Consider the following 141,260-nt stretch of genomic DNA (forward strand, 5'->3'; position numbering starts at 1 on the left):
CTCCTTTACACGGAAGACGATATGAATAAGTACAAGAGCATGCTGCTGGCGACGAATGCGCACAAACACAAGCATCATTCGCAGGACCGATTATTGACAACAGGGGATACAAGTACAAATCGCGCTGTTGATATCGATCACAAGAAACAGAAAAAGAAATCTGGAAAGGGATTACCTCATGCAATGACATTAAATGACAACGCGATCGATTACGTGCACTGGGACGATCCCAATGAGCTGGTGGATCGTTTACGATTGCTCGACGCTTCGCACCGAGCGGGCAACAACGCTCACGACAACGAGATGCTGTCGATTATCGAAGAACTTCGCGAAGCCGGTCTAATAAATTAAATCGCGTATCGACAAAACGAGTCAGTCGAGTGGCATCAGCGAGAAAAAAATACTTTTGTCCTTTGTATTACACGTCGAATCATGAAAAAGAAATCCAGCGAAAAGAGAAAAATTAGCTCTGAGAAACGTCGACTCGTCGAGGAATTGCACGCTCCGGCGAGAAGAAATTTTCCACGAAGACGCGTCATAGTTCGAGGACACGACGATTTATGGCAGGCTGATATCGTCGAGATGCGTCCGTACTCGAGCTTCAACAGAGGCCACCACTACATACTCACCATCATCGATGTGTTGAGCAAGTACGCGTGGGCCGTACCGCTCAAGAGCAAGGGTGGAAGCGAGACGGCTGATGCTATTGTTGAGATAATTCGAGCAAGTGGAAGATGTCCTAAAAATTTACAAACGGATATGGGGAAGGAGTTTTACAACGTCGATGTGCAGAAAATCTTGAAAAAACACAACGTTAATCACTATTCCACGTATTCGACGTTGAAAGCGTCGATAGTCGAGCGGTTCAATCGTACGCTCAAAAGCGACATGTGGAAGATGTTTACACTCAACGGCAATTACAAGTGGATCGACGAACTGCCGCGTCTCGTATCAGATTACAACGCGCGCAAGCATTGCACTATCGGCATACGACCCTCCAACATAACTCTCGCGATCGCCGAAAGACTCTTGGACACGGTGTACAGTGTAATAAAAATCGTTGGTCCAGCAAAATTCAAAGTGGGCGATTTGGTACGCGTGAGCAAGTACAAGACGATTTTTGAGAAGGGTTACACGCCAAATTGGACTATCAAGGTGTTTACGATCGTTAAGGTACAGCGTACCAATCCCGTAACCTATCTACTCGAAGACTATCGCGGAAAATCCATCGCTGGTGCGTTCTACGAGCATGAGTTGCATCGCGCTACTCATCCGGACGTGTATCTCGTGGAGAAAGTACTGCGCAGGAAAGGAGACAAGGTGTACGTCAAGTGGCTGGGATTCGATGGATCGCACAATTCATGGATACACAAAAACAATGTCATTTGATAAAATTTTTTCGTATATTTTTTTTTTACATATAAAAAATATATCAATATAAGTATATAAAATATATCAATATAAACGTTTTTTATTACTTCCCATTCATCATCATCATCTTCGTTTTGGAGTATATAAAAAAACATGAGACACATAAAGTAAATGAGAATACTAGTATATAATACGTATATAAATGTTAAAAACATGTGATATGTATTATATGAAAGTACAATAATCGTAATACATAAAAAAAATAATACTTCTATAAATGTAAAAAAAAAAGTGTAAAATACAATAGTAATACATAATAGAATAATACATATAATATACACAATACATATATTGTATTACAAAGGTATCCGCCAATGTCCCCATGGTAACGTCTCTGTCGAATCCGGTACGACGTATCATTTGTCGTCGTATGGACTCAGAGCGATTTTCGATTCGGATATCGTGTAATTTAGATCGTATACACGATTGACGGCGAGTCATTTCAATCTCTTCGTTCAAACACTGCGTGTAATCGTCGAACGTTATCGCGCTACGATATTATTCTTTACGCCTTTCGCCTTTTTAATGTCCTTCTTGCCATCCATCGCGTACATCTTCGCTCTAAGTCCAACAAATTCGGTCATTAATACACCGTTGTTCTCATCCTTCATCAGGCCGAGTACTTTTTTGTTCGCGAGAGGCATATCGTACACGTTGTCTGCCGGATAATCGCTCGTGTCGAATCTAGCGATATCGCGTTTCATAGTCTCGTAAACATTGTCGCATTCTATATAGTAAATGAGACTATCCGTGTCGGTGTACATGATCTTGCATTTGTCGCGATACATCGGTGACATGTACTCGTGATGAAATTCGTACAAACAGACTTTCGATATGTCAAGTATGCACATACTCACGTAAATCGGCTTATTGAATTTCACCTCGAGTTTGCGCATTTCGATGGCAATCAAATTTTCCGCAAAGACGCTGCGGCTGTGAAAATTCGGTTTCGCGATCATTGCCTCCGCGCCGTACCGTCTGTCCCATTTTGTTATTAATTTTACATCAGCGTAGTTGCGCACATTCTCCATGATCTTACCGAATACTGCGTTGTTCATTAGCTTATACAAATTTTTTTCAAAATCATTTTTCGCGAACGTTCTAAACTGTGTATTAAGTTCAATGTAATTGCAGAGCCATGGAGATTGAACGAATTGTAGCACTCGATGGATCTTTATTACGCGAAGACTGTGACTAGTACATTGCTGCAGGTTGCGATAATGGATGACGTAACGCTGCTTATCGTACAACGTCGCTAGAAGTTTATCTTCGCGCTTGCCAGGCGGTTTATCGCGCGTTGAACAGAAAGGTAGGTCAGTGTGTCGATCGTGTAGATGCTGCGGATATTCGAGATCGACCTCGAGAATATAACCGGTAGGTGAATCCGTAGCGATCGCGCTCACGTCAAAGTTCGCAGCGTCTTCGACCCGAAATTCGGTGTATGGTAAAGGTTGACACATCGCCCATCCGTACAGATTATTCACATCGTAGTACATCAAGTATGACGACGGTTTCGATGGATCGAACGAATACATGTACTTGTTATTAGCCTGCGCGTATCTGCCGGAGCATTGACTGAGGCCACCGCGTATACCGTGCTCGATGAACATGACCATATCAATGTCGGTGAGCAACTCGAATCTTATGCGTGTATATTTCAGCATGGTGTCCCACGTGAAACCCGGCAATGTATAATAATGCGCGGGATCGAGACAGTAACTCGCGATGCAGCTATTGCGGAAATTTTCGAAAATGTTTGCTAATAACAAGACATCAGTTTTCAAGTATAGATCACTGTACTCGCCGAGCGTTCGATTGGAGAATCGCTTCCAGATGTTCGCGGCGTGAGCGTAATCGCTCTCGGATACTGTATCGCCTGTCAACGAACTGAAAAATAATTCGCACGGTGGTAAGCGCGTGTCCTGCAATTTTTCGACGCAATCAATGTACTCGTACGGAAAGACACCTTTTCGTGTGAGTAATTCAAATTCTTTATCTGATAATGTTGGAAATTCGGAACGTACAATTTTTAATTTATCTTTGTCGAGATACGACGCCAATTTATCAAGGCTTGCATTTAAAAATTTGAAAGAATCAATGAATCTTAATTTTATGCAATTTTTCTGAAAATTCTTTTCATTTGTGTCTTTGGTGCTATCGACATGTTTAGTGAATGAAATATATTTTTCTTTAGTTATCGGTAGTATATCTACATGTCCATCGTACGCGGTAGCAATTTCCTTAATTATAAAATGCGCGTCGTAGCCTGATAAATTGTGAAATACGACTGGAATATAAAACGAATTTTTATAATTTAAATTACAATTCGAATGCACTGGACCACGATATCTACCGAGATGACAATGATCGCGAACCCGCATGTCGTCCGGCGCGAACGGTTTCTCGCAGATGTGACAACGCGTCGTGCTACGGTATGCCTCCCATTGCTGTTTAGATAACGTTTCCATGGGCACTTTGGTGGATACGATATTTTTCACGCGATGCGCCAAATCGTTGAGTTGTCGTGCGAACCACGCTATGCAGTCTTCATCGCGACGGAAGTGATACGACGATAACGCGTCATCGTACGCACATCGCACGTAGTAGCCTATGCTAAACGCGTCATGCTGTTGATACGCGTACGATGATACGTCTTCCTTGTCGGATTTCTTGCGTAAGACGCATTGTAGATCGGCGTAGACGATGAACGGCACTTGTTCTCGATTGTTATAGTTGTCGAATTCGAACCACCTGTCGTCCTCGCTCGGCAGTCGGATGGCACAGTTGTTGATCTTCTGGCAGTCCACTTCATGCGACTGCAATTTTTTGCACGAACTGAAGTAATAAAGACACCTACAAATAATAAAGAAATTTTTTCTATTTCTTTTTTACTGTTTCTTATTGACTATTTTTTTATTATACTTACCGATCACAAAAATATTTTCTGCTCTCGTTCCCAGTAATTTGTGATCTTACAAGGCGGGATAGATTTTTTATCCACGCAAAGTGTCTAATGTTGTCGTTGCGTGAATGTTGTAGGTACAGGAGATTGACATGCTTCTCCTTCTTGTCATTGGTGAGCCGCAGAGGAAAGACCTGTCTATTTTCGATGTTGTAGACGTTGATCGATACCGCATTCAACCGTTCGAATTTCGGAATGTCTTTTAATGTCATTGGAAATTCGATATCCGCAAGATTTAATACTGCGGTGTAATGCAGATATGATGATTCCCGATTTACATGTCTTTCTGCGGGGTACAGAGCGGCGACCACCGACTACGCGAAACATGCATTGTCCGTCGAATAAACACTGATCATCGCTCGTTTCATCGCTATTTCTCGTGGCACTTCGATGTAACATCCCGCGTGCATTGGATTATGCTTATTCACATTCACTATCAAATTGAGGATTCGCGACAATGCCCACCCGCTGTCGCGTTCCTGGAATTCTTCGAGCGATGCTAGGATAGACTCGACGACGTGTCGCTCGTACCACTCGCGCATATCGGTGCAACGATATATCTCGCTGTTCTTTGTAATTATACTCTTATTAGTACGTTTATATAGTACGTTTATTCTTCGTCGCAAACTCGCCATTGAACGCGGTGTTCACTTTTACACTGCCGTGTCTTTCTACAGCGTCTCGCACTCGCTCGAGCACTACATCGCCAGCGTCTTCTAAAAACCGCCGCGGCTCGATGTGTTTAGAGTTTATCACCGCACCTGTCAATATACGGCTTTCAAATGCGACATCAATCTCTCGCCAGACAAGAGATCGTTCGTTGCCATTCGCGTACTCGCCACTCGCGTACTCGATACCAATGTGCACGAAACGTCGCTCCAATTCCAACTTTGCACCCGCGAGTCGCGCGATCCTCGCCACCGCGGATTGTCTGTATCCAATGGTGAGGCGCGGACGCTTGGCACGACAAAGCTCTTCGAGCTGCTCGATGCATTCGTTGCATCGTTGCAGCCATGAGAAACACTCCGTCAGAGTAGCGATCTGATCGCACTGTTCCAACAATTCGCGTTCCACTCGCTAGTGGTTTTCCATGTTTTTTTAATGTGTGCAAAGTGGACATATGCTGCACGAGAATATAATGTACAAAGATAGTCTGCAATTTGTGCACGACCTGCCGTCTAGCCTACCAAAAGAACCGGTCTCATGCACCCTGACGTGATACATTCCTCCATCGTTAATGTCAGTATACGAATCATGCATGATGTGCATACGGTTAAAGAACCACACGTTGTATAATAATTATGGATCACACAATGCTTAGTACGGGCATTCAATGTACGAATTTCTGGAGACGACACGAATTTTTCTACGCGATCCATTTCATACTCGCTCATATCACTAGCACATCCACTATCCGTCGGATAGTATTTCTTCGTCGGACGACTCTTGGTTCATTATATTCTCAAAGTCTTCATCAAACACTTCGTCTCTAATATTCGCGAACTGTTCCTCATCCACATTTCTAATATTATATATTCTGCTACGTCGATTCTCTCCTCAATGTTACCGATATTCTCGAACTCTACATCGTCCATTATGTCCTCAAATTCTATTTCCAATGCTTCAAATAACTTGTCTGCATTTACATCATCCATGTTCTCAACGTCTGTATGATATCAGCCATACTTTTCACATTACACTTATTGCAATTTGGTAATTTTTTGAAAACGTCAACTGAGATGCCGCGCGCTTATGACCCATTATATATTCTATTTGCGACTTCTTTGTCCCTTTGTCTACCCTCCCTATTGGGTTGCAGCATCGGCGATGTGTCACCGATCTCTTCTTATAAAAAAAATATCGTTATCAGTTTCTCTCTCTTAACGCATCACGACGTGTCACCCGATCTTACGGTTCTTCCTACATAAATATCATTATCAACGTTTCTGATCTTGAAAGAAAGAACTGTAAGAATGCAGTATGATTTCATCATCTATCCCTCATTGAAGGCGCTTTGTGTAGCAACCGATACATCGATGATGTGCCATCTTCTAGACAAAAGTCCACGTTATATAGTAGACGCATTTTTAGGGTGAGTGTTGGGGTGGGTGTTGGGGTGGTGGCGGTGATCTCGTAACGCATTTTTTTTTTTTTTGATAGATGTGGGGTCCGCGGCAACAATTCGAAACGCACTTTAGGGTGGACGCGGGGTCCACGGCGGCGGTGGTGGCACTGGTGCCTGCGGCGGGGTGTGGGGTGGCGGCAGCGTCTGCGGCGATGGGGTGTTGGGTGGCAGCGGATCCAATAATACGTGACATGGCGATACGTATCATCATATTAGTAAACACTGATAGCGCTGGGACTCATCATATCAGTAAACACCGATAGCGTCGGGACTTCCCACGTCTCCCCTCCCTTCCCCGCGCCTACTCCCCCGCGCCTATGAGTATCCCCCACGCCCCGCGCCCCCCTCAGAGGACCTGGGTTAAAACCGCCACTATTATACTACTCTCTTCCAAATCCTCCATGACAATGTCAGAAATGATAAGAGAAAGGGAGGAACCTATAGGTATCAAAAATTTGTTTGTATAATAAATATTCCCATTTAAAAGTAAAATATGTTGATAATAAGAATTTAGCAATAATGAATTCATTCTTTGAAATGTTTGTGGCATCTTTAATGAGTCCCATTTTCCCATCAATCCATCCAGCGCAACATCCAATGGAACATTAATGAACAAAGAACTAACTTCGTCAAAACATCACTTTTTCTCGCCTATAAGTTCGGCCATTTATCGTGGTGCGGCGTTGTAACACATAAGCACGAGCTCATGCCTGTATGCTCGCCTGCTCCGAGAGTGAACGAGACAGCGAGCTCCTTCTGCTACTTGTAGCTTGTTTCAAGTGACCGAAAATACTTTCTTGGCAATCTTCTGGACCGCTCGGCGGCCCTAGGCATCAATAAGGGGTGGCAGAGGCATCCTAAATAACATATAAGTTTTAATAAATTGTAGTAATAGTGTATCCCTTCCCTAAATCTAGAATAGTATAAATCATGTTAAAACGCAACAGTTTACGAGATATTTAATTGTTTACGATTTTCCATGCGCGTTATACAGTATATCCTTCCTTCATAAACTTGAGTAAGTAACAAGAATAGTTCAGTAGAAGTAGAATTTTACCGGAAAAAAATTATAAATCGCAGATTTCTTTTTTAAAAAAGAAAGTCTCGAAAGACCATCAGAAAAGAAATGCGTATGTTCAAGACTCGAGATTTGTGAAGAACGTATGCGAAAAAAAATCGAAAAGTGCAAAAAGCATGTTTTTCGCTTATAAAACGAAAGATATTGATTGTATGGAAAAAAAATCAATATAAAAAATGTAGGTATTCGAAATACCTACAAAATAAGACATTGAATATTAAAATCGATCTATTAGTTCAGTAAAAAAAAAATAAAAAAACATCGAAAAAGGCCTTTTTTTCACTCGCTCTGTGTGTTCATTGAGATTTAAACGCAAAGCTTTGAAATTCTCGTAAAATGTAGTCCTCGTAATGAACAAATCTAGCCCTGAACAAGCCTCAAAATGTTTATTAATTTTTAAAAAGCTATTTGTTCACTAAAAATCTGTCTGCGGAAAACTTAATTTCTTCATCTTTGAACAGTCGCACAGCAATTTATAGGAATTTTGCTTCTTCAAGAGTTGCACTATCACGTACGCTTAATAAAACGATTTTTTTGCAATAAAATTATTTTTTAAATTATTATAAAACGATTTTAAAAAGTGAGTATCTATTTTCATATAAAAAAATAAAAATAATTTCGTTAATATGCATCATATCAAATGCCGTGTGAAGCATTCGAAATCTGACTTTTCCTACGAATTTAAAAAAAAAGATTATCTCGATTATTAGGAGCCGAGATAACAATTTTTTTTCAAAAAATCACTGTGACTCTAGTTTTTAAAATTAAGAGTTCTGTCTGGCACCAATTTGTCAAAGGAAGAATTGAATTTGTTGTTAAAAAAATTTCGAATTTTTTGCTGCCGAAAAAGTTTATTTAAAATCATTGGAAAATTGAAAAACGTGAGCAAGGCAGTGCGCCGGAGTGAGGAAAGCAAGGAAACGTGTTTGACAGAAAACGTGTTTTAAAAAAAAAAATAAAACATTCAGTTTTTTTTTGTTTAAAACATGTTTTTAATGTTTTATGTGTGTTTTAAACAGCTTTAGAAAGAAAAATTGCGTTTAAAACAAAAAAACATCTTTTAAACATATATTTATTATATTTTATTAAAACGCATTTTTACTTTTAAGTAAAATAATTTTGAAACGTTTCTGAGGTACATTTTAGCATTTAATTACATCTACTTCCTTATTTTTAAATTTGAGCGTATTATCACATAAATATATGTATATTTGAATGTGTTGTTTATTATTTAACATTTTATTTAACATTTTATATATATTTTAAGTTATGCAAATTTAAACAATAGCATGGTATTTTGCTAATGTGGTCTTTCATGCGTATTGATTACTCACGGCTACTTTTTTATTTCAAAAAAATTTTTATTTCAAAATAATTATTCCTTGAATTAATTGTAATTTTAATATTAATCTATAATTTATGTTACTATAGATTTTTATAAGCTGCCGACCTGCTTATATATAGAGTGTTTGAAAAATAATGATAAATCTTTTGCATAGGGGCAGAATGGACTAAATTGAAAAGAAAAGTATTCTATCATTTTGCAATTTTTGTAATAGTTAACAATATATTAATTGTTAAAAATTGACGAAAATTGGCCTTCAATAATTTTTATTCAAATACTATCAACTTTACAGAAAAACTGTAAAAGACAAAAATTGTTTATTTTCTTCTTATAGAACTCTACGAATTTTTCCAGAATTTTTTATCAACTTTTTAGTGCTACATTTTCTCATTTTTACCAATATAAGAAAATACAGTATTAAAAAATTCTTAAAAAAATTCTTAAAAAATTCTTAGAGCTCTATGAAAAGAAAATTTACAATTGCCTCTTGTAGTTTTTCTGTAAAGTTGATATTCGAGTAAAAAATTATTAAAGACCAATTTTCGGCAATTTTTATCAATTAATATCTTGTTAACTATTGCGAAAATTGTTAAATGATAGAGGACTTCTCTTCTCAGTTCAGTCCATTCTGCCCCTATGCGAAAAATTTATCATTATTTTTCAAATACCCTGTATACATAAACTTATATGTATATATGTGTATGTATATACATTCGTATATACATGCATATATTCTGCAATATACTCTACTTTTTTGTTAATTTTATAACCAAACTACTGTTTTCTAAACAAAAACTAATTTTTTAAGATTATTTTTATGACAGGCTACATTATCATCCATGTTTCTCTTCGATTCGCCATTATGCAATATTCTCACATTTTTAATAATAGTGTCCTAAGTAATAAATATTTCATGATTTTGAGTCCAGAATCGATTCAATAACATTTTAATGAATATAATTGTCAAGTTTTAAACTTAAATATTCAATTTTTAACCAAGTAAACCAAGTTATAGTATAAGTGTAAAATGTAACTGGAGTATCACTTTCTCCTGTACTAAATTATTAAAAACACATTTAAAAAAAACGTTTTAAACATTTGTTTAATTTAATCTGATATTTTAAACATTTGTTTAAAAAAAAATGTTAAACAAAACAATCTTGGAGGGAAGCCGACGCGCAGTTGAGTGGGGAAGATTGGTCCGCTCGGCGATTCGCGCATATTTGATTTCGTGTATTAAAATTTGCTAAATTTATATTTTTTCAGCAATAAATTGACGTGGAAACCTGATTTTTTTAAAATTTGAAGTAGCTTTAATGAGATATAAACAAATAACTTAATCAAATGTTTTGCAAAGTAATTGTAATCATGAAATTTTTAGTTTTTTGTTTCTTGAATTTTTATTTTTTTGATTTATTATTAAAAAATTAAATTTAAGTATGGAGTGCATGTCTGATTAACAAATTTAACAATTAAATTCACAATTTTGTACTGATAATTCCATCTATTTAATTGTCCAATTGGACAACTTTTTACAGCATATTAAATAAAGAAATATAGCTAATGTGACTTAAATTTGTCATGCACTAATCATGCATTCCATACTCAAACATGATTTTTTTAATAATAAACCGAAAAAATAAAAATTCAAGAAGGAAAAAATTTTCTAAACTAAAAATTTCATGGTTACAATTCGAAATTTTTTTAACAGCAAATTCAATTCTTCCTTGACAAATTGGTGCCAGACGGAACTCTTGATTTTAAAAACTAGAGTCGAACTAAGATCTCTTGCATTCCGTGCGAGAGTCCTGAACTTTTAGACTACAGAGACAGACTAAGAGATCCGGGCCGAGGCAATATTTTTCGCAATAAGTTCATTACAGTTTTTAAGATTAATTTGGGAAATTTGGGGGAATTATTATAATATTTCAGATTGATTGCGTTGAAAGTCCGACAACCATATTGGCACGTAATTATCATTTCTGAAATTAATTTATTTATATGAATATATATATATATATTAGTTCAACATCTCAACATTCAGATCGTGGCGCTTCGTATTTAAAGTAATGTTATTTAACATAAACGGTCTTGTTTCCAATCTTATTGTTTAACGAAATTATTTCCATTTTTTTATATGGAAATAGATATCCACTTTTTAAAATCGTTTTTTAATATTGTAGTTTAACTGCAAAAAATTTTATTAGGTGTACGTAATAGTGCAACTCTTGAAGAAACAAAATCCCTGTAAATTGCTGTGAGACTGTTCAAAGATGAAGAAATTAAGTTTTCCGCAAACAGATTTTTAGTGAACAAATAGCTTTTTGCAAAAGTTAATGAACATTTCAGGCTTGTTCAGGGCTAGATTTGTTCGTCATTACGAGGGCTACATTTTATTGAAAATTTCAAAGCTTTGCGTTTAAATCTCAATGAACACAGAGCGAATGAAAAAAAGCCTTTTTCGGTATTTTTTAATTTTTTTTCTACTGAACTAATAGATCGATTTTAATATTCCATGTCTAATTTTGTAGGTATTTCTACATTTTTTATATTGAATTTTTTTTCATACAATCAATATCCTTCGTTTTATAAGCGAAAAACAGCTTTTCGCAACTATTCAATTTTTTTTCGCATACTTTCTTCTCAAGTCTCGAGTCTCAAACATGCACATTTCTTTTCTGATGGTTTTTCGAGACTTTCGTGAAATGTTGGTTATAATTTTTTTCCTATGAAATTCTATTTCTACTGAACTATTTTTATTACTCGAGTTTATGAAGGAGAGGTATACTATATAATAAAAAATCGCAAACAATTAAATATCTCGTAAATTATTGTGTTTTAACATGATTTATACTATTCTGGATTAATGAGAGGAGTACACTATTCCTATTATACACTATTCCTATTCCAATTTATTAAAACTTATATGTTATTTAGAATGCCTCCCGTCCCTTATTAATGCCTAGGGCCGCCGAGCGGCCAAGATTGCTGAGAAAACATTTTCGCTTGAAACAAGCGATTAGTGTGAGGAGCTCGCTGTCTCGTTCACTCTCGGCGCGCCGCAGGCGAGCACACGGACATGCTTAAGTGTGTGACTACGTTTCGCCAGACCGCTGTCTGATTCTATGTCGCCACTGCCAACGTTGAGTTCTTGGCTGAGTAGTCAGGAGTCCTAATGGTAAGTATACATAGTAAGTATTGCGTGAGGATCGCGCCCGGAGGTGGGGGTCGGCGGTGGCGGCGGACCACGCCCGGCAGCCACTGACTTCGCGTGATGTTATCACCGGACGTAATTTTCCGCATATCCCGCGTTACGTAATTTCCCCGCACACCTCCATGACGTCATTCCCCTCGCCTAGTGACATCACCTACCGTGATGTCATTTTCCTCCCCGCCCCCGTGACGTCATTCCCTCGCCTAATGACGTCATCGTCTAGTGACATATTTTATTATTAATCTTGAGAATAACTTGCGAATATTTAGCTTTGACTCATAATCTTTATTTCTTTTTAATTATATATTTAAAAGAAGAGCCTTTCGATTCATGTATATGAAATTTTGTGCAGGCGATGCGCAAGTTGATAAACTGTTTTAAAAAATTGATTCTTTTCTAAAATTAATTTTACCGTTGTTCATTTTCCTTCAGATGATCAACCGTATATCTTTTGTCTGAAACATTTCATTAAATGGAATAGAAAATATTTAGGTTGGGATATTAAAACGGATAAGCAGTATATAAATATCAAAGATTTTCATTATTTATTATAATATGATAACAATATTATAATATGACAACGGTGTACAATTTTTTAAATATCTTCTTACAAAATCGTCTTTTTATATTTGACGAATAAAAAAATACTATTGTAAAATCAACAGCTGTATGTATAAAGGTTCCGAAAAAGTTTTTAGCGACAAATTGTTGCTGGAAAACATGCCGTTAGCATAAGAAACATGCTCTTGAATTTACATCTTTATTACATAAGCTTCTTAATTACATAAGCATTACAAATTATCAACTTATTTATGTTATAACACTTAACCATGTTATGGTTTTTTTAGATAATATTAAATGAGGTATATGTTAATTAATATATGATTTCTTAAGTAGTACATCATTTTTGTAACAAAAAAAAGTTATTTGTAACTCACAAGGAAAGGCTTTCAAGTATCTTTTCCCAATTTTAGTAAAACTTGATAGGAATAATAGATTTGCAGAAGGGATAAAGATAATCAATATATATTTTTATCAGTAGTCAAACATGTTTAAGAGATGAAATCAGTTCGATTAATATTTTGATGAATATTTTGATTTTCGTTTAACTTCTAAACAAAGTATGCATAATTTTTTCCAGATTTCAAGACGCGTTGTCCGTTAGCTTCTGCTGCTCGCATGCATTTTCGAGAGTATTACCTGGTAATATGAATATAGAAAGAGAATACAATATGTTTCTGTTTCTGTAGAAAGAGAAATATGAAGTGTGTTAAACAAGGAAAGATTCAATACCAATTTCACGACGCGAAGCAGGTCGGTATTCATAGTCGATTTTTACATTTAAGACTGCCTTAAGTAGTCTTAAGACAGTCATAAGTTAATCTGAGAACTGTATTAGCATATTAAAACATTATTTAAGACAGTTTTAAAATAAAAACGGACTATGAATATGTTTAGCGTTTCACAGTTGACAGTCTTAGTAAAGTCTCTTATCGACATTCACAGAGACGGCGGAGATTCAAAGAGAGATGCTTGCAAACACATTGCACACACTAGGCTATCCCTTTCACCATACTTCCACCATGAATAGATGGGATTGAAATGAACATAGAAGTCCCATACCGTTAGCGATATTTACAATAATCGAGATATTAATTTTTGTGTTTGTACTAATAAGAGCACGTCGAGAGAAACACTTGTTGAATGGTGGGAAAAATCTCGTGAGACACCTTGTAGAAAATCTCTAATATTTAATACGAAGAAAGAAACATTATTACCTCTTTCGATATGTTGCTATAATTCAATTATCTCTTCAAGCATTGACTTCATGACAACTGAATTGTATTCAGTCAAGATATAAAGAATCAGATAAGAATGGTATAAATGGAAAATCGCATTTATCACGAGACAACGTCAAATTTACTGCCGAACGGATATCTTCCTCAATTTGAGCCATTTCCAATTGTATCAAATTGTCTCCAATATTAATGTTCTGTGACAATAAAAAAAATTCATAAAATTTATAGACATAAGTATATATGGTGTCCCAAATTTAAATAGTCAAACTTCGAGAATGTGTAAGGATCTATAAACTAAGAAAAAAAAGTTCTTTAGAAATATGCTCGTTGCTTTGTGCTTTGTTTTGGAGAAAATCGCAAAAAAGATAAAACGTCCATTTTGTACTTTTTATTTATTATTTATTCATTCACACTTATTTATTCACTTATTTGTCACTTGCTTAATGCAGATCTTGTTTAAAATGTAAGTCTTTTACAGCAATGCATTGCACGAACAGTTCGTGTTACAGCCAAACACTGATCTGTTCAATGTAATGGCTCGCTGATACTTCTATCTGGAAATCGGCGCGCATACCTTCGCATTGTCTCTAAAGCATTGCCGAAGTCGTACACGAAAAACAATAATATTCCGCTTTGAAAACAATAATATTCCAAAAATTAATTTTTTTCTCTTTTGGCAAGCAATAACGAGCATATCTCTAAAAGACTTTTTGTTTTAGCGAATTTGGTTGGATGCACTAGTGCATGTTAATACTGTTGTACACTGATTTAACTTGCGTAAAAATAAAATGCAAATATTTTGAATTACAGATTTTATTTAACAGCACAATAAAATATATTGAGGATTTCATGGTTTAATTTGTTTTCATATTTATATTAAACCCACATTTTTACTTCGATTTGTGTCGGCTTTAATGTGCATCAGTACGCACTGAGTACATCCAGTGAGTACATTCTACTGAATCCAATCGAATTCGCTATTAGTTTATCGATTCCCTACACGTTCCCCAAGTTTGGCCATTTAAATTCGGGACATCTTGTAGAGTACATATTCTAATGACAAGTTTTTCTCTTAGACTATTGAAGATTATCTCTATACAATTTTTAAATAAAATATTCTTTTATCATGTGACACTACAATTTTCTGAGATATACAATATATTTTTAAATTTATATACTTAATATAAAATAAAAGTTAATAGAATGGAAAGCTTAATAGTACGCGCGAAGTGCGCGCTTATTATGTTCTAGTATAATTAAAAATTAATTCCACACATAGGTATGTCCGTATTCATAGTCAGACCTTATTAAATTTATTTTCAGATGCTCTACGAATTATTTTATTAGCTATTAAGCATCTAAAGATAAATTTAAGGAAGCCTTAAATATAAGGCCTGACTATGAATACGGGCAATACATACAATATTTTTAAAACTCATCTATACTTCACATTTATTGACGGCTTGCAACTTGTAAGCCATATGATGCATATATTTTCTTGCTAGAGTACTTGTGTTCTAATAAATTACTAAAATTGTAAATATATAACTACATAGAACACATAACTTTCAATAATTTACTAAAATATAAGCAAGAAAATATGCATTGTATGCCGCTAGTTTTATTTGCGGTAATAAAATTCAGTAGGATTTTGGTACTTAAAGGAGTGTTACAAGATTCGTAGGACAAACTCACGCATACGCGTTAGCGTAATTAACTAATATAATAAACTAATATATATTAATAATAAACTAATATATGTTTAATAAATAGCATGTAATATATCAATATTTTCTACAGTATTAATATTAATATTAATTAAAGATATGAAAAATGCACTCAGGCGCCAAAGAATTACGCCTTATATTGAATCTTAATATGTACCGATCATGACATAGCATTCGCATGCACAGATAAGTCTCGCCGTGGAATAAGTCCCACGAATCATGCAATATTGACTTAGGGTATGGCGTACAGAACAATTATTCGCGATACAAAAAAATCGAAAAATTTTTCATAAACAGATAAAGATATTTAACAATAAGATTGGAAACGTTTAAAATGTTGAAATATTATATATATTCATATAAAATGAATTAATTTCAAAAATGAAATAACAGTTTTTTAAATTTAGGAAATTTGAGGAGATTATTAATATTTCAGATTGATTGCGTTGAAAGTCCGGCAACCACATCGGCATGCAATTATCATTTCTGAAATTAATTCATTTATATGAATATAATATTTCAACATCTTAACATTCAGACTGTAGTGGCACTTCGTATTTAAAGTAAAGATATTTAAATTGCATTAAAAAAAATAACGCATAAGATAAAACCATTGCTATAACCAACATCAACATGTAATAGATATAAATATATATTTATTTCACTCATTAAGTGCCTTTAAGGATTTAATAACTGTTTTTTTTTTAATTTAATTTATAGATATTTAATGCTAACTATTCAATCATTGTAATAATTATTTATTATTTCTACTGTACTTTCTTGAAAATATTCAAAAAATAATATATTTGTTATCTTAATTATAATTGTTATAATTAAGATAATAAATTAATCTCAGTCGTCATAATATAAGATTATTATATAGTCTGAATAAAATCGCATATTTGTGACGTGATATTTTGCAAAAATCTAAACACCTCATAAAACCAAAAAGTGTTTATATTATATACAGCAAAGACTTCGAGAACGTATAGAGTTCAAGATTTATAAATGTAAAAATCTCCCTTTCATCTCACCTTATCATTATCTTTGTCATATAGATTAATACAAGGAATTAATGAATTTTCACGGCGAGATCCTCCATAACCGATCGGACGTTCTTTGTAGCCTTTAACTTGAGCAATGAGCGGTTTCCATTTCGCTAAATGAGTAAGTTCAGCGAACTTGTCGTTAGCTTTGGAGTTCCATTCGCTTTCTCTGAAAATAATATGTTTTGTTGAAGAATAATTAACAACAGTAATATCTATTGATCAGTGAGATATTAATTTACCGTGGCTTTACGTTTGCCAACGAACACTCTACAGCCTGCAGGCGTAAGCTTAACATATCTGTACGAAGTTCTAATATATCATCTATGGGAACGATTTCCAAATCTCCATAATCTACAAAGAAAACTTTATATTCAGAAGATTCCATAACGGATATTACTTCTGCACGATACCACTTGTTGTCATATTTAAATCTTGCTGCTACCATTTGGCCTACTGTTATCTAGAATCAACATACAAACGGTTACAGATATAATTAACTAGTACTAACATTAAATTATAGATAATAAAATTAGTATTATTATGATCGATATATGAATAGTACAAATAAACGAGAGAAGAGTCAAAACTAAAGAATTAGATTAAAAATGTATAAACAATATTTATGGACTCTTTAGAATTAATATAATAATAATATAATATATACATTAAGCAGAGCTTTAAGAGTCGACGCCGAAAATATAATTTGCTCTTTGTGATTATATAATTATATAACTCTAAATGTTTCAGTTTAAACCATCCTCAGCAGAAATTTCTTAATATAAGTTCTTTGATAATTAATCAGTTAGGCTAACATAGATTTCCATCAATCCGCATGAATTTACCTCAGAATTATCTTATGATTTGTACCGTGAACGTTGTATTTCTTGCAATGGATGTCAAAGATGTTAGATATAAATCGCCAATCAAATGAGCGATTTAAAAATGAAAACGGATACTGAAAACTTAAACCATGCGTACAAAGAAGTACTCAACAAAATATAAATAACATGTAGATGTTTTTTAATTTGATCGAAATGATCTTTCTTCGTTACCAGTTCGCGATACCATTTTAATGTCTGATTGTTTATTAACATACGTTTAATGGACATGACACACATCGAATTTTAATTATGATTTTAATAATGTATTTATCGAACTAAATATCTTATCTACTTAAATTTATTATATAAATATTCACGATATCATTGCACTCTGATAGCAAAGCTTGCGGAGACAGATTTTGAATAGAGCCTGTTATCAATTTTTGATTGCAGAAAGGCATCAAATTGTATACAGAATTTGTATTATCTGACAATGGCCTAGTTTGTATCAAATAATTAATTGTCGTTCGACAGGAATGCTTGACTGTAGTTGGTTGGTTCTTACATTCTGATCCGATTTAAACTCTCGGTGAAAACTAGGCCATTGTCAGCGAATTGCTGCAGAAATATAACAAAGCTTGCTAGACATGCTACGCTAGCAGATTAGTAGCAAAAACCGAGCAGTCTTATATAACCTGACGGCAGATTGAGAACAGAATCTGATTCGAACAAACTCTGCTCGGTTTTTATCACCAATTTGCTGGCATAGTCTGTCAATAGATTTTGTCGACAAATCCATGCAGACACAGATAGCTATTTGTAGTCAAAATCTGGATGGAGTTTGCTGCCAATTTGGCCTCAAATTGCTAACATTTTGCTATCAGGATGCAATTGATACTGCTGTGAGGTGAATGGCGGACAATATATAATATTTAATCTTCTTCAATTATTATTCTGGTTGCTATATAATAAAAATGTTAGCTTAAGATTTTTCCAACACCACTAAGCCATGCAATTGAATTGGACATTTATATACTGAGAAGGACACATATCTCGCAGTGATATCTATTCCAACAAAATATCGCACATAATACAAATCATAAGATAATTTTGTTAAACGATACGCAGATTAATGAAAATCCACATTATCTTGATTATCAAAAAAATTGTATTAAGGAATTTCAGGACTCAAATGTGAACTGAAACGATCAGATTTATATAATTGTATTACGATACGCTAATCACAAAATGCAAATTATATTTCGTATTATTCAATAATTTTCGTATTATTATTGTTATTGTAGTTGTTAATGTTATTATATTATTATTATTATTGTTGTTATTATTGTTGTTATTATTGTTATTATTATAAAGAGTCAAATTTGAATCAAAGTAAATCTTATTGTTAATGCCTAATGTTTCTGCTTGATTTTTTTAATGCATTTTTCAGTTCATACAAATTGTGCGCCGATTAATTGATCATGAAATACAATCCTAAACTGAATTTCTTATGCAAAAATTTTTGAGTGTTTTTAATTTAAAACTTAAAGAGTTTACAAAAAAGTAGAAAAGTTTTTATTTCTATGTTCTCGATTCGCATAAATTTTTTCAAAATTTTTTTAAAGACTTTTTTAAACTTAATTTTTTGTAAGATATGAAAAAATCGTAAGTGTTACCAAATGGTATTGTATGCACGTGCATGCATACATGCACACAATTAAATTATTAATATATACATAGATATCATAAAAATATAGAAATATAGATATCATATAAAAATATAGATATCATATAGAAAATTAGTTACTAAAATCCACTTTGAATGAATTTAAATCTTTATATTATTCACATATCGGTTGATTCACTTATGATTATATATTATTTATAAAAACATAGTCTGTTTTTTTTATTCCTGCACTCTCTATATGTTTGTTTCAATTCAACTTATTGCACTGTGTGCACCAATTCAGAGATTACAGGAATAAAAAACAGTTCTACAATATTGTATGTATAATTATACAATTCTCTATTCTTGTTTATATTTATCTTATTTTAAATATCTCGTTATAGCAATAAAATTAAATGAGTTACGTTTTTATTTACTTTTTTCAAAGTATGGAGTTGGCAATTTTCCTTTTCATTGTAATACTTTGTCATATCATGTACTAAGTGTTGTAAACGAATATTTGCAGAACCAACCACTTGAATCCAAAACAGACTTGGCGTTTCCATTGCAGATACATATACTTCCATTAAACCATCTATTAAAATCAAAATTTAATTATAATACAATATATAAAAATCAAATATTAATAAATTTTAATGAAATATAAATTTATAAAATTTACAAAATCAAATGTTTCACAAATATAATTTGTTTTTCAAATATCTTGTTCCAATGCATTTTAAAACATTATTAAATGTTCTAATACCATTATTACATGGAGAATCAGATATGCTTTTTATGGTCATTGTAGATTCATAATTCCATTCATTACGAGATTCAATTGCCTCTTTAATTTTATTTTTTATCTGATCAGTAGCTAGTTCAATTTGTTTACCAGTCCCAATTATTGTTACATTTCTTTGATCTATAAAAAAACATCATAATCATTGCATTAATTGTTATTATAGACTCCAACAGAATACAGAGATTAATTAAAAAACAAATGTCCAATTTTCAAAGTGATCAAAGTGGATCTTGATATTTGATAATCAAGTTTATGCATCTAAATTTCATTTACAATATGAATTAATTGTACACCATATATAATACAGTTAATAATAAAATATAAATATATTATCAAATCAGATAAATCATGAAAAATATTAAAAAATATTTACTTTCAAATTTATTAGCAACATTTTCAAGTATGATTTTTGCACCAGAGAATCTTTCCATTTCTTGCACTGTGTATCCATTTTTTCCTATGATCCTTCCACAAACTTCATGTGGCACTAATAATTTATAAGTTTCAATATCAGAATGATCCTCTGTTGTATTTTTAATATCAGTGTTAATATGGGATAGTTCAGATACAGATGTTTTTGCAGTTGCAACTTGCATTCTTAGTTGAACTTCAGCTTTAATTTCATCTTGAACTTTATCTTCTATTTGAATAATGGCTGCCGCTATTTGATCAGTAGTTCCCTTTAATATTATCCTTCTTTTGAGTCCAGCTATAAAAAATTAGTAATTATAATAATAACATGATAATATTGCAAATTTTATATAAATTTTAGGAACATACTTTCAGTTTTATGAGGATCACTCTCAAGTATAATTTTTGTACCATAAGTTTTTTGGATCTCTTGTGCAAATCCAAAATTATTCCAATTTTTTTTAAAAATTCTTTTAGAAACTTCAAAAGGGACAAACAATTCAAAGGTTTCAATGATAGGTAGATTGTTTATTATAGATTGTATCATACTCTGTGCTGAATAAATGTTTTCTGCATTATCAGACCTAATGTAACAGATACGGTCTGAACAATATAAGTCTGCCTTTTCCATCTTAATGCATGTGTTAGTTAATTCTTCTATATTTCTTATTACAGCACCACCTTTACCAATAACAGCAGATACATACTTCTCAGGCATTTTAAATTCCATGCAAATTTCTTTGCATTTAGATATCCGACCATATTTCTTTCTATCATCCTACATTATAATAAGCTTATATTTAGGAAACAAATAAATTTTATTGAACTTCACAGACAGGTTAAGCCTATTTTACAATATGCTCTGTTTCCAATTTCTTGCTTTTCCCCCTTTGTGACCATTCTAACAATTGTATTTCTTGCTACTGTTTCCTGTTTCTTTCAAAGTAACTTTAACTTTTCATTAACTTTAAGCCCAATTCTACAATGTGCTCTTTGTTTCCTGTTTATCTCTTACCTTTTTTGGTCAATAAGACAAGAGACAAACAGCAAGAAACAGAAAACAAAAAGCACATTGTAGAATTAGCCTTAGCCTTAGCCTTATTGACCAAAAAGGCAAGAGACAAATAGCAAGAAACAGGAAACAAAGAGCACATTGTAGAATTAGCTTAAAGTTTATTCTACAATGTGCATTTTATTTTCTGTCTTCTTTTTGCATCTTGTCTTTTTGCTTCTTATCCAGTTTTTTATTTTATGTCGCCCGAAATAAAAGTTAGGCTAATTCTACAATGTGCTCTTTGTTTCTTGTTTCTTGCTGTTTGTCTCTTGCCTTTTTGGTCAATAAGGCTAATTCTACAATGTGCTTTTTGTTTTCTGTTTCTTGCTGTTTGTCTCTTGTCTTATTGACCAAAAAGGCAAGAGACAGAGACAAACAGCAAGAAATAAAAAACAAAAGCACATTGTAGAATTAGCCTAAGACATGAGACAATCACCAAGAAACAGAAAACAAAAAACACATTGTAGAATTAGTCTTAACGAACGAAGAAAAGAAGAAATACAATTATCGATAAAACGATTGCAAAGGAGAAAATAGCAAGGGGTAAAGGCTAATTCTACAATGTGCTCTTTGTTTCCTATTTCTTGCTGTTTATCTCCGTTTGTCTCTCGCCTTTTTGGTCAATAAGACAAGAGACAAACAGCAAGAAACAGAAAACAAAAAGCACATTGTAGAATTAGCCAAAAAGAAATAGGAAACAAAAAGCACATTGTCAATTAGACTTAAAAAATAACAAAAAAATAACAAGAAACAGGAAACAAAAAATACATTATAAAATAAACTTTAGAAATAAAGACAACACAGAATAAAGAAATTTTATGTCAAGAAAGCAAGCTTTACTTTTTCAATCATACTATACAGCAAAATTGCCACTGATAATCCCAAAGTTGTTAAGGATATGCCGAGTAAAATCGGCAACACCGATTGCCTGTTCACAGTTGATAACAATTTCATTTCTCTGTAAATTTAAATTAAGACAATATATTGTATAATTTTGCAACAAAAAACAGTGAAAACATTTTTTAATTATCAACCCTCACTGTACAAGATCGGGACATTACTGTAACTAGTCTTCTTCTTCTTGTTCAATATTAATTGGCCCTTGCCGCGAAGTAGCAGCAATTTCAACCAGAGTGAATCTAGTAACTGAAACAGGTAACCAGGCGGGGGCGCCGCCTGGGAGGAGAGGAGAGAAACAAAGTTCTCCACCTCTCCCTTAAAACAAAGGCATGTTCATGGAAATCATATACTGAGGTTTAAAGATTTGAGATATGCAGTAATTAGACGACACAAGGTAGGGGGGGGATTATTAATCATACAATATAATGAATATTAAGGGGATGAAGCGAGAAGTGTTTTTTCAGGTAATCACGAAATTTAATCGATTTATGAATACAAAGTTTGCAATAAAAGAGAATATGATTAATGTCCTGATTTGGGTCACTAAAGGGACATGCAGGCGAATTGACAATATTTTTACGATGCAGGTTATATGCTAGATTATAATGGTTAGATCTAATTCTGGAGATGGTGACGATCACTGTAACTAGTGAACGATTCTAAACTATTGATTCTATAAGTAGAATCAGTAAAGATCGACTAAAGCCCAGCCACAATATAAGGCCCTGCGCACAATAGAAGGAATTAAAGCTACGTTGCAAAACTTCTTCGAGGAAGATTTTACTCTATATGCTATAGTATACGTCACGCGTATTATATTGGGTCATCTAAAAAGTATCCGCGGTTTTTTGTCACTAGATGTGTGTTGATGATCATATATCTAGTGACAAAGTACCGCGGATACTTTTTAGATGACCCAATATACAATTTCGAGTAAAATTGTTCTCAGAGAGGAAGTTTTGAAACGTAACCTAAGAATAAAGAATAAATGATGCTAATCTATCAGAAATCAGATACATCGGAATACATGGTTTTTGATAGGTTAAAATCGTTTATTTTTTATTCCTTCTATTGTGCGCAGGGCCTAAGGATGCCTTTTCATATTGATGAACGCTCATTTTTGGCGTCAAAATAGTCAAGATGCCTTGATCACGTGATCTTGTGCTCGTATTCATAGGCCGGTATTCACAGTCGATTCTTATTTCAAGACCGTCTTAAGTAATGTCTTAAGACGCTAATGAGGCCCTCTGATTGATTCATGACTTCTTAAGACTGTACTTAAAATGGTCTTGAATACCGGCCATATCAGACCTTAAGGCTTCCTTACATTATTTTTAGATTTATTTATTTTATTTATTTTTAGATGCTCAGCAGCCAATGAAATAATTCGTAGAATATCTAAAGATAATTTAAGGAAGCTTAAATATAAGAGGACTATGAATACGAGTATAAGGCCTGTTATATCTATTGTTATGTCTATTTTCTGTTCCTACATTAGAAAGAGACACTGCACTCTCTTTCTCACTTTCAACAAATATCAAACATATATTTATCTCACTTCAAATTCCAAGACTCGTATTCAGAATTTTATCGATAAAAGCGCGCTTTTATTTCTGAAATTCTATAATATGTGTAACGTAAATTATAGCATATTAGCGCGTTAACATCGCTGAAAGGGCGTTCTGAATACGGGCCCTATACTAGTTCAGCCACAAAAAACAGATTTCTTTTTGACTGAACTTTTGTACTAGTTCATTTTTCTTCCTTTTCTCTCCAGGAAGAAAGAAGAGGAAGAAAGATGAACTGTTGCAAAAGTTCAATCAAAAAGAACAGGGCTTATATTCTGTAAGGCCGGAATCAGACTATGCATTGAAGATTGAGATTAAAGATTAAAAATTGAAATTTCACCAATGAGAACAAAGAAATTTTGGCTCTTTTTGTTCTGATTGGTCAAACTTCAATCTTTTAATCTTCAATCTTATTCTTCAATACGTAGTCTGATTCCGGCCTAACTGACATGCCTACCGACAGTTGTTACGCAGCTTTTTTATCATATATTGGGTCATCTAAAAAGTATCTGCGGTTTTTTGTCACTAGATGTGTGTTGATGGTCATATCTAGTGACAAAGTACCGCGGATACTTTTTAGATGATCCAATAAAATATCTACGCAACAACACTGACAATTGTCAATAGGCGTGTAAAGATAGTTACCCCGAATCTACAATAGATTTTTAAATCTTAAGCCATAAGAAATGGACAAATCACAATCAATTATTCTCTTTGCATTCGACTATAGTTGGTCAATTTTTTACGGCTTAAGGCATAAAATACTTATTGTAGATCCAGACTTAGGCCTTGTCTACAATAAAGTCGGCTGATGCTTGTCGGATGTCATTAGTCGTAAAAAATGACCTGACCAATCCAAACGACTATCCAGCAGCCAACATCGACAGCCGACACGAAAAATGAAAGTTATGCGGATGCATACAATGTTTCTCGACTGATTGTAGACCAAGCTTTACGGAATCGCGCCTATTCTCGAAAAGTATACAAAAAATTAGGGAAATACTATGGTATACTATAGCATTTCTCTAGTTTTTTGTATGCGATACTTTTCAAGAATAAGGGTGCGATTACATGAAGCGTGATACGCGGTACAGTAACTAACTAGGCAACTAAGATAATAGGCGGTATACGCGGTACGTGGTATCACGTGGTATAATCGGTATTGGACACTAGACATAACCACACCGTTGTGTTTGTTAATCAAATCAGCAAATGATCTCAATTTTTATATATTCTCTAGAGTGAACCACTTTATGTAATTACGATGAACTTTAATTTTGTAATTACTTAATTACAGTATTATAATAATTTCTTACTATATTATTGCTTATTATATTATTGTAGAATATACATATAATATGTTAATAATAAAAAATTTAAATATTAAAATAAAAATCATGTAGGAAAGAAAATATTGGGTCATCTAAAAAGTATCCGCGGTTTTTAGATGACCCAATATTTTAATGATAAATATTTGCCGGAAGATATGCTCCCAGCATACTTTTTGTATCGCGACACTCCTGGGGTACAGTGTCATGTGGGCTCGGCCGCCGAGTCTCGAATGGTAGTGGGGGTCGCCTCAGGAATCTGCCCGAAATGGGCAACTAATTCCGAGCACTGCTTTTCGAGAATAGGAACCCTGTTGTGGGATTTTCTAAACATTTTATCGATAATTGAAAGGACAGACGGAATAAAGGCCTAATTACAAAATCTTGATTTTGATAAAAATTAAAATAATTTGCTACTTTTTTATTATACAACAAATGGGAATAGTATTAATTGTACAAATTATATTTATGTAATGTCTTTGAGAAGTTGTACATGTATAATATTTTTCTATTATGATCAATATTAAAAAATTTTTAATATGCAATTTAAAAAATACATTTAGTCCTTTTTTCCAAATATTGATCATAGTATTGTAAGAATCGATAGAAAGAAAAGACTATAAATTACAAAAATGTTTTTTATCTTCACATTCTTGTAGAAGAAATACAAAATGAATATGGAATACACTTTACTTTTACACTTGTACCAAATAAATTGAAATAATATATTCAATCTGATGAACTTTCATAAGATTTTTTAACATATTGTACAGCAAACACATTATTGTCATATCATTTTTGATCAGTTTCTGGTAAAAATCTCATTAACGATTTTAAATTATTGATTTTTTTTTTCGTCATACCTAGAAAAGCAGACGCTTTTAATTTTTCAGGTACACAAGAAAGATCTTTACCAAAGACTTTAAATAGAGAATACGTTTCTTTATTTATTTTATCATATGAGTTGAAACACTCAATCGTCCCATCAGGCAGATATAAGAGACGAGCATATTTTTGTACAGCAAATTTCATTTTCTTTGCATATGGCATACGATGAATATAAGTTGGTAAAGTCGAACTTCAGTCTTTCACTGAACTTGAATCATCAACAACATGAAAAGGCGTTGGATATTTACGACGATAAGTACGTAGCAAGATTATCGAAAGATAATCATTATACAATTTCTTTGCGTTTCTTAAGCCTTTCATAAAGGCCGAAGTTGCGATCATATTGATAGAAAGAATAGCGTACAGGGAAAATATATTCAATGGAAATATTATAAGTTTCCGTCGCGAAATGTGTCAATGGTATTATCAAATCAATAGTAAAATCATTTGAACTAATGATAAAATTATATGGACTCAACGGTATTATCATTATCGAATAATTTTATCGAATGAAGCGTTCAATAAGAAAATCATTCGGTCAGTGATAAAATATTTTATCATTGGATGTAATCCAATAGGAATATCATTCGACTAATGGTATATTAGTTACTATTGAATACGCATCAATAGGAATATCATTCGATTAGTGATATAATATTTTGCCATTGGATTGTTGTCAATAGTAATATCATTCTCATCAAAAGCTATTCATTTATACAATCCAGTGATGCTTTCAATGGAATTTTACCAATATTTTACTACTGAAGATTTTATTATTGACCGGTGATAAAATTTTCAATGATAAAATATTACTCCAAATAATCAAACATGCAATATCTCACGATAACCGCACAAAATACCGCTACCGTACTGTAGCTATGTAGCTACCGTACCGCTATGGTACTGTACCACAAAGTGCCGGTGTATGGCGTAACTATGGTAGTATTAGAGTCCTATATATTAGAGTAGCAGTAAGTATCGATGAGTCTCTCCTGAACAGCGGTAAAGTGCGGACGTGCGTGTGTCACCCGCTCACGTGATTTCGGACGCATATCGTGTATCAGTCAGACTTGCGCGTAGCGTAGCGCCATTTGTACGTCTTTTTCGGGCGAATATTCTTATATTTTCTTTTTTATATATTAATTGTGAATCGTATAGCTCGCCTAGTCTTGCTTAAATTAAATCTGAAACACCATAGTCTCGCTTTCTAGAAGGAAAGACGGTGGCGGTTCATTTGATGCGTCTTTCGCGCTTATCCCCTCAATCATTAATGTAGAATCTCCCTTTTCCCGAAACGGCGGATGCTTCCTCTTTTGGTTTTCCTGTATCCACTCAATCTGAGCAAACGTCCAAGGATCTTCTAGAGGGTCTCTATAAAGAGGCGGGAATTATAATACCTTCCTTGCGTAACAAAATAATTTCCACTATTCCGGTTGTATCGGATGGTAAAGCAGGCGAACTTTCTTCTGTAAGCATAAATTGTCTATCTATAGTCCAAAGCAATTCGGACGAAACACCCACGAACATCAGTCCCAAATCAGAAAGCGTCTATGTATGTGCAATGTATTTACGTGACAATACATGTTACATCCTAAGTTAAAATGGTATTGAGAATAAAGGAAAAAGTGCTATTACATTATACGTATATACATGTATTTCAAATACATGGTTACATCCGAAGATATATCTAAGTCACAGTCAGAATGTATTTAGTAAAAATATATTATACTTATTATAACTTGCTGTTAGTCAACGTACACATTGACCTATAAGTGTATACATTTGCTAAAACATTTTGCTTTGAATATGATATACTTATATACATTTCATAAACGTACAGCATCGTACGAAAATTATGCATGTGACTATTGACTGTATAATGTATGTTATATATATGTATAACGTATATATTATATAAGGTGTCCAAAAAGACCCCGGATTTAAGAGCTGAACATAAAGATGACTATAGCTATAATCGTAAAGAAATGTGAATTATACTTGTATTGGCATACATAGTACGCCAAAATATAATATGTTGACCTATGATTCACGTTCTCTTCTATGATTGAATTACGGCCATTCTTGTGCTATAAGGCCATTACATAACGTTTTTAGAAAAAACGTTTCAGACAAAAGTTATAAGGTTTTAAAGAAGCTGTTTACTGATATTCAGTTTTTTTTTCTTCATTAGTTTCTTTGTTTCCATCATGTCAAGCAATCAGTTTTTGATTCCATCATGACAATGCTATTCACATTTCTTTAATTGCAGACGCAAAATTCTACAAGTTGATTCCGTAATTGTATTTCACCAAATTTGATAATCGAATGCCTCTGTCAGTAAATTAAAAATAGTCAGTCCACGATGAAGGCGTCTGACATTTATCTATAACTAGCCAAAGCACGATTTACGGCTGTGGCATTTTGTTATAGCTAGCCAGCTCACGATTAACGCCTCTGACAGTAAATTAAAAATAGTCAGCCCACGATGAACGCCTCTGACATTTGTCTATAACTAGCCAAAGCACGATTTACGGCTGTGGTATTTTGTTATAGCTAGCCAGTTCACGATTAACGCCTCTGACAGTAAATTAAAAATAGTCAGCCCACGATGAACGCCTCTGACATTTGTTTATAACTAGCCAAAGCACGATTAACGTCTCTGGCAGTAAATTAAAAATAGTCAGCCCACGATGAACACCTCTGACATTTGTCTATAACTAGCCAAAGCACGATTAACGTCTCTGGCAGTAAATTAAAAATAGTCAGCCCACGATGAACACCTCTGACATTTGTCTATAACTAGCCAAAGCACGATTAACGCCTCTGGCAGTAAATTAAAAATAGTCAGCCCATGATGAACGCCTCTGACATTGGATCTAATTAAACAAAGCGCAAATTATTGTTATAACTATATCACTTGTATAATAAATAAAAGTGATATTTTCACGAATGACATAAAGATGCTAATCTTTTCCATGCTGGCTTTATAGGGTGCCTTCCAACAAGAAACACACATCACAATAAGCAATTTTGACCTTCTAAAGTGCCTTCCAACAAGAGACATAGGTGCATCATTACAATCTTGTTCGCCAATACAAGAATGAGATACTGTATTGTACTGAGTCGCTTATTAGAAAGCACCCATAACCTTCTCTTACTAAAAGCAAACAATATTCTGCTACTACATTTTTTTCTATTTTGTTGACACAAAACACTATATAAATACACACACACACACACACACACACACACACACACACACACATATGGTTGTGTGTAAAACACTACTACACTACACTGAATTGACAGTTCTGTTGCGCGGCAACGATACTGTGAACGCGGGTCATACTGGTTACAGCTGATTGACTCGTATAACGCCGTTGTTTTCTGACACATACAGCGTCACGCAAAACGATATATGTATGCACATATATATATATATATATATATATATATATACACATACAAAAAATTTTTATTTTTCATTTTAAGAACAAAGATACATAATCGATATCATGGTCACATTATCTTCTCCTTAGCGACTAATTAAGAAAAGGCGTTCACTGTATCTAAATCTACGTTATTGTAAAAACTCTCTATTATCTTTAAAGTTCTATTATTGATACATCATTTAAGGGGGGAAAGCACAGTAAAAGTTTGAAAAAATCGAAAAAATTTTTTTTCGCTTATAAGGTGCTTTAGGGTCTTAAGAATAACATACCAAAAGATGGAGTGCCGCAAAAATTTCGGAATACCCAAATTTTCCATTCTGCGGCAACGCCTCTCAGGTATGCTCCGAGCGCTTTTTGTGATTCCGGCGCGCGCTATAATTTATGAGTACGGGAGCAGGTATAATGGCAGTCGATCGAGAAGGAACTTCCCTCCGAAAAGTCTATAGTACTTAAGAATGCCTATAGGTATCACGTAATTTGAAGAAACGCACAAAAGGCTTGGGAGGAAAAGGAAAATTGACAGGCAAACTGATCGACGAACTGTCAATATATTTCGGGTTAGCTATTCGTAGAAATTGCGAATCAGTCGAAAAAATGAAGACAGCTATGGGCCACATTACTTCACAAAATATCTACGGATAACCATCCCCAACACGACGATTGCCCGACTGGAGAAAATTCATGGTGCTCGTGGCAAAGGGCGAAATCTTCTAACACTTTGGCTACCTATACGCACAAATCACTAATGTCTGATATAGTTTATGAAGCAATTAAGCCAGTTTACGAACAACTCACTACGGATGATCTTCTCACTCGCTGCATCGGGGGTTTCACTCAAAACAGCAATGAGAGCTTCAACTCGACAGTGTGGGCGATGGCTCCGAAAACTATGAATTCCGGCAAAATAATCATCGACAATGCTACGAACATCGCTTCGTGTGTTTTTAATGACGGATTAATATCGATTTTACATATAATCCAGGTCATGGGCATGAAAATTGGCCCAAAAAGTCACGAACTATGCATGGACTTGGATGAGGAACGCATACAGAAAGCGGAACGATCTTTGAGTGAGGGCGCAAAACAGGCCCGCATCGATCTGAAAACAATTCGAAAGGCCAAACAAGAGCAGGAGATAGATGAAGAAGGCCAATTGTATGGTGCAGGCATCGCAGATTAAAGGTATATAAAAATATATGATTTTACAGTAATTAAAACTTTAAACGCGTTTTTCTCGAAACCACTTTTTTTAAACTAGGCGGACACATAACTCGAATAAATCTTTACCGATCGGTTTCAAATTTTGACAGTATATTCAGAATACCTTTCTCTATGGAAGTGCGTAGGGTTTTTTTTTACATGGTTTTTTTATCAACAATTTTATGGCGTTTTTTTTGTTAAATTTGCAAGTTTTCCTTAAAACGTGCACCATTTTGCGAAAAATTAATATATCGAAAAAATCCTACGTACTTCCATAGCTATTGATATATAGAACCTAAAAAACTGTCATTTTTTGTTCCAGGTCAAAAATTAAGGACTCTAGATGTTCGCCCATGGTCCCTCCTTCAAAAATAGGCGCCATCGGACAAGTGCGGCACAGCCGCCATTTTGTACCAAAAATGTATGAAAAAATTCTTATTTGTATTTCATTCATAATATTATAATGCTTATTTTACAAATTTTTGATTGATCATTTCATTGAGCCAAAAAAAATTCCCGAAAATATACTTACTTTTTCGTGCTCTACTGTGATTTCCCCCCTTAAGTGCATTCTCCAGGTTTATAGTATTCCACTAAAAAAAAAATACAAATAGATGGCCAGATATATGACGGTAAACTAAAATTCTATATTACATTCTGTGGCGCAAAAATGTCATCAGTAGATCACACCTTTGAAACTGAATGTATCATAAAAATAATAAAGTAATATTTTAAAAATACATTACATTCAGTAAAATGCATTAAGTTATTATAATGTTCAATCACCATTATTAAGAAAATACAATATTATGTAGAAAGGAAAATATTTTATTTTATTTTATTTTATTTTCATGACAATTTGCTGGAAGGTATGGTCGCAGCATACTGTTCCTTATACTGTGCCGTTCTTGAAATGCACGTCCGCGCGTGAGCGGTTCGGCCGTCAAGCGTCAAGCGGTTGTAAAGGAAAAATAGGCAGCATTTCAGAAATCGGCCCGAAATGCGCAACTAATTTCGAGCACATTGAAGTACACGTATATAATTTCTGTAATTTTATAAAAAGTATATTTGGAGTAATAGGTTTATTAATAATGTTATTTATTAAAAAAAAATTATGAAAAAAGGAAAAAGCAGGATCGAACATAAGATCTTCAATATTCTGATCTTGCACCCAACGCCCGAGATCACGCTGCGTTCTTGCGGATCACCTCGACGAACACGGTACATATAGCGCACGGAAAGTCTTAAACTATTGTATATCTCATCAATGTTTATGTTTTGAAATCATTTTTGCATTTGCATTTTTGCTACGTTAATGAGAAAGATATATGATTAATATAATTTAATAAAAAGAAAATGAAAGAATTTTAATTCACAAATATGATTGCCAGCTCTCCGTTTTTTTTTTTGCCAGACTTTGGTTGCTTGGACTAATATTTAATACTCCAGCAGACGACAAAAATTGCAGATTTTCACATCTGCTGGAGTATTGAATATTAGTCCAAGAAATCAAAGTCTGTCAAAAAAAAAAAACGGAGAACTGGCAACCGTGTTCATGATTTAAAATTCTTTCAATTTCTGTTATTTCGATAGAGCGAGACAGAGAAAAAATAAAAACGGATAGAAGCTCCGATTGTAATCGGTGAGTCTCCGCGCGGACACGCCGAACTGGGCTCGTCTAGCAAAACAATGAGTCTGTCTCTGTCCTTCTCTCTGTGGTCGCTTGTTTCTAGCGACCGAAAATATTTTCTCGACGATCTCGGTCGCTTGGCGTGTATCATAAGGAGGAAAGAGACATTCTAGACAATACATAATTTTTATTAAATTATATTAATCCTTTGTCCTACGATTTAAGTTACGATGGTGCGTGCCATAATTAACAACCTGGAACATATTGTTTATGTTTGGCTCGATAGACATATCACAGCTCTCATCAATGATACTTATGTTTGGCCCGATTTCTTTACCACGAGTCTCACACGATATTAGTGAAAGAGTTAATCATATACCTTTCTCATTAATATATAATAGCAAAAATGATTTCGAAACGTGATAGTTAACGAGATATATTATAGTTTACGATTTTCCGTGTATTTTATGTACCACATTCATAGAGGCGGTCTGCAAAAACTCAGCGTGGTCTCGGGTTAAGTGCGAGATCAGAATGTTGAGGATCCTATATTCAATCCTGCTTTTTCCTTTTTTTCTTAATTTTTTTTTTAAACAAATAACGTTATTAATGAACATATTACTCCAAATATATATTTATAGAATTATAGAAATTATATGTGTACTTCAGTGTGCTCAGAACTAGTTACACATTTCGAGCCAATTTCTGAAGTGCCTATTTTTCCTTTACAACCGCTCAACAGTTGACGGCTGAACCGCTGGATCGCGCGCGGACATACATCTCAGTAGCGTCACAGTATAAGAAAGGTATGCTGCTATCATACCTTCCAACATGAAAATTATCATGACAACATTTTAGCATGAAAATTATCATAAAAATATTTTCCTTCTTATATAATTGTTATTTTCTTAATAATAGTGATTGAACATCATATTAATAAGTATATACATTTTACCAAATATTATGTACTTTTAAAATATTTACTTTATTATTTTTATACATTACATTGATACATTCGGTTTTCTTTCAAAGAGCTACTAACTACATGTGCTTATGTGCCACAAAATGTAATATCTTTTAATATAGAATACTGATAATATCAATTTAAGACTAATAAGAGTCGATACAGAACGAGATGCGTAATTTTAAACTAGAATGACTCAACTTCAATAACTCCGTGATGTCTTCTTTATTCAACATGTGAATAAAGAAGGCATATTGAATAAAGAAGACATCACAGAAGACTAAGGAAAGTAAAGGATTGATAATTTGCTAGAAAGTACGGAGCATATTTCTTAGTGCAACGCTTCTGAGATACACATCCGCGCGCGATCCGGTGCAGCTCAGCCGTCGAGCATTGAGCGGCGGCGGCGGTGGGGAAGAAGGCGATGCTTCAAAAGTCGACCCAAAATTTAACATGTATTCCAATAACTATAAGAAGAATACCGAATCACTTTAATAGATAAATAAAAAATTATTTGTATGTTGCATATAAAGGCACATATAAAGGCTTTTTGATTTGTTAATTATAAAATTATATTGACATCATCATTATAATTATATTAATCATCCTTATAATTATATTAATCGCACTTTTGCGATTTGATTGATTATCAGAATTTTCATTCGGATGATAATTATAAAAAAAACATTTCACAGAAAGTACTGATCGACGTAACATTATTACAAAAACATGATTTTTTTTGGATTTTTTCTAAAAGTAAATTAAAACGTTTAGAAATACACATAATTTCAATAATTAAATAAAAATATATTTAGTCTGTAATATATGTTTGTTAACAATGTCACTTATTAAAAAAAAAAAAAAATTATGAAAAAAGAAAAAAGGAATTGATCATGAGATCTCTAACATTCAGATCTCGCATCTTACGCGTGAAACTACGCCGAAGTCTTGCAAATCATTTCTATGAACGTGGTATATAACGCTCATGGAAAATCATAAAAATATCAATATCCCGTAAATTATCGTGTTTTGAAATTATTTTTGCTATTATACATAAATTGGAGGGATATAGGATTAGCATAATTTATTAAAACTTATATGTTATCTATAATGTTCCTTCTCCTCTTAATTATACACATTGAGCGGCCGAAATTTTTCAGAAAGCATTTTCGGTCGCTAGAAACAAGCGACCGTAGAGAGATGGGGGGGAGGGGAGGAGAGGAGAGGAGAGGAGAGGAGAGGAGAGGAGAGGAGAGGAGAGGAGAGGAGAGGAGAGGAGAGGAGAGGAGAGGAGAGGAGAGGAGAGGAGAGGAGAGGAGAGGAGAGGAGAGGAGAGAGAGTAGAAGAGAGGGGGGGGAGAGAGAGAGAGAGAGACTCTGAAGGATAGACTCGCTGTTTCGTTCGACGAGCCCAGCTCGGCATGCGGAGTCTCACCGATTACAATCGAAGTTTCTATCCTTTTTTGTTTTTTCTCTGTTTCACTCTGTCGTACTTCTGTTTCAATAATTCGTTCTGCAATTCAAGAATGTGATTTCTATCGATTCTGGCATCATCGTCGATGCAGCAAGGACGCACGATTCCTTCTCTAAACAACGATCCTGATATATATTTCTATATATACAAAAATATATTATTATGGCGTTTCCGACTGATAATATATTGCTGGTTTATTTACAATGGTTCAATCCATTTCTATAGTTGAATAGCGATACTACTTCGTTTGCGCGCGACCGATAGGAGGAATGGCGCTTCTTGCTAAGACTCGACATCCGAGTCGAGTCAAAAATGTGCTGTATACAATAATTTCAGACCTTGCATAAGTAGTTGGTGATTTACAGAAAATCTCAAAGAACAATACTATGCTTGCAGAAATAGAGCTTTAGTATAAGAGCAAAGAGTATTCGAAAATTTCATTTATATGCTACGTCTACTATGAGATTGCCGCTTGTCTTTCCGACATCCAAGCAGAAAGGAAACTCAACCGAAACACACATCGCATTCCGAACCTTAATATATGCATGTGTAAATAATTCAGTAAATAAAGACATGTGTTGTATATATGTACACGCACCACACGCGCGCGCGCGCACACGCATACATACGCACACGCGTGTGTATTTGTGCTATTATATATTTTATATATATATATATATATATATATATATATATATATATATATATATATATACATACATACATACATATACATATATATATGTTATTTTATATATATGCATCAATAATTTACTAAATAAAATGTATATAAAAGACAGAACAGTGTAATTAAAATAATTATCTTCATTTGTATTCATATGTAAATAATAACAAAATATTATGTTAAATAATGTTTTAGGAAGAAATTATTTCAACAAAATTGAAATAATTAATATCATATTTATTTTATTATTTTTCCTCTCAAAAGAAAAAACTTTGACCAGGGCACGTTTATTGATATGGGCCTGAATAGCTCGATAATTCAGATCATTTCTATGGTTCAGCGACGCACTTTTCATGACAGCGCCGCTGTCGGAATATCGCGGAACTAAAATACTGCTCAGTTTCATGGCTTCACGTCAATTTCACTCGTAATATACAAACGAAATTTTCGGATACACCTTTCTCTTATACTAAAACTCCTACCACGTTTCTACAAGCATAGGATTGTTCGTTTAGGTTTTCCGCAATTCGCCAGCTACTTTTTATGAACGTGCAAGATCTGAAACTCTTATATGCAACACATATTGTGATGTGTTGACTATAGAAACCGATAACAAAACTGTAAGTCTTTAATTTTCTTTCGTTTTTCGTATTCAAATGTAGCTGGCGATTTGCGTTGTTGTCGATACTTTAATTGTGGAGAAGGATTTTTCAATCTATAAACAGTTACGAGAAAGATGTTTTTAAAATTTAATGATAAAACAGGACACTCCAGCATCCCCTTAAGAAGTTGTGTTAACATTTTATTAACTGGATTGTGTGTCAATAATTTATAAGTCTCAGTATCAGACAGTAAAGTTTCCATTTTTTGTACGTATTCCATCTTGTCAAGTGCCACTACATTATCCTTATCCACCCTTGCAAAAAGAATATGTGGATTGTTTTCAATAAATGATTTCATAGTCCTGATTAAAGAAAAAATTCTCTTCTCTATGTCAGTCTTACTGGCACATGCTTGCTTTATCCCCTTGATTAAAGGAAAAATTTTAATTCCTAAATTCTCTAATGTTGAATAATTTTAATCTGACAAAATTATGTTCGATGTGTTTGACAAATTCAATCATGGCGTTTCTAATGTTGAACGTTGGCAAGCAAAAATTCTCGTCTAATTGTAACAATTAAGCTTTCCTATGGTATAATAGCATTGCTGAGATTTTTGAACCATTTGTCATTTACTTCAAAGAATCATATCATATGAAATGTATTTAAATTGGAAAGCAGAAAGATTCATTTTAATCGTTTCGTTAAAGTTTTTATTCTTCAGTTTTTGGAACTGAAATTTTTTGTAAGAATTGCTGCTAACAACGTTAGGTAAATTAGTCTCCGCAATATTGTCTACTACGTAATAAGTAATAGCCTTTATTTTCTCTTTATCACGATCATGTCTTTTTTGTAGATAAACATTTTTTTAATCTCCGAGATTCATTCTTTACAAATCTATGAAAAACATTGTATTGTGTGCTAAAAAATCTGTTACAAATGTTAAACGGAAGATAATTTATCAACTTTTTCTCTAAATAACATAATCTGTAATGAAGAGTTCTGTGGTATTTAAACTCATCTGCAATTTCTAATTTCAGTAATGTGTCAATATGTTTGTTAATATTGAATACTTTTCGTTTACATTTGTAACAGTGAAATTTTAGTTTAAAGAAATGGTTGCGATTTAAATGTGCCGAGTAGAATCCATGACTCTTACAATCGCGTAAAAATTCTATTCTTAGATTGACTAAAATTGTTTCCTTGTTAAGTTTGATCCAATTCTTTAACAAAGTAACAACGTAATAATAACCAAAAATTATATTATTGGGAGTACAAATTAGTTCGGTCTGTTTTTTTGAGTCCAAAAATGCATTTATTTCAAAACAAAATGAATGAACAGATTAATTAAAGTATTGTCCATCGCTGGCTAGTACTTTTTTCCCATTTCTCAGGCAATTTTCGAATTCCATCTCGAAAAAATGACTCGTCTTTGGAGGCGATCCAATTTTGGAGAAGTGAATCGGTGACTTGCCAAATTGTGCTGCATCCTTCGGAACAACCAGTAATCAGAAGGAGCAATGTCCGGAGAATACGACGGGTGCGGTAAAACATCCCATTTGAGCGTTTCCAAATATTTTTTTACGGCTTTTGCGACATGAGACCGAGCGTTGTCATGAAGAAAAATAACTTTATCATGTCTTTGCTCGTATTTCGACCATTTTTCTCGCAATGCACGGCTCAAACGAATCAATTGTAGTCGATACCGATCGCTCGTAATGGAATCGCCAGGTTTCAGCAGCTCATAGTAAACAACACCCTTTTGGTCCCATCAGATACAAAGCATGATCTTCGAACCATGAATGTTCGGCTTTGATGTTGAGGTCGATGGCAACGATTGACCGGGCTTAGCGTAGTATTTTTTCTTCTTGGGGTTGTCGTAGAATATCCATTTCTCATCTCCAGTCACAATCCGATGCAAAAAACCTTTTCTTTGTTATCTTTGAATCAGCTGTTCGCAAGTGAAAAATCGCCTTTCAACGTCTCTCGATTTCAATTCATAAAGCACCCAATTTCCTTGTTTTTGAATTATTCCCATGGCTCTCAATCGTGCAGAAACGGCTTGTTGAGTTACTCCCAATGATTCTACAAGCTCCTCTTACGTTTGACTCTGGTCTTCTTCGAGTAATACTTCTAATTCTTTGTCTTCGAATTTTTTTAGCTGTCCAGAGCTTGTCTTCAACGCTGAAATCTCCATCCTTGAAACGTCGAATTCCCTACATGATTTATCAGTTGGAGCAGTGTCACCATAAACTTCGACAAATATTCGATGGCTTTAGTTGCACTTTTCTTTCAATTAAAACAGAAAATTAGAACCTGCCGCAAATGCTGCTTGGTTAACACAAAATTCGACATTTCAAACACAGTAAAAATCAAGGTTTTTGTATGAAACTCAAAGCGATATAAACTGAATATTATTAGCAGATGTCTAACCTCTCTGAAAACGTCAAAATCAGTTGTCACTATAAACCATTTGTGGGAATAAGTGACTCGATGAGTCAAATTCTCTAAACAAGCCTACGCTTGTAATGTGATATAAGAAGTAATGATCGAGACTTTTCTTGTAACTAATAATCTTTATTGCTCGAGCACAAATTAATATGACCGGTACAGGATGAGCGCCTTAATCTCTCTGTTATTATTTTTCTTTTTTTTTTAGACGCTGCTAGGCAACTCGCTACCTACAAAATCCTTAAGCTTTCTACACTCGCTGCGCTAATGAGGTATTGAGAATGAGTGACAACGAATCTGAACCCTATGCTTATTACTATTAGGTGTTGGAATTAATTCGTAGCGTTTTACAAGTGATGGGAAGTACTTTCATTAATGTATTTTTTAATGCTCATGTGAAATAAATAACATTCTTTCATTAAAAACGCTACGAATTAATTCCAACACCTAATAAGTTAACATAATATTGCTTTAGTGATATTGCTTTAGGTCATTTATAATGCTGGCACTTAGGTCTAACATATAAAACATATACAACATATCATATAAAACATCTTATATAAAACATATTATCGTCTTTGGTGTCAGTCTAAAGCTAATTACATTTTGTCGTTGGAAGGATTTATTATAATTATATGGCGAAAGTGACTTTTTTTTCGAGCGCGCATTGTTCTTAAAGCTGATTGCTCGCTGAACGAATTGGTTGTTTGCCCTGCTTCTGGAATTGCACTACACAAGTCATCGCGCATGGCTTCAAATTCTCAACCGATACACTGCGCTGTGCACCATTAACGTCAACGTCGAATACTCGATCCGACACACGATTTACAATCCGGCCTCTTGTGAGGACCGGTGTAAGGATGCTCTAACACTCTCTTGATACCGCCCATCCGTAGAAATACATGGGAACATGAATATAAATCTTTAAATACGAATACGCGTTTCTTGTGCTTATGCTCTATCGAGATTGGCTTAACTTTGCGCATATGCTCGCGGAATTCTTCAATGAAAATTTACGGACTAGGAGTGAAGTCGTCCGGCAGTACAAATTCTCCGGGGACGCGCAGCGTCGTTCCGTAAACAAATTCCGCAGGTGATGCGCCGGTGTCAAGGTGGACATGAGTACGCAGACCTAATAGTACGGTCGAAAATACTCGTGACCAACCTTCATTAGCATGATACATTATTACAGCTTTTAAGCTTAATTAAGCTTCTATGCCACCGCTCGATCATACCATTCGAGGCGGGGTGATACGCGGGGTGGTACGAATTCGTTGACAGCCGATCAGCTGAAGAAGTGCAGTAAAAAGTTGTGCTTCGAACTGGCTACCTTGATCCGTAGTTATCGTTTTAGGTGCTCCAAAATTTGCTACCCAGTTGTCGTAAAACGCGCGTGCCACTGTAATGGCTTCAATGTCTTTCAGAAGTATTGCTACTGGCCAACGCGAAAATCTATCAATAATCGTCACACAATATCTGTACCCGTCCGACGGCAAGGGACCTATTAAATCCATGTGAACATGCTCGAAACGCCCGTCGGATGCGACAAATTTTTCAGGATTTAATTGAACGTGTCGGGTTATTTTTGACTGCTGACAATCAAGACAATTTTTGCACCACTTTGCGATATCGCGATGCATGTTAGGCCACACATACCTACGTACGTTGACGAATTACCCGATCAGTGACTTTAGGGATGAACCCGGATGAACCGCGTCATGGAACAAGTGAAAGACACGATCTCGTAAAGATATCGGTATGTAGGGGCGGATTGCCTCGCCGGTCATTTCGCAGTGTAGTATGTGTCGGCCCCCATTGAATTCGCTTCACAGTAAGCGGAAATTCAGGAGATTCGCGAATGGATCGTAGCTCCTCTTGTTCTTGTTGCTGTGCAAGCTCATTTAGTTCAATCTCAGCAGGTAAACGGATGGCTTCTATGCGAAAAGGGAATCCGCTGATATGATATTATCATTAGGTAGATATTCGATACATGTGGTGAACTGCGAGATGAACGAAAGTTGTCTCTGTTGCCGAGGTGATGCCTTTTCGGAACGTTGCATGAACGCATAGATGAGAGGCTTGTCATCGGTCACAATCTTGAAATTTCGCCCTTCGAGGAAATAACGAAAGTATTTGATTGCCTCGGCGATCGCCATAAGCTCCCGATCGTATGCGCTGTAATTCTGTTGCGCCGAATTTAATTTACGCGAAAAGAATGCGAGTGGTTTTCACGAGTCGTCCAGACATTGTTCGAGGGCGACCCCGATGGCGAAATCTGACGCGTCACAAACGAGGCGCGTCTCGGCTGCGTCGGAGGGGTGAGAGAGTATAATCGCGTTGGCCAGACTCTCTTTGCACTTATTAAATGCTTCTTCAGCCACCGGCGTCCATATAATTGACCGTTTGTCGTTTTTGCGTGAGTCGCGAAGGTACTCATTTAATGGTGCCTGAACGATAGCTGCATTATGTAGTTTACGATAAAAATTGACAAGCCCAAGAAAACGATGCAATTCAACTATAGTGTTAAGCCTTGGAAACTCGCGAATAGCCTGAATCTTATCGAGTGTTAGTTTACAATCTTCGCTGTTAATCGTAAAGCCGAGGAATTCTAATTCTTGCTTGCCGAACTCACATTCATCTACATTGAGTCGTAAATAAAACTTTTTTAATCGCTGTAACACTATGCGTAAATGAGCTTCGTGCTCTTCAAGAGACGTCGACACTATGAGTATGTCGTCGATGAATGCAAACACAAATTCCAGGTCGCCTAGAGCGCGAAAGATTTGACGCTGAAATGTTTGACTCGCGTTTCTAAGACCGTATATGTCATGAATTTATATTCGAACAGCCCGAAGGGCGTAATGACAGCCGTTTTCGGAATATCTTCCGGCGCCACTGGAATTTGGTATGCCTGATACAGATCTAGCTTAGAGAAAACTGACTTTCCCACGCAGGTTGGAGGAGCAATCGCGCAAATGCCGTACGGGAAATTTATCCGGCAATTGCGTTAAGACGACGGTAATCGCCACAGATCCTCCATGATCCGTTTTTTTTTCTGTACCATGTGAATGGCACTTGCCCATGGACTACTGGACGGACGGTATATACCGGCTTTGACTAGCCGTGAAATGACTAGCGTTGAAATTCAGATTTTGCTGCTTTTAATTTTACCGGACTTAACCGCCTAGGACGCTCGGCTACTGACGGGCCCGTAATGATATGATGACGAACATCGCTACTGCAATTCGGAATTGCCTGTTCTAAACCGGTGATCTCCGGAAATTCAGATAAGATGCTCGCAAATTTCATACTTTGATCGTGCTACTGGCAAGCTGTGGTACCGATTTGATAATGCCCAACACGTACACATTATTTTGTGAATCGATGAGTCTACGACCTTTAAGGTCCGGAAGGAGACCATAATGTGCAATCAGGTCGGTCCCAATAATCGGGTACGGAACTGATGCTACGCAGAAATTCCATGTGATCGGGCGTATTCCTAAATGTAGCATTCGAAACTCCTCATACGTGTCTATACGCGTATTGTTTGTCGCGTAAAGTTTGAAATTGGTCAGAGTTTTGTTCTTCGCTGAGAAGCAGCGAAATTCCCCCCCCCCGTATCCACAAGGAATAGCTTTCCGGTGACTCGATCACAGATGTGGAGACGGATAGAAGAATCGACGCCCGCCATACCTGTCTCCTCGCTGGCAGACGATTCTATTCCCCCGCCTTTCCGTCCGTTAAAGCCTTGGGCTTTGGTCAAGGGCACGGGAATTTTTCAGTTCCCTTATAGACTCGCGCTTGTTCCCCGAAAGTACGATGCGGCTAGCAGACACGAGAGCTTTTGCTTTTGGAACGCTTACGATTTTTATTTGCCTTGTATCTCGTCTGAAATCTGCTGCATCGCTTGACCTCAGCCGCGAGGATGGCAATATCAGCGGCCAAACGGTCGATTCTATCTTCTAAGTCGAACGGCTTAGACTCTGACAACAATGCGGCGGCACACTGCGCAGAATCACCCACGGTCTCAACTATTTTATCCGTCATTTTGGCTAGCTTGTCCAGATCCGTGCTTTCGGTAGTCGCAAGAATGCTTCTAATGTGCGGTGATAATTGTACAAAAAACATGGTTTTTATTACGGCGTTGTCACATCGTCATTTGTCAAGTTACGAAGTCGACTGAGGATCTGCGACGGTTTCTCTGACGTAAGCACTTGGCCTTTTATTAATTGTCGCAGTTGATTTTCTGCTGACACTGAAAAATTTTCAATAATACGCTGTTTTAATTTGATGTATAGTTCGCTCTCATCGAGCTCCGCGATGAGATCTCTGCATCACGCGATGGCTTTGGCGTTTAGAGACAAAATCACGTGATGCGCCTTAGTCTTTTGCTCTGTGATTCGAGCGGCCTCGAACGTGACCTCGACTTGAATGAATCACATCACTGGATCTTTAATTAAGAACGGCGGAATTTTCGGAACCCTATATGAATCCACGCGCGCTACATTACCGACCGCATTGCCCTGTATCTGCCGAAGCGTTGCTTGCAGCTGCATCACTTGTTCCTGCAATTCCTCGTTGGTGGGAGCAGCCATGACTATGCGTCTATCGTGACGAAGCTCGTGAACAATCAGTACTTCCCAACGGCCTTAAATATTAACCGCTTACGCGCGCGCTATAAAAAACTTCGATCGCTCAATGCTAATCTGTCAATAATGGAGAAATTGTTAATTGACGTTCGTGCATTGACCTCGTGAAGAAAAGCTCGAAGGGTCTATTTTCCTGTTTTGCCGAATTACGCGCACTAAAAAACTAACGCACTGCGCACGCAACTTGCCCGACTACAATGGTAGCGAAGTCGTCCTTCACAGGTCACAATGGCGGCGATGTCGTCCTTCACAGGTCACAATGGCGGCGACGGCGATGACGTCCTGAACGTCGGCTCCTGCGGTTCCCACGGCGGCGGAACGCTGTGCACCTGTCGTTGGATATGTTCCTGCGGTGCTTCCGACGGCGAGATTTTCCGGCCCCTGCCTCAGCGATGAGGCCTTGCGACAAGTCATGATATCGGTGATGGCCTCTTGCTGTTCACGACGTCGGCGATGGGCCTCCTTGTCGGCTACGACGTCGGCAATGTGGACTTCTGTTCGGTTCCAAATCAAGTTCGTTTTGATGTTGCTCGAACAACAGTTACCGGTCAATCGCTTCTTCCTCTCGATCACGATGGCCTTTCTATCACGTCGGCCTTTCGTATCACGTCGGGATCACCAATGTGGGAATAAGTGACTCGATTGATGAGTCAAATTCTTTAGACAAGTCCACGCTTGTCGTGTGATGTGATATAAGAAGTAATGATTGAGACTTTTCTTGTAACTGATAACTGATAATCTTTATTATTCGAGCACAAATTAATATGACCGTACAAAATGAGTGCTTTAATCTATCTGTTGTTATTATATAATATTTCTTTTATTTAGACGCTGCTAGGCAACTCGTTACCTACAAAATCCTTAAGCTTTCTACACTCGCTCCGCTAGTGAGGTATTGAGAATCCCCCACACATTCACAACAGCCAGAGTCATCTTTTGAAAAACGGACCGAACTAATTTGTATTCCCAATAATATAAAAAATCCATATTTAGTGTACACGTCATTTCAGGCAGCGTATAGATAAATAAATATATAAAATGAAGTTCGAAAAAATCTATCAGTGAAAAATGTAAAAAAGCCCATCAGAGTCTAGTTGTTCGGAGCCCATCAGTTCGGATGCACAGACAATTTTTTATTTTTGTCTGAATGTAACAAAACGAATATAGGGCCAATAGCGATCCAACATTTTTAAATTCCCGATTTTTTCTCGGTTTCCTAGGTCTAAAAATAGCGATTTTTAAGATTCTTAATATTAGAAAATTATCTACGTTATACGTACAAAATATGATCAATCTCGTAAAGTAAAGTTCCTTACTTAAATTGTAGCAAAAAATAATGAAATACGAGTGTTTTAATACATTTTTTTAATGATAAATGAAATATTACGTATAAATTTTAAAGTCTTCCTTCAACGACTTAACACATAAATTAAATTAAAACCTAACAAGCACATTCAGAACAGTAAGATAAACATAATATTGCACGAAATCTATCTCTAAACAACAATAGATTGTTTATCACAAAAGTAAAATGCAAGAATGAATATTCTTCAAAATATCCCATGAAATAAAATCAGTAAAATTAAATGAAACTTTTGATTAATATTTTGTGTGTGTGTGTGTGTGTGTGTGTGTGTGTGTGTGGGAGGGGGGGTGTGCGTGTGTTTATAGGCTGCTGGAAAAGTTTCTGCAAACAATATGAAAAAAAACATGTAAAATTCGGTAAATGGCTTTATTGTTTTTCGAAGTATTCGCCTTTAAGATCGATATATTTTTGCATACGCTCGAACCAATTTTCGAAGCATTTTTTCCACTCTGAAGCTGTAATCTCAGAAATCAGTGTACGAAATGTTTCAACAGCTGCTTCAGGCGATTCAAATCGCTCACCACGCATCTTCTTTTTAATGTTTGGGAACAAAAAGAAGTCATTAGATGATAAATCAGATGAATACGGACAATGAATCATCAATTCGACATTTTTACAGGATAAAAAATCAATGGTTTGACATGCTGTGTGATAGTTGGCGTTGTCATGATGAAAGATGATACGACGATTTCGGTTTGTTCTACGCAATTTATTTATGACTTCTGGCAAACAAATTGTTGTATATACAATCAGTATTTACAGTCCTCTAAAGCCACGGTTGCCACATATCCGGTATAACTGAAGAAACAAGCAATCATTTGCTTGGCAGCACTGCGTGAACGAACAATTTTTGTTGGTTTCGATTCATTTTGAAATACCCAAACAGTGGATTATTGTTTACTTTCGGGCTCATACGAATAGATCCATTTTTCGTTCTCAGTAACGATGTTGTAGGCCAAATTTGACCGACATCGGTTGAATTTCTTGAGCATTTCTTTGCTCCATTTAACACGAGCCTGTTTTTGAGCTTTGGTCAAATTATGTGGAATTCAACAACTGCAAAGTTTTCGTACGCTCAAATGATCATGCAAAATCGTATGTATTGCTTTCATGTCAATGCCTAAGGATGCCTGAATCTCGGGTATGTCATATGCCGGTCTCGTTCAATCATTTCACGCACAGCATCAACATTAGTGGCAACAACAGACGTGGACGACCTTCACGGAATTCGTCACAAAGAAAGGTACGTCCACGCTAGAATTCGGCAAACCAATTATAAACAATCTTATTGGATGGTGCTTCATCCCCAAAAGCCAAATGAAGTCGATCGATGCATTGTTTCGGAGTTAGATTACATTTGTAATCGTAAAAAATCATTGCCCGAAAATTTTCACGCAAAATTTCCATTTTCTCACAAAATAACTTCTTTTAAAATACTATGCAAACAAAACTAGTTGGCTTGGGTACAAACTGTCAATTGAATTATAGGTTAAAAACGTTTAATTTTACGGATATGATAGTAACAGAACGTTGGCGCCACTGGAAGTATTAGATTGCAGAAACTTTTCCAGCAGCCTACGTATATATATATATATATATATATATAAACATACATATATAAACTTGAAACAAACAAAATATAATAAAAATAAAAATTTTATTTTTTTAAATCAGCAATTGACTTATCTATCTCTGCCGTCATCTTTGATACTTCAGTTAAATATTTAACTTTTTTGATCTCTAACTCTTTTATTTCTAGTAGAGCTTTACGTTTTCTTAATGTTTTCTCCATGTTTTCTCCAACTGTTTCTCCGCCTCATGCTGTTTTGCCAAAAATTCTTTATAATGCGAATGCGCATTGCGTATAGAGTATAATAGGTTTTTACCAATTTTTATACTCTCAATATCTCCTACATTTTTAACAGTATCATAGATACATCGTTGAGCAATAAGATTTTTGTCAAGTTGATTTTCAACAAGACACTCAGCATTCACGAAGAAACTACATTCAACAGTGGCATTTCCATGAGATAAAATTAAAATTAATTTACCAAAATCTACGAAATTTCAGGTTTCGTCGATAATTTTATCCATCCACATTTTGTTTAGACGGTTTTTAATTCTTTTGAAAGATTTCAAAATTTTCTGAACTTGAGGCTCGCCGCAAAGATTTACATATTCTTATTTTACGCTAGACATTTTTCCGCTTGAAACGAGAATTTTAAGACATGATATTAATCTTTTAAGGACTATTTTCCAATCTAAAACTACCATAGGGTCCAAGCATGTAATGGCTTGTGTAAACTTGTACTTTAAGAATGAACATTATAATAATCTCTATAATACAATTACGCAAAACGTCATCATTTGTAACTTTGAAATATCCTTCACTTTCTTCAGCGCATCTTTAGTCGCAAAGTCGAATTTCGAATTGTTTTGCGGATATCATTATTCTTATCCGATAAATCTATTTTATTAAGAGGTACTATGTAGTGTTTCATTTTTTTACTAACCACTGCATTAAAGAGTAAATAAGGATATATAACTCGTCGTACAAAAATGGTGTCATAGGTACATCTGCCTAAAATTAACGCAAAAATGGTTCAAACAAAGCCGTTGCGCTGAAAAAAGTAAGCTTCGGACCGATAAGTTTATCACTTAAAGCGTCGAAAACAATTTTGAAACTTTGCGAATTTGAAGCAGTTTTTTCTTTTTTTTGATTTGATTTGATACGTTATTAGATGAGGAATAATTTCAATAGCTCTCTCGGCTATGGCAACGTTCTCTATCTATCTAATGGCACAGAATTTTTTTGGAAAAATATTGGACTTTGTATTATATATTCGGTGTATTAAGCTCTTCGTGTTGATAAATCTTTGAATAGATAATATATAACTCTCCAAAAGGACACAATTTCCCACTTGGATTTTTTCATTCCAGTTTTGAACGTACTGTGAATAACATGTAGTCCGCAGCTCTCAACATTCAAGAGCGCTATACCGTCAAAGAATTCTGTAAGTTCCTTATTTAAATCATTTAAAACTTTCAAATTTATACTTGGCTCATCCATGGATAATTGTAAAATTTTACAGAGATTCTGCGATCCAAAAGACTCACTCAAAGTTTTATACAAATCGAGCACGCGTGCGCTGAAGAAAAACAGAATCAAAATATCGTGTTGTCACGATTGAGTCGTTTGGGTGCCAGAATCTTATGTAGATGTTATGCTATTTCCCTTCTGAGAAATAATATTCAGACTTTCATCAAATTCAAATATGATGTTACTACATTCTTGGATTAAGTTAATCAACTCACAATAAAAGTATGGAGCGATACCGTAAATACTGTAAATTTTTGTTCTTCCTAGTTGCATTTTCTTAGCAATTTGACTATCTGAAAACGTAACGAAAGGCTTTCGACGCACGCAGTAAAAGTTCGAATAGATAAATGGCTCATAACAGTACAAAGACACCAAAGAATCTCAGCTTTTGATAGATCATCCGAGAGAAGAAATGATTTTAGAGATTTTTTTTCGTATTGCTTATTGAAGTAGAAGTTTCTATAATTCCATCATTTTCCACGGTTGTGGTTTCATTAATGAACGATCTGTGCCATGAGATCCTGGAAATATCAGAATACTTATGATAAATTATCGCTTTATCAAATTTTCTATCAAAGCTTTTTATTGAAAATTCACTTATGATTCTGAGTTTTACAATGAGTTTATGAACATATATTACTGTATTTAAAAATGTAACACAGCATATTATTGTGGAATATAATTTAAAAAGTATGATATTATTTATGTGACAATTTTATTTCAGAGTCTAAAAATTTTAGCAACTTTTAAGAATTTACTTTTTTTCGTGAAAATAATGTTGTAATGTATCTCATTTTTTAAAATTTATTAAATCGCTTTTAAAAAACGTAAACAATTTTTTTATACATATTCTTGTGTATTTATTCATATTATATATTGCCCGTGATATTAAGCATGAATTAAAATAAAAAAATGATTCAGCCGATAAATTTAACATATTAATTAAATATATTTATTATTATAAAATATATTTTTTTGTTATTATTTGTCTGAATAAAAAAACGTATTAAATATAGCGATAGTTAATATTTTTAAAAATTGAATAGATATTAAATTTTATTTCTGAAGATTTTTAAATTTATTTTAAAACTACTTGGACTTTTACGAAGCTAATTACCCTACGGTCTCTTATGTCAATATATATGTTTTTATTCGAAATAATATAATTAATCAACTTTTCAAGAACTATCGATTTTTAATGATTGTATGAGATAATAATATTTTTCTTTGTGTTTTATACTTCTGATTCAATTAGAGCCTTTCAGAAATAAGAGATACACGGACCACTTTTCTTTTTTGAGGCTCTCAGTAGATTAAACTTTTAATACCTAATAATGTAGATTTTAAGTTAACCCATTTGGGTTTTCTTGTTTGAACCTAGTAAAAGCTTTTGATGCCGTAGATCTCGAAAATATCACATCTATCTGTTTGGAAATTCAGTCGGGCGTTAACAGAGGACTTAAGAGAAAAAGTGCATAAATTTCCAGAATTAAAAAATCGATTAAAAAAATATAACAATATATTTAACAATCTTCTTGATGCTTCCATGGGTGCTTTCTATATAACTAATCTGTGCTTCGCGGATTTTCTCCATGTCTTGGTCCATTCTTGATGTGCCAACGTTTCGTGGGCCTTGCAGTCCATTTCATTAGGGCGAGGAGCGGTATCAGGCTGCTCCTCGCCCTGATGAAGTGAACTGCAAGGCCCACGAAACGTTGGCACATCAAGAATGGACCAAGGCATGGAGAAAACCCGCGAAGCACAGATTAGTAATATATTTAACAATATATCTTTTGCAGTATACTTCTTTTTCTACGCGGATGATTACTTATCTCTTTGCACTTTAAAAGTATACATATCACGTCATCATGTGTAGTTATACACTTCAATAACGTAAATTTTTTTTAGAATCAAATTTAAAAATACTAAATTAAATTAATCGATTTTATTTTTAAAAAACTTAGTATGCAAATTCGTACGTACGCGTTCTAAATCCGTCATGATAGTGACTATTTGCAATTTATTTTCAATAAATGCACACTTTGTTATATATTTGTTGTATAAAATATAATAAAAGTAAATAATGATTTGGGTATCTTGTATTGATTCTGCAATTATAAAACTGAAGGAGTTGTTTGTACTTTTTTCACTCTCTTTCATCGTACATATATTTCCATCGGGATGTTTTTCTTCCAATTTGCAACGATACTTTTATGCTTTTGAGATTTCACATGGCTTTGAAAAGCACTTTTTTCCCATCGAACTAATATTAATTATAGTTTTGCACCAAATACATAATGCATTGGTACTAATTTTAGGATTCGGAGTAATCCATGGGTAAATAAGTTCATAGGATGGTTGGTATTTTGTAGTGCTTAGCTTAATCTTAGACATGATTCTTTACTGAAAAATCACAGATAATAATTATTAAGAATAGAAGACTTCTATACACGACGCAGAAAATTCACTCTGTATTCTTTTTCATTACGACTGTTGCACTTATAAATCATAAAATTATTCTCATCAACCTAAGAAAAGTTCCAAATTTTTCCGACATCTAACTGATTATAGAAGCAGAGACTTCTTTTTATTGGCTCCACAACCAGGCAGGTTGGAACTGAATCATTGAGTATCTGCCTTATGCTGCTATGCTTTAGATTGCATGTAAATCGATTGTGTTAGATTCTAAGAGGGGGAAGTCGTCTCCCCAAACCGGGCGCCTGCTACCATCCGATGGTGGTCGCGCGTCATGGGAGAGGGGGGGATCAAAAGTAAAGCTCGGAGGCCTTCGTAAAGGTCATAAGAAGCCTACAGAGTTTAGGAGAAGGATGGGATAAGGCGGGAAAGATGTCATCAGGGGATTCGGGAAATTTAGGCCTACAATAATTACGAAGGGGAGATGACTTTTGACTGTAGAGTTTGCACTGGAAAATGACATGATTGGTCCTGTATCTCTGCTCCGCAGGAGCATGCTGAAGAATCCACAATGTTCACTCTATGAAGGCTGCTGTTAAGATTATAGTGGTTGGATCTAAGACGGTTAACCCCTGCGGAGCAGAGGTACAGGACGCCAAGCATGACGATCTCCTCTCTGTTAAGAGAGGTTTTAGGAGTTCATAGGAAAGTGCTCGTAATGAAATGCACCTTTATACGCTGCCGTTGAATTTAGATACGCCCTAAATCGTGCCAAGATCTCTTTAGATTCAGTGAACATATCTTCATACGGAATTTTAAAGGCCGGAGCGCGTCCCTCTGTGGAAGCATGTTTAGCAATCTCGTCCGCTTTCTCGTTTCCTGGAATACCCGAATGAGATGGAACTCAAAAAAGTGTGATTTCAATTCCCTTCTTTGAGGCATTCAAAATATTCTGTCTGATGTCATAAATAAATGATGTCGTAAATAAATGTAAATAATAAAGTTATTCTGGATACATCTTGTTATTTATTGCGTCAAGAGCACTTTTGGAATCGGAAAATATAACAATATTTTTATTTCTGCGGTTCCTGGCGAGAAGCGTAGCTTGAAGTATGGTCCAGAGTTCCGAAAAAATAGAGGTTTTCCTGGGAAGTTTATGCTCAAGAGGAGAAGGCCAGGTTCGGTGAATAGACGCCGGCTTCTAATGCGGTGCTCGATTCCTTAGATCTGTCTGTATAGATGGAGACAACATCCTGCTTGAGCCCGGACATTTTGGACAAGAAATCAGCTGCCATGGAGTGCGTTTTTCCTTTTGGTTGCATTCTAACATGGATTTCACATATGTAATAGGTTGTGACATTACTTCGAATTCGTGCCAGAAGACCGGGGGGTATGTAGCGCGGTGATTTTCTTGTCTGGATTATGAGAGATGTAAGCTTTGAAAAGTTTGACTTTTTAATAGCTTCGGTTTTACGATTTCTTTGAGAGGCTGTGCATTCAAGTTCCCGCAGAGCTTCGTATGAGGTGCTGAATTTATGAGATATAGACTTATATATGAACTTGGAAGCGGTAAAGTTAAATCTATGGTGCAAGGGGGATTCCCGGGCCTCGCTCAGCACGATGTTTATAAGTGTGGAAGTACGGTATCCCATTGCTTTTCTAACAGCCTTATATTGAATACGGAGAAGTTTGACAAAGTCCGCGGAATCTATGTTCCAGGAGAAGATCTATGAATCATACTCAACCGCGTTTCTAAAGGTTGCTCTATAGATGGAAAAGAGGAGACCATAATGTGATCCCTATTTAATGCCAGACAATGAAGAGTTAATACTTACAATCTTTTTACCTTTTTCAATAAGAGCCTTAAGTTGCCTGACAGTTTTTCATCTAAAATAATTCCTAGGAATTTATGAGAGTAGACTCTAGGAATGACAGAATTATCGATTTTAATATCAGGAGCTTCTGAGTATCTTTTGCAGAGAATATAATGTATTTCGATTTATTTGACGAGAGTTCAAGTCCTCTCTCTGTATCTGAGATATGTAAAAATATTATTAATTGAGTTTTGCAAAGAAAAAATTGCCACTTCAATATTGCGCTATAGAGTATATAACGACATCATCTGCATATTGTAATATCCGAGATTCCGGGTGTAGGTTAGAATTGATATCTCTAAGATAGATATTAAAAAGTATAGAACTAAAAGTAGAGCCTTGTGGCGTACCTTTATAAAAATCAAATAGGCCCGAGAGCGACCCATCGACCACAAAATACAGATGTCTTTTGCTAATAAGATTTTCTATGAATTTCCTAATAGATGTAGGGATGTCAACTTCCATCAGATCGTTGATTAAGATATGAGGGTCGACATTGTCAAATACACCAGTGATGTCTAAAAAGACCGCAACTGTGAGCGAATTTTTGATAAAACCAGTTCTGATGTTAGTAAGAGCCAGATTGTCAATACAAGACCTGGAGGGTCGAAAGTCAGATGAGTTTGCAGCAGACTAGGGCGAGACTCCAGAAACCATCTTAGCCTAAAATAAATCATGTATTCCATAATTTTGACATAGCAGGAAAGTAATGAAATGGGTCGGATGGATTCTTCCCTCGATTTTAGGATCAAGATACGAACAACAAACGAATCCGACCAGGATTCCGGGAACACACCTTGAGCTAAGATTTTATTGTATAATATAATTTTATTATATAAGCTCAAAAGTTGAGTTCGATATTCATCTGGAAGATTAGAAATTATGTTGTAGTCAACTTGGTCCAAGCCAGGAGCGGACCGTTTTTTAGTCACATTGATGGCTCTTGACAATTCCTCAGATGAGAAAGTTTCTCCTAGTGATGTATGTTGTTTTGGAGAAGATTTTCTTGTTTCATATCGTTTATATGCTTCGAACGATCGTAATAGCACACAGTTTGTCTAATGCGTTAAGCGATGCTTTAGAAAGGTTGTTCTTGCAAGAAGGAGAGGAATCCTTATTACGTCTAAAGCATCTAATGAGATCATATTTGTTGTGAGGAAGTGGCATTGTTGAATCCTCCTACTAACTTTCTCTAACCAAGGCGCTTTGCATCTGACAAGCATTCGGCACATTTCTTTTTGGCTTTTCTGAAATTGTCAAGGTAAACTCTATCAGGACACGCAATAAATTTCTTAAGCGATTTTTCCGTTCTTTGGCCGCGTTATCACATCCTTCATTCCACCAAGGAGGAGGATCTAAACGATTAGAGTTGACCTTACTACGAGGTAAACTCTTGTCAACCGATAACAAATTCCTAGCAAATTCCAGGATATGTTTAGAAAATGTATTGTATTAAGAGAGAACGCTCATCGTGTCGTCGCATGAGATTTCGTGAGCAGTGTTCTTTAGAATTACATAAAGCTTATTCAGATCTTCCGATTTTAATTTCAATTTGTAGCAGAATTTTTTAGAAAAACAGGGGAAGAGTCTAATTTTCGTAACGACAGGAAAGTGATTGCTGCCGCATGTGTCATCAAGAACAGAATTATTACACAAGGGGGCGAGAAGAGGAGAAACTAACGCGAGATCTGGTCAATGACTGATTTGTGAGCAGAAATATGTATAAAGGTAGGAGAACCGTCATTAAGAATTACAAAATCATTGTCTTCAATGGCCTCCATTAACCTCTTACCCGGGCCTAATTGAGAGGCGCAGCCTCAATTCATGTGATGAGCGTTAAAATCTCCTACAAACAAAATTTGATTATATTCTACCAAGGCATTGAATAAATTCAGATAGAATGTGAGGGGAGTGTCTTGATCTGGATGTCTATAAATATTTACTAGAATGGGTCCTTAAAAGAGTAAAGTTTAATGACTTGATATTCCACGGATGCATGATCAATGTTGTCTAAATGAATAGTTTCAAACTTGATGTTCTCCCGAATCCAAGTACAGATATCACTGTGTCCCGTTTGCATGACATCTACCCTAACGGCGTTAAAAGATTTGATTTTCAGATAGTCACCTGGCTTAAGCAACGATTCCTGAACACAGATCACATTATAATCTTGAGAGAAGGTCTGCAGGAATGTTAGGTTACCTCGGGCTCCTCCGCAGTTCCATTGTATGTTTTAAATTGCCCTGAAGATTTTTTGAATCGTTTACCCAAAAGATGAAATGTTTTGGTCTCAGACCCCGAGAGAGGGGATGAAGATGAGGGAGAAGTGTAAATATTTTTATTGTCAGGATTAATTCCGAAAATTGTTCCTATAGCTGTCAGAGTATTGGGGGGAGTAATTGTGATTCCAGGATACAGGCGGATCACTTTGGCTATGTCGATAATTGGAAGAAGGAGGAAAGTTAGGATAGTTGGTAAAATCGTGCGCATTATTATTGGGGAAACTAATATTTCTAATGATTGAAAGAATTATATTCACAATACTCAAAAAATCGCGATTTTGAAAGCAATGAATTAATTAAAATTAAATTCATAATTTCTGGCATAAAATTCGTGCCCTCAGGAAAATTTGTATTACAAAAGCCACGCTGAGGAGGGGGGGAGGCACCTTGATATGTTAAGCATTAGCTGCAAAGCATTCGTTATCTCTTCGATAATCATAGAGTGCATTTTGATGTGCTCTTCTATCATAACCTGTGTTATTAAGATGTTACTGACTTCTGCGAGAAGACGCAGTGGTGGAAGGGGGTGCTGCGTAGAGAGAGGAATGGTTCTTGTTGAGCCCACTGTTGGAGCTACAAAAATCAGTGTGCGACCTAGGACTGGCGACGTCTGCATAAGATCTGTATTCTCCCCCGTAATTATCCGAATCTAAAATATTGAAAGAGAGCTTTCAAAACTTGACAGTTCCGGAGAACCAAAGTTAGGTTTCCTTCTTAATATGGGAAATTATTTAAGTTCATCCTAGGCCTGCTTTGGGAAGAATATTTGTTATTATCATTAATGATTCTTCTAGCATCTGCGATGGGGATATTTTCAGTGGCAGCCAAGTTAATAATTTGATCCTGCTTCAAAATCATCGGCATTCTTTGGAAGTTGCGAGGTGATTACCTTTGCAGTTAATGCACTTGTCGTCCTCTATACGTGAACAAGAGCTCTCAGCTCCTGCCTCGTGTCTATTACCCCCACAATAGAGGCGTCTTGGCTGGCTCTTGTACACTTTTGCAATATGTCCGACTCTGCAGCAGGCAAAACAGATGTGAGGTTTTGGGATGAAAGGACGTATTTCATGCAGCAAAATCTGGCCTGCAAATTTTATACGCAATGTCTTGGAGGGTATATATTCAGTTTTGCCGTCTTTGATTGTCCTTCTGTTGAGCCTGTGGATGTCTAGAATTTTACTGTTATGAGAGACTTCAATGTGTCTAATGACAGTTTCCAAGTCAATTTCAATTGGAACATCTTGTATGACTCCCACTCTTAAAACTTGGAATGGTGGAATGAAGGCTTTCAGATTTAAAAAAAATAGGATTATCAACCAACCTATTTGCAGCTAAGGCAATTTTTGCTTCTATGAGTATTTTTCCTTTACCTATTTTTTTTATTTCCTGTATATCCGGAATACTTGCTTTCGCTATGATGCTAGAAATTATCGTGAGGTGTTGATTTTTCACGATTCATGTCACAGACATAAACTGCATACGGGCCATTATCCTGCGAGTTATATTTTGCTGGTGCCTTAAGGTTAGAAGAATTGAGATTATCATAAGCATGTGGATCTGATAGACTCACGTCTTTGCCCTATTGTTGTGATCCCAGCGAGTTTGACGATGAGGAAATAACCTCAGAAGATTTCTTCGGGGGGGGGGGGGGGGAAACAAGGGGTGAGTCTTGGCTTACGTCCCGGTCAGGAGGGGGACGTTTCCTTGAGTTAATTATTTCGTCGATATCCATGGGCGAACTTTGAGGACACTGTTGCGGAACGCAACTCCTCAAGGCTGACACAACCTCGCAGTTCGAATTGCAAGATTCGGTCATGCCTGCTTCATTTATGAGAGACTTGAGCATGATATCGGAGATATTTTCCGGTGCTTTAGAATCCATTATACTTGCAATAAAATTTGCAAGTCCAATAGAATTTGCGGGTTATAGACAAGAGTAGGAGAGTGTAGGGAAAAGGAAATGCTACGTGAGCTATGATTATTTCCCCCACTTGAGTCCGAGGTCATACCTCTATGCAGGGGAGACGCCATGTGCGGCGATTGCATTGTTGAAAAACCGAAAAGTACGATAATACGTAGATGACCACCAGTAAAAAGAAAACAAGTCAGTCTCTGAAAGGAGCCAAAGGAAGAAACTATAACGCAGATACGCGCAAAATACGTAAAAAATAATCCCGAAAACGCACATGTTTCACAAACACGTCCGCCTTGCATGGGCGTCCACGCAGGAATCATAAAAGCAGAGACGTAATAAAATACCTGAATTTGTGCATCACTTGTTTTAACAAATGAAACGCGGCGCGCCAAACGACTAGGCAGCAGTGAACGGAAAGAGTGTCGGTACACTGCCCATCGATAATTCGAAAGGTATTGCAGTAGCTTTGACTTATCGATTTGATTTATCTACAGGATCGAGAAAATCAATATTGGAAGTTTTTTTACATAAAATTATCAAATTATCTTGTGATCAATATATCAGATCGATAAGCTACTGTAGACCGATAAGCGAGTAACTTCAAGGGAGTAACATAATATGGTCATTGATTAAATCTTATTTTCAATTTCAAATAAAATGAATTTTCAGTGCAAAATTGAAAATAAGAAAAACAATCTCGAATGAACTTAAGCTTAAATATTATCCAGAACATGATCCTGAACAACATTCAAAAGGTTTTAGCTGTCGATCGGACATTTTGCGTAATGCTAATACCGATGGTACTATAACTTTCAAGTTTTATAACTTAAAAAGTTTTTAATGGAAAAATATTTGATTATAGTATTTTGAAAAGCTCTCGAGGTAAGCTACAAGAATAAAAAATGGGGATTCCATTTAAAAAATTCTATGTGACTTTGCCCTGATAACGCCTTTGATAACACCACCTAAGATCTAATCAATGATATATCATATTATGTCTCCCTTAAAATCGAAAAACTTTTGTCTAAAACATTTTTTTTAAAAATGCATATTTTTCAAAAAATTAATCTGGTACAGTCGCTCTGTTATATCCTGTATATATGATAATTATTGCGAAAAGATTAAACCTCGCCGATGATCTTGACTTTATCATATGTTGTCAAGATCATGACCTTGAGTAATCTCCAACAGGTTTTAGATCGCCATTCGTTAAAAAATTATCAGCAAAAGAATTTTAAAAAATAACGGCTATTTTCTATGCAATAAAACAAAATTCTCTGATTTGAAAGATTCCTTGCTTTAAAAACAAAAATTTCCTTTCAAAATCATTTTTCTCATCATTTTAGTTATTATATAGTAGCGGATAAGGGCATATGACTTTATACATGAAGTGACTTTCACCCTATCTCCCTCCCTCCTTGGAGGCGCACGACCCCATCTCCTCCTTGTTTAAAGGCGCACAATTATTTACGCGAAACGAGTTTCATTAAGGTGGAATGGGAATCGCTTCGCGTGAAAGTTGTGCGCTCCAAAGTGGGAGAGAGGGAACGAAACAACACAAAATGAAATTCTACATGGCTTTACAACTTTATAGCAAAAATAATACGTTTTTTTTAACTTTTTTGTTAATAACTTTTTAACGACGACCGTCTGCTAAATCTATTGGAGGTTACTCAGGATCATGAGCTTGACAATATGTGGCAAAGTTAAGGTCATCGACATTTAAACTTTTCGCAATAATTACCGTGTGTGTGTGTGTGTGTGTGTGTGTGTGTGTGTGTGTGTGTGTGTGTATGCGTGCGTGCGTTTTTGCGTGTGCGCGCGCGCGCACGCGTCTCCTTGTTAGAATTAAATCAGAAATAATACATTTTTTCGGGGACTAATGTTTTATAAACAAATGGTATGTATTGGGATATTATATTTTAATATTTTTAAAGGAGCATACAATTTCAGAAATTTTTTTTACATAATTATAACTTTGATTGCTTAGATTCAAGCTTACTTTCATTATTAATCATGTTCAGTTGGTAATTTCGAAATAAACGTAATATTAGTCTGAATTTCCGTAGAATTTGTTGTATTCTTTTTTGTTTTTTTATTAATCATTTTATTATATTTTAATTTAATGCCATATTTCCGTTTTCGTGGAAGCGATGTTGGATCTGTAATAAAAATGTAAGTTCTTTTATTATCAATAAATTTGTTTTTAACATACTGACATTGATACGTACGATCCTCAGGAATATTCATCTTTTTCCTCAAAACAGCTCGTACTTGTTTATTTAAAATTTCTCTGCATTGTACGTCAAAATCAGTTGGCAGCCATCCTCTCTTTTCATGACATCTTATACCTGGTAAAGGATCAGGAAGCTTTGCCAACATTTCTTGTATTTCTGCTACTAAGACGTCGCAATACTAATAACAAAAGAAGAGAAAAACAGTTTATAATACTTGGAAGCGACAACAAATCAAATTAGATTGATTTCGAAGCTTTATTTTAAATTATTGCGAAGAATATTATTAAGGCCTTGATAGTCTAAAGACTTAGGACGTTCGCACGGAATGCAAGAGATCCACTCTCGGCCGAGGTAATATTTTTCGCAATAAGAATTAATTATTTACAGATTTTAATATGTTATTCAACATTATTAAGATCGTTTCGAAGATGCATCAAAAATTAAATTGCTGGTCGATATTACTGCGGTAGTTTAGTAGAGTTAGCGTTTCAAGACTTAAAAACCATTTCGGCGCGCGTTTCTGGGGACTACATATGTAATATATAAATTCACACAAGAATTATGCAAGCATTAAAATCTAGATCATTTAAAGCTTTGAATTCTATAGTTTGTGTTATCACATATACGGTCCTATACTATATTGTATTTTAAATTTTACAGAAATGCTTTAGAATTTAGATTATTTAAGAATGAAAATTGTATTCGAACTAGAAGTTCTAGAACATGGCTCCGAGATCTTGAATGGAGAAAAAATTAAGATCGCACTGATCAAACTGGTCGAATTGCTCAAATGTGATTTGTTAATTTTTTTTTCTTAGTTCGAGATCTCACAGCGATTTCAATGATTTGTTTTCTGTTCCCTTCCACTATACTGCACTAGAATTCTCTTTCTCGCTTTCGACAAATATCAGACATATTCTCACTTTAAGTTCCAAAAGTTACATACATTAGTTCTGTTATAGAAAACAGACCTATAGAATTATGGACATAAAATTTTAGACTTAATTTCAGATAAGAGGAGAAAACAACAGCCGATGATAAATATTTAAAAAAGAAAAATATTCTTTATATTTTAAGTCATCTAAACAAAAATGTCGAGGCTAAGATAATTTTCAAATAAGAAAAGTTAAAAAAATTACAAATTGTAGCAGAATTAGAATTTTGTACACTTAGGAGTGATAAGATAGTACGAAAGTTCTTTGAATTTTTTAATAACAAAATTCAGTACTTTCACATGATCTTGCCACATTTGAGTGCTCGAAATTCTAGTCCTATCATTCATAATTTTTGAACTTTTCTAAAAACTATATCTCGGCATTTTCGTATTAGATTCTTTGTTTTAAAATATTACTACGAATTTGTCTTTAAAATATTTACCATCAATTTGAAGATACCCTATAAATAAAAGCAGTATATTATACAGAGTCTGATAATTAATAATAAAACTCTCGCATAGCGGTAAAATGGACTGAACTGAGTCGAAAAGTCCTCTCCCATTTTGCATTTTTCGCAATAGTTAACAAGATATTAATTACTAAAAATTTCCAACTATATTGGCCAAACAAAGAGAAAACTACTAACTAGTAACTAGAAAACTACTAACTAGAAGTACTAGATTGTAAACGTGAACACATTTTGGGTATTAATAAAAAGACAGATTCTCCATCTGTTATATCCGATCATCACATTAATTTTAATTTCAGATGGAATGATGTGAAGATTTTAGATAGTGAATCTTCTTATAACAAAAGATTGTATCTGAAATGATTCGTATTAAAAGACAGAGACAAGGTTTAAACAAACAAAATGATACTGAATTATTGCCAGAATCCTATTCACAAATCATACAATCCCTTTCTCCTTCATAATAATCTTTCTTTCCTCTCTATACATCCCTCCTTCTATGTTCCTTTTATCTATCCCCTTTCTTTAATCTCACTTCTCACTATTTTCTAACATCAATTTTACTTTCCTTCTCTGAAAGTCATTTTAAACTTATTTTGTCTAATAAAAAGACGATAAGTCGAAGATAAGAGACATCGATCTTTCTCTCATCGCATTGTACTTTATTCATATTATTTAATTTTGTTGGACTCTCAACTACAATTATGAAAGGTATTTTTCTTATTTAATTTTAACGAGTATTTAATTATTTTAATTGAATAGGTAGGTAGTTACATTGTACATTTTTAACTTTTACTTATATCAATATTGTATTGTTTCATCAGATTATTATTTTTCTGTCATTCTTATAATCTTACATTATTATGTTTATAGCTGTAATACGTTATTTCATTCTGGACACCAATATATTATATAATCATACTCACTGACGTTCTTTTGCTGTACAATTTTACTAACAAGACGAAGATTTTTTAATTATTATGTGGCGACTCGCCACCAGAGGTCCAATGGGATTCGCTCGGATTCGTGTGAGCACCACAGCCACGCAAATTCCCTTTAAATAGAACATCAATCTAAAATTCATTCCAGGCGTCTAAAGCAGGACGCTACAGCATCGCTTTACTGATGAGTCTAATAGTGTGGGACCGAGACGAAACGCCAAGGCCGACCAAAAGTCAAAGCCCCTTAGTGGACACAAATATCATTTCCGTAGACATCCACAATTGATACCAATAGTCTTAGATGTCTTGACATTGCGAAGTATATTTTCATTTCCATCGACTGCCATAATATAAGTTTTTACTTTTCTGACAAATTCTAATGTATGTATTTTATGTATGTTACTGTTCAGTTTAACTAACAAGACGAAAATCTTTCTTAATTTATTGATACCAACAATTATATAATTATTCAGTGTGAAATATATTTTTAATTTTCGATCGATTTTATGTTATGTTTTTTTACCATCTAGACATATTTTGTAAACATTGATAATGATCCGATCATGATCGAAACGTTTGTTGTTGTTAATCGGCATGTTATTAAATTTCATAATTAATTTATTAAGACATTTTTGACTTATCTATCAATTTATTATAGATAAAATTTTTCGTAGCTCTTTTTCTTTTAACTTGGTTTTTAAATTATTGAGCTATTATACTACTATATAATTGTAATTATAATATTAATTTGTCTCTGAAGATGACTAAAAAATGAGCCGAAACATGTAAGCGGTTATCTAATAAAGAGTTTTGTGTTGTATTTACATTGTTTGTTTTGCGCAACAATTATCGCGCCTGACTATTCTTGCCCTATTTTACCCAATTTCTTTGTGATTATTAAGGAGTCTTTGTGAATCAACTTATGATTATTTAGTTTATTTGGTATGGAATTTAACTTGGCACCAATTATTGATATCAAATTTTTTACAAATAATACATAAAATTTTGTGGTAACTTGACGCCAGTTTTGTTGATATCAAATATTTTGTACGAATAATATATATCATTAGAGTTAAGTAAATAAAAAGATAGTACCACACTTAGGTTTTACTTTTTAATTTGATAGAATGTATCTATTAAGAATGTAGCATCTGGGTTTTAATTTAGTACGTTAGTTTTTTCCGAGGAGTAATTTTTGACAGAGAATTAAAGTTGTTATTACTTGAATTGGAATAAGAAAATTCTTCAATAACAATATTCTTGAAGAATAACTAAAAACTATTTATTTGGGTTGGACACTTACGTTTTCTTCGAAAAGTAGTATATTCTAAGTGTCTATTTTTATCTTTTTTAAAAAGGTAAGTTTGTACTAATATCACGCATTTTGTAGTGATGAATGTTTTTCTATAAACATTTCTATTTACTTTATAATTGATCTCAAGAAATAGATTTTCTTGTATTTGGGCGTTTGGAAGGGATCTTAAATTAACGTTACAATAAACATGTAAACGTATCATAATCGCAAATTAGATTTCTAATATTAAATTCGGTAATTATGCAGTATAAGGGACTACCCTCCAATGATCTTGATCTCAACATATGTTATCAAGGTTATGAGCCCAACCTTGAACAAATTTTAGTCATCGCTCGTTGTTAACAACTTAAAAAACTTAAAAAGTTGTTAACAAAAAAAGTTCATGAAAAAAATGATTTCAAAGCAAAGAATTTGTATGTATAAAGCAGAAAATATTTTATTATATATAATTGACAGCTTTTCCATTCTTTTTATATAGATAGTAGTTTAAATCTAACATTTCGTGATATCGATTGTTGAAAAATATAATCGATCCAATATATCAACATAAAACAGTAAATCATTCACAATATTTTTTTGATCCAGACACAGGCGTTCATACTCAAAATATTGAACGTCTGTGGAGATATATTCGCGGAATTATTCCTTGATATATAAACAATCCCATTTCGTCTATTATCTTGCAGAATTCATGTTTAAAAAAGCATTTGAAACACAAGATTAGACACTTTCTTTAACATAATGGCTAAAAAATATCCAATATCTGAAACTATAAATAATGAATGAATCAAATAAACAAAAACATATTTAACAAAAGTATTATTCACTCACACCATCCACTTTGTCATAAAAGAGGTGTGATTTATGGAGTCGTGGATAAGATATTTTGTTTGTGTCATCCGAAATTCCAACAAAATAATTTGATTGATGCTATTAAGATTTTTTTACAGAATGGATATCCGTTAAGTTTTATTTTTTCGACCATTCATAATAGAATAAAATATCACATTAATAAGTTTAATAATTTAAATAAGAATAAGGATGACATTGGGAGAAGGTTCTTTACGATTCCATATGTTAATACGATATCCGAAAGATTTATATCTATTGTCAATATGCTTAATTGTAAATTGGCTTTTACTATTCCTAACACATTGAGAAGTTTTATAAGGAGAGGAAAGGATGATTTGGAATACGTTCAGAGTCAAAATGTAGTTTATAGAATATCCTGTGAGGATTGTGATGCCAGTTATGTTGGCCAAACTAAAAGACTTAAAGACCAGATTGCATGAACATGTTTCTGATATCAATATAAGTTCAAAATCTCCATCAGTGATTTCCAACCATCGGTGGAGAATCATAACTTTAAATGGGATAAAGTGGAAATATTGGATATAAAGCCTTCATACAACAAAAGATTGATATCAGAAATGGTTCATATTAAAAAACAGAAGCATGGGATTAATAGACAAAATGACACGGAGTCTTTGCCGGATTTGTATTCTGACATTATACATTCTTTTTCTCCTTTCTAACATCTTCTATCCTTTTCCTCCTATTTTTCCGTTTTCCGTTCTCGATAATGTTTTTCTGTTTGACATTTCGTTTTGTGACATCGTTTAAGTCAGATGCTCGTTACCTTTGCGAATTTGCTTTAATAACCTATTAAATTAAAAAGACTTTTTTACTGTACCACAAAATGGACTACATTTTACATTTTTTTCTCGTTGTGTATTATGGGACTTTTAACAGATTTACTAAGGTATATCATCATATTTTTAATTTTTATGTGATTAATATTGATTCTTTTTGTTTACGGTTACTTTTCCAGAACTTTCTTATGACTTTGTTAATTCTTGTTAAAAATGACTCACAGCGTATTACACAGAAAGAGGAAAGAATTTTTTGTTAAGGAATTTTAAGAATATTGTAAGATTATGTATTAATTTTTAATTTAGAACGACATTTATATTATTATATGATGGCATTGAAAATGACTCAATTGGAGTTGAAACGTTTGTTTTATTTTATTGTATTTTTATTGTTTTTGTATTGAGTTTTCTTATCTGAATTATAATTTTTTATATACGTCATTGGCTCTTTGCCCTTCTTTTATACTATCTTTTGTTTATATTACTTTTAATTAAAAGTATTATTTATTTATTTCCACACTATATAGATTGTAGTAAGATTCCACATATAAGTGTAGAAATTCGGACAAATTCTTTGCTCTAAAGACACAAAAATTATATATAAAATTATATAAGAAAATGTTGCGCTGTTAAAGCAGGGAATTTATTTCATCGGAGTGCAGTCGTCCAAGAGTTAGGTTTTATTGAACTTTTTTTGTTAATAACTTTTTACAACGAGCGACGGCTAAAATTTGTCACTCGGGGTCATGACCTTGGCAACATATGTCAAGATCAAGGTCATTGCAGGATAGTCCTTTATACTACATAATTAATTTAAATTCTTACGCATTTAATATAAATTTAAAATGTAAATTTAGGAAATAAAACTTTTACGAAAATATCATTATATCTATACAGATTTAATGTTATGTGAATTTAGTTTTTTCTTTTTATGGAACTATCAGTCCCGTTAACTTTTACACTTTCTCTTTCAAATCAGATAAAATTATTTAATTTGAACGAGATAACGAAGAAGTGATTTCCTTATATACATGATGAGAATATTGAGATTTAGTCAAATATTTCATCAGTAATCGGATAGTTATTAAATAATAAGATTGTTATGTTACAGGTAACAATGAACATTACTGGATACGTGTATATGATTTTGTTATTGATCGATTTGCGGATTTGTCTCAATACTGTCTTTCTTTCGAAAAAATATTAAAAATTTCTATCGTCGTAACAGACTGAGCTATGTTTGCAATACATTATTTTTATTACTAAAATAACATCTTCAGTCTTATTGAAGACGCTTATAAAATATTAATATTTGAAACAGGACCGCTTACATAAATAAATCAATTAAATACAAGTCAATTACTGTTAAAATTCAATATTTAAGATAATCAATATATTTTTATATACATTTGTCTCAAAACTTTGATTATATACGATTATGTTTGAACTTGCAAAATCTGAGCTACTAGTACATAATCCTCAAATTAAATCAAAATTTGTAAAAAAAACTTATTGCAAAAAATATTTTTATCTGTGAGAACACTAATCTCTGAGGACAACTGAGCTAGCATGGTATACGTGAAATCCGAATTTAATACCTAGATAATATTTTTCGCAATAAATTCTTTGCAGATTTTAATTTAATTTTGGGCAATTTTATTAGCATCTCATATGACTTACAAATCTGAAAGTAATTGGCACGCAATCATAGTTCTAATTAGAGATAATCGCATTTAAAATACATATTGATGTATTACTCTAAACATCTAACTTTGACCGTAGTTTCGTAATTAATTGATATATTCAATCGATATTATATCAATTCGTAACTTAAACATTTAGTGACGCAAAATGTAATGGACATTAACAAATCCATACAGCAATCCCATTATTTAATAATTGCTCGATTACTGATGTAATATTCATCCATCTCAACATTCTCATCATGTATATAAGGAAATCACTTCTTCGTTACCTCATTCGAACTAAATAATTTTATATGATTTGAATAAGAAAGAATACTTTTAGAAGTATGCAAATGTATGAAAACATTAGTAGAGGAAAGTAGTTTAAAATACCTTTGGCAGACAATGTATGTTGAATTCAACGTCTTATTATTAAAACATAAATTATTTTATATATAATTTTTGTTTTACAGTAGAAAATTTATTTTCAAAGCAAAGAATTTGTGTTTTTAAAACAAACAGATACCTAATCAAAACAAATTCTCTGCTGTAAAAATAAAAATTACAAAATATAGAAAATGACCATTCGTCGAGTCATTTTCCAACTTCCTCGAAATTGCTGAAGTGCTGCTCTGCGAGCGCGTGCCCCATTGATGCGAAGAGGTGATAGTCAGATGGCGCCAGGTCTGGGGAGTACGGCGGGTGCGGAAGGATGTCCCATCCAAGCGATTTCAAGGTGTCTTTCACTGGTTTTGCTGTGTGAGACGGCGCATTGTCGTGTAACAAAATCACTTTGCCATGTCTTCTGGCCCATTCCGGTCGTCTTTCGATTAATGCGTGGTTTAAATTAATCATTTGTTGGCGATAGCGTGTATTAACGGTTTCGCCGGGCTTCAAGAGTTCATAATACACAATATCGCTCTGGTCCCACCAGACACAGAGCATGGTCTTCTTGCCGAAGCGATTTGGCCTTGGTGTTGATGGACCGGCTTCGCCAGGTGAAAATCACGATTTTTTCCGTTTCAAGTTTTCAAAATAAATCCGTTTTTCATCACCCGTCACAATTCGATGCAAAAATGATTTCCTTTCGTAGCGTTGAAGCAGCATTTCACAAGTGACTTTGCGATTTTCCATTTGACGTTCATTCAAATTGTGTGGGACTCATTTACCGAGTTTATTGATCTTTCCCATTGCTCGTAAACGTCTGCTGATTGTTTCTTGTGATACATGTAATGCTTCTGCTAATTGCCGTTGAGTTTGAGTTGGGTCTTCATCCAATAACTCCTGCAATTGCTCGTCTTCGCATTTTTGTGGTCTACCAGAGCGCTCACTGTCTTTCACATTGAAATCACCATTTTTAAATTGTCGAAACCATGTCTCACATGTTCTAATCGATGGAGCGTGTTCATATGTTTCTACCAGCAAACGATGACTTTCAACAGCCTTTTTCTTTTGATTAAATAAAAAAAGCAATGCGTGCCGCAAATGTTCTTTTTCAGGCACAAAACTCGACATGATCACTGAACGATAAAACAAAGACGCTAGTTTTTGGCGGACTCAACTTGTGTGTGTTTATAGTTAAATGTCAGACGAACAAAATGGCGTATGTGTCAAATTAATACGCTGCGTACTTTTCGCTAGCGCCATCTCTTAGTTAAACCGGAAAAAACTTATGCATACACCTGGTAAACTCAACAATTATCTATTTATTATTACTGAGACACTTAGACCGATTTTATGGATCTTATTATTTTGAACCGACACTATTGTGTCAATACAGATTGCAGCACTCATTGATCATACATATCATTAGTGCTCCTAGCATAAAAAATGTCAAATGGGCACCAAAGGAATGCGCGGAATGTAGTCGACGATGATATCTGAATCTGAAAAGTTACAGACTTCCGAACTTTGTGTCACAATATCTGCGCTTATAGAATACGTAGAGAAAAAAATAAAAGTATATAATACAATCTGAATATAAGTTATCGATTAAGTATATAAAACTCGATCGGAATAGCCGTTACTGAGATCCGATAATCTCGATCTTGCGCAATTCGCCAACTCGTGTAAGGGCGACTTTTACGAAGCTCCAGTCTTAATTTAACCAATCTAGTAACTTTGCAAGATTTCAACTGAAACTGATGTTGAAGAAAAAATGTGAACTGAAGAGTTAATACATTTACATTTATATTTATAATTTCGCTCTTTGCATTTTTTCTTCGACATCTGTTTCAATTGAAACCCTGCAAAGTTACTAGACTGGTTAAGTTAACCGGAGTTTGGTAAAAGTCGCCCTAAAGAAAGTCGCATGTCAGCCTAGTTTACATCAAACACATGATAAGCATATTGAGTACCACATTCATATCAAATTACTTGATATGCTTGGTATAAATACTGGCGAATTAGTTTGACCCGATACTTCTGAATCACGAATATCATACCAAGCTAGTACACGTATCAAAGAATCTCAGCATGCTGTAAACGCTTAGTTCGTTTTGGATCGTATATTAAAATTCGCCTGTTTTTAAGTTCAGAAATAAATACAATAATAGGGCATGTAGAAGTCTAAACTATAAATATTTTTTTATATGTAAAAAAATAAATCATTATATTCTAATCAATTATAATTAAATTATGATATTACATGTTTCAGCCTTTCCATTAAGTCATCTTCAAATATATACTAAACGCAAAAATGTTACCATAATCAAACAGTATTAATAGACATGGAATATATAATATTATAAACATATATCATGAGACCAATTAAACGTTGCATAGAGGAATAGAAATTGCTCGCCAAAAGGTTGGAAGATCGATTGAAAAAAATTTCTTGATATTCTAATAAAATTATAAATTTCATTAATTATCATAATATAAAAAGCAAGCAAATATGTCACCTCGGTAGAACACTCACTGTTCAATATGTTAATACGATTCGATGATATGATACTCGTCAAAATTCCATTAGCCAGTGTGATAATAAATAATATATAGCCATAGTAAGAAAATAAAATCAACAGAGTCATAAACTATGAAAATTGAATTCTTTGATAAATAAACATTAAATTAAATATGAAGATATAAAATCAGTACAGGAATAAAATTAAAAATGTATAACTGTTGCGACGGACAAATACTGACTAAAAGAAAAATAATACAACTAGTGCGATCTTGGCAACGCAAAATTAGACCTTGTTTACAATCAGAATGTATGCTTTATGTAGGCACTCAGCATAAATTTGAAGATTAAGACTATTCTTTTGTTTTTTAATATAAAGCATCTCCGAAATTAACCACTTGTTATAACATGGTTCTTCATCAAGAATTTCAACATTATTCTAATCAAAATCATGTTCAAGTTCTAATCTATGCTCGTAACTATGGTTGTAACTGGACGGGAAGATGTGTTCCAGCGTATATGATTTCGATGCTCTGCTCTCGTTGGTGCATATAGATGACAATTATAAATTAATTTCATTAGATGTAGTTTTACTTTTCACAAACATTCCGACAGACATAACCTTAGATTTTGTCAATGACGATTGAAATTTTATATCAAATAAAAATGTAATTTACCTAAAAATGAATTTTTGACTGTAGGTCGCTTAATTTTAGATTCCACATATTTTTTATTTGATAACATTATTTACAAACAGAATTTTGGGGGCACGCCTATGGGTTCTCCTTTGTCATCTATTATTGCTGACTTGATAATGCATAGATTAGAAAAGATGGCATGATTGAATATGTTTCATGATCTTTTTTATTTTCAATATTTCGATGACTTATGCGTTGTAATTCCATCATCTGAGATTGTTAGTTTCTTGGAATGTTTTAATTCGTTTCACTCGCGTCTCAAACTCATCCTGAAAATTGGCGATAACTCACTAAATTTTCTAGATATTAAAATGATGATTCAAGATAATCTTTTAACTTTTGACTGGTATCACAAACCTAGTTTTTTTAGTAGATTTTTGAATTTTTTCTTTAACTATCCATTACCTCAGAAAAAGAATATAATCATAAGTGTGATGGACAGAGCTAACTTACTGTCAGACTCTGTATTCCATTTGAAAAATTTAACACTTATATAATAAACATTTTACTGAATAATGATTATCTACTCAAATTTATCTTTGATACAATCAATAAGAAACTAAAAAAACATCAAAGTTAGAAGTGCAGCATCGGTTGATCAATTTAATAAGAACGATAATCCATCGATCGTTTCATCATGGTTCACGTTTATTCCGCAGAAAATATTTAACAGAAACATTTAATCAATTCAATAGGAATGATATTAAAATCTCATTTTATAGTTCAAATAAATTATAGAAATATATCAAAGTACATAAAGACCTTCGATCTCACTTTTCAAAAAAGAATGTAATTTATAAGATTAATTGCAATAATTGTGATGCATCGTATGTAGGAAACACAGCTAAAAACACGAATCGCATCAAAATCATATACGCTGGAACACATTTTCTCGTTCATTATAAGCGAGCATTTTAATTGGAATAGTATTGAAATTCTTGACGAAAAACCATGTTATAACAAGCGGTTAATTTCGGAGATGCTTCATATTAAAAAACAAAAAATAGCTTTAATCTTTAAACTGATACTGAGGGTCTACATAACGAGTACATTCCGTTTATTGAATTTCCGAATGCAGTCATTGCTGACAATCGCATCCGAATTTCCCAATTTGACGGATAATCGCTTCCGTCTGTTTGCAACTTGCGGAAAGCAGTTTTGCATTATTGGCGCGCAAGATTGCATTTTCGCAATTGAATGCTGACTTTTCAAAAGTCAATGGCCTGTAGGTCAGCTACCCTGCAGTTGCTAAAAGAATCTATTGTTTAATCAATCTATTTGTTCGTTATAGTTATCGCTATAACATAATGAAATTTATAATTTTATTAGAATATCAATGTTTTTATCAAAATGATGTTACAAAATATAAAAGTAAAGACGTTAAGGACAATCAAATAAATTACATTAGTTCTTTTCTTGTTAACTGTTTAAAAAACATTAATGTTCATCATGTGTTAAACCAATCAAATTATTAGACAAACTTGTTATTCTCTAAAAATAAAAAAAGTAGAACATAAGATTTTCAGCGCAATTGTAATTACATCTAATATCTATTGTAGTCTAAAGTGTATCTTGTGTTATAAAAATTGTGATATTAGTTGATAGAGCGTAATATGTCACAATTTTTATAACACAAGGTACACTTTAGACTACAATAGATATTAGATGTACGAGGGCAAGTCAATAAGTTTTTAGAAAAACATAGTAAAACATCTCAACACTTAGACCATAGTAGCGCTTCGTATTTAAAGTAATGTTATTTGACATAAATGGTCTTGTTTCTAATCTTACTGTTTATACACGCGCGCTGAAATAATGCGTAACTCTCTATACATATTGGTTATTGCGAAGAATATTGCTAAGGTCTCGGTCGTCTAAAGGTTCAGGACGCTCGCACGGAATGCAAGAGATCCGGGTTCGACTCCCGGCCGAGGCAATATTTTTCGCAATAAGTTTATTACAGTTTTTTAAGATTAATTTGGGAAATTTGGGGGGATTATTAATATTTTAGATTGATTGCGTTGAAAGTCCGACAACCATATCGGCACATAATTATGATTTCTGAAATTAATTCATTTATATAAATATATATTAGTTCAACATCTCAACACTCAGACCATAGTAGCGTTTCGTATTTAAAGTAATATTAAAACATTTTTATGCTGTTAAAAAGTTACTATTGTACCACGAAAATCATTAATGATCGATACTTTTTGATATGATAGAATTTATCACTGCCATCTAGATAAAAAGTATATGGGCAATGAACAGTCATACTGTACCAGTATTAATTTAAAGGTTAACCTTTTAAGGTTAAACAATCGATAACCCATGGTACCGCGGTTTCCTCTACCACAAACAAATGTTCTCTGGTAGATATCTTAATTTTAATTCTTAGCATTCCCTCTCACAAAAAAAGAGGCACGGTTATTGGTCTAATTGACAGGTTCTTTTTACTCTCGCATTCAGAATTTCATAAAAAGAATCTTGAACATGTAATTAAAATACATTACTGAATAATGATTATTCTTTATTCTTTATATTCCATACTATTTTTAAAAGTATGAAACAACTTGTCAATAAAAAGCTAATTGATTGATTGACAAGTAATTCCACAGAAAAAATTAAAAAAAGAAAAATGTTATAGTTCACGATTCTGTTCATAGAGTCGGTTCGGAAAAATTTAGATATAGTCAACGGTGCTGTCTCGAAATTGTCATTTTTCAGTTTAAACAAAGTCTTGTTTTATCAAAGCATCTAAAGATCCTCTTCCCACTTATTCTCATAAAAATGTAGTGTATAAAATATCTTGTAATAATTGTGACGCTACTTATGTTGGACAAACTGATAAACGGCTAAAGATTAGACTTTCTAAACATAAGAATCACATAAAAAGAAATACCACTAATTCTGTCATGACGAAATCGGTTACAATTTAGACATGATTTTAAGTGAGAAGTTGAAGTTTTGGATGTAGAGATAAACTATAGGAAGCATTTAATTTCTGAAATGGTGAATATCAAACGACAAAAAATGAATACGGACATCAATTTGAATACGAACACGGAATTAATCAAGCGTACTACTGTTATTTGGATTCATAATATTGTTTATGTATATGATACTGTATTTGCCGATTTCGATCATATATGTAAGATTTTTATCATTAGTTCACATATAATTGTAAGACTCAGAGTTTCTGGTCCTATCGTTTTTAATAACCTCGTTATGTTACGTTGGAGGACTTTTATATTTCATTTAGATGTATTTTTTAAATGATCTCATCTGTCGACACTTCTCGGGTTAGTCATTGCGATTTTGTTTCATCCTGAATAGTTTTAATGATTATTTTAGATCATCCAGCTTGCGAACTTTTTTGGAATGAGCTTCTTTCGCCTGACAATTGCATGAGGAAGTTAGCGGACGATCACGTTATACTACCATCTATGACTAGAATGGTTTTTTCAACGCTAAAGAAGGCTAGAAGTTATCCGAAACGTCTCGTTTTTCATTTTGTTAGTTGACAATATATTATTAATTTTATTATTTGACTTAACATCTTCTATATTTATACATTTGTATCAACTATCAGCGCATGAATTACAGCGCAGATTCTTATTGCCTTGATTTTGTATATTTATTATGTTTTATTTAATCAATCATTCGAGCTTGAAGATAAAATAGTTTTACTTCCAATTATTCAATTACATAATTTATGGAATATTTTTTGCATAAACTTATTATTTTTACCTTCATAACGTATTATTTTTTATAAAAAAAAAAACTAGTAACAAACCTGATAAAACATTTGTCGAGAAGGAGGTACCATACCTTCCCGGTATATATACACATTCTCGTATAAATGCCGCTCCTTCTTCAAATTTTGTTCCTGATTCAACGTAGCAGTAAGTACTGCAGGTTTCTGTTTAGAAACAGGTGCTGATTTATATGGTAATGTGTAATTTGAATAATTTCTTTTACATCTGACAGTTGAACCTAATCCATCTATAAATCACATGAGAGTTAATTTAATAGAATCTTATATTAAATAAAGTATACTTTAAAATTTAGATATCTTTGATAGTAAAAAATAATATAACTTACGCATAGCTTTTAATCTATAATCCAATGTCTGATATTTTCTCGCATTAACATCCTTTCTTGGATCATAGCCTAGTTTTACCCACATAATTCTCCATGGTCCAGTCATAAAATAATATGCTACTGACGGTAATAATATCTTCAGTTGTTCGGATGTAAATCGTGTTTTATACATAATGGCATTTTTTGACCAGATTGGACGCTCTTCGAACAGTTGACGTACTTGCTCTAAATGTGTGTTTTGAAGAAATTTCACTTTCATAGCTGTTTCAATGCCTTTTGGTGCTGCGGTAGGTACTTCAGATGTAGAAAAATACACGTAACTGGGAAAGCCTGCTTTAGATTTTTTGTTTGTACCAATTACATTGTCTGAGTTTGAATCTGTTTCAGTTTTTGGTATATACTGTTGTACCGTATCCATTCTGCTGAAAACAGCTGGTGGAAGAAAATATGGTACATCGTTCTTCAACCAAGAATAAAGAGGAATGCCCGTTGGATAAATCAAACTGTATATGCATTCCAATTTTTTTGGATTTAATCTGTTCTGTGTCATTGGCACATATTGAAAATCACATAAATCTAAAAAGAAAAGATATTAATACTTTTAACATACATGTATATGAGAAAAATTAATATAAAGATAATACTTTGTATAATTTACATAATACGCACGCATGCCCGCACAAGGTAATTAATTTTAATTTTAATAGATAAATATTTTGAAAAATATAAAAGATACAGAAAAACGTTTTAGACAAAAATAGAACAATTTTAAGGGAGATATATTTTGGCCACGTTATTTTTTTTTGGTAGAGGCGCCAAAAAGATACAAAGGTCACTCAACTTTTTTTAAATAGAAAAATTTCTTTTTTATTTAATGATTCCTCTAATTATTTTACATATAAAAGCATTAAAGTAAAGATACAAAAAAATCAATAGTTTATGAGATATTGTATATTTTATTTTGGCATATTATTGACATAAAATATTAAATATCTCGTAAACTATTGATTTTTTGATAATTGAACCTTAATTTATGAAAAGAATAATGAAATGACTCAATTGTGAAGAAAATAATAATTTACACATAATTTCTTATTTACAAAAGTATTTTGTCTACATATTTTTTTTTAACAAATATGTTTTCTTAACATCAATTGATTTATCTTCTTATTCCGTTCTTAAAAATATTAAGGAATAATTATCAAAAAATTAATAATTTAATTAAGAGAAATTAAATATTTTATGTCAATATGAATAGAACAGAATAAAGTATAAATTACTCTGTAAACTAATGATTTTTTATATACCTTAATACTTTTTATTTACCTTAATATTTTTATAATGCAAAATAATTAGAGGAATTAAGTTAAAAGATTATATAATTCCATCTAATGAAGTAGAATAGAGTGACCTTCCTTTTGACCCCTCCATCTAGAAAAAAAAACCAAATACAATCCCTTTGAAATCGTTCTTATTCTCTGAAACGTTTTTCTATATCTTTCACATTTTTCGAAATATTTATCTGTTATAATATTATAATGAATCACCTCGTATATACATTTTTCGAAATATTTATCTGTTATAATATTATAATGAATCACCTCGTATATACATTTTTCGAAATATTTATCTGTTATAATATTATAATGAATCACTCCGCATATACAAAGCGTGTTCCTTATGTAAGTAACCATACCTTATTATCTCATAAACTAAAAGAAGTAAACTTAAAAAATATATTAAATTAAATTGTTTTAACTAAACTCTATTGTAAGCACAGTGATTACTTAGAAAATCTGTCTTAAAGACTGGAGAAATATGCATAATTTTTGCACGAAAGTTCAAATATTTGGATATAATAAAAGTTGTCTGTTCTAATGAATACAACAATATATGTATAACATAATAAAATTACAAATTATACAAGTTATTTTGATTTAAGGTTTTACGTAGACTATTACTTTTTCAGTTTTGATCCTATAATATAGCCAATTTCCAACTTCGAAGAAGTGAACTGAAAAAATAGTGATCTCTACAAAACCTTAAACCGAAATATTTTGTAAAATTACATAAAAAAATACGTGTCTATTATTTTTGTCTGCTCTACAAATGTACCAAGTTTCATTAAATTCGACAAGTGACGAAAAGGTAGGTTTACTTGTTAGACAAATTATTCATATTGTAGAACAGAGATATGCATAATTTTTATACGTAAAAAAATATTTTGATATAATACAAGTTGATACAACAAACGATATATAACAAAATTATTTTATAAAATATATAAAATATATTTGTTGTATCATATATTATATATTGTACTCATTAAAAGAGACGGTACAACTTGTATTATATCAAAATATTTTTTTACGTATAAAAATTATGATAATAGACACGTATTTTTTATATCGGCAATGATGCAGGTTTGAGAATGGAAATTATCCTTACAGTGATAAACGCGACCACTTAATTTCTTACATTTTAACTTATTTTATTAGAGCTACTGCTAAATTTTAGAGATGATAAAAGGCTATCATGTTTTCTGAAAACAAAGCCAATATAGAAAATGTAAGAATTCAAAATGACACACTCAATATGGTGACCTACTGAAAGAAGAATAATCTCGCTCTTTGCAGAACCCAGGAATAACTGAGGAGATCTATATTTTGTCTTTTTTTTGCTTTTATTCTTTATTTTTCTATATTTTTTTTTGTTTCTATATTTTTTTATATTTTTACAATTTTTGTAATATTTGTAATTTTGTAGCGCGATTTTCATTTTTATTCTATATCTTTACAGAAAGGATATTGAAAAAACTTTTGTATGCATAAAGATTTTATACACCAAACATTTTATGACAGCTAAATTATCATACATCAAAACATAGAAACTTTCACAATTTTTGAAACAGTAATCTACGAGATTATCAAAAAAAAGTGGCTTCTCTTCTAAATATCCACTTTTGTACGAATATTTAAATAAATTTATAAAACGAGGAGAAGATAACTGATTATATATAAGCGATTGAAATTTGATAACGTTGTTTCGTAAGTGTAAGTTCATGTCATAATTATACAAAATAACTGTATCTGAAAATGTTTAATGAAATTTTTCTAAATTCTGAAGCCGAATACACTGAGAGGTTGAATCATCCCAGTTGTTCCTGCAAGAATTTTTAAAATTTTAATATTTTTTGATAATTTATCCATTGCCTCAAATGTTTTCAAATTTTGACTACTCCATGAATCTAAAACACTATTATCGTTATAATTAAGGAGATAAACATTTGTAAACCATATTTTTACAAGGTTCGACATTTTACCTGAATTTGAAGGTAATACAATATTATCACTTTAAAAAGATTTGCTTCTACTTGAGGTCCAATTCCATATTTTTCTTGTAAAATAATTAACAGCGGTGACAAAAGAGAATCATTGATATGATAGGCTGAATTGTATAACTATGTGTATCATAGAATTCGTTGATCAATATAAAAAAATATAGAAACAAAAAAAATATATAAAAAAAGAAAAGCCAAAAAAAAAAACGAAATGGGGATAGACCTCCTCAGTTATTCCTGGGTTCGGCAAAGAGCGAGATCATTTCTCTTTCAGCAGATCGCCATATTGAGTGTGCCATTTTAAATTCTTTTTACACTGAATTTGCTTTCAGGAAATGTGATACCCTCTTATCACCTCTAAAATTTAGCTCTAATAGAGTAAGCTAAAATGAAAGAAATTAGGTGCTCATGCTTATCACTATAAGGATCATTTTCACCCTTAAACCTGCACCATTGCCACTATAAAAAAACACGTGTCTATTATTTTTGTCTGCTCTACAAATGTACAAGCTTCATTAAATTCGGCGAGATTTACTTGTAAGTAATCACCATGCTTACAATAGAACAATTTAATGTGATATCCCAAATGGAAAAATTTCGCTAAAATTTCAGTGAAATTTTAGAGAAATAAAATTAATTAATCTAGTTGTTGCTAAAATAAATATTATTGATTATTATCTATATTCGTATCATCATATTCATATTATCATATTCTAGAGCAGCACATACAATAAAATTGTAAAAATATGTTTCCTCCTAAAGACGGGAATTAATTTTATGGTGCTCCTAAAGGATCACCCATTATAATATTATACCATATCTCGCGTCACTTAATGCAATTGAAAGATGAGAATTGCTTCTTTGATAATCGATAAATACCCATAATGTTAATATGGGAACGTATAGTTGTAACGTCTGATCAAAGATGTTGTGAGAAAGATGAACATGTATATTTTTATAAATGCATACATATGATATTAAAAATCCTATTTTTAATATCTTACAATAATTTGTACAATATTTTTCAAAAAAAGTTATTAATGTATTAATTTTAAAAAATTAATAAAATAATAATATATGATGCGCAACTAAATAAAACAATTATAACCAAAATGTAAAGGGCTACGAACAAAAAGCTAATCTTATTTGCTAATATTTAATAATCTATTTAAACATTCCAGACGTTTCAATCATTTATGAAAATCTTCAATGTTGAATAAACAAATTAATAAAATTAAAAAAAAAATAAAATTAAAAAAAGAAGTAGTAATAAGACGATTTAATAAGATTATTAAATATTAGCAAATAAAATTTGGCTTTTTGTTCATAGTCCTTTACATTTTAGTTGTAATTGTTTTATTAAATTGAGCATATATTAATATATTATAATTTTATTAATTCACGCGGGCGAGAATAATGCGTCTTATTACTCTTCTTTTTAAATTTTCTTTTTTTGTATTAATTTATTTAACATTTGAAAATGGTCTCCGCCTTACAGAACTCTGTCTGGTTAGACTAGAAAGTAGTCGTCACAGCCGGTTCCAAGTCTGGAGAAAGGAGGAGGATTAACGTGCTGGGCTAGCAACCCGCACGCTCATAAAAACAACGTTCGCTCATAGGTCTGCTAATATAGCTTCAGAACAAAGATGGATCAAAGGAAATAGAAATACGGCAAGGAAGAGGAAAAAAGTATGAAAAACAAATATATTCAGAATCGGATCATGGAATGTCACATCATGGAGGAATAAAGACCAAGAGATCATCATGGAACTCATTAAACACAGATCAGACATCTGCAATATCTCGGAAACAAAGAAAAAAGGCAAAGGCAATGTTAGATACCAGAAGTATATCCTGTTTTACAGCGGAAAAGATAAGAAGAGCGCAGGAAGGAGTAGGGATACTCATACGCGAAAGGCTTGAAAATCACATATATTAGATGAACTATTATTAACAGCAACTTAATACATTTAGTTAAAGTTTCAAACAATGAGAATACAAATATTAAGTGTCTACGCACCCGACATCTAAATTGAAGGAGATTAGAAAAGAATTTTACGACAAACTGATCTCGACATACGTTCTAAATGAGCTTCGAATTAACAACACCTTCTTTGAACATAATACATTATGAACACTACCTAATCGAAAATAACAAACGTCGAACTAGATGACTTCAACGTTGAATCGATACCAGTTTAATTTCCATTCCATTGTCATTTCTCACTGGGTAGAGGCCAGAAGTCGGTCATCGATTACATAGTAACCAACAGAAGAATTCACCCGTCGCAGATCCTAGATCTCCGGACTCTAAACTCAGCTAATGTAAGAACAGATCACGCATTGCTGTTCTGCAAATACCACCTCATAGAGAAAAAGAAAGAATCATGTTATATAACAAATTTCAATATCATCACTAATAGACGAAAGCACCCGCACATTGTACCTGAATAGATTAACAGGAAAAATATCCGCTAACCAATAGTACAAGAGGATAATGTGAATCAGGTGAAGTGAGAGAAGATAAAATCTAATATAACTGGCGGTGCAACAGAGGTACTGGGAGTCAGGAAAATAAAACGTAAATGAGAAGAGAAATGAAAAATCCTGGTTTACAAAGCAGGTCAAGACATTGGCATTGGAAAAGAAAAGAGCATACCTAGCTGTTCGAGATCGGTAATTCGAAAAAAAAAGTTAAGAATTCTTTCGGTCGACCGACAGTAATTGTTATTGAACGCACGCACAAGGCGAGCTCGTGATCTCATCTCGAGCCTGACATTAAGCCTCGTCAAAGTCAGAGATTCATTGTTCTTTAGTCTTTTCAAAACAATTCGGTACACGCAAACAGGCACCGGCAACGGAACATCGAAAGTTCTAGAACAATTCGATTCGCGCACGCGAGCGCCGCGCTCCGACGAATACGTCACGCGCTGTCACCAATCCCGCGTACGGATTTTCTGTCGCGCATGACTGTTACGTTGAACGTCGCTAGAAAAGAATCGAAAGCGCCAATCAATTTTGTACAACCAATGCCACGTGATAATTACGATTGTGCCAAAATTTAATTGGATTTCTCCCAAGAAGAAAGCCCGGACCGGAAGCAATAAATGCTTCGATCTTGCCGGTCCTCAGAGCAGATTGGGCAGATTGCTTAAATAGTTTACACCGCTTAGAGTTCTTAGACTTCTTAGAGTTCTTACTTCTAAAAGTTCTTCGAGTTCTTAAAATCACAGTCTCGCCACTATACCGCTTCGTAAAATCGCCGTGCTAACCGCTTAGTGAAATCGCGATAAAACGAATCTTTCCGAGAAAATCGCCGAGATTTTCCATCACCGCGATTCCAAATACAATTTTGGAAAAGGTGACCGCATTTGATATATTGTTAATCTAATATTTAATTAATTATATTTTTTGACTTTGTAACTGATTATATTAAAGAAAATTCTTTTGTTAAATTAAAAGAAACGGAGCTCTCTTTACTGTCGTGCATCATATCAACCTTGTGCCGTTCTCTCACTCGAACCTTTCCGCGCGGTGCATTCTCGCACATTTTCTGGTCCTTCGAGCCGGATTTGAACTAGCGAGAAAGACAGTAAGACAAACGCCGCATCACTTTAAAAATTTCACGTCAGCGCTCTCGCTCTGGTTCGCTCTCGCACATTTTTTGATCCTTCGAGCCGGATTCTCGCCGGCATCGCGTCCAGTGCGCGCATCATCAAGAAAATCAGAGAGAGAAAAATTCGCAAGTGAAATCATGAGTGACGAAATAGCCGTCTTGCTGACCGCCCAGAGGGACATCCATAGTCGCATGACCAGGTCAGTGACCAATTTAAAGAAAATGGGGACGGCCAACATCACCCTCCGCGCTGTCGAAATCCGCTCGACGCTTCTCGACAAGATGTGGGCGGACTTCGAAAGGCACCACGAGCTTATTCGAGCACATTACAAGGAAGCCTTCAACAGAGTGAGTACTATACGTCTCAATTTGTCGATTCCGCCGAAAACACGTACGTGCAGCAGCACAGTCTGCTGGACGATTACCGGATAAGGCTCGGGGCTGAGAAATCAAGTGCGGCTCCTCCAAGTGAGTTGGGACCCGATTATTTTACCAGGTCGGCGCTGCCGCGTTTAAAAATCCGATCGTTTGTGAGCAATTCCACGGACTTGCCAAACCATAACACGTTGCTGGACTTTATCACAAGGAGAACGCTAACTTTCAAAGACGCCAAAGCAAAATCGCTCAAGGTCTCCGACAACCCGTCGCGATCTGCCAAGTCGCATCACGTCAAGAAACACACCGAGTCTTTCCAATGCGTCCTATGCAAGGGTAAGCATCACGTGATGGTGTGTGAAGAATTCAAGAAAAAATCGGCGGCCGACCGCAAGGCCGTCGCCGAAACTCACAAGCTGTGCTTCAACTGTCTCGGCTCTCATACATTCGCGAAGTGCCAGTCGACGAGGTGTGCTACGTACCAGTCTCGTCACCACTCAATGTTACACGACGCGTACGTTTCATCGAAACCTCACGAGGTCAGCTCACTGTCGGCGGTGCGCCGCGACAACGACCACAAGGCTACCTTGCTCGCAACTGCCGCGAGTTTCCGTCGCTGATCGTCACGGCAATCAGCATACCACACGCGTGCTCATCGACCAAGGTTCGGAAACTTCTCTGATCTCCGAGGCTCTGGTCCAGCGCCTACGCTTGCTACGCTCTCGATCCGCAATCGAAGTCATCGGCATCAGCGGCAAAAACTCCGGGCCCAGCAGGGGAAAGGTGACTCTCAAGGTGACCTCGTTAACCACAGGGACCGACTTCAAAGTCGGAGCCTTTATTCTGCCACGTCTTTCGCTTTACCAAGGCTCTCACGCCAGGATCAGAATGGAGTGGCCACATCTAAAGGGGCTCCAATTGGCTGATCCGGACTACGCAGCGAACGACTCGATTGAGCTACCTTTTGGAACGGAGGTATGCTCCATCATTCTCCGGGATGATCTCCGCAAGGGAGGCCCCCAAGCGCCTATCACTCAAAAGACACAGCTCGGTTGGATCTTATCGGGAGGTTGCGACCAAGTAACCAACTCAGCACAGCGCCACTCGCTTCAGTGCACCGCAGATCATGAGCCAGCCGACCTTGTGCACCGCTCAACCGCCGATCACGCCGATGGTCAACTCGCCGATGACGACGGACCACGTTTCCCTCGAGGCGCAGATCCGTTACGACACAACTGCTGCGTCGACGATGTCGTAACCGGAGCGCATGAAAAGGACGACGCTATCGCTCTCCAAGTAGAGCTCCGCAACCTCTGCATAGCGGGCGGGTTCTCTCTCCGAAAGTGGGCCGCCAACTGCCAGGAGCTTCTTCGCGACATTCCGTCTGAGTACTGTCTCACCAGAGACTCGCGGTCGTGGGAACTAGAGAACTACTCAACGCTGGGATTGCGCTGGTATCCAACCAGGGACGAATTCGCCTTCTCTGTTCCTCCTCGCACCGTCGTCGCGTGCACCAAGAGAAGTCTGCTGTCGGAGACCGCTCGACTCTTCGACCCGCTCGGATGGCTGGCTCCAGTGACCATTCAAGCTAAAATTCTAATTCAATCGGCCTGGCTGCAACAGCTAGATTGGGACGCACCATTGCCGTCAACCATCGCTGGAAAGTGGAAGCGGCTCTAGGAAGAACTTCCACTGCTTGAGAAGCTCAGAGTCGGCCGCTGGCTCGGCACCGGCGACACGAGCTCTCAACTCGAATTGCACGACTTCGCAAACGCATCCGAAAGAGGTTACGCCGCTGTGAAGTATCTCCGCATCACCGCAAACAACCAAACGAAGACTTTATTGTTGACAGCCAAAAGCAAGGTCGCGCCGATCAAACCTGTTTCTCTCCCGCGACTTGAACTCTGCGCCGCCGCCGTACTGTCAAGTGTACTCGTGCACACGCGCTCTGTGCTAAAACTAGTTGCAACGCCAGTGATCTTGTGGTCCGATTCCAAAGTCACGCTCCACTGGATTCGAGGTCACGTCTCCCGCTGGATTCCACAAGTCCAAGCAGTGGTCAAGCGATGGCTGCATCAGTGCGTGACATGCACACGGTGGAGGGCTGCCACTCCGCAACCAAAGATGGGAAACCTTCCTCCAGGAAGAGTGACTCCCGCACGACCATTTCTTCACGTGGGCATCGACTACGTCGAGCCTATCTTCATCAGGACGAGCAAAGGGCGTGGGCACAGCGCTCACAAAGCGTTCATCGTTGTCTTTATCTGTTTTAGCTCCAAGGCCGTTCCTCTCGAGGCTGTTTCAGCTTACCCCACCAACGCCTTTCTGGCTGCTCTCCGTCGATTCACATCTCGCTGAGGACTGTGCACGGACATCTACTCCGATTGCGGCACCAATTTTTCGGGCGCCGACCGGCAACTTCGTGAGATGCTCCGAGCCTCCTCGTCACGCGAGTACTTACATACTCTGGCTACCAGACCGAAATGGACCAAGGATGCTTTGCCACCACGCCTTGGATCGCTATGCATTATTCACTCCGAGCTCTCACCGCCGAATAAGTGGCCACTGGCACGGATCACGCAGCTACATCCTGGGGACGACGGCGTAGTGCGAGTGGTCACAGTCAAAACCGTCTCATCCGAATTAATTCGTCCTCTAGTCAAATTAGTTCTATTGCCGGAAGATGCTACCGCGTTTATCTCGCACGCAAATGCATCAAATGTAAAGGAGTGCTTGAATTGATCGCGTGTACTTTCGTGAATCATTTCTTCAATGTTTTTTCTCAGATAACTCTCGTTTACGGCTCAAGTTCTTCCACGAATTCATTGTATTGTATCGCTTGTTTTATTTACGCGTTTACTGTTTTTTTTGTAATCTCTATGCGTAACCTTATACATATATCGTCACGGAGATGACGAGGCGGGCGGGATGTTCGAGATCGGTAATTCGAAAAAAAAAAGGTAAGAATTCTTTCGGTCGACCGACAGTAATTGTTATTGAACGCACGCACAAGGCGAGCTTGTGATCTCATCTCGAGCCTGACATTAAGCCTCGTCAAAGTCAGAGATTCATTGTTCTTTAGTCTTTTCAAAACAATTCGGTACACGCAAACAGGCACCGGCAACGGAACATCGAAAGTTCTAGAACAATTCGATTCGCGCACGCGAGCGCCGCGCTCCGACGAATACGTCACGCGCTGTCACCAATCCCGCGTACGGATTTTCTGTCGCGCATGACTGTTACGTTGAACGTCGCTAGAAAAGAATCGAAAGCGCCAATCAATTTTGTACAACCAATGCCACGTGATAATTACGATTGTGCCAAAATTTAATTGGATTTCTCCCAAGAAGAAAGCCCGGACCGGAAGCAATAAATGCTTCGATCTTGCCGGTCCTCAGAGCAGATTGGGCAGATTGCTTAAATAGTTTACACCGCTTAGAGTTCTTAGACTTCTTAGAGTTCTTACTTCTAAAAGTTCTTCGAGTTCTTAAAATCACAGTCTCGCCACTATACCGCTTCGTAAAATTGCCGTGCTAACCGCTTAGTGAAATCGCGATAAAACGAATCTTTCCGAGAAAATCGTCGAGATTTTCCATCACCGCGATTCCAAATACAATTTTGGAAAAGGTGACCGCATTTGCTATATTGTTAATCTAATATTTAATTAATTATATTTTTTGACTTTGTAACTGATTATATTAAAGAAAATTCTTTTGTTAAATTAAAAGAAACGGAGCTCTCTTTACTGTCGTGCATCATATCAACCATGTGCCGTTCTCTCACTCGAACCTTTCCGCGCGGTGCATTCTCGCACATTTTCTGGTCCTTCGAGCCGGATTTGAACTAGCGAGAAAGACAGTAAGACAAACGCCGCATCACTTTAAAAATTTCACGTCAGCGCTCTCGCTCTGGTTCGCTCTCGCACATTTTTTGCCTATAGGAGCAACCCAACCCAAGAGGAGTAAGATACAGGTGATCAGAAACAGAACAACAAATACAATAAGAAATGAAAAAGGCTTACTGAGAGAACGTCTCATGTGAAATGAAACATGATTTTAGCGCACAAAGGAAGATCTGGAACATGTTGAAGAAAAAGAAGAAGCCCGTCAATGAAGAAGTTCAAGTTAACTCTATAACCCCGGAAATCTAGATAAATTATTTCAGATCTTTATCAAAGCACAGAGGGGAGTGAAGAAAACGCTCAGAAGCTCGAGCCGAGAGTAACGCAAGGGGACCAAGAGATGGAATATGTAATATTTGATGCACAGCACAATAAGAAAGTTAACTTTCTGGGGACCAGCATGTTTTTGATCAACTTTTTTATTTTAAAAGCTACAACTTTTTGTCAATGTCATGAGATTTAGTGGCAAAAAAGGTGGCGCCACTGTCAAATTCCTTGTGGGGAATTCTTAATACCTCACTAGCGCAGCGAGTGTAGAAAGCTTAAAGATTATGTTGGTAAGGAGTTGCCTAGCAACGTAAAAATAATAAAAAAAGAAATATTATAATAACAGATAAAGGTGTTCGTCCTGTACGGTCATATAAAATTGTGCTCGTGAAATAAATATTATTATTACCAGTTACAAATAAAGTCTCGATTATTATTTTCTTTATCACATCACACGACAAGTAGGCTTGTCAAGAAAATCTGACTTATCCATTGAGTCACATATTCCCACATTGGTGACCCCGACGTGATGTGATATGAAAGGCCGTTGTGATACGAAAGGCCATCGTGATACGAAAGACTGACGAGATCTAAAGGCCGATGTGATCGAGAGGAAGAAGCGATTAACTACTGGTAACTGTCGTTCGAGCAACATCGAGACGAACTTGGTTTCGAACCGAGCAGAAGTGCACATTGCCGACGTCGTAGCCGATAAGGAAGCTCATCGCCGACGTAGTAGCCGACAAGGAGGCCCATCGCCGACGTCGTAAGTAGCAGCAGGCTCATCGCCGACGTCGTAAGCAGCAGCAGGCTCATCGCCGACGTCGTAAGCAGCAGCAGGCTCATCGCCGATATTGTGACCTGTTGCAAGGCCACATCGCTGAGGCCGGGGCCGGCGGAAAATTCTCGTCGGAAGCACCGCAGAGACATATTCAACGACAGGCGCTCAGCGCTCCGCCGACGTGGGAACTGCACGAATCTGCCCAGGAGTCGGCGTTCAGGACGTCATCGCCGTCGCCGCCATTGTGATCTGTGAAGGACGACCTCGCCGCATAGCAGTTGGGCAAGTTGTATATGCAGTGCGTTAGTTTTTAAGCGTGCGTAATCCGGTAAAACAGGAAAGTAGATCCTTCGCGCTTTTCTTCACGAGGTCAATTATACGAACGTCAATTAACAATTTTCCCATTATTGACAAATTAGCATTGAGCGATCGAAATTTTTATAGCGCGCGCGTAAGCGGTTAATATTTAAGGCCGTTAAGAAGTACTGATTGTTCGCGAGCTTCATCACGTATAGTCATGGCTCCGCCCACCAACGAGGAATTGCAGGAGCAAGTGATGCAACTGCAAGCGATGCTTCAGCAGATGCAGGACAAGGTGGTCGGCAATGTCGCGCGCGTGGATTCATATAGGGTTCCGAAAATTCCGCCGTTCTTAATTAAAGATCCGGTGATAAGTTCAAGTCGAGGCCACTTTCGAGGCCGCTCGAATCACAGAGCAAAAGACTAAGGCGCATCACGTGATTATGTCTCTGGACGCAGAAGCCATCGCGTGCTGTAGAGATCTCATCGCGGAGCCCGATGTTAATGAACCATACACTAAATTAAAATAGCGTATCATTGAAAATTTTTCAGCGTCAGCAGAAAGTCAACTGCGACAATTAATAAAAGGCCAAGTGCTTACGTTAGGTAAACCGTCGCAGATTCTCAGTCGACTTCGTAACTTAAACTCTGACAAACGATGTGACGACGCCGTAATAAAAACTGTGTTCTTTGAACATTTATCACCGCACATTAGAAGCATTCTTGCGACTATCGAAAGTACGAATCTGGATAAATTAGCCAAAATGGCGGATAAAATAGTTGAGACAGTGGGTGATTCTGCGCAGTGTGCCGCCGTATCATCGTCAGAGTCTAGGCCGTCCGACTTAGAAGCTAGGATCGACGATCTGGCCGCTGATATTGCTACCCTCGCGGCTGAAGTCAAGCAGATCTCAGACGAGAGACAAGACAAATAAAAATCGTAAGCGTTCCAAAAGCAGAAACTCTTGTGTCTGCTGGCCGCATCGTACTTTTGGGAAACAAGCGCGAGTCTGTAAGGGAACTGAGAAATTCCCGTGCCCTTGGCCAAAGCCCAAGATTTTAACGGACGAAAAGGCGGGGGAATAGAATCGTCTGCCACCGAGGAGACAGGTATGGCGGGCGTCGATTCTTCTGTCCGTCTCCACATCCGCGATCGAGTCACCGGAGAGTTATTCCTTGTAGATACGGGGGCGGAAATTTCGCTGCTTTCCAGCACTTACACGAAGAACAAAACTCCGACCAATTTCAAACTTTACGCGGCAAACAATACGCGTATAGCTACATATGGGGAGTCGTTCCGAACGCTACATTTAGGGATACGCCCGATCACATGGAATTTCTGCGTAGCATCAGTTCCGTACCCGATTATTGGGGCCGACCTGATTGCACATTATGGTCTCCTTCCGGACCTTAAAGGTCGTAGACTCATCGATTCACAAAATAATGTGTACGTGTCGGGCATTGTCAAATCGGTACCACAGCTTGCCATTAGCACGGTCAAACCCAGTATGAAATTCGCGAGTATCTTATCTTAATTTCCGGAGGTCACCGGTTTAGAACAGGTAACTCCGAATTGCAGTAGCGATGTTCGTCATCATATCATTACCACGGGACCGCCGGTTGCCGAGCGCCCCAGGCGGTTAAGTCCGGAAAAATTAAAAGCGGCAAAGGCTGAATTTCAACGGCTAATCAAAGCCGGTATTTGCCGTCCGTCCAGTAGTCCATGGGCAAGTCCCATTCATATGGTACCGAAAGAGGACGGATCATGGAGGATCTGCGGCGATTACCGTCGTCTTAACGCAATTACTGTGCCGGATAAATTTCCCGTACCGCATATGCACGATTGCTCCTCCAACCAGCGTGGGAAAGTCAGTTTTCTCTAAGCTAGATCTGTATCAGGCATACCAAATTCCAGTGGCGCCGGAAGATATTCCGAAAACGGTTGTCATTACGCCTTTCGAGCTGTTCGAATATAAATTCATGACATTCGGTCTTAGAAACGCGAGTCAAACATTTCAGCGTCAAATCTTCCGCGCTCTAGGCGACCTGGAATTTGTGTTTGCATTCATCGACGACATACTCATAGCGTCGACGTCTCTTGAAGAGCACGAAGCTCACTTACGCATAGTGTTACAGTGATTAAAAAAATTTTATTTACGACTCAATGTAAATAAATGCGAGTTCGGCAAGCAGGAATTAGAATTCCTCGGATTTACGATTAACAGCGAAGATTGTAAACCAACACTCGATAAAATTCAGGCTATTCGCGAGTTTCCAAGGCCTAACACTATAGTCGAATTGCGTCGTTTTCTTGGGCTTGTCAATTTTTATCGTAAATTACTACATAATGCAGCTATCGTTCAGGCACTATTGAATGAGTACCTTTGCGATTCACGCAAAAATGACAAACGGCCAATCATATGGACGCCGGTGGCTGAAGAAGCGTTCAATGAGTGCAAGGAGAGTCTGGCCAACGCGACTATACTCTCTCACCCCTCCGACGCAGCCGAGACGCGCCTCGTTTGTGACGCGTCAGATTTCGCCATCGGGGCCGCCCTCGAACAACGTTTAGACGATTTGTGGAAACCGTTCGCATTCTTTTCGCGCAAATTAAATTCGGCACAACAGAACTACAGCGCGTACGATCGGGAGCTTACGGCGATCGTCGAGGCAATCAAATATTTTCGATATTTCCTCGAAGGGCGAAATTTCAAGATTGTGACCGATCACAAGCCTCTCATCTACGCGTTTATGCAATGTTCCGAAAAAGCATCACCTCGGCAATAGAGACAACTTTCATTCATCTCGCAATTCACTACGCGTATCGAATACCTATCGGGTAAAGATAATATTGTGGTGGATTCCCTTTCCCGCATCGAAGCTATTTGTTTACCTGTCGAGATCGAACTTAATGAGCTTGCACAGAAACAAGAACAAGACGAGAAACTACGGTCTATTCGCGAATCTCCTGATTTTCCGCTTTCTATGAAGCGAATTCAATGGGGGCCGACGCATACTACACTGTACTGCGAAATGACCGGCGAGGCAATCCGTCCCTATATACCGGCATCTTTACGAGATCGCGTTTTTTATTTATTTCATGACGCGGCTCATCCGGGCCCTAAAGTCACGGATCGGGTAATTCGTCAACGATATATGTGGCCTAACATGCATCGTGATATTACAAAATGGTGTAAGAATTGTCTTGACTGTCAGCAGTCAAAAATAACCAGATTCAATTACATCCTGAAAAATTTGTCGCACCCGACGGGCGTTTCGAGTACGTTCATATGGATTTAATAGGTCCCTTGCCTGAGTCGGACGGGTACAGATATTGTGTGACGATGATTGATAGATTTTCGCGTTGGCCAGTAGCAATACCTGTGAAAGATATTGAAGCTATTACAGTGGCACGCGCGTTTTACGACAACTGGGTAGCAAATTTTGGAGCACCCAAAACGATAACTACTGATCAAGGTAGCCAGTTTGAAGCGCAACTTTTTACGGCACTTCTTCAGCTGATCGACTGTCAACGAATTCGTACCACGACGTATCATCCCGCTTCGAACGGTATGATCGAGCGGTGGCATAGAAGCTTAAAAGCTGCAATAATGTATCATGCTAATGAAGATTGGTCACGAGTATTTTCGACCGTACTATTAGGTCTGCGTACTCATGTCCATCTTGACACCGGCGCATCACCTGCGGAATTTGTTTACGGAACGACGCTGCGCGTCCCCGGAGAATTTGTACTGCCGGACGACTTCACTCCTAGTCCGCAAATTTTCATAGAGGAATTCCGCGAGCATATGCGCAAAGTTAAACCAATCTCAATAGAGCATAAGCACAAGAAACGCGCATTCGTATTTAAAAATTTATATTCTTGTTCCCATGTTTTTCTACGGGTGGGCGGTACCAAGAGAGCATTAGAGCGTCCTTACACCGGCCCTCACAAGGTTATAAATCGTGTTTCGGATCGAGTTTTCGATATTGAAGTTAATGGTGCACAGCGCAGTGTATCGGTTGAGAATTTGAAGCCAGCGTATGGCATACGCGATGACTTGTGTAGTGCGATTCTAGAAACAGGGCAAGCAGCTAATTCGTCTAGCAACGAGCGACCAACTTTGAGAACGTATGCGCGAAGAGGAAGGTGACTTTCGCCTTATAATTTTAATAAATCTTCCAAAAATGTAATTAATTTTTGTCAGACACTTTTAAGATATTCTATATGACACGTTGTATATACAGGGTGGGCCATCTATTGGTACGTTTTTGAATTTCGTCGTATGGCAACACCGAACGAGCTACAGACCCGAAATTTTGACAGTTTATTAGTCATACCGTCCGCGGCACGAAACAACATGTTTTCTCTTGAAGAGCGTTTTGAAATTTTAAAAACTTATTTTCAAAGTCAGTGCTGTGTCGCCGAAACTGTACGAATTTTGAAAAGAAATATGGGTCGTGATAGAGCACCCACCGAAGGAGCTATACGCAAATTGGTGAGGAAAGTTCGTGAGAAAGGGATGTTAGTGGATAACATTATATTACGACTGTTTTGAGTGAAATTGGCGCCGAGGTAGTCCAAAATGTCATTAATAATTGGGGTGACCGAATGGCATACTGTAAGGCCAGTAGAGGGAGCCACATGAACGAAATCGTTTTTCATTCTTGACGCGGATACTTTTAGCTTCACAACAAAAAAAAAATTAATAAAAAATATCAATGTATGCTCATTTGATCGCATTTTTAAAAACGTACCAATAGATGGCCCACCCTGTATTTTATAAGGTAGACCTAAGTGCCGGATTCGTTGTCACTCGGGAGGGGGGGGGGGGAGTATGTGGAGAATTCTTAATACCTCACTAGCGCAGCGAGTGTAGAAAGCTTAAGAATTATGTTGGTAAGGAGTTGCCTAGCAGCGTAAAAATAATAAAAAAAGAAATATTATAATAACAGACCAATAAAGGTGTTCGTCCTGTACGGTCATATAAAATTGTGCTCGTGAAATAAATATTATTATTACCAGTTACAAATAAAGTCTCGATTATTATTTTCTTTATCACATCACACGACAAGCGTGGGCTTGTCAAGAGAATCTGACTTATCCATTGAGTCACATATTCCCACATCCTAAAGGGGCCACTGATCCGGATAAAAATGATATCTCTTATTTTTTGTTTTTTTTTAACTATCATTTTTTTTAAATATCATTAGATATTTCAATTAGATAGTTCAACCATAGATGTCACTTTTATTATATGACAACTGGTTGAGAAATCTTTGAAATATGATAAGCCCTTTCTATGAAATAAGCATTAGATAGAATCAAACTTTAAGAGGTAACAAAAATCCTTCATCAGCTCACTCGAAATATATATAGAACTGATCAAACAACTGAATAACAAGACCAGAGTCGGGAAGGCTCCGACAATAGAGATACCGGTAGCAACACGAATCCGACAAGGATAGCCCAACCCTCAGCCCAATCCTCTTCAGTTCGGTTTTTCATTATCTAGTTAACTTGTGATTAAGTTTAATCTGATGTTTTATCTAATGGGCTTCATCTATAATGATATCATGAACAAATCCATTGAGTAAAACATCAAGTTAAGCTTAATCACAAGTTAACCGAATAATGAAAAACTAGGCCTTCAATATAGTAATAAATAAGATAAAACGACAAATGAAAGAAATCGACGGAGGATTTGAGATGGGCCAGAAAACTGGGAAAATAATGTGCGGACTTAATGCTGTCCTAATGGCTCAAAACGCAGATGAATAGCTACGTCTATTGTAGGTTCATCAGGGTCTCCAAGGAACTCAATATGAAAATATCAACCGAAAAAACCAAATCAATGGTAATATTCAAAGAATCTATCTGCTGTAAGCTAGTAGTATACGACAAAAGTATTGAACAAGTCATGAGCTTTAAGTATCTGGGAGTAAAAACAACGAGCAGCAGGAATCTCCCGAAAGAAGTATATGCCAAATTAACAATGCCGCACAAATATCTCAGAGAAGTGATATGAAAAAACAAAAACATGTCGATCAACAGCATAATAAGAATATATAAGACTTGCGTACGACTAATACTGACTTACGCAATTAAAACTACAGCCGAAATAGCTGTAACGAAGAGATTAGCAAGAACAGCAGAAATGAAGACATTTAGAGAGTGTTGTACCCCTAAAGCTACCACGAGTAAGCATTTCGGCATGGCAACGAGCCGCGGAAAGAGCTCTGCAAGACTGCAGATTCGGCGATCGCGCGTCGCCGGGCATGATCAAATATGGTCATATCGATCGTCACGAATCTAGCGCACGTTACGCGCGTCGCGCGAGCGACGAATGTCTAATTACAATACGCGATACTGATCGCCTTAAAAGTATTATCGCGGGCGCAAATATGAGTTATGAACCTCGAGTAACTACGATTGCTAAAACAAAGTTCAAATAGTATTGTTACACCGAGTCTAATGTATTAATATAGAATTAAACAAGTGTAATTAAAAAGGGGAAATTATTTTAAATAAAATCAGTGAAAAGTGGTTAAGTGTTTCGTCGCCCTTCGTGGACCTTCCTCAGCGCTCCTCGTGAATCCTAATCTTTTAGGCGAATCGAATCCCAAAATTATTTGTTGCACCGAAAAGCATATCAAAATTATGGCAGCGGTGGGATATCACCGAACGGTACAACAGGAGCTTCAAAGAGATCATATTGAGAGACAGAATGAGAAGTCAAGAGATACGAGAAGAATGCAGAGTTTAGGACGTGATGAGAGCGAGAAGACGATATTGGAAAGACCACGTGGATAAGATGAGATTAGACCGGTTAGCAAAATGGGCGAGATCGGAGATCCCCGCTTCCAGACGACCATCAGGAAGATCACCTAAAAGATGGCATGAGAATTGAATCTTCACTTCGCAGAAAGGTCAAGAAAGTAGAGACAATAGAACAGGATATAGTTCTAATGGAAGAATAAGAAAAAATCTGATAAATGATCGAAACATTTGTTGGAATGTTTAAAAAGATTAGTAAATATTGGCAAACAAGATCTAGCTTTTTGCTCGTAGCCCTTCATGTTTTAGTTATATTTATTTTAAAAAATAAATATTAATGTACATATATTATTGTAATGTACAAATAGGATTACACTTAATATCATATCATTTTCTCACGCATATTAAAATTCTTTATTTAAAAAAATAAATGCCGAAAGACTAATTTTCGCGTATCCATTAATTTTGCAATACTTTTATAACGAAATTGTTAAAGAATATATTTTTAGAGAAATATAAAATTTTCAGAAAAGTTTTCAGATAAAGGACATAACTGAATAAGCATATGAAAAATTCTCAAATCAAATCCAATTTTGAGTACATCATATTGTTAAGCTCGATAAAAGATTATTTTACATAAAATTTCAATCTGTTAAACTTATCCGTATAGTAATAATGGTGAAAAATGTCGATTTCAAATTTTTATTTTTATTTTCCTACTGTGTGAATTAAAAAAATATATTTTACAACTTTCTATGCGAAGTGATTCACCCCCACTTCCTCCTCTGCTTAGAGACACATGACTTTCTATGCGAAGCGAATTCCATTCCATTTCGTCAAATTGCTTCGCGTGGAAAGTCGGACCCTTAGTGTCTGAAAAAATTTGACACTTTTTAGCATATTACATCTAAAAAAAATTTTGATAAATATCCTATTTAAGGGAGCTCCCTCTATGATCTTAATCTTGACGTATATTGTAGAGATGATGACCCTGAGTGACTTCCAACAAGTTTTATCCATCGCTCGTTATTCGTTCAAAAGTTATTAAAAAAAGATTGAAAAATAACCGAAAGAAAAAGGACTAAGTTTTCTTAGGTTTAGCCCTTTTTCTTTCGCTTATTTTTCAAACGTTTTTTGTTAAGATTTTTTTAAGATTTTTCAAACTTTTTTGTTAGGTTACAAGTCTAAGAAGGCTTAGCCCTTAGGCTTACTGCCCTTTTTCTTTCGGTTTTTAATTTATTGAGCCTTATATCTATTTTAGTTGAAAAATAACGTTTTATTTCTGTTATATATAATACTAAAAACTATTTTATACTTTTCCTTCCTTACTTTAATGACTTTCACGCGAAGCAACTTGGCAAGATGGGGTGGAACTCACTTCGTATAGAAAGTCGTGTGCCTCTAAGCAGAAGAAGAGGTGGAGTGAGAGTCATTTCGCGTGGAAAGTTGTAAAATATATTTTGAAGCAAAAAATTTCTGTTTTATACATATAGTAGAAAAGAGACATCATTTTTCAAACTTTTTTTGTTAATACAATAACTTTTCAACGAATAGCGAGCGACGGCTAAACCCTAGTGGAGGTCACTCGATGTCATGACAACATATGTCAATGTCAAGGTTATCGGAAATGTTTCTGCTATTCGGCATATTTACCGAATAAGTATAAAATATTTGGCGAAATCAATTTTTGCATTACATAATGATCGTCCTTTCTCAGAAAGATAACTTTATAATCATTATTATTTGAGAGAGAGAGAGAGAGAGAGAGAGAGGGGGGGGGGAGGGGAGGGATAGGGTTATCGTAAATTTTTCCTCCTAAAATTCCCTGACATTTCCCTGGTTTCCAGAAAAATTTTATGATTTTCCCTGACTTTCAATAATACATATTTTGAAATTTTTTTGTATTTTCATTCTGATTTGAAAATCGTTAAATATTTTATTGATAAAGCAATTTAACATAGTGTAAATTACTATTAGTGTTGCTGATATTGCATTTAATTGTTAAGTTAATAGTATTTTTTATCTTTTCCTTTTGTGTACACGATTCTTTTCTTCTTCCTCTCTTCCTCTTTGTTGCTGTACTTAGAACAGAGCCTTTCAAATCGGGCACTACGGGCCCTTATCTCTTTACCTTTCGCCCGCTCGTGCTTGTTCCCCACCATGAGTACAATGCTTCTCCTTTATTCGAGATTGTGCACCGGCGCGGTGATGCGTATCATTTCGTATAGTAGTCAGGCGCGGTTTCATCGAAAGATAAATACGTATACCGAGAAAGAAATAAAAGCAAAAGAAGCCATATTTATGATTTAGTTTCGTTTGGGATCTCTATTAATTCTAAGAATTATATTTGCATATTTGCATACTTGCTTGCGACAGCTTTAAACGCGTGTGGCGGGGAGACTGGAAGGTAGCGTTGGAAGGAGTAAAATTTAGAGGGGCCTGCTTACCATTGAAATCTTGGTGGGGACACGATCACGTGACTATTTGGAAGGCTCTGACTTAGAATATAAGAAACATAAATCAATAAATAGTTTCTTTTTTATCAAAACTAAATCCTGTTTATTAAAACCTCTGCTATTATGAAGATTAACATATTTGAAAAAAAAATCCCAAAAATATGAAATTAACATTTATTTCTCTCATTTGTTCATAAGTGATATAGAGAACTTTCTTAGATAAAACAAAAGAACAGACAATTTAAAAATTTCGATGTTCTTACAATAGTAAAGCATTTTAAATCTCTACTAAAGTTTACGTTAGCTTTTTAACATAAACACTAAAATTTCAAATTATTCAAATTTTAAACTTCTTTACGGCCATTTTATTTTTCCAAAAAATTTTGCTAAATCCCTGGCTTTTCCATGACTTCCCTGATTTCTCTGACTTGCAACCCTGAGGGAGGGAGGAAGGGAGATGATCATTTACAATCTTTTTAAAATGTAACATAAACGTTTAAATATGAGAATTTAAATATGTAAATCTATGTAAAAAAAACTTGACACTGCAAGAAATCTCAAACATATTAACTGAAATACACAATTGCGTCAATAAAAATTATTTGACGCAAACGATGTTAATGTAATTACAAAAAAAATTAAATAAATATTTTTTCCTTATATTATAATTTTATTTAAAAAATCGGTTACTTCTTATTACACATATTGTATAAAATATTTCAAAATAATTTATATTAGATGTAGTAAAAAGAAATCCATTATTTTTCCAATAGATGGCTTTAGTAATCTGTATCACGCGTAGACGAGATATAGATTACTAAAGCCATCTATTGGAAAAATAATGGATTTCTTTTTACTACACCTAATATATAATTATAATAATGTATAAATATATAATATTACATTAGATATACAGGGTTGGCCATATTCGACGGAAAGATCTGGCAACACTGTAACTTTTGACAGAGATGTTAGATCGAGTAACGACGTAGCGCGTTTGAAGCATCAGTCGAAGGAAATTTTTGCCATGGAGCAGTACACGCCACGCGAACGCTCTCAGATTGTTGAAATTTACATTCAACAAAACAAGTCAATTGTTAAAACTCAACGTGCATGGAGAAAAATAAATAAAGTGAAAAGTGCGCCTTCCGCGAACACATTGTATCGTTTGTATGAAAAATTTTCAACTGGTGAGGCACTTACTAATCCCAAGCGTCCAAATAAAATGCGACCAACGCGATCGGATGATAATATCGCACTCGTACAGGCCAGTGTTCAGAGGTCTCCAACAACATCTCAAACACGTCGATCTGAGCAGTGATTTTTTAATGCCAATTGTTCGTGATAATGGTATGGAGCACTTCTGGTTTCAACAAGATGGCACTCCACCACACACAGCTCGAGCCACTATCAATTTCTTGAAACAATTGTTCCCTAGACGTTTGATGTCAAAAAATGGTGATTTTGAATGGCCACCGCGTTCACCAGATTTAACGGCTCCAGACTTCTTTTTGTGGGGCTATTTGAAATCAAAGGTTTATGTCAACAAGCCAAGGACCCTAGACGAACTTAAGGCCAACATCCGACAGGAAATAGCCGCCATATCGGCCGAAATATTGGTCAAAACGATGGAAAACGCTGCAAAACGGGCACTACTCGCCATGCAGGCTCAAGGCGGTCATTTAAGAGATATCATATTCAAAAAATGATGTACACAAATCTCCTTGAACCCTATTAAATGATTTTTAAAATGAACAGCAAAAAATGTGTTTTTTTCCCATGATTGAAAAAAAAACATCTTTCCGTCGAATATGGCCAACCCTGATTAGATATACTTAAAAAATATTAAAAAACTGGTTTTTAATTTTTGAAACAATGCTCAACACCTTTAAAAAATCTGACTACGACATATTTCATTCATCATGGAATGATTAATTCACTATAATTTTTTGAAGACAGTACTTAAATATTTTCAATAAAACATTCATAAAAAACATTCATTAAAAATTTTTTTCATTTTTTTAAATTCAAATTTTTCGTAAAAAATCTAAAAAAAATTTTTTTTAGATAATATAATATCATGCTAAAAAGTGTAAATTTTTTTCAGATTTTTTTAATTCACACGGCAAGAAAATAAAAATTAAAAATTGAAATTAATTTTTCACCATTACTACAATACGTTTAGCAGGTTAAAATTTTATGTAATTTATCAAGCTTAATAATGTGATGTATTCAAAATTGAATTTGATTTGGGAGCATTTTTCATATTATATGTTTATTCGGGTATGCTCTTCATGAAGAAATTTCAGTCTAATTTTAGCGATTTTTCAGTATATTTTGACTGATAAAAATTAATTTTAGATTAGTTTTAATTCAGCAAAATTTTAATTCAGAAAAATTTCAGCAAATTTTCAGCAAAATTTTCAGAACAATTTCGGTTTAAATTTAGCAATTTTTTAGGATTTTTCGCTGAAAAAATCACACTAACCAATATTTCAAAGAAATTTTAGACAAAGAATGGCAGTTTAGGGCCAAAATTTACCTATGATTGAAACGTACGAAATCGGTCAATTTTTATAGATTTGAATATGCTGAACTCAAATATGAAGTTTAAAATTCTCCAAAGTGCGGGGAACTTTGAGAAAATTTTTCTGCATGAAAGCACTGTTTTGCAGCAAAATGTTTCTTAATAAACAAATAATTGTGAAAAAAAAGAAGTGTCCTTTTATTAATATTGGGCATGGGAAAAAGTTCGTGGCGGTTTTTTAGTAAAATTCAAGTGTTTTTCTTAGAGTATTAAAATCAATTTATTTAAACCAAATATGCAATTATTTTCAATAATATTTTGCCACTTTTAGGGCAGAGCCATAATCCCATCGCGATGGAACTTCTGTGGTTTCTGGTCGAAAAACTGCTTCAAGTGATTTTCGCAGGCCTCTTTTGAAGCCAGCTTTTACACTATTAAGAAAGTTCTGCAGAGACTTAAACAAATGATAGTCTGAGGGTGCTATGTCAGGATGCTATACGGTGGATGCATTAAGATTTCTCAGCCAAGCTCTCGCAATTTTTGCCGAGTTATCAAAGATGTGTGTGGTCGAGCGTTGTCATGATGGAAGACGACACCCCTCCTATTGATTAATTCTGGCCGCTTCCTCTCAATTGCTTGTTGTAATCTCTCCAGTTGTTCACAGTAGAGTTCGGAATTAATTGTTTGATCGGGCGATAACAGCTCATAGTGAACGATTCCCTTCCAATTTCATCACACACAATATCACCTTCTTCATCGTCAATCTACGTTTTGCGATTGCTTGTGCCTTCTCTCCTTCCTTTATCCACGATCTTTTGCGAGTTTGATTGTCGTACGTGATTCATTTTTCATCATCATTCTTTTACCATTTTTTTCAAAAATGGCTCAATTTCATTCCGTTTCGAAAATGTTAATTCGATCCATCATGTTCTTAACACTCAACTCGTGAAGAACCCAAACATCGAACTTCTTTTTGTATCCAGCAATGTAAATATTGGGTCATCTAAAAAGTATCCGCGGTTTTTTGTCACTAGATGTGTTGACCATCAACGCCATCTAGTGACAAAAAACCGCGGATACTTTTTAGATGACCCAATAATTTAAAACTATTTTGTGGTCGATGTCTAGTTCCCTGGCAATCTCCACAGTGCTCACATGCTTATCACGCTCGACTTTTTCCATGATTTCATCGGACTTTTCAGTGATTGGTCGACCGGAGCGAGATTCATCTTTCACATCGAAATTTCCAGTACGAAAACGAACGAACCATTTCCGTGCTGCTGATTTTGATAGAGTATCTTCACCGTAAATAGCACAAATTTTTTCACAAGCCTATGCAGCATTCTTGCCTTTGTCGTAGTAATACTACAAAATGTAGCGAATTTTTTCCTTATTTATTTCCATTTTTAAAATAAAATACTAAATAAAAACTTTTGATCCACTTCACCGATTTCAATCTTTTTCGGCTCAAAACAAAGGTCGAAATGTCACTTTTTACACACACGTCTAGTGTTGTCGATGCGATTAGTATTATAGTTACTGAGTGCTGAGCATTTAATGTCATCTAGTGGGAAAAACGCCACGAACTTTTTCCCAGACTCAATATTTTTTAGAAGGAAAAAGAGAAATGCTATGAAATCTCTTATCTTCACCGAAATTGCACATTTTTATGGTGCCCTACTTTGTAAGCTCAGATTGTATTTCCTAACCTACGCCTGATGTAATAAAGACGTGCTATTCTTTGGTCGTAGAATTACAAAAAAAGTATGATTTCTCGCACGTCGCTATGACATAATAAAAAATTATAATAATGACGATAGTATATCTTAATATACAGATTAGGACATACTTTGCGTCGCAATATCTCTGCTCGTAGGGAATGCAAAGAAAAAAAAAATGCACTCTTATTATACAATCTGAATGCAAGCTATCGATTGAGCATAGAACTTTATCGATTCAACTCTTATTGTTCATTGAAAAACATTTTGCTGCAAAACAAAGCTTAAAATTCAAGTTCATCTATATAGAATGACCGATTTTATATGTTTCAATCACAGACAAATTTTGGCTCTAAACTGCCATCGTTCTTTCAAAGAAATATGAGCAAATTGTAATAAAATGCTCGAATAAATTTGCGGAAAAATTTTGGTTCAATTTCGACGATTTTTTAGTATTGTTATTGAAAAATTCACTTTCAACGAAATTTCAGTGGAATTTTAACAAATTTTCAACAACTTTTCTAAAATATCACTTTCGACAAAATATCTGCAAAATTTTAGCAAAATTTTTCTACTAAGGATTATATTAGGTGCAGTAAAAAGAAATCCATTATTTTTCCAATAGATGGCTTTAGTAATCTGTATCACGCGTAGACGAGATACAGATTACTAAAAAGCCATCTATTGGAAAAATAATGGATTTCTTTTTACTACATCTAATATTTATTAGGACTATCTCTGTTTATAAGATAAAAAGGGATAGCTACTTAATAGTGACACTCTGTATATACATATACATATTTACATATAATATATATATAATATATACTCGCAAATTTGAATTCAGTCTCTATTCTTCCTAATATTTTTAAACGTGGTACTTCGTAATCTGTCCTTTGAGATAAATTTTCATATTTATTATTGTTAAAAATAAACAAGTTTTTTTTCCTTTTCAATAGATTCTTGTCTGTACACGTATCATATAGGTTTTTATTATCTGTAGCACATTTTTTCTCAGCTGCTCCTTTATTATTACAGTGAATAAAATTAACACTGCAATCTTTTTCCTAGTTAACAAAATGATCAACATTAACATTGCCTTCATGATTGTACTTTTTTCTTATAATAGCAAATGTTGAATTAATTAATTTATTTTTTAAATGGAATGTATAAAATTTTTACTAGAAGGAGTAACTTTGAGATCTGTAATATCTACAGATTTTGGTTTTATAAACTCCATAACAATTTTAACATGTGTTACCTTATTTTTATTTATTCTAACTCTAAGTAAAAAGCCATTTGTACTATGTCTATCCCCACAAGTAGGTTTGCTATAACCATCATCAGGTCTAAATCGTAGTTCTAATCTTCTATTAGGAACATCTACAGTCTGTTAAATAATCAAATATACAGTTAGATAATATAATTAAACTGAATATAGTATTTATTATTGTATCGTACCATAGATATGGAACTAATGCCACCCAATGTTTCAATAGCTTTATCGACATTAACAATGTTTCCTGGATATTTAATACATATTAATTTCTTGTCGAATCTGTGCCCAGAAATTATTGGACCTGCATATTTGCCATCTTGTTGATTATTTATCTTTATCTATAATGAAACAAATAGATTCTATATATATTCTGACATACTTGATATCTCATAAATTATAAACACATAAAATTATTAAAAAAATTTAACATAAAGTGATGAATAAACTGACATAACATTATTCTTTGTAAAAAAAAAATATATAAGCTTTGTCATAAACAACTATTTTAAGTTTTCATTTCACAATCAGGTTTTCATTTTAATGATTATATATTATAATATTTATTCAAATTTATAACGATTGTTTTCTTTTTTATGTTTGTCCTTTTAATATTTAAAAGTATTGACTAACTGATTAATTTGACTTTCTTATTGAAATTGACTAAGTTTAACTAATTTTATTATAATATTGACTTTCATATTAAATTTGGTAATTAAAGAATTAATACAACGATTTAGTAGAATATAGATAAAGGTTCAAGTCTTAATTTGATGTTATAGAAATGACGACTTCCATGTAAAGAATGATCACAGTTGTTGCAATAAAACTATATACTAATGTATAATACACCAACCGTTTTGTGACAAAATCAAGTTACTTTTAAAAGAAGCTGAATAATATACTGTCAGTAGAACATACATATGTGAAGATAAGCGGCGAGTATGAAACCAAGAAATCTTAATTAATTATATTCGCAATTACAATTCTTACTATAATTTTTTTAAATGTAAATGTAGTTTAAGACTTAGAAAAATTATTTATGAGACAGAAAAATGACAAGAAAGGTAACGACGAATTAGATAAACATTGTATTTTAAAAACTATTGAAGATGACCTAATAATGGTCAAAACGTTTAGATCTTGTTATAAATAAACAATATTAAATATTCGCAATAAAAACCAGCGTTGACTTATATGCTCATTTAGATATTGGATTGATTTACTCTAGAAGCCATTACTTTATTGTATAATTAATAGTATATAAGCTTTATAAATATATAGTTTTTTATCAGTTTTATATAATTTTCAAAAAATAATTTTAAGTGGCATAATTGTGCATCTATTTGAATGCAAATATTTAACTCGTCTCTTATTTTCTTTCTTTTCATATTTTACATATGATTACAGTCGTAATCTATTTTAAATACAGAAAGTAAATTGTACAAAAAATTCAAGTTTAAATAGATTTATTATTAATGTATAAAGGATAAATGTTTACTTTTTAATCCCTCATATTATGTACATTTTTAAAAATCTATAATATAATTACCTATATAATAATTTTAGCTTTTCATCAACTTGTACTTTTATTTATATATTTTTATTTATAGGACGTATTTTTATTTATAGGACGACATATTTATAGAATTTAAAAAAAGGTCGGAACCCTAAATTTATTCGAAAGGATGCTGTTTTTGAAAGAAATGTTTCAAACAAAAGTTGTAAGGTATAAAAAGATCTACTTATAGATCTTATCAGTTTGATCTTAGGTGGTATCGCTAAAATTAGATTAAGGTCAAATCGATTTTTTTTTTATATAGGATACCCTATTTTTGATTCCAGAATCTAATAGCCGATATTAAAAGCTTTTTAGAACACTGTAATAAACATTTTTAATTATTTTTCATTAAGTATTTTTCGAGTTAGAAGGCATGAAAGTTACCGTTGCGCCGGTATTAGCACTATCAAAGATGTCTGGATCGACGGCTAAAATCTCTTAAATGTTGTTCGAGATCATGACCGGGATAATATTTGTCAAGATCAAGGATATTGTATCTCTTATTTTCATTTTTATTGCCATGTGATCCTTCATATCATTGTTTACTTTTTAATGCCTTACATTATACAGTCCCATTTTAATATTCCACCCCAAATAACTTTTTTATTTTTGATCTTAGAAAAAAATGTTTCAGACAAAAATTGTATGGCTTTGAGAGGAACATGTGATAGTCGTTATAAGTTTGATCTTGAATAATTGCTTGAAAGACACGTGAAGGTTACCTTCAATTTTTTAAACGAAACCCGCTACTTTTTATTTCACATTTTTGTTGCTTGCCTCAAAACCTTTTCAAAACATTATGATGAAATTATTTTTCATTGAATATTTTTCGAGTTACAAGGTTTGCAAGTTACAGCATCGCCATGATGCATTAGCATGTTACATACCAATAAGGTCCCCTTATAGATATTCGTCATAGGTATACAATTTATACTTTACTTTTATCTTATCGCTAGATTTCCCTATTTTATCTTTATTTCGAAACCGGAAATTCCGTTTCTCTTTTATAAGAGGATATATTCAGTTTCTTTATTTAAACATTCAAACTCTAACAGATAGATCACGTTATGTACTTTTATGCGTCATAAAAATTATCTACAGATTATTCTAGAAAGAATGTCTAAGAATATCACACGATCTTTCTCAAAGAAGCCCTCCTATAAAATAACAAATATAAAAGCGTATTATATTATACATTAACATTAATAATAATGTATATTATATTAGCGATTGACGATTAAGTAATTAAGTTCAACAATTAGCAGTAAAATAGAAATCTTCCTGAATGCGAGAACGAATATCTCTTTTTTTCCCTTTTTCTTTTTCTAATAAAGTTAAATTAATTTTAAACATATGAATGTAGTGAATTCGCCTCGCATAAAGGATATTAAGGAAAACCGAATTTTTATTACAACAAATTGTTAAAATTCAACTATTACTTATTAAGAATAAACTTGTAGAGTGAGGAGTAGGGCTTACGCGGAGCCTTGCTGCTTTATCTCAAAGAAAGCGCGAGTATAGGTTCTACCAAATTTTGGGAAGTGTCGATTGGTTCTGAAAGGACACTCCCACACTCATTTTCAGTATATAAAAGGAGCTGTCGAAGAAGACAGAAACTTACACTCACACTTAGACTTATACTCACACTTACACTCAGACTCACTCTTGTACTTACACTCACTCTTACACTCTCAGACTTACTCTTAGACTTACTCTTACACTCAGACTCTCTTTTGTACTTACTCTTAAACTCACTCTCAGACTCAGACTCTTAGACTTAGACTCACTCTTGTACTCAGACTTAGACTTAGACTTACACTTATACTTACACTCAAACTTCAGACTCAGACTCACTCTCAGATTCACACTGCTTCGGTCAATCAACCAGTCAGTCAGTTACAGTCAAGGTGAGAACTATCCTCGCGCTTCATCAGAACCTCATTTTCGCATTTATCTTTTTAATAAACGATAATATTAAATCGAATCTATCGACGGAACGTCTAAATCTCTAATCTCTTAATCCACATACAAGTACATATATATATATATATATGAATATCTGAGGGATTGTTGCGACTGTCGCTGCCAATAGCGTGGCCCCCGTTTGTCGGCACTTCCTCGGAGAATTCATAATTTCCTCGTATCCAGAGTATCCTCGTATCCTTAACTACACAACTTAATCTCCGGTCCCCGAGTAAATTGTTTAAATACATTGACTCAAAAACAGAGAAAAATCTCAATAACAACATTGAGACGTAAGCATTACCCAAGGTATCCAATCGACGGTTAAAAGGCCATTGGAGATTATTTCTCTTATTTTCATTTTTGCATTAAAAATTACATTTCTACGTAAAAATGAAAACAAACGATATGATCTCCTGGCTTTGATCTTGACAAATGTTATCTAAGTCGATCCTAAACAACATTCAAGAGGTTTTAGCCGTCATACAGTGAGCCAGAAGATAAGAAAAAAATGGCCAAAAAGTGCTCCAATTGTTGTTAAATTGAGTATTTAGAGGTTTTTGAGGTCGCTGATATCGAATCCAAACTTAAAAATTAGAAAATCAAAATGGTGGATTCAACATAGCGGAAAATGCTAAAAATGCTCCAATTGCTGTCAAATTCGGTACTTAGAGGCTTTTATGATCGCTGATTTCGAATCTGAACTCAAAATTTAGAAATTCAAAATGGCGGATCCAAAATGGCGGAATAGAATGTTAAAAAAAGAAATAAAACTTCAACGTACGACGCATACTCCTGGCACATGCTCTCTCACACACATAATTTTTAAATCTTTCATTTTTAAAACAAATTAGTTGAAAAAATAAAATTATTTTTTTAAATGATGTAAATTATTATAATTAATAATTTGTATAGTAAACGTATAATAAAGTAAATAATATATATATATATATATATATATATATATATATATACACATATATACATAACTTAAAATATAGTAATTTTTATTTTTTGTAATAATATATGGGATTCGACAGGGTGTTCTCCCTGCGACCATCCCGTGTTATATCCATTCCCACACTCTTATCACCTCGGAGTTATTAATTTTCCAAGTTCCAAAAGGGGGAGGAGAACCCACGGGGTTCGACAAAGGGTTGCCTCCCCCTCCCATCAGCACTCCATGTGGCAACGATCCCCTCATCCCCACCATTTTGCAGTTTAATTTAATTTTTCAAGTTCCAAGGGAGGGGGATAGGTACCCACGGAGTTCGACAAAGTTGTTCCTCCCTCCTTCTCCGATCACCCCGTATGGTATCGATCATTCTCACCACATCGGAGTTATTAATTTTTGAAATTCCAAGGGGGGTGGAATGGGATGAGGGGTATAAATTATTAGAATTAATACTATAAGAATTTTTAGCATACATTGAAATTAAATCTTTTAATTTTTAATAATTTATATTTTTTAAAATAATCATTACCAACAATAGTAGGACTTATAACAGATTCGTACGCAATAATTATTAACAATCTTATGACAATGTTGGAAATCAAATCTATGTACGACATCGTACATAGATTTGATTTCCAACATTGTCATAAGATTATTGTCAAGACATCTACGATAGTATTTAACAATTTGCTGATAATGGTTTGAAGAAAACCGAAACAAAATATGAATAATATATGGTATAGATAATTATTGTACATTTATATCTATTAAACATTTATTGTTAATTATATAGAAATTTGCGCATCAATATCCGCGCTGTGTATATACTCTTATTGTTCATGTATTTTATTGTATTTTTTAATTTTGAGAGCCTGATTAATATTTATAATTTTATTGTATGTATAATTATATATTAATTTTGGCTTTCCATTAACTTGTACTTTTGTTTATATAAAAAGGATTATATAACAGGATGTTCAAAAAAGATCAAGACTCCGACTTTATTCGGGAGTTCACAATTACAGTAAAATGAATTTTCAGTGTCAAATAAAAATAAAATGCCAAAATAAAAATAAAAGAAGCAATCTTCAATGATCTTAACAATTAAATGTCAGAACATGATCCTGAACAACATTCAAGAAGTTTTAGCTGTCGGTCGGACACCTTGCATAAGGCTAATGCCGGTGGTACTGTAACTTTCAAGCTTTATAACTCGAAAAGTATTTTATAAAAAATAACTTTATTATAGTATTTTGAAAAACTCTTGATATTAGCTATTAGATTCTGGAATAAAAAATAGGGTATTTCATTTTAAAAAATCGATGTGACTTTGACCTTAGCGACGTCATCACAGATCGGACTGACCAGATTAGTGAATAGATCATTTAAAACTCTACAACTTTTGTAGGAAATATTTTGGTAATTATACAGTTTATCACAACCATCTCAAAAGTTAATAAAATTAGATTCGACGCATTTTTGCATGAAATAAAAGAATCTGACAGAAAAAAGTGAACTGAGATATTAAGACTTCTGACTACTCAATATGCGATTGAAAATCAGTCAATACCTGGCGAAATGTGACGAAATCAGTAGCCACACACACACAAGCACGAGCTATGTACATGTGCTCTCGGCGCGCCGAAAGCGAACACATATACATAGACTCGTGCTTGTGTGTATTACAGCGCCTCGCCACAATAAATCACCATTCCTAAACCATGCCTTATAGGCATGGAAAAGACATTTTGACGACGAAATTTATACTACAAACCATTTTGTTATTATTTGCTTAATTGCGAAAATGTACCGTGTTTCGTACTTATGAATGTTCTAAAAATGGGCAGAAACTATAGTTATCCTGAAATTTTACATAAAAGCGTATATTTCATTCATTTCAATAACTGTTCAAACGTGTGTTTTTGCTCGAAATTAGGCTCACTTTATCTGCCTTTTACTGACTATTAAAGAAAAAAAGGACAGTTTTCCATTTTTACAGGTATTTAAAAACAATCTCGTCATTCAGATTTATCCAAATTGTCTTTTTTAAATGACTTGCAGCATAAGTTAACGTGTCATTTCTCACTTCTAACGTCGTCGCGACTAGTCAGGAGCCTTAAGCGTTAAAATTGATTACTATTGAAGTTAGGAAATCTGTCACAGAGGTAAAATGAGATTTATAATTGTCAAGAATTACTAGTTATGGAACTCTCAAAATTAAAATAATGTAGGAAATTAGGCAAATGAGAGTTCGGTGCGGTACTTAATGTACAATCATTAATTCTATGTATAAATAAATTATATTTTTGATTTGCTGAACACTTCTTGGAATCATCCTCAGCAAGATCAACGAAGAAAAAGAAATATAATAAAATTTCCACTTTTCTGCATATCAGACGAGTTCCTACTCAACTGTGTATTTTCAAATGCTTTACCAAGATCCAAAACCGGTGACGAGTGTAATAGAATAACAGATGCCTATGAGTTGTTAAGTATTAATCTTCAAAATATTATCAGCTGAAAATTGTGAAGACTCACCTGAATAACAGGAGCATGAAATAACAATTTAATTACAAATTAAGCAAGTTTCCATGTCAATTTTATAAAATTTTTTAACGAAATAATATTGTAGCTATGATCTGTAATATAAATAGAAAATGCATGCAGTATTAAGTGACACTGATACTTATGTCATAATCAATAAAGATTCGTTGAGAGAGATCCTATAAATAATTTAAGGGAGTTACTTACGAGATGGAAAAATCGGAACTATATCAATAATATCGATTATAAAAAATTATACAATTCGGATGGCATTCTACCTACATCTTACGGCTTATCTAAGATTCACAAACCTAATTACCTGTTAAGATCATCTCTTTCAATGACAGTACATTACATTCCTTAGCTTTCTTCCTACATAAAATCCACAACAATATATCCATAAGAATATCCCTAAAACTTCCAGCTATATAAAGGATATTTTTGAATTGGTGGAAAAATTATCTGATGTTGAAATTGAAAATAATTACACCTTGATCTCACTTGATGTTATTTCGCTTTTCACTAATGTTCCATTTAACTTAGCTATTGAAAGTATTTCTAATAGCAAAACATTTTCAGAGACTGTAACATTCCAAAAGAAGAATTTATCATCACTCTTAGACTTGTTTTTACATGGTTTTACATGTTTTTGATGGGGAAATATATAGACAAACATATGGTCTATCCATGGAATCATCATTGTCTCCAGTGATCTGCGAACTTGATGTTACAGGATTTGGAAGTGAGGACTCTAGAAATTTTATAATTTACAATTCCATTTTATATATGATACATTGACGATATTGTCACTGCAGTTTCTTCTAACATGGCTACTGAAATACTTAATATATTTAATTCATTTCGAGATTTCAATTCACAGCAGAGATTGACGGAAAAAAAATTTAAATTTTTTGGACGTTACAATTATCAATGATGACAACCCTCTGGAATTTTATTGATTTCATAAATTAACTTTTTCAGGGAAATATTTAAATTTTATGTCTTCACATCCTGTTTCATAGAAAAGAGGTATTGTCATTGGAATAATTGATAAAACCTTCCTTTTGTCACATCCGAAATTTCATAACAAGAATATTGTTTTCATCATTGGAACTGTATTCAATAATGATTATCCATGAAACTTCATATTTGATAATATAAATGCGCGTTTAAAATCTCTTTGTTACAAACAAATTTTAAAACAAAATAATGACAAAAATACTGATATGGAAAATTTTCCTTGGATTACGATTCCATATGTTCAGAACATGTCGGAAAAGTTTAAAAATATAATAAAAGATTTAAATGTTAAATTAGCTTTTTATAGTCTTAACAAAAATGAATAAATTTATTAAAATCCACAAAGATGTGCTTCCAAATAAATCAAAGAAAAATGTAGTATACCAAATCTCATGCAAGGATTGCGATGTAACCTATGTGAGACAAACGGGCAGAAAATTTAAAACCAGAATCGTAGAACATAGGAATCACATAAATAGAAACACCACTGCCCAATCAGTAATCACAGATCATAGATTGCGTCACAATCATGAATTTGAATAAAAATGTAAAAATCCTAGATACCGAATATATTGTATTGGGTCATCTAAAAAGTATCCGCGGTTTTTTATCACTAGATGTGTTGACCATCAACACCATCTAGTGACAAAAAACTGCGCATACTTTTTAGATGACCCAATATTTAAATAAATATTTAACATCCCCAAAATGTTATATATCAAATTGCAAAAAAATAGTACAAATTTACAATCAGACACTAAATGTCTCAATCATGCGTATATGTACGTTCTCAATAAGTTTTCATTCTCAGTTGTTAGTAACTTTACACGGCTTCTAGTAATATTTTGTTCTTACATATATTGTATATTGTACAATAAAATAGTATTTATTTATTTATAATATGTTTTTCACCTTTGTATTCTTGCAAATAATTTTTAAATCATAACGACTCTGATGCCAATTATCTCGTTAAAAAATTTTATAAAATTGACATGAGACTTCCTTAATTTGTAATTAAATTGTTATTTCACACTTCTGTTCTTCAGATGAATCTTCTCACAATTTTCATCTGATAATATTGGGTCATCTAAAAAGTATCCGCGGTTTTTTGTCACTAGATGTGTGTTGATGGTCATATATCTAGTGACAAAGTACCGCGGATACTTTTTAGATGACCCAATATTTTAAAGCTAATTCTTAACAACTCATAGGCATCTGTTATTCCATTACATTCGTCACTAGTTTTGAACTTTGGTGAAGCATTTGAAAATACACAGAGTAGGGACTTGCCTGATACACAAGATGGAAACTTTATATTTCTTTTTCTTCATTGAACTCGCTGAGGATGATCCCAAGAAGTGGTCGAAACGTTCGAGTGTACAGCAAGTAAAAAAAAAATAATTTATACATAGAATTAATGATTGTGCATTAAGTACCGCATTGAACTCTCATTTACCTAATTTCCTACATTATTTGTCTACAATTGTATTGTTCTATATGGATTTCAACTTTCTATGCGAAGCGGTTCTCACCCTCCCTCTCCCTCCTGTAAAGGAGCGCATGACTTTTATAATTGTACTGTTATTAAGGTTAGAAAATCTGTCATATAGACTGTGAGATGTATAGATTAGTGCTTATTAGTTCTGGGCGGTTACGCCGCTTCTAACAAAAAAAAACATATCCCGCTTTGGGCCTAATTGCCTAGAAGTTGCAGTCTAGACAGTAAAAAGACTGTTCTAAAAAGACTACTCTCACATCCCACTGTCTTCATGGTTAGAAATATTTTAAGCGGACACTGTCTACGCTGCAACTTCTAGACGGCTATTAGGCCTCAAGCGAGTAGGATATGTTTTTTTTTTTGTTCGGGACGGCGTAGCCATGAGTTGTGAAACTGGGTCTAATGCCCGTTTCCACCAATGTAGATTAAAGATTCTAGTTCTAAAGATTAGAAAAAGATAAAGAGTAAGTTGAATCGATATTAAAGTTAATCTACATTGATGAAAATAAGCATAAATGAATCTTACGTAATCGTCGGTTAACTTAACCAAGGTGAAAGAGACCTTTAAACCTATGGCACGATGCTTATTTTTCTGCTGGATTATTAGCTGGATTATTATTACTAGCTGGATTAAAATCTTGCCACCGTATTGGCTATGATGCTGACGCTGACAGCATCGCAGATAATACAGTGACAAGATTCAGCACTCCAGCAGGAAAACAAGCATCTTGTGCCACAGATTTAAGTCTAAAACTTCCAACTGCAGACTCATTATAGACCCAGCATAAAGATGACCCTATACGATCAATAGTATACTAATATTGAATCAATAATATTGAATCAATAATAATACAGCATGCATCAATATTTTTAATGTTTTTATAATCAATTCTTACATCAGTACAATATATTTAATTTTACATTATCTATTGCAGTGACATATTGCGACATAAATTTTAATAAAGCGATACTGAGAGAGAGAGAGAGAGAGAGAGAGAGAGAGAGAGAGGGAGGGGGAGAGGGGGAGAGAGAGAGAGAGATACTTAAAAATCAAAATCCAGATCAATATCAGTATTCTATGAGTACGTCCAGCAATAGTTTTGCAATCGTTTTATGATTGTTTGCTGAAAAGTCCTAGATGCACTCAGTGTATCAACATGTTCAGCGGTCATTATGATTTCCAGCAAAGTAAAACAGGGAGCACAGACTTTTGTATAACGCATAACACGTGTTGCATAAGAAAATGTACCAATTAAAGTCCTTTATTTCCTTCCTTTCTATGAAATAAAGAACTCTGATTGGTTGGATTTCTTATGTCTCATGTGCAGGATTGAGTAGCAACTAGTTAAAACGTTAATAGTTCAAAAAAAGTTAAAAAGTTAATAACTTTTAACTTAACTTAATTTTAAATGCATTAATTTTTATATTAATTTAGTTACTTTAATTTATTAACTTTTTTTAAATAAAAAATTGTTCTACCTTTCTTAATATTTTTTTTCTATAAAGTCTTAAACATTAGAGAATTAATTTAGAAAAAGTTTAATGATTTTGTGATGAGATTCTATAATAAGAGTCACACCATACGGTAGCCAGTTTTTATTAATTCGTTAGTTTTTTGTCAATTCCCGCTTATATTTAAATCACTAATTTTAGATATCATAAATATTGTATTTCAGCAACATAAATATTGTATTTCAGCAACATAAATATGAAATGAGCCTTAGATGAAGAATTGTTGTAGAACAGTACTGCACATTCATCCATTTCCATTCTAAATTTTTATGTTTATCTTCGTAACAAGTATCTAGTCGATGTAATCATACATAAGCAATCGTTTTAGAGGTTAAAAAATCAGATAAAGGTTAAAGAAAAAGAAATAATGCAAACATATACCCTTCTCTCTTGCAAGATTCTACAAAAACGTTTTATGGTATGACTCTTGTTATATATAAGTAACTTACATGTAAATATAAAATTATCTAATAATCTATATTTGTAAATGTAAATTAAATTTACTTAATAATCTATATTTTGTAAGTATAAATTAAATTGATCTAAAATCTATATTTTTAAATGATTACTTTAAAGTAATCTCATTATAAGAAAAATTAGGACATTCTGATCTCAAAAATAATTTTTTTTAAATTAAATTTTTTAAATTTAAGCTAATTCAATCTTAACTTTTACTAAGTTAATTCTTTATTCTTTCAACTTTTAACTTAATTTTATAAGTCATTAACTTTAACTTAATTTAGTTTAAAAAAAATATTATAATAACTTATCCAACCCTGCTTATGTGTCATCCGTTATGTAAGTCTGTGCTCCCCGCTTTAGGCTGTAAAGTATGGCTGCAAAGCGATTGTATCTCTTTAGCAAATATTTAATCAGTAATTATTCAGTTTAGCATCCGCAGCTCAAAAATCAATGAAATTAGACTTATTCAACGCGTTTTTGCATGAAACGAAAGAATCTGGTAAAAAAAAGTGTCGCTCTGCCCTGTGATCCGAGATATTCAGCGTTAAAGTTGATAATTATTGAGATTAGAAAATCTGTCACACTAACTTAATATAATGCTATGTATTTTATATACAATATTTATTCAAAATTGCTACTTCACTTTAATGAAATTTTAATGAAATAAGGCTCATTTGATGCGTTTTCATTGAAAACAAAAGCCTGCTCTACTTTTGATATGTGGGACAAGTGTAAATTCGGGTGGGAGGGGCAGAGTATTTTAAATAATTACCATTGTTCAAAAACACAAATTCAAAAGCAGTAAACATATATGAGCAAAAGGTTTCTGAGCAGCTTTCGTTTTCAGTGAAAATGTGTCGAATAAGCCTTATTTCATTAAAATCGGAAGTGAAGTAGCGAGATTCTAAATAAATATTGACCAAAATATGTATAGTACTATATTAAATCAATGTGACAGATTTCCTAATCTTAATAGTCGTCAATTTTAACGCTTAATATCTCGAATCACAGGGTAGAGTGAATTTTTTTGCCAGATTCTTTGTTCATGCAAAAACGCACTGAATAAGTCTAATTTCATTGATTTTTAAACTGCGGATGCTAAACTGAATAATTATCATTTAATCTTTACAGTATTGCGTTTCAGAATTCTATATTTTTTTTACAAAAAATATCACAAATCATATTGTGGAATCCGAAAGATAATTTTCGGATCTCTTTCATGTTTCACTAAAAATTTCACACGGACTCGAAACAACATCAGGGAATAAACCTGAAACGCAATATTATGAAGATTAGACATTTGATAAAGAGCAATTGCTTTGCAAATATTTTGCTCAATACGTTTCGTTTGTGACTCAGCATACTTTTACTTTGCTGGAAATTGTATCAACTGCTGAACAAACATGTTGAAAAGTTGAGTGCATCTAGGACTGTTCAGCAATCATAAAATTTGCAAAACTGTTGCATTCTGCTGAACATAGACATTACTCTACGTTAATCCATCAATATTAACAATATATGATCAGTAATTTGGTAATACTGACAATATTACTGTCATTGTATATCTTAAGGTACTAGTCATTACCTTAAGATATTGCAGGTATTCACTTAAAGAAATTTTTTTTACCTTTGTAGCTAAAATTATAAAATATACAAAATTTTTAGACATGATTTTTTTAAGATCACTCCTTCCTCCATCCTGATTCCGGTACTAGCAAAACTAAATATATCTGATATTTTAATATAATAGATATCTATTAATTAAGATTATAATTAATAAAACTAGATATATATTTAATAAAACTAGATATATGTATAAATATAATAAATATGTTCAATATATGCCTTATCTTGCTATAATCTTTTTGTTATTCATTACTTTTAGTATATTGTGTACTAATTTACAAGTAATAAAGCAGAAATTTAAGGTATATGTGCATGTGGACCACAGAGCATGCACACGTGATCCTCAGTGCATATGTTTATGTTGATATGATGGCTTTCGTAACCTTAATAATAAAGTTCTACAATTAATATCTCACTTTGCAGGGCAGAGCAACTTTTTCTGCCATTTTTTCATTTCGTGCGAAAACATGTTAAATGAGTCTAACTTATCAATATTGGAGAGGAGAGCTAAAGAAAATATTTACCTTAAATCCTTGTTTTTATACAAAATCGAATCAGTACCTCTATTACAATTTAAAATAGAAAGATTATAAAGTAAACATTTACATTCGTTTTATAAAGTAATTTTGTATAAAGTATTTAGACGTACGTTAACGTTATTCTCCGGCAACTCAATAAAGGAATCATCGCTGTCAATTTCATGACAATAATCATCCACGTTAAAATCTATATCCTTGTCGTCTTGTTTATCAGACATTTCGATATCACTTGGATCACTTGCTTCGCTCATCATACTTCTTCTTTACCTTTAAGTTTATAAATTACGTTCTTCAATCGTTCTTTGGAGAACTATTCCACGCTAGGCTACGTTCAGGAATTATTCCTAGAACTCTGCACTCTATCTGGAGTGCTCTAGAGTCCCTAGAAAAATAGGGAGCTTTCCAATAAGAAACACGAGCCCGTATTCAGACGCGCTTTTATAGATAAAAGTGCATTTTTATCTCTGAAATTCTATAATATGCGTAACGTAAAGTACAATATAACGTAAAGTACAATATAATATGCGCGTTCTGAATACTGGCATTAGTGTTTTCCAACAACGTACAATACATATGTACATATTGTACAATACATACAGCTGGGGGTCGATTGTGGATTTTGAAAGGAGGTGAAAATTATAAAAGTAAGCAAAGATTACTAAATATTAATCAATTAAATTATGGCCCGTGTTCAGAACGCGCTTTTCTTGATAAAAGCTTTTATTTCTAAAATTCTATAGTATACGTAACGTAAATTATAGCATGTTAGCGCGCTAACATCGTTGTAAGCGCGTCTGAATATGAGTCTATGAATACTAATGAATTTGCTCACTTTTGTAATTTTCACCTCATTTGAAGATACACAATCGATCTCTTGATTACAGAAAGGTTGCAATACTTTTTCTTCAATGGATTTCGCAGTTTGCTCTCCGAGTGATTAATTCTTAGGGTGCTGTCCCATGAGCGGAAATTTACAGCGGAACGGAACAGCGACATCAATCACAATCGAAGAAAAGATAGGAGAGTAATGACTGCAGAGTTGTGATTGGTTACGCTGTGCTGTTCTGCCGTAAATTTCCGCTCTTGGGACGGCACCCTTACCACTTTCCTTGGCTGTGTTCAGATTTCTCAGAAAAATATCGGAGTGATTTAGAAACCTGAACGCACTTTAATAGCGTTTTTTACTGGGTAAACTGGTGCAGCACATCGTGCTAGGTAACTGCATTAGACCGGAATCAGACTACGTATTGAAGAATGAGATTGAAGATTAAAAGAAGTTTGACCAATCAGAACAAAAGGAGGAGGAGAAAATTTCTTTGTTCTCATTGGTGAAATTTCAATCTTTAATCTTTAATCTCAATCTTCAATGCATAGTCTGATTCCAGCCTTAAGGTTGGTTGTTCTATCTTTTGGTAAATTTTATCTGTTGGATAAGTAGCAAGATTATCCAATCATATGCGCGGATTGCCAGATTTACTTAATAGGTAAAATTTATCAAAAGGTGGTTACCGGGCCTTAGTGCAGTAATAGTGCAGATTTAGTACATACACGGAAACATATCATGAGACTGCATTTTCATGCTGACGAATACCAAAACCTCCAATTTTGATCATGTGATCTGTTTTGATGCTGAAAATGAGCGTCAAGCGTTAGCATGAAAAAGCAGCCTTAGACATCCATTTAATTGAGATTCATTTCATAACATCCCTAAAAATATGTATGTAACTATGTATTCGAACTTAAATTACTTATTTTATAATATTCTGATTCATTTATTTAAAACATTTTTTTAAATTAAATTTTTACATTTCAAGAGTTTTAAATGTTAAAATGATGCATAGTTATTATTGAAACAATGAAACAATGTCATTGTTATAATATAATATTAATTACAATAATGTAATATCATATTATAACATAGACTGTGGTCAAAATTTCGTTACAAATGCTTTGAAGCATTTGATGGACCAATTAGAAAAAAGAATTTCACAAATTGACCACTTAAAAAACGTTTCAAAGCGTTTGCAGCGTTTGACCGTACCCATATCATACCTTAGAGAGAGAGAGAGAGAGAGAGGGGGGGAGGGAGGGAAGGAGGGAGGGAGCAATAAGTTTATTACAGTTTTTTAAGATTAATTTGGGGAATTTGGGGGGGATTATTAATATTTCAGATCAATTGCGTTAATGTCGACAACCATATCGGCACGTAATTATCATTTCCGAAATTAATTCATTTGTTTGAAAATATATATATTAGTTCAACATCTTAATACTTAGACCGTAGTGACGCTTTGGATTCAAAGTAATGTTATTTAACATAAACGGTCTTGTTTCCTATCTTATTGATTATAAAATTTATTTATGAAAAGTTCATAATTCTTATATGTGTGTTGATATTTTCAATCTGCATCCAAAAGATGTGATTTTTAAGTTAATTTGATCGCAAATACAAATTAGCAAACTTCACACCTTTTTTATTATATATCTTATTTGCATTATTTTCACTTTAGTAGGATCGATTTCGACAAGTTGTTCTTAAACTTTTTTATTTTTTAATATTTTAATAAAATTTATTTTTAGTAATACAATCGACTATTATAGCTGGCGGTATTCGGGGCTCCACACAATAAAAGGAACAGGGAATAGAGAACAGAGAATAAAAATTTCAACCTATTAGAAACTGTGAGTAGATATACTAGGCGGGTTCTAACCCAGGGACTAGAGGGGAATGCGGAGTGCGGGGAAGTATTTGTAGGCGCGGGGGATACCTAACACGGGGGAAAGAGGGGAAAGGTCTAGGCTCCTACACAATAGGGCTTCTATACAATAGGGCTCCTTTTTTTTGTTATCAAAATTTGACCATGTTTTTCTTTAAAAATGCATTGATAATAAAGGTTTGAATTTGACTATAACATATTTTTCTTTTCTTTAAAAATGTATCGATAATAAAGGCTTGCATCTTAGAGAAAGATAGAGCGCGCGTGCTATGAGTGAAGAAAAGATGGAAGAATTAATAGAGTACGAGTTTCTTTTGTATGATACAGTTTTTTCAATTTTTCTGGTTTTTCCTGGCGCGTCAAGGCAAAGGATGGGAAGTAAAAGACAATACACATGAAATAAGGCGAACAAAAAAATGTTTTATTTACATCTTATTACATCGGTTTTCGTACTTATTAAAAACTAAAGCTAATAGTTCGCAATCGATGAGCTGATGTCCATTGAAGATGTCGCTATCACATATAATATTCTCAAATGCGATGTTGGAGAATCGCGTATACTTGGTATCTACCGTATCGACGAGTCGAGCTAATCGTTCGAACGTTACATCGATACACCCGTTAAAGTCAAACATACGGCGTAGCGTCGTTTCGGTCATCATAATGCGTACGGATGAAGAATCGAGACGTACGACCGTAGCATAGTTCAGCATGAAAATACTGACGGTTAGCGGTCCAACGCTTATAAAATTATCCTTGTATTCGTTTTGAAACAGCTTGTAAATATTTCCTCGCTGCTCGTAGAGGCTCTTCCACGTTTCGAGAGACAGCGACAGTTCGTGTCCGCGATGATCTCCAAGGGCGATCTCCACGTAACTCGGTGGGCCAACGTTGATTCCAATTTCCAAAAATTTGTAGCCCGTATTCGTCAGATCGTAACGTCTGCTCAGTAAACGCACCGCACGATGCTCCGTATTGTGTACATACATAATGTTAAAAAACGTTTCTTTTGTGTATAGAACGTTGAAACTTACATGTTATATTCCTTCTTCACATTGTACGATGCACTGCTCTCTTTAGCGTACATTTTTTCAGTCGTTCGTACAAGCGGGTATCGTAAAACTGATTGCATCCGTGTAAATGGTAATACTTCTGGAATCGATGAGAGAAGACAGGTCCTCCCCCCTCTTTCCAAGAATTTCGAACATGTTGCAACACGTTTTATCAAGTCTTTCTACGTATTTTCTTTGTCACGAATTTATACATACATTTATACATACGTTTATACACACGTACATACGTACATACGTTTATACATACGTTTATACATACGTACATACGTTTATACATACGTTTATACACGCATACATACGTTTATACATATGTTTATACATATGTTTATACATACGTTTATACATACGTTTATACATACGTTTATACACACATACGTACGTTTATACATACGTTTATACATACATACGTTTACACATACGTACATACGTTTATACATACGTTTATACATACATACGTTTATACGTACATTTATACATACGTTTATACATTACAAAGGAAGGGAAAAGAAATATATAATAAATACGTTAACGTATTTTTATTTAAAAAATTCTTTTGCAACCAGTTATATATTTTCAATACATTTTGTAACGCGCAATTCTTAACATGTTGTCCACATCGTATAATATTAGTAACATCTAGATTAGATAAAGATTCCATGTGTTCTGTCGTAAACTGCATCCAGGGTCTCAATGTATATGCGTTCTCGCTCATCATCCAGAAGCAAGTTCCGCAGCCACGTTCGTTTCTCGCGTCCCTTGACATACACGACAGCATTAATAAATTTTAATTTCATCAATTAAGTAAAAAAAATCCTATATTCGATCAAAGCTGATCTTATTCCCTAAATATTTCGGTTTGAATTTATATACATACGTACACAGACAATTCTATAAACCACGCAATAAAGTCCTTTTCAATCTTGAAACGCAATTATGGATGGAACTACAGTGGTATTATAAAATTATGTATTACAATTTTGTGTTCATACATGTTCCCTTAAAAACGATATTCATTAGTTGTTGATCAAACGGATGTTCACTTATTTATAATCATTGGCGACAAGTATTGCTGAAGTCGGCAGACTTGATTTATGCGAAACTGCAAAATTGTGTTTCTACGTATCCAACAGAGTAATCTTACCGCAAAACATGTTGAGATTCATCGATTTTCCGTAGAAAAAAATTTTTATATTACACTTATGCAAAATCGTATCTAACGTGGTCACAACTGCCGTACATCGACGTTTCACCGAGAAGAATTTATGCACTTTCATCTGTTAAACTTAAATTATCAACCGAAAAATGCTTTACTATTATATCGTGTACCCACTAACACATGTTGATAGTATTAGTGAACTACAATCAAAACATTTATGACAATTATCAAACAGATATTAAACCATCGTCGAACGTCTATTGAATCACTGTCAAAAACATCTTTCGAATTAATGTCAAACATCTATCGAACCGTTATCGAATGTCTATCGCACCACTTTTAATCCTAACTATACACACTGAGTTCCCAGAAACCTCAACTTCAATTTCTAAAGCGAGATCTTTTCGTATTTCTTTTCTTTTTCTTTGAACCAACAGAACGGTACCGCCATGTATCGTGTTCAACGAATCGAACCATATCAACATTGACAAGATGTCCGAAATTGACCCGAGTATGATTAAACATCGCGTCTCGCGTATGTAAAACGTATGCACGTACGTACATACTACACATAGCGTACATTCTTCATTTTAAGGACTTACAAAATTAGCAGAAATATGACAGTGGTCTGTCAGACTGACGTAACCTTTGGTGTATTTTTTAACATTACAGTTCAAAGTTAAATAACTGACACACTAATATCAATGGAGCAATTTATTACAAACGTCTGGATATTAATCGAGTCACTTTCAATGCAAATTTCCTTTCACAAAGATTTGTGAATTAATTTTCACTCTGCGGGCCTTGTACAGTTTCTCCAACATCGCATCTGAGAATATTATATGTGATAGCGACATCTTCAATGGACATCAGCTCATTGATTGCGAACTATTAGCTTTAGTTTTTAATAAGTACGAAAAACCGGTGTAATAAGATGTAAATAAAACATTTTTTGTTAGCCTCATTTCATGTATATTGTCTTTTACTTCCCATCCTTTGCCTCGACGCGCCAGGAAAAACCATAAAAATTGAAAAAACTGTATCATACAAAAGAAACTCGTACTATATTAATTCTTCCATCCTTTCTTCACTTATAGCACGCGCGCTCTATCTTTCTCTAACATGCAAGCCTTTATTATAAGCCTTCATTTCATCCATATCGAATGTCACTTCACCAGGCCATGACATTGGACGATCATAGACAAAGACTGATATTCTGTAATTGGATTACTCAACAATTACCTACTTTCCATAGAAGTATCTTGTTTTCTGATGAGTGCACCTTCAAAAGTGACGGCGAAGTGAACACACATAATCTCCGTTATTGGGCGCAAGAGAATCCACATTGATATCGAGAAATCGATCATCAACGTATCTGGAAAATCAATGTTTGGTGCGGAATTGTTGATACGCATATCGTCGGACCATTTTTCTTTGAAGAAAATCTAAATCGTTTTCTGTATGTCGATTTACTCGAAAACGAACTCCCACGTTTACTTGAAGATATTCCACTTCAACTACGTCTAAATATGTGGTTTCAACAGGATGGATGTCCAGCCCACACGTCTGTCATTGCTCGTCAACAACTGAACCGCATATTTCGCGGCCAATGGATAGATAAATATGGTCCACATAACTGGCCACCACGATCACCGGATCTTACAATTTTGGATTTTTATTTGTGGGGAAGAATAAAAGACCTCGTATACCGCGAACGACCTACGACTTCAGAAGACATGAAGAACAGAATTCGAGAAGCCAGTCTCTAGATCCTGTCGAAATTCGTCGGGTGACGGATGATTTTCAACGAAGAATAACAGCCTGCATACATGCACGTGGAGGACACTTCGAAAATCTAGACTGAACACATGCGTACGAACAAAGGTGACGGCAAGGGGAACCACCTTAAAAAAGCACCCCGACGAGGTGTAAGTCCGATCTTGTGACCTCCACGTGGTACATCTTGAGTAACGCTGACACAGGCGGCATCGACTGTTCAAGATCTTGATAATTAGGAATCTTTAAAAATCGATGTACATGACTACAAATGAATCTAAAGGTAGAATTCAAATTCACCAGCAGATGGATGCATCATAGCTATGTAAATACCTAGTATTGTTTGAACTATTTTTTGTACAAACACATCCATATTTTTTAGAAGGTTGGTATGGGTGCTCTAAAAGTAACTTGACCTCCACATGACCTCTAAGGGTAATTTTGACCTAGGCTTGATAACGTATTCAGACGTAAAATTTTCCGCTATTTTCATTTGTGATGTCATGAATAAGAGTTTACATTTGTAAAACGGTACTTTGACCTTGAATTATGCCCAAGGTCGACCTCAAGGTCAAATTCAAGGTCACCATCAGATAGATCTCCCGAAATCCTGCAAATTTTGTCTGAACCATTTTTTTGTACAAACACGTCCCTATCTATTAAAAGGGTGGTACGGGTGCTCTGAAACATCCGGTATATATATATATATATATATATATATATATATATATATATAATATATTGTATATATATTAATAAGGGAAGTTCAGAGGTATAATAATAGTAATAATAATAATAATAATAATAATAATAATTATTATTATTATTATTATTATTAAAAAATTTTTTTTCCCTAATCACTATACTGGGAAAAACTAACAAGAGATTTATATAGCTGATTCTTGCTGGAGTAAGATCAATTAAGAACAACATCTTTCCTTTCATCTTGCCTATTGTTAGGCAAATTGTCCTGCTTTCCTCTTTCCTCTTAAAAGAATTTTTCCTTGTATGCAAGGCCACTTGATCGTCAATTACAATATATAACTTGCTAGTGCACTATCACCATTTCCAGATCACTAGATCGTATAAAGATCTTTGTATTCCAATTAAATGGACAAATTTAGTTAACAGTTTCGATACTTGACCGAAACCCCGGTGCGTTACGTCACTGAAGAGACACTGGGTCTGCCAAAGCATTTCGATAAAAATCTGCGACCATTGCCACGCAGAAATCTCAAATAAAGGATGCATGGCCCTTGCCTCCATAGAGTCTGGATGACTGCAAAAACTGTTCGACCTGCGGTAAAATGACAATAAATGTCAAGCCGCGGAGGAATAAGTGTCGAAGCCGCATCAAAAGATTTCGGCACACCGACAAGACTTTAGACTGTAGATGGGGAGCACCTTTGATCATTGCACGGGTCGATGCAGTAAACCTTTTTTGGAGATTGGCGACTTTCAAGTATATATTCTATTCATTCTTTTAAAAATTCCAACATCCACTTGCCAATATTAAAGGAAAAGAAAAAGAAAAATATATATATTATATTTAACATTAAAATATACAGAGTTATACAAATTCTCCAGCAAAAATTGGCAAATTTTAGCATTAATTAAATTATATCCGCAGGAGTATCTTTCAATGAGCACCTAAGTATTTTAGTTGCATTATTATAAGTAGGCATAACAAAGAGTACGAAAGAATTTCGACAAGAATCCTATTTTTCTTTTCTGCTTCTTAATGACATGAGCTATAAACTCACGGACGGATATCAAAATGTTAATCCTCTTTATATTTAATACGCATATATGTATATCAGGATATTGACATTTACTTGTAAAATGGAAAGACGAAAGAATTGAAGAGGCGAATTTTAGAAACGTCCTATTCTTTCCTGCTTCTCTAATAAGCCAAGAGACGCACATGTAAGGAATAACGTTTAAATGTGAGTATGTAGTCAAACCCATCAAGTTGTCGAAAGAAAAGAATCGATACCTTTTTTTTTTACAAATATTGCGTTCTCATCCCAACATTTGTCTAAGGCTGGGAGTGTTACGTCCTACAGATGCCATGATTCTTTCCTTCGGCTCCACGTCGTGACTATGGTTGGCGTCTGCGAGACTCGAGTGGAGCCTTCTAATTACGGTCTGACAGAATTGAAAAAAGGACAGGAGGACATCTCGTAAACTGTTGCGTTTTAACATGATTTATACTATTCTGGATTAATGGAAGAGGTATACTATTACTATAGTTTATTAAAACTTATATGTTATTTAGAATAACATATAAGTTATCCCCTCCACCCCTTATTGATGCTTAGGGTCGCTTAGTCGAGCGGCCAAGATTGCCGAGAAAGCATTTTCGGTCGCTTGAAATAAGTGATTAGTGAAAAGGAGCTCGCTGTCTCATTCTCTCTCTGCGCGCTGCAGGTGAGCACACGGACATGGGCACGTACTTAAGTATGTGGCTACCGTTTCGCCTGACCGCCATCTGGTTCTGTGTCGCCATTGTCAACGCAGAGTTCTTGGCTGAGTGGTTAGGAGGTTTAACTCGGTTGGTTTCTATTTATTAAATCGTCGTCTGGTTGCGTGTTTTTTTACTATACATGTCAATTATTGTGAAGAATATTTTCGAAGCCTCAGTGGTCAGAGCTGACTAAGATACTCATCCCGGAAAGTCGAGAAGTCCTAGGTTCGAATCCTGGCTGAGGTAATATTGTTCGCAATAAAAGTTTCTTATTTGAATTAAAGGGAGGGATTATATATACTCGCGATTGTCCGAACATTTCGAATGTTTCTCGCGATTATTAGCGTCTCAGATTGATTGTATTATTAATGTCCGAACGTTTCGACGCACAATCATTTGAGATTAATTAAATTCTTCATGAATTTAGAATTATATTATATTATTCGTAATTTCCAACTTTGACCGATCCATAGGCGCTCTCTACTATAATTTAATTTAGTTTATTGGAAAGCTATATAAAAAAAACTACATGTTAACAGAGTAATAGACATAAAGTGTGATGCAATAAACTGTAAATTAACAAAAACATAAATAAATAGATAATAATAGTTTGCAAATGGTTAGGCGTCAGCAGAATTGCTGTTACAAAGCTTACCAATAATAAAACCAAAATAAGACACAATGCAATAAGAGATACTAATAGTTGAAATCATATACACACACATAAAACTCACCTGCACATACATCCGCAAATTACATCAGTCACCAATTACATCAGTCTTGTTTAAATATTGTGAGTGACGCAATGAAACGTGAGGCAGCGGAATGAAAAGAGAATAGAGAGGGAGAGGTTTTTATTGAATCAGGAAGCGAATTAAAATATTTGACAGAGGTGTACGAGAAAGCGGCACGGAACGTAGTGGGCCGATATATGGGGAAGGATAAGTAATCTTGATATCTGATAATAAGAGGATTAAAAGAGAAGTGATGCTCAGAGTTGAAGGAGACTGAAGGAGATGTACAATAGAATGTCGCAGATATACAATAGAAGAGTATTGGAGCGAAGGAGAGAAAATACAAGACAGCTCAGGTGGAGAATAAATCTTAAGCTAGCCAGATCTCTGATAATATGGAGATATATAGTCGTATTTACGCACGCAATAGAAGAAGCGGAAACAAAAATTTTGGATACGTGCACGATTTAGTAGATGTTGGTTAAGAGTAGAAAGACAACATCAGCATAATCAAATAGAGAAATAACAAGTAATTGAGAAGTGAGGAGTTTTTGAGAGCAGGAAAGGCGAAGGGAATAAAAAAGACATAAACGAGCATAAGCAGCCCGACATTTAATGGCCCCGTGTGACTGGAATGACCATGAAGAGTCAACATGAACCACACCAATAATCTTAATAGAGGAGGAGCGAGGAATTGGAATAGAATTAAGAGAAATGTTGAAGGACTGAATACGGAATAATGTTGAGGAACCAGGAATCACTATGGAACCGCGATTATCTACCGAGAGGACACATGTGGGATTCACCACATCCAGACGAGAGGGCCTCCTGCAGTCAGCCGACCACGACGACTGTTTCTGGATAAGTTGAAAACTGCGAAAGCAGAGTTCACACATTTAGTACAAGAGTCTGTCGATCATCATATAGCCCATGAGCGGCGCCGCTATATATGATGCAAAAAAAAAACAACCGTGTGGAGATCTTGCGGGAATTATCGAGGTTTGAATACCGTAACAACTCTAGACCGTTACCCGTTGCCTCATACATACACGACCTCACCAACAATCTACATGGAAAGAACATATTTACTCGATTTGATCAGAGCGTATCACCAAATGCCTAACCTGAATGCCTATCCCGAAAATGGCTATAATCATACCGTTCGGTCTTTTCGAATTTGTGATGCTTTTCGGCTTGCGAAACGCAGCACAAACGTTCCAGCACCTAATAAATAAGGTAAATTCTTGCAAGGCTTAGAATTTTGCTTCTGCTATGTAGACAACGTATTAATAGCCTCAACCGACGAGGTGCAACACCAAGAAAATTTATGCCAGGTTTTCCAGCAACTTCAAGACGCAGGCATAACAATTAACCCAGCTAAATATAAGTTTGGACAACAGATATTCTTGACAATAGAATTCCTTGGACATGAGATTAGCAGCGAGGATGTCAAACCTCTAACAGACAAGGTAAATGCAATCGCAAAATTTACACGACCTGAAACAATAATCCAACTTCACAGATTTCCTTGGCATGCTGAACTATTATCGCCAGTATCTTAGACATGCAGCTAAGAATCAAGCGCCGCTGAATGAGTTACTCAAGGACAGTCGCAAGAACGATAAAAGACCTGTGTCGTAGACTATCGAAACTACGACCGCTTTCAAAGCTTATAAAAGCTTGCAAAGTAGAGCTGATGAACGCTACATCGAAGGAGCGATTGGCTGTGCTGGGAGTGTAGCATTCATTAGCTCTTTGCAAGCTGATCTTACCTTACTCCTCTCTACTAACGCGTCGGACATTGAAGCCTCGTTAGAGCAGATGAACGATAATCAATTATCACTTATAGTATTTTTCTCGAAAAAACTTAGCGACATGTAAAAGAGGTATAGCGCGTACGATCGTGAACTTTTGGCTATTACGAAAGCATTAAATTTTTCAAAGAAATTTCTTTCAGGGTCGTGTGATCACCATTAAAATGGATCACAAATCACTAGTACACGTGTTCAGATAACTAGACAAAGCCACGACAGGCGCGACAACTTGACTTGATCGCTGAATTTACCACACAGACGTAGTATATATTGTTGGAAAAAAGAACGTTGTTCCTGACACACTATCGCGCATAAACGCTATTCAATTGCCGGTTATAACCTCCACTCAAAAACTATTCACAGAGCAACAAGCCAAAGATGAAGAGCTACAACAACTGCTGAAAAGAGAATCAGTCTTGGAATTAAAAGAATTTATGCTGCCTGGCTTGACAACACCACTTTACTGTGACTGTTCTAGAGCTATACGACTATACGTTCCAGCAATCTTGAGAAAACGAATTTTTGACGCTGTACACGGAATGGCATCTAGCGGTAGAGCCACCAGACATTAAATCAACCAGAAATTCGTTTGGCCTAGAATTATCAAGGACGTCACGCATTGGGCGCGTACCTACCTTTATTGCCAACGCAGCAAGATTTAGCGGCACACCAAAAACATTCCCAGAAGGGTCCCAATACCAGACCAGCGATTTCATCACATACATCTAGATCTTAACATCTAGATTTAGGACATCGGTCCTGTGCCCGAGGTAAGAAGTTATAAATATTATCTAACCATAATCGATCGCTTTTCCAGATGGCCAGAAGCCATTCCACTTCCCAATATGACCGCGCAGACAGTGGTTGCGGCATTCATGGATAACTGGGTAGCGCGATTCGGTACACCCGCCGTCATCACGACAGACTAAGAGAGGCAATTCGAAGCCAGCCTCTTCCAGGCATTAAGAGCCTTGGCAGCAAGAAATACAAGACGTCTCTATATCAAACACTGTTTGATCGGCGTCAAACAAATTAGTAAAGAGATGGCATCGTACGTTAAAAACGGCTATAACTTGCCATGGAGAACAGTGATTGAATTTATTGTCTACCGTACTCTTAGGTCTACGCACATGTCTAAAGGAAGACCTCAGATGCTCTCCAGCGGAATTAGTACATGACGCGCCGCTGAGAATTCCAGGAGAATTGTTGGATCCCACCAAGGACACAGAAACATTCATAATTGCGTTACGTGAACGCATGCGTCAGTTTCGTCCACAGCCAACAAGCCATCATGGGAGGTGGACAGCTTTTAGACAGCAGCAGTTAGCATAAATCACACACGTGTTCGTCAGAGAGAATAGTGTTCGGAAATCACTCCAGCAGCCTTACACTGGGCATGAGGTGGTCCGCAGGAAGAACGGACGTTTTTACAGGTCAACGGCTGAGACATTGCACTGTCCACTGAAAGACTGAAACTTGCCTTTTTACCTAGCACAAATGAAGTACCTGAGCAGCCACGCGAGGCCGAAAACGCAGTCATGGCAAACGATACACTAAAGAAGAGTTGTGATAGAATTAAAAAAGTTCAATTCGCGCCTATGTACACATAAACACTCGGAGGGGGGGGGGGGTATATGTAGGGACATACCCCACACACTCCATATATTGTACTTCTGTACTCTCATTCACGCATACAGTCACACACTCCGCGGCCAGAGTAAAAATTAAGAGTTTCCTTTTAATAAGAAAATCAGCGATTATTCCCTTCCTTAGTGCACGTAGTGCAGATCGTTCTAGAATCTTGTAGAAGAAAGTTTCTGTTAATTAGTCAAGAATCAAGTCTCTGTATATTGCATATATTAATAAAGTTTATAGTTAATAATGCATCAAGATTAAAAATAGCCCTATATGTAGTAGTCCTACAATTTGATATTTGTTGAAAGCGAGAAAGAGAGTCTAGAGCAATCTAGTGCAGGAACAGAAAACAGACCACTTGTCTGCCCTCGCTCGTCCTACCCCTTTCCGACCGGGTCCGCAAAGGATAGGAACCCAGAGTGACTCTCTGACCTTTGTATTCTTATTTTCTCTTGTGGCACCATATTGCATAGTGTAGGGAGAGCGATCTCTGGATCAATCCCGGCAGTTGTGGTCAGTGCATTCCCAGTATCCGTAAACTCGGCAATAAGAAATAAGAAAATGTTCGCAGGAGCGAACAGTATGGGCCGCATTAGGCTTAGTGTAGTTAGTAATCATTGAAATCATAAAAAACTGTAACGTCGTTATCAAGTCGCTTTTATAAACGATTGTAACGCTAAAATTTACGGCGTTACTTTACTTTCCATCCCTGCATTTTTTATACGAATATATTTGTATAAAATGTTTCCTTTCAATTAGTCAGATGCTTCATAAAATAAGAACCATTGAAAGATTCTTAAAAAATTTTAACTTTGGATGACCTATTTATCAATGTCTTAAATATAACAAGTAATAAAATAGGAAACAAGACCGTTTATGTTACATACATTACTTTAAATACAAAGCGCCACTACGGTCTGAATGTTAAGATGTTGAACTATTATATAAATTCATATAAATGAATATATATAATTTCAGAATTAGTCCCTTCAAATTCCCCAAATTTAATCTTAAAAAATTGTAATAAACTTATTGCGAAAAATATTGCTCGGTCGGGAGTCGAATCCGGATCTCTTGCATTCCGTGCGAGCGTCTTAAGCCTTTACACTACCGATTTTAGCAATATTCTTCGCAATAATTGTATTTAAAATAAATGTATTTAACATAAACTTGTTTCCAATCTTATTGTTTATGCACGCTCGCCTATAATGCGTAACTCTTTATACATATTAGTTTTTGCGAAGAATATTGTCTCGGTAGTCTAAAGGCTTAGGACGTTCGCACGGAATGCAAGAGATCCAGGTTCGACTCCTAGCCGAGCAATATTTTTCGCAATAAGTTTATTACAGTTTTTTAATATTAAATTTGGGGAATTTGGAGGGATTAATTAATATTTCAGATTGATTGCATTGAAAATCCGACAACCATATCGGCACGCAATTATCATTTCTGAAATTAATTCATTTATATAAATATATATAGTAGTTTAATACCTTCATTATTAATACCTAACATTCAGACCGTAGTGGCGCTTCGTATTTAAAGTAATGTATATAACGAGTAAGTATTAACCAATAAAATAATTCATAAAGCATGAAATTAAATTTAAAAGAATCATAAGGCTTAACTATGAGTACAGACATAAGTCACAGTTAGAATTACCCTTTTTTCGGTAACTTTCGGTAACTTTTACTTAATTTTATTTTTTCAATCTGTAATTTATATTTAACATAAACCTATGATATACGATACTTATTTTCCTGCTATATTTTCTGCAACCTTCGAAAGGACTTTAGCAGTCACTCATCACACATTAAAAAAGTTCTTGAAAATGAAATAGAGAAATTCAAAGTCAACTCCGATGATGCTGATATATATTGTCAAGGTCACCCTAAGTGACCATTGTAGCATTTCAGTCATTCGTTGATTTTTAAGAAGTTATTAAAACAGTGCAAATTTACTTTTTTAAAAACAGTAAAAAAAGACGCTAAGCATACGTGCTTTTCGAATAAAACCTAAGTATCCAACTCAATTAATAGTAATTTAAATTTTTCTTCAAGAATATTTTTATTGAAGATTTTTTTATTTCAATTCAAGTAATGGCAACTTTAATTCTCCGTAAAAAATTATTACCCTTCCGAAAAAAATTAATGTATCAAATGAAAATTCAGATGCTACAATCTTAACTAATCAAGTTAAATTCTATTAAATTAAAAAATAGAATACAAATGGTATGTTTCTTGTTATTTATTTAACGCTAATGATATGTATTATTAATATAAAAGATTTGATATTAACAAAATTGGTGCCAAGTTAAATTTTTCAAAATTTTATATATCATTCATAAAAAAGATTTGATATCAATAATTGGCGCCAAGTTAAATTCCATGTAATTCGGATACCAAATTAAATAATATTAACTTTAATGATATGTATAATTCCTATAAAAGATTTGATATCAAAAACTGTCGTCAAGTTGATATCAAAAAGAGGGAGGGGATGAGATAGATAAATTAGGATCCGAGGAGGACAAAAAAAGGGTAATAGAAAGAAAGAAGGGTTTAGGGAGAAGGTTTGGATAGTGGATGACCTAACGTGGAAGGAGAGAAGATTAATGGAGAAAGGAGTGAGAGTATGGGTAAAACATAAGAAGCTAAGAATAAAAGATGAATAGTGGAGGAGGAAGAGATATTAATAAATAAAAAAGGAGAGATAAAGGAAAAGGAAGGGGAGAGAGATTTTGGGAAGACAGAGGGGAGAGGGAAGATAGAAAAATAGAGGAGAGAGAAGGGGAAAGGGGGGTGAAGTTAAAGATGGGTAGTATAAGAGAATGGATAGAAAAGAGAAAGTAGAGAAGGGAAAAGGAGAGGGATGAAGAGGAAAAAGCCAGAAGTGGAAGGGAAGGGAGAGGTGACTGCAAAGTATCGTTTTGAAGCGCAGCAGGGTTCGTGAATAAGAATAGGGATTTTTGAATGGGGTTAACAGATTGGGATATTGCAGTTATGGTGGAGACGTGGATAGAGAAGAAGGGATGGGAGAAAATTAAGGAAAGGTTGCTTTAAAGGAGAGGATATATTTGGGAAACGCAATGAGCAAGGAAAAAAGAATAATAAGGGAAGCGCAATGGGGAGATTGATAATGAGGATAAGGAAAGGGATTATAATACAAGGAGGAGAGGAAAGCAAAATGGAAGTTCTGGATAGAAAGGTAAAGATCGGAAAAAATAAATGGAGGATAGTGGGAACATATGTAAACAGAGATCTGGAGGAAAAATAAGGGAGAGTGAGAGGATGGATGGAAAATAGGGAGAAAGGAATAAGAACAATAATAGGGGGGATTTTAATACAAGAACAGAAGAATTAGAAGGAAGACAGGAAAGAGAGGAAGAAGGCGAGGAATTAGGGGCAGGAAATCAAGAGACGGAAAAGTCAATAAAAAGGGATGATGGTTCATAGATAGGCTGGAGGAAATAGGATGGTTTATTTTTAATGGAAGTGGCAAAGGAGACGAGAAAAAGGATTGGATACATACATAGGGGCAAGAGAAAGGGTAGTGATAGGCTATATAATAGGAGATGAAGAAGTCTGGGAAAGAATAGAAAGGATGAAGGTAGAAAGTAGAGTGAATTCGGATCACTTTCCGATAGTGATAGAGATTAAGGAAAGAGGATTTGGAGAGGAGGATAGGAAGGAAGGCAATAAAAAAAGGAAAAGATGGATATGATCGGAACAAGGGAGAGAAGAATTTAAACATATAGTAGAGGAGGTAGTAGGTGGAGAAGGGGAGAAGGAAGGAAGACAATGGAAGCAAGTAAGGGAAAGGATTCAAGCAATTTTAGAGAAAGGACAAAAAAGGGAGAAGGGGGAGATAAGAAGGAGCTGGTGGGATTTAGAATGTAAAAAGATGGGAGATCAGAATTTAGGGAATGGGCAAGAGAGGGAGGAGAAAGAATAAGATATAGAGAAGAGGGAATATGGTAGGATGTTATGTGATGGAAAGAAAAAGGAAGAAAATAAAAGATGGGTAAAAATAGCAAAAAGGGGCGAGGACGGAAGTGAAGATATGGAAGATGGTTAATAGAGAAAGAAAAAAGAGGGAAGGGATAGAAGAAGGAATATAAATGGAAGAATGTTAGAATACTTCAAGAATATGTTAGGAGGGAAGGAGGGAAGAATAAGAAGAGGAATAAGGAGAGGGGATAAGGGAGACGGAGCGCCGGATATAACGAGAGAGGAGATAAAGAGGGAAATTGAAGGACGGTAAGACATAAGGGTTAGACGAAATGCCAGGAGAGGTATGGAGGTATGGAGGAGAGAAGATAGAGGATTGGGCATTGGAAATGTGTAATAAAGCATGGAGAGGGAAGGATTGGATTGAGGAGTGGGATGAGGGAATAATAATTCTTATAAAAAAGAAAGGAGAGGGAAAGAAGATGGAGGTTTATAGAGAGATAACATTAACATCAACATTAACATCAGTTATATAAAGTGAATATGATTATAGGGGAAAGGTTAGAGAAGGAGATGGAAGAAGAAAAGAATGGTTCCTCAGAACCAGGCAGGCTTCAGAAGGGATATGGGAACAATGGATAATGTCTACATCGTGAATTATCTGATTAATAGACAGCTAAGTAGAAATTCAGGAAAGCTGGTAGCACTCTTTGTAGATCTGAAAGCAGCATTTGATTCGGTAGATAGAGAAATATTAGTGAGGAGTTTAAAGGGGAGAGGAGGTAAGAGAGGGGTTAGTGAGAAGATGTGAAGATTTATTTAAAGAAACAAAAGTAGAGTCAGGATGGAGGGAGAGTTAAGCGAGATATTGAACGAGTAAGGGAGTCAGGCAGGGATGTCCTAGATTGGGAGTTTGAGATTGTTCATAGCGGATTTAGAAGAATACTTGAGGAAGAGAGGATGGGGAAGCGTAAGATTAAGAGAAAGAAAAGTGTACTCATTAGTAGGCAGATGATATAGTAATAATAGTCGAAGGGGAAGATGATATGAGATCGATGATAATGAGATTAGAGAATTATATAAGGATGAAAAAATTGTGGTAAATGTAGAAAAATCAAAGATTTTGAAATTCAGTAAGGGAGGAAGAAAAAGAAACAAGGTAAGCTCGAGATGGGAGGGCAAAACGATAGAAGAGGTGAAAAAATATAAATATCTGAGATATGTCTCAAAAAAATGGAGGACAGGAAGCGGTAAAGGAAAGGGTCAGGAGAGAAGCAGCGGTAATGGGGCAGGTATGGGGAATAAAGAAAAGGAGATTTGGAGGAGACTGAGAGAATGGATATGGTTGTTCGATGCATTAGTTTGGACAGTAATAAGATATGGAGCAGAAGTTTGGGCATGAAAAGAAAGGGAGGAAGTAAAGAAAATGCAAGAAAGATATAAAGTGGGTACTAGAAGCAGAGTATGGAACACTGGAGTATTTGGTGAGGGAAGAGTTATAGAAAGATAAACTGAGGATTAAGAAAACTGGAAGAAAAATATGGAATTTCGAGAAGAGGATGAAGAAAGGGAAAGGAAGTGAATTAGCTAGAGAATGTTGGAAAGAGATGAGACAAAGGAAGGGGGGAGGATAAAAAGTTATAAGGATGGGAGAAAAAAAGGTAAGAATTTTTTAGAGAAAAGGGAAGAGATGCAAGGGAAATGAGCGATTGGGAGCAAAGGGAAGAGGAATTTATGGAGTTAGAGAAAGTGGGTAAGGAGAGGTAAAAAGAAAAAAGATGGGAAAAAATTAGAAGCTTTAATCAAGATTTCAATAGATGGATAGATTTAATAGATGGTATTGAAAAGTGAAAAAGGAAGGAATTCTAAGATATCTGAAGAAAGGCTGGACAAAAAATAGATGGAAGAGAATGACTAAGTATAGGCTGTAGGACGAGGGAGGGAATGCATTGATGGAAAGAGGAGGATAGGAAATGCAGAGTGTGTGAAAGGAAGATATGGGAGCATATATGGGAGGAGTGTGGAAGATGGGGAGCGGAAGGGAGGTGGCAGAAGATGGTAAAGAGGTGTTGGGGGGAGAAGGGAAAAGAGAAGAATGGATTAGAATGTTAGAAAGATATAGGGAGGAAGAGATTAGAAAGAAGAAAGAGAGAGAGGGAGAGGAAGGGAGAGGGAGGGAAGGAGGGAGGGAGGAGAGAAAGAGAGAGAGAGAGAATGAGTACTGCCAGATAATTTGGAAAAGTAATGAAATATTTAAAGAGCATAAATGGTAAGAATCGCACTTACGATGTGGAGGTTTCGGTATAAGTGTGTTCGGAATTAGGTTAAGAGTAATTAGATTTAAGATTAGTAAGAATAGAGATAAGACTGTATGTAAAAGTATTGGAGTTGTATCCCTGGGGGGAATCAATAAAATTATTACGATTACTACTACTATTAACTTTAATGATAATGTATAATATCATTCCTATAAAAGATTTGATATCAAGAATTGGCGCCAAGTTGATATCAAATTCTATTTCTTTATACTATGTTAAATAAATAATGAATATTAATTTAATGATATGTATCATTTGTACAAAAGATTTGATGTCAACAACTGTGTCGCCAAATTAAATTTTACTATCAAAATAAGAAGTAAGACACAAGTAATGCTATGTTTATTATTTACTTAATCTAAATAAACTATCTTTAATTTTTATATGATAAGTATACGTACATTATTATGTCCAAACCCTTGGAGATTTTAAATTTATGATTCTACTGAAGAGAAAAGAATCGGAAATGGTGAGAGTACCTGGAAGGATTTTTGTCTCGCATGTATTCAGAGGCAAATATCGCAAGTCGAACATATACCCCCTTTATGATCGGAATATGGGTCCCGCAAAGACGCTATGACCTATCACCTGTTTCCTACGAGCGGTGCCATCGTCGATCCGAATTTTGAATCAAGAAAATCTAATTCCTTTAATTCGAGAGTGGACTACGTGCGATCTTTGAAAAGGCAAAGTTAACGACGACGAAGTTTTAAGGTTTTAAATTTAAAGAACGAGAGAGATGTAAAATTATTACTATTACTGTTTATTATTATTAACCATTATCAATCTATCATTAACGGATTACGAGTTTAATACAGTACAATTACAGAAGATAAAGGTTACATTAATAAATTTATTATTACAAACTAATTAATTAATATGATTACTATAATAAAAAGACAGAAAAAATTATAGATCAACGAGATTATTATTAACTATTTACATGTTAAGTTGCATTAAATCGCCAAAGAAAGAAGTTTTAGAGCGAGCAAGAGCAGACAAGTTTTTGTTCATTCTATTCTGTGGATAATAACGAAGGAAGGAGGAAAAAGATTGAAAAAAAATTTCATCAGAAATATGGATAGGCGGAATTCGGAATAAACACCGGAACACAAGAACGGGCAGGCTGGCCGGCAATTCCATGTCGGATTTCATATGGACTAAAATAAAAGTCCCCTCGGGAATAGATTCAGTAATCTGCGGGAATTGTCTGACGAGTGACTCAAATAAGTCTCTTGGATGTGAAAATAGGATCTCGGTGGTGGAGGAGGAATTTCTTCTAGGAACTTCAGGCTGTCCGTGGAGTTTGTCGGAGACGGAGTTCCTCTGGGAGAAAACGGGATTGAGATGATGAATGAATCGGGTATTAGCGAAAGGGTGTCAGGAAAAATTTGCTCCATCAGAGCGTTCGAAAACGCAGATGATGGAGATTGAGGAGGAGGTGAAGGAATTCGAAGGGGAGGTGAAGGAGAAGAAGCAGGTATCATCTCTAACACATCTCGGTTAGCAAGTAGAGCCGGCGAAGCCGGTGATGGCGAAAGTGGTGGAAGCAATGCGTTCTTAGCTGGGCGATTTCGATCTCGAGAAGTCTCAAGGTACTTCTGGTACGCTTGGTCTACGAGTCTCCGCGCTTCACGGTAGGTCCGGCTTCTAAGACACCTTTGTGGGGGCGATGGCACTAAGCGTGGCACTATGGTTTTGCGGTGAATATATGGATATATAAGTTAAAATGGGACTTACTGCTACTCTATAGATTTTGGCTTTCGAGGATGATTGCCGGAGGTCCAATCTCAGTGGTCTCTGACTGTAGAGGCTGAAAGTCCTGTGGACCTAAGTGATACGGAGATACTGGAATGACTCGACCGCGTCGCGGATCACAATTAAAATTAGTTGATAGAATTGATCGCGGACCGACAGAGTGTCGTTTGATATTTAAAATTTGACTGAACCGGTAGTGGATCGGCAAAGGTTCGTGGTTAAATTTTGACTGGTAGCGGACAGAGTGTCGTTTTGTAGCTGAATTTTGACTAATTGTTCGCGAATGGCCTCTTTTTTATATTCGCGAGTGCAGATGTATTTTATTGGTCTAATCTAGAATTAGGATTAAGAGTATCGGTTGTGAAATGGGATACTGGGATATGTGTCTAAAACAATTTCTATTATCGATCATTTGCTGGATGCTCAATAATTTAGAGCCACATTTGTCATTTATTACAGACAACTGCTGTTTCAGTTAAGTTGTAATTTTTAATCTATTTACTTTTTCTGTTCCTCGGAATAAAGTTCATTTATTCGGCACTTGGTTCAAATATTTAATCTAACAACTTTATCCCGAGTGGATTATTAGTCTAAAAAGGCAAATGTTATTCTCGTCAGTATTGTAATTTCTTGTAGTAGAAACAAATGGTCTACCAGTATTATTTGTTAATAACTTTTATGGTGATGAAAAAAATTCTAATAAAAAAAAAGAACTATGGAGTCTGAACGTAATATCTTATTAAAGGCTCTTCCTATTCCAAACCAAATAGTTTACATTCCTCTTAAATAAAATTATTATATTACAATTCATTCAAAGGCATTTTCTTTTTCAATTAAAGTAGTAGTTATTTAATTCTCCTTTAAAACATTACACAAAACATTATCACAAAATTGCGTTATCATGCTCAATTTAAGTGTTACAACAAAAAATTTAATTAACCGTATAAAATGAAAAAAATTAATTTAAATAGAAAAATTTCTCATGTAAAAACGCTTTGCGCTGATCGAGTAAGAAAAACTATAAAAATAATTATAAATTATAATGATAATTAATAAAAATAAATAATCTCCTTTTGTTAAATATTAAGTTATACACAAATCGAAGTCAAATAAATCGCTTTGTCATCATCTTTTGGCTTAGTTAACAAAAATAGTGCATAATTTTGTTTCCGTTCGATCTCCTTTTGTTAAATAATGAGTTATAAACAAATGAAGATCAAGATTGAATAGATTCCTTTGACATTATTATTTCCTAACTTAGTTAACAAATAACAGTATATAATTTTATTTCTGTTCGATCTCCTTTTGTTAAATATTAATTATAAACAAATAGAGATAAATCTTTTCTTCATTATCATTTTCTAGCTTAGATAACAAATGCCAGCGTATAATTTAGTTTTCATTTAATCTCTTTTTATTAAATATTAAGTAAATAAACAAATGGAAATTAGTAAATATACTGGGCCGTTTTTAAATCACTATGTATTAGTACATATACGTATACGCGTATGTATGTATGTGTAAGGGCCCGAGAGTAGGAGAAGTACATTGCTAAATATTAAAATTACATTATTATGTGTTTAAAATTATTTATTCCTTTATATTTACACCTTTCCTTCGTCAAACCCCGTATATTAAATTAATTGATAAGGCGTTCATTACACAACTAAAAATTATTACATTTAGACTCTAGGCCATATCATTTTAAAATCATTGATTAAATACCCATCTTAATAATACCCATTTAATAAAATCGAGAAGAAAAGACAACGAGGGGGAGAATACAACGGGGATAGAAGAGAGAGCGCGAATAATATGATAGATGTTCGAGATTAGCATCCGTAAAGCCGATTTTATGGAATTAGTGTATGTGCGGCAATGTGATTTGGAAGTGTCTAGAAACGCTATATCATTTAAAATTGTTCTGCTTCCAAATGAACTTGACAATCACCTTTCTTTGTTGAAGTCGAGAGAGTAATCAAAACCGCATATTGTACATACACAAAAACCAATTGTTAAAAACGGCAATTACAGTTCTGATCGATTACAGCGCACGCGCGCTCGTGTGACGCGAAACGCGTAATTCGCTAACACCCCCTTTTCTTTTTTAGTCGCGTTAACGCTCCGCAATTTAGATCAATCGCCTCTGAGATGCTCCGCCGAAAGAAAACCGCCGCGTTCGACTCGTGATAGAAATCCGAAAGGGTGTTCGCCTGTAAAAAGGAAACGTTGATTTCCATCCGCGTTTATTTGTGCTGTATTAAATTCATCACAATCATAATATGCGATGGGTAAATTTAAATATTATTCATTTAAGTAATTATTTTACAGTAAATAATTGTATAGTAAATATATTTTATTTCAATAATGCAGTTTCTGGGTACATACACAATTTCCTGGAGTTATTAGAGCAATAGATGGAACTCATATAGCGATTGTCCCACCAAATATAGAGAGAGAGCATCTCTATATAAACCGAAAATTATATCATTTATTAAATGTTCTCATTGTATGTATATTATTTTTATAATATACAGTAGAATAAATTAATGTAAGAGTAATTTAATATATTTATAAGTTTATAGGTTACGGATTACAACGGTAAAATTTTGACCGTAAATGCTGCACACGGAAGAACGCACGATGCCAGAGTTTGGAGAACATCTATTTTATCCAAAGAGATTATCTGCAAGAGATGCACGCTGCAGAACAGATGCTTGGCTTTTAGGTAATAGCATATTTAGTTAGCAGTCTCTTTTGTTTGCTTCTCGGTAAAATAATACTTTGCTATGTATAATAAACATTAATATGTTTTGTTTGTAGGTGATAGTGCTTATCCATTATTACCATATTTGATGACACCAAAATTAAATGAACCTGAAGGTACACCAACAGCAAGATACACGTGGTGTAACATTAAAAGTCGTTCTTCTATAGAACAGACCATTGGTAGATTAAAGGCGGTGCCTTAGGAAAGACAGAACTTTGCATTATACACCAGAAGTTGCAGGTATCTTAATAATAAAACATTGTATATGTTTAAACTTTTTTATAGAGCTACATAATTTGTTTATTCTATTTTTAAATTTGATATAAATATTTTCATTTTTAGAATAGTTAATGCTGCTTGCGTTTTGCATAACATCGCTCTTCATTGGAAACTTCCAGAACCAGAGTTATATTATGATGAAATAGATTTGGAACGTCCAGTAATAATAAATAAAGATATAGCAAGAAATGGGAATGAAGTTCGCGAACGGCTCATTAATATGTGTTTTCAAAACGAAAGATTGTTATAATTTTAAGATTTTTATTAATCATTGTTTTACAACAACCGAAACATTGCACATACATTTAATAATCAGCATTACTTAAAATATCTTTTAATTAGAATACTTTTTAAATAAACGAATTTTTCTTTTTGCAAAAATAATTTTTTAAAAATCCTCAACATTTCTTGTTAAATTTCATCATTCGTTATATACTTTAATGAAACAAAACAAATATAAATAAGTATTTAAAGAATGGAAGTCTTATATTTAATATTATATGAGATATGAAGATGCTATTTTTTCAACTTTTCTTAAACGCATAACATTATAATCAATATTATTTAAAATATCTTTATAATTAGAATGAATACTTTTTAAATATTCAAACTTTTCTTTTTGTAAAAGTAATTTTTCTTTAAAGAAAAAATCTTCAATTTTTCTTATTTCATTTTCATATTCTCACGCATTAATTGTACAGCTATACTGGAATTATTTTCTTTATTACTATTGATAACTAAAAAATCAAAAACATTAAAATATATTTTTTTCCAAATTCTATGTACTTTGTTTTATTTTATGATGTTAATTTGATATTTAAAAAAGTAATCAATAATACCTTTGTCTTGCGCTTGATAACGTTTAGAATTGACCTCAGGTGATATGGTATTCGTATTTTCATCTATGAAAATAATGTCATTAAATTCAAGAGCAGATTCAAAAGATTTATTGTCAGATTCAAAAACATTATGTTTAGAAATATTGCTTTCCATTTCCTGTAAATGTTCATTTTTATTTTTTTATTATAACACATAAACATTCTATTTCCTAATAAAGAATATATACTGATTTTACTTAATCGTGTTGAAAAATCTGTGTCGTCAAGAAGTTCGCTTGCGGATATTGATGGAGATTTGATTGTCATCCATCTTACACATTTTATTGCTAGTATCCAATATAGAAGTATGTTTCTTGAAATATTAATATATTTTTATGTATTACATATATTACTATTTATTATTATTTATATCAATTATTAATGTGATATCATATATAGAATATGATACATATTATACCCTTTTCATTTGTAGAAAATTAGATAAAAGTGGTTTTCTTAATTCGATTTCTTGCGCAGTGGTTTTGTACAATCCTTTAGAAGTATGAAAGAATTCCCTTTTTGGGATTATATTATTAGTAGATACAGATCCTTCTGTATTGTCCTATTAAAATTTCCTCCTTCAGGTATATATCATCCAAACTAGTAGCTTCTGGATCTATGATTTCCAATAAACTTTCTTCTGTTAACTGAAGTACTTTTGATGGTACTTTCCTCCACCTGTACCACTAGCGTAATTTTGATTTTGTGACTTTTTTAGCACATTTGCTTTTCAGTTTCATGTCTATATTTACGTAAAATATAACATTTCTAAATAATCGTATCAATATAACTAAATGTCATTCTTCTCATTTAATAAAATATTATAATTTTTTTCATAAGTACCTTTCGCCATTCTTTTGCTTGCTTTTAAGGTCCATTTCCAATAGCATTTAAGGGTATAGTGATGGAAGCCCACATATTATTCTGCATAAACAAAATTAACTTATTACCAAAATTTATTTATTACCTATTATTATATTATAAACAAAATATTATGACAACCCCGATAAAATCTCTAATTTTAATATAAACTGATAATGTATAACACTTACTAATATTTTTTTATTGCCATTGCTGTAATGTAAGCAGCTTCTTGCAAAATCTTCATTGTCTCTCATATAATTTAATAAAATTATTTTCTGCTTTTCCGTTATGTTTATTTTGTATTACTTTCGTTATAACTATTAATACCTAATAACGTAATAATAGACAATAAACATAAACGAGATTTTTCATTGATCAATCATATTATGCATAAATACAGCTTTTTACAAAAGAATTATTTTTTAGCATAATGCGATTGATCAAACGATGAATTAAAAAATTTGACTTATAATTACTTCTAGCACTTTTAATCTCATTTTGTGTATAAACCTATGACTATCGATTTCAAAATGTGAGATTACTATACCGGAAATACCTAATTACTTCACATTTTCACTTAAAAGTTCCGTAATTAGCTGACTAAAGTCATGAAATGAAAATGCGAAAAGTGATTAAATTCACGGAGAAACCGTAATAGACCCCCTGGTGACGCCACTTCCTCTCGCGGTCCCCTCGCCCAGAGACGTCGATTCTCCACTTTTTAAACTATTTTTATTCGGATATTGCATTTTTACGATGAACACTCACTTCATATAATATCAGATTATCCATATCTTGATCCAAAAACAGCATCTATCCATGCTTTTCGATATTGATTTACTTGGGAAATCTAATGTATATCCATCACTGGATTTATTGAAACATCTCTC

The 141,260-nt window shown here is 34.6% G+C and overlaps 3 protein-coding genes, 1 long non-coding RNA gene and 2 pseudogenes across 15 annotated transcripts; 2 read left to right on the top strand and 4 right to left on the bottom strand.

Annotated features, from left to right (window-relative positions):
* Positions 1 to 1,905: 1,905 nt before the first annotated feature.
* LOC147908292 (uncharacterized) lies at positions 1,906 to 4,304 on the bottom strand (the record flags this gene model as incomplete). Its single annotated transcript, XM_087410520.1, has 1 exon — positions 1,906 to 4,304. A coding segment is annotated over one exon (2,391 nt), but the record flags the coding sequence as incomplete, so codon positions are not given.
* LOC147908293 (uncharacterized) lies at positions 4,261 to 6,048 on the bottom strand (annotated as a pseudogene).
* A 6,371-nt stretch (positions 6,049 to 12,419) lies between these two features.
* On the bottom strand, positions 12,420 to 23,061 carry papi (tudor and KH domain containing protein papi). 7 transcript variants are annotated; one of them, XM_011067517.2, is made up of 10 exons: positions 22,549 to 23,061; positions 22,328 to 22,445; positions 20,803 to 21,211; positions 20,396 to 20,731; positions 19,984 to 20,142; positions 19,655 to 19,812; positions 16,970 to 17,190; positions 16,716 to 16,896; positions 13,934 to 14,148; positions 12,902 to 13,355 (listed from the first exon to the last, which is right to left on the bottom strand). In XM_011067517.2, the coding sequence occupies exons 2-9, from the start codon at positions 22,439 to 22,441 to the stop codon at positions 14,002 to 14,004; spliced, it is 1,725 nt and encodes a 574-aa protein (XP_011065819.1). In that variant the 5' UTR covers positions 22,442 to 22,445; positions 22,549 to 23,061; the 3' UTR covers positions 12,902 to 13,355; positions 13,934 to 14,001. The 7 variants fall into 7 exon arrangements, with proteins under 7 accessions (XP_087266275.1, XP_011065819.1, XP_087266276.1 ...); XM_087410150.1 differs by having other exon boundaries at positions 22,522 to 23,061; XM_011067516.2 differs by having other exon boundaries at positions 22,528 to 23,060.
* A 4,007-nt stretch (positions 23,062 to 27,068) lies between these two features.
* LOC147908294 (uncharacterized) lies at positions 27,069 to 33,864 on the top strand (annotated as a pseudogene). The gene is made up of 4 exons (XR_015546437.1): positions 27,069 to 27,110; positions 27,448 to 27,723; positions 30,089 to 30,805; positions 31,146 to 33,864. The product of XR_015546437.1 is annotated as an uncharacterized LOC147908294 (transcript).
* Positions 33,865 to 58,129: 24,265 nt separating this feature from the next.
* l(2)37Cd (general transcription factor IIIC subunit l(2)37Cd) lies at positions 58,130 to 114,685 on the bottom strand. Of its 5 annotated transcripts, none has more exons than XM_011061278.2 (8): positions 114,292 to 114,668; positions 100,688 to 100,843; positions 100,488 to 100,616; positions 100,056 to 100,293; positions 73,168 to 73,743; positions 72,860 to 73,068; positions 58,458 to 58,641; positions 58,130 to 58,388 (listed from the first exon to the last, which is right to left on the bottom strand). In XM_011061278.2, the coding sequence occupies exons 1-8, from the start codon at positions 114,433 to 114,435 to the stop codon at positions 58,237 to 58,239; spliced, it is 1,788 nt and encodes a 595-aa protein (XP_011059580.2). In that variant the 5' UTR covers positions 114,436 to 114,668; the 3' UTR covers positions 58,130 to 58,236. The 5 variants fall into 5 exon arrangements, with proteins under 5 accessions (XP_011059580.2, XP_087266323.1, XP_087266322.1 ...); XM_087410197.1 differs by lacking the exon at positions 114,292 to 114,668 and adding an exon at positions 114,167 to 114,188; XM_087410196.1 differs by lacking the exon at positions 114,292 to 114,668 and adding an exon at positions 110,605 to 110,706.
* On the top strand, positions 111,330 to 113,685 carry LOC147908295 (uncharacterized). The gene is made up of 2 exons (XR_015546326.1): positions 111,330 to 112,429; positions 113,376 to 113,685. It is a non-coding gene; the product is annotated as an uncharacterized LOC147908295 (long non-coding RNA).
* Positions 114,686 to 141,260: the final 26,575 nt, after the last annotated feature.

This window comes from Acromyrmex echinatior, chromosome 10 (genome assembly GCF_024713525.1).
Source record: "Acromyrmex echinatior isolate Ae372 chromosome 10, ASM2471352v2, whole genome shotgun sequence".
In the NCBI taxonomy this organism is placed as follows: Eukaryota; Metazoa; Arthropoda; class Insecta; order Hymenoptera; family Formicidae; genus Acromyrmex; species Acromyrmex echinatior.

What these genes read in the sequence shown, in the direction of transcription:
- papi (XM_087410149.1), bottom strand. Translation starts at nt 22,441, where the DNA reads ATGAAATTGTTATCAACTGTGAACAGGCAATCGGTGTTGCCGATTTTA. An exon ending in TGTTGCTAATAAATTTGAAA is followed by an intron (nt 20,143 to 20,395) that starts GTAAATATTTTT and finishes GTTTTTTTATAG; the next exon opens with ATCAAAGAAATGTAACAATA. An exon ending in TGATTCTCCATGTAATAATG is followed by an intron (nt 19,813 to 19,983) that starts GTATTAGAACAT and finishes TGATTTTAATAG; the next exon opens with ATGGTTTAATGGAAGTATAT.